The sequence below is a fragment of the Electrophorus electricus genome, chromosome 13, assembly GCF_041902795.1.
Source record: "Electrophorus electricus isolate QZ-2024a chromosome 13, ASM4190279v1, whole genome shotgun sequence".
In the NCBI taxonomy this organism is placed as follows: domain Eukaryota; kingdom Metazoa; phylum Chordata; class Actinopteri; order Gymnotiformes; family Gymnotidae; genus Electrophorus; species Electrophorus electricus.
Genome location: NC_137509.1, coordinates 12,437,241 through 12,567,500, shown reverse-complemented (window position 1 = coordinate 12,567,500; position 130,260 = coordinate 12,437,241). Strand labels below are relative to the sequence as shown.

Sequence of the window (130,260 nt, the reverse complement as noted above, 5' to 3'; positions counted from 1 at the left end):
CAAAAAAAAAAAAAAAAAAAATTAAAAAATCGACTGTCTTCCAAAACTTTTAACTGAATTTGCTTCAGAAGCTATGCAGAGCAGGATATTGGACTAATCTATAAGAAGTAAAGCCTCTATTTCTCAGAGGGATAAGGGAGGAGGGAATTAACTTCACACCTGGTGCTCTAGAACTTCCCATAAAGGTTCAGTGATGTTTAGATGTAGTGATTGTGGAGCCTGGGGGAGGTTTTTGACTTCATCCAGGAGTCCATGAAACAGCTTTTGAATATGTTTAGTAGTTGTGGGTTGGGGGGGGGGGGGTTGCACTTCCATCTTGGATTCTGCCAACATCATGAGGGAGCTGTATCTGCACCATCGGGTGTACCTGGCCCTGTAAAATGGCCTCATATTCCTCTGCCGTTATACGACCATGCAGAGCAATTGTTGGAGCAAACGACTCCTACGAGGTGGCTGCTCGAGCCATTATAAATCCAAAATCATGTATAACAGTTGGCAAAAGACATCATGGGTTGAAGGCACCGCTGGCTTTCTCCAAACGTAAACACATCCAGATGTAGAGAAAAGGGCAGGAGACAACATATTACTTCTTTTCTATTGCTCAGGGGTCCTGCTCTTGTGCTCCTTACATCCAATTATGCATCTTTGTGCATTTGCCTCAGATACAAATGGGCCCTGAATGGTATCCCTGTGATAAATTCTAGGTTTATGAAGCTGATTGTATGCTGTTTTTGAGGCTGGCTCAAACAAGGACTAATTCAATGCTATGGTCATACTGCAGGATGTAGTTTTATGGTATTTAGTAACTGGCAATAGTTACTTGTAAACCAATGGTGTCTTGCCACCAATGGTGACTTGTTCCTCTTTGTGTATACTATATGTCAGTTTAGAGTATTTTCCCATGATTTTCAAGATTGGTCCCCTTGAAATCATTTTGCAGCTTCTGTCCCCTGTGAGACTATTGGTTGTCTCAGGTTGTGGTTTGAAAACTCACATACCAAAACGCTGGTTGTCGTACCTGTTTAGCAGCTGCCACAAACTGCAAACTAGCATTCAGACTAATATTAGTAACCTGGGCAGCTGCCTTTGGAGTTTTAAATCAGTTGCTCCGAAGAAAAATCTTTGTTTTTTCCTCCTCATACAGTGTTTTCATTATTTTTATCACCCCAATTATACAGAGGGTGCGAAGAATTTGGCACATTTTCTGAAAATCAGAAAGCCTTTTAACTCTGAAAAGCCGAACCCTACAAACTGGCTTCATACTAACTGAAATGTGATATTTGAAAGTACATAGCTTTGTGAGCAACATCACATGCTGCCTTTACTTTAAGCCAAGAGTGGTTCAGCTGTGACTGAGGGAGTGAACTTGGGGCTTTTGGTATGGTGGCTTAGCGTTGCCTTTGGCAGTGAGTGGTTCTCCTCTTCCCGTGTCAGCAGTACAGTGTTTATTAGCACACTGCATCTGGCTCCTCCAGCCACTCTGCTAGCCAAAGGCTTTCGGCTGAATTCTGAGGCTCTCACGACGTATTGAAGGAGACGGTACTTTACAAAGCCCCATATGTTTAAAATTAATTTCACAGCATATGATGCATTTTCATCCCAGTGATGTGTATAATTGTGAAGGATAGTAAACCACATGACTATCGCTCACTGTTATAATAACTGTGGTATGTTTATATGCGTTGACGTTATATCTCTTGTCGGCGTACCAGTATGTTATTATCTCTTGTGCAAACATCAGTTCCTGAGGATGAAGTATCGGCCTTTTCTTACAGGAAGCCGTAGAATAAGGACATTACTATTTCATAAGCCAGGTGGTTCACTCTGTCACCTTGTCTCAGTCTGGGCATGTACGTTTGTGTGTGCGTGCAAGCGTGTGTGTGTGTGTGTGTGTGTGTGTGTGTGTGTGTGTAAGAGAGAGGGGGAGAGAGAGTGTGAGAGAGCCACAGAGAGAGATATCAATTTGGATTCATCAGTCAGAGACGCCTAAAGAGCTGTGCCAGATAAATACCTCCACCAAGGCCGATATGGAAGATAAGTCTCTAATCCCACAAATGAGATTGTCTTATGCTGATTGAAACAAGGAAACGGCACTCTGAAAACGGCTGCATCTGCAAGCCCTGGTTCCTTTTCTGTGTGTAACGAATGGTAATTTATTGCAAGTTTTACTGCTTGCCAATTGTTACTTGCTTTGCAAATGACATTAACCTTAAATCTCAGGCAGGTGCCACAGCTGGAGCCTTAACAAACTTTTCTCACAACCTGACAATGCAGCGTCACCCAAAATAAAACTCTTCCCCGTGGTGCAATTGGAGACAGCATCCATGACTAAGCTCACACTCCCCCGTAGTCGTGGCAGACTCGGAATCAAAAACACTCCCATCGGCCCTGCAGTAGCATCCGCCGCCCTTAGTTATAGTGGAGCCCAGCTTTTCGTCTGCATGCAACATGTATGGGCCCAGGGAGCCTGGAACACTCCCTCGTTCTCTCTGTTTCACTTTCCAAGAGCACTGGGGTAAACCTATTTATATTTCAGTCGCTATACTTATCCCACGTCTAATATTCCTACCATAGGTGCATATTTCGCTTATGTTCTTATAGCGAAATTTGGTAAAAGTTCTATATCAGGCGTTCCCAGCTGCCCATCAACCAATTATATACCCGCCCACATAAACGGCTCAAGACGCAGCGCGCTTTTGAGCTAGAATGAAATGTTCTAGTGCAGTATTGTACCTGAAATTAGCAAAGAAAGAAGCGTAGGCTTCTCCCACTCCCCTGGTTTTTATTTACACCTATACACTAGTTCCACCTTCCGACAGCCCACGAGCTAATGACCAGTGATCAGTAACGAGCAGCGACCACGGCCATAAATATTCAAAAGAGCCGTCTGTTCTGTCGTGCCGCTAGAGAAGTCTATTTTGTTCCCCATCTTCCCAGCCGTCTCACACTGCCCAGTGGTCCCGCAATTCACGGCCTCCAATCTGCGGAGCTCCATCAGCCTACTCCCCCCAAACTGCTCCATTTACCGCCGTGCGTTTAGCGCGGTGCATTAAGAACCCCCCCCCCCCCCCCCCCTTTGCCGCAGTCCTACGCTCTCAATCATCAGCATCGCTGTCAGCTAAATAGTTGTTTTACGGCGATCTTAATTGAACTGCTTCCACCACACAACAATTTAAGGCCCCGTTGATCTATTACAGGAGAACATGCGGGGAGAACCGCGGCATTATGCGCCCACAAATCAGAACAAACAGCGAGGTGAGCGTCGCCGTTACGGAGCCAGATCGTTATAATCGTTCACAAATGACGCCGTCTCCATCCACGTGTGGTAACGTGTCTGGGCACGCAGGCGCAGACGGGGTTGAAACGTGCAAGACTGTCACAAATCCGAGGCTTTTCTTCTCTATCCTAAACTCCTTCCTAACTTCGCTTTCTTTATTTGATTTAGTGCGCCCGTCTTCATTTGTCTTCACGCCCGGCTAAAAGCCCCGTGTGGCTAACGTTATTCTGAAAGTAAGAGTTGTAGTCAGATTTATAGGCTGATCCGATAAGTCCCGATCATTTACCAAAGAATTGCAGCTGCCAAATAAATGTCAAAAAACTTTGACGTCCTCACTTCTAAGACTGAAAGTACTTACCGCTGCTCACGTCCCCTTAAATCTAGCTTATCTTAACAAATAAAGTATTGAAAAAGATATGCAAAAACGCAAATATCAGTCAGGGGAGGATACTTTTTCCAGGCAGCTGTATTTGAACAAGTTTGCCGCACTTGAGTATTTTATCATCGCTTTTGCCAATTTTTTTTTTGGCGACGTGTTAGAAATGATAGTAGTAATACCTTTTTATGTATTTATTTATTTATTTATTTATTTTTCATTTTCATTTTATTTCATTGTCCCTTTAATTCCTTCTTTATCTCTGCGGAGCTTAATAAAGTCTTTGTGACTTGCTGTCGAGAACTAAAACAAACAAAGCTTGCCGGACCTGATGGAGCGGTCCAATTTGGGGCCCATCTTAATGGAATCTGTAATAAGCGTTAGGCCGGGCCGCACCGGAACGCGACTGTATCTCTCGATAACACCCCGAGCTCTGAGCTGTCGTGACCCAGTCTGATGTATCTGGCCTGATGGGGTCTGACTCGACTTAGAGACTCGAGGACGGGGGGACATGGGTGAGGTAAACAGCGGCTCGGTTTGTCCACTCCATACCCGTCTGTTGGTCAGCTTCCTAAATCAGTTGTACAACTTAAATGGCCGTCATTAACTGCCTTGTATCGCTGCAGTCCATCTAGCTGTATCTAAATTGGTTTTATATATTTAAGAAGCCAAGTAATTTCTAGTGAAGGATTATACTTGACTAGTTAGGCTATTTAAAACTCCTCGTTTCAGTCTTGTCTGACTGAAAATAAGTTACACAGAGGGCGGAGGTGGGGCATGTATAAACACAAGTTTCTTCCACATTCAGGACTGATGTTTAGCTGACCCGCTCATTCTTCCTGCTCCCAGAGCTTGGTAACAGTTTGATATTGTCACTTGGATTTCCCTCTGCACGACAGAGTAAACTAACTTTAATTTCACGGACACCTGTTCCGGCATGTTTGGATGAGAGAAACGGGCAGATGAGAAAGCTTATATAACCACTGGGGGCCAGCCAGAAAATCCCAGGAAACAGAAAACGTCCTGCACAAGCCTGTTCCCAAGGCTTGCGCCTTGATTGCATGCTTGCAGAATAATAGGCCTACATGGCGTTCAGGCTGCACACAGCCTGGCAAGTGGAAGAGGTCAGCGAGTCAGTCATTTCAAGTATCTGTTCGCCACCTGGGGTTGTTTAATGTACAGGCCTACACCAGACGATAAAGCAAACAGAAGTTACAGCCTTGTACTAGCTGGCTGATTTACTTTCTTGCTCTCCAGGGAACATGTGAATGGAGAATGGCAACATGCGTGGATGTGGGTGTGTTTCTGCACGCGTGTGGAGAAAAGGTGAAAGAAATGAATAGCGTTTGTATGTGAGTCTTGGCCTTGTGTGTGTGTGTGAGTCTTGGCCTTGTGTGTGTGTGTGTGAGTCTTGGCCTTGTGTGTGTGTGTGTGAGTCTTGCTACTTCATTCCTTACTAGAATAAGAAATCTGATGCCACCATTACTTCTCCAGTCCAACCGTGCCAAGGCCTAAAAACATGTTTTAAGTGTGTACATAGACAGGCTGAGGATGCACATTGCCGCTTGAGTAACAAAAGAGATGAGACAATAATGAATTTTGCTGCTTTACCAAGTACTTTCCATCGGCAATGAAATAACAGGCGCCGACCATTTACATGCTTTTGTTTGTTTACATAGGTTTGAAACTGCTTACACGTGCCCTGCAAGGCACCAAGCCCGGGATCACGTAAGAACCAATTAAGCCATTTAGCTTTTCACATGCTCGGCAATCGGCAGGTCGGCTGTCAAGTAGCCTATGGTTATCAGAAGCATCTCGTCACGACTCTGTTCTCCCAGGTTTCTCCCATCTCAGTTTCCCCTTCGCTGACACCAGGAAGCGACGTTTACGCTCAAGCTAACCCCGCAAGCTCGTTTCCTCGGGCCACCGCGTGACGTCTTTCTGGTGGCCCTCGCTCTCCCCCCATCTCCCTTCTTCTCCTCTCCTTCTCTAGCTGACATACGCTCAGTTAGTCACTGCAGATGTTGCAGTAATGATGCAGAAGACTCGCACACAATCAGACAGAATGGGAGAGTGAGCCAGGCGAAATTAGTCAAAATTACTTTGTCATTAGCCCCCTCATTGCTCCTGTAAGTAGTCTGTGTTTCCCCACAATTAGGCGAGAGGCATGCGTGTGGTGTAATGTTGCACACCAACCCCCCCCGCCCGACTCAACCTTCTGACTTTTGCTGATGGTGAAAATGACTCCATCAACAGACGTGTTCCGCCGTTGAGAAAGAGCGCTGGTTCCTTTTTGCCTTCTCTTCTCCTCTTTCTCTGCTTAGTTAGTCACAGAGGACACTAATTGCTGAATAGGCAAGATGTCACCGAGATGATGCACAGCTGAGCACCGAACACATTCACTCTCCCTCTCCTTGCTCCTTACCTCGTCAAGTCTACTGGGAGCTAATTATTGACTAGTGGCTGATTAGTGAGGTTCACATACCCCCCTCCTTAAATGTTTTTTTTTTTTTTTTTTATTTGAATCAGACCATGAGTCACTCTCCACTTTGTGCTGAGCTGACCAGTGTCTGCAGAGGCTTTTGACAACGTTTTTGCCAACTTGAGCTGAAATATTGAAATATCAGCATGCAAACGCAAGATATGTTAAAGTCATTATATATTTCATTCGGAAAATACAGAACGTTTCAAATCCTGTGTAAGTATGCAGTCGCAAATGGTTTGTGGGTTTTCATAGGGTTTTTCATTTGTTCTGCCCTATGGTAGAAATGAGGGCATCAGATTTAATGCGTGGGTAAACTTAATGAATTAGCTCAAGTCTAAAATATAAAATTTATGCATTATGTTAGAAAGGTTAAACTCACTTGTTGGAGAGATTACATTCTACTCTGTTTTACAAAGCAGGGTGGGCCATATAGGCTACAAATGTCCAAGGCCATAGACCTGCAATCCCAGATTAGTTTTGCAAGCAAATTCCCACCATGACTATGTTAGAAGGTTATTTTTAGCTACAGTACACCTGTAGTGTTTAAAAAACTAATATGTGATTAATAGACTGAGTGAGAATAGGGTTTCATTCTAATAAGCATGAACGGTAACCATGGTAACCAGCAAATATAAACCATCGAAGGATCAGTGAGTGGTCTGATAAAAGACTAACATCAAACAAATGGATAAAAATCAAAGCCTTGAGCAGAATGTGTCCTCCAATCACAGTCACCCACCACAGCATTATCCATCATATCTTGCTGCAAACCAAGACATTTACATTTGTGGAATTCACTCTTATCTGGAGCAACATGTATATTTATCAGTATGATGCTGTGTGTGCTCCCTGTGCATCAAACTGGTATTACCAGCACCATGTACATGTACTACCAGGTGAGCTAAAGGAACCCTGAGACTAGGTGTGGTCAGTGATGCTGCAGAGTGCCCCCTGGCACACACGTTTCGTAGCAGCACTCATTTGTCGTGCTCTGCATACAGATACTCCGAACGTCCAAAACCACGAGGACCTGAAATGTAATGGAGACTCTTCCTGCCGGAACGGAGTGCTTCCTGCACTGGAGAGGCCGGATCGCTTTACGCGGGGGATGGGGCAGCGGCATCAGAGCCAGTGCTATGAGCCCAGGCTCTCTAGGGCATTCAGCTGTGCGCACACGTTCGGCGATGATGTCATGGCCAATGGCATGTAATGCAACCATTTCACCGAATGCCCGAAATAGCAAGCCGAAGTGCTGATCCATGTCATCTGATGCTCTCAGCATCCAGACATAATTAAGATGCTATTCAGATATAGCTCAGCTGTGATCTGGTAACAATACAACGCCTGAGATTTTCTCTGTAAATCTTTGTATAAATAGGCCTTTTAGTCATTTGTGTCATGTGGATTTAATTCCATTTCATTTAAAGAATAATGGTATTAGCAGTTGATGGCAGGCGTATTAACATAGTAGTGAATAAGGGAAGGGTATTTTTATTAAATGCGTGAACTAATTTTTTATTTTTAGCACGTTTATTAGGTATGACCTACAGTGGAACTCTTTTTGGCTCTTATTGTCAGCCTGGTGGTGTAATAATTAGCTCTGCTTTAGAATGACATTGGTTGCCGTTAGGACCTCCATCACACTGGCAACATTTCCTCACACCCGAGGCGGTGGGAGCGCGGGTGCGTAATGTGTCCTTTTTTACCCCAGTATTACGTCTGTCCATCAGGGGTATAGGCCTCATATAGCATTCTGTCCCCTTCAAAAATAACTTCCATTTCGTCAGATAGCAAGTATAGCGTGGATAGCGAGGATCTCACTCATTCAGCTAAAGCAATTTCGTGCCGAACTCTGGGGGGTAACTTGTGCGCGTCATCCCAAAAATATCTCTCCCTGACGTCACGGCTCGGAACGCGTGCGTGGGTGGGCACAGCGACGGGGCCTTGTGCCAGCTGGCAGGGACGCACGTGGGTGCACTCTACGGGCCTGTGCCAGACTCTCGCGGTGAGGGATCCGTGCCACTGTGCGGCCACTTTGCAAATGAAAAGGCACACGGCGAGGCGGGGCGAGGCGGGGCAACGGCCGCAGTGCCGATATCTTCTGCTCACGCACGTGTCTGGCCTCTGCGCCATTGTCATGGCGGTGTTAGAAAGGTCAGATAGGTCAGGAGTTCGCCTGCTGATGCGTGATGTAATGGAGACTTTTGCTTTACCTCACTTGTGGACGTCAGGTCCAGACAGAGGACTTAAGAAGGGCAGTGTGTGTGTGTGTGTGTGTGTGCCTGTGTGTTTGTGGGCATGTGTATGCGTGTATGTGCATCCATGGGTGGTGGTTTATGAATGCACTTCCTAAGAATAGTTGTGATCGCCAACCACTGTCTCCTCCACTCCCCTGCTATTTTTAATTCATTGACCACAGATGCTGCCTGCCTCCTTAAGATCAGTCTAGCCCTCCTCCCTCCCTCCAGCAAGCCAAACAGCGCTTCCATTATTATTGTACGGAAATCAAATTTGCAGAGTTTTTCATCTTCCACTGGCTTTCGACTGACACGTGGTAGCAGCCACCGTGACGCCTGCGTTCCAAAGCGGCCTATATTTAGTTTTCCCACATGTGCGCGCGTTGATAGCGGCGCGCGTGTGCGTGCGTTTATTAGCCGAGGCGGGGGTTTTCGCTCTCTCGTGCCTGCCGGAGTCTCGCAGCTGCCTCACTTCCCCGGCGGGGCGGTTTATCTCCATGGCGACCAAGGAAGCAGCGCGAACGCTGGCTGCAGACCGGGCAGCGGTCCGGCGTTTTTTTTTCCTCCAACCGCCCCCCCCCTTCCGCACCCCTCCCCCCCCCCCACCCCCACCCCCCCGCGCCAAAATGGCATTGAGAAACACAGATAATAAAAGGCAATCTTTTACTGCCGTCTCCCTCTGTCTCCCTTTCAGGTTTAATTAATTTGCTGGAGATCGGTTCAATTTCTAATTAATGCAGCGGTAGAATCCGAAATGCAAATTAGGGCTTGCATTTCAGCGCATTCTTGAAATGACAAATATCGCGTGTCGCTCACAATGGGGGCTGGCAGATCCGGAGGTCCTCGTGTCCATTAAAAGTGAGACTTAGTGTTCTCGCTATAGTAAGTGTGGCATCTTTTTATTGGCAAGTCCCGTCTCTTTCGTCAGAGGCCTGAACAATACTCATGCACACAAACCCTTTACTTATTCATTTATTTAATCTGTAATGTGTAGCAGCTGTATCAAGATTTTGAAATTATCTGGGCAAACTTTGTTTAGTGGTGTTGCACAATACGGACTCGGCTTAAATAGAATTGTATCCACGTGCCAATATGCATTTTCTGTAATCATTCAATGGAATCTTATGTAATATAATTTTTGACAGACTTTTGTGTCCTCTCATCCCCCCACAAATACCCCCTCCTCCACTTCTGATGGCGTGTATCGACTCCAGAGTGTCGTGCGTCAATCTCTCTAGCATGTATTTGCACAGTTCATGAGCATCGTACTGGGTCTTAAACCCTAGAGTGGAGCCTTGACCCCTTCACGTCCTTCCTTTTCAGCTCATCTGATCCGACCGCAGGCGCATGGCTTCCCAGACTTCAGCTCTTTTTAGACAGATCAGCTGAGCTAATGGAAGTGCTTCCCGAATTATCGCGTGCGGAAGCTCTGAGCATCATACGAGCACGTCTACGTCCGGAATAACGCGGAGCCAGCGCCGGCTGGTGGCGTTAGCCCGCGAATGCTGGCAGGAAAACAGGCTCGAGTGACAAGGGCTGACATCCATCCTCGCGCACGGCTTCACGTGCGACACTAGGCCGTGAGATGCTTATCGCCTGGTGAGGGTTGGTTGGCGGGTGGGCGCACCTCGCCGTGCACGGCCCGTTCCGCAAAAGAGGAAGGGTAAAGGAGGTCAGCAGGTTTGCGCATGGAGAGGGCTTCCCGAAAATGTGTGATACATGCGCTAAGCCACGCCCCGTCCATCCACCCCCTCCTGTCCCTTCACAGCCTCACTGACAGATGACAGCGGCGAGTGGGCGAGGGGTGCTTGCGGAGGGGGAACGTAAGCTGATAGCCCCATGTCACATGGGTCTCAGAGCTGCTTCTTTATCCTGCTTGCTTTTTCTTCTTCTCTTTTTCCAACTTGGAACTGGAGAACTTTTATCGACCACAAACTTCCAGCTCCCAGAATGTGCTCAGTACATCTGTTTACCTTTAGATGATAATATTTAGACTTATTGATTTCTAATCATATAAATGTAAGAATGATGTCATTACATGCCGCTGCCTCGAATGCAGTGTAATAATTGATGAGTGTTATGGCAGGAGAAGTCGAGGAAATTGATTAGCTGTGATGATTTTAAAGGGACCTTTGGCATGAGCTTGGCACTCGGAGGTGCTGTGCTTGAAGCGTCATGAAATATTTACAGCCCCCATAATTTTGAGGTGGCCATATTACAGTCATTTCAAGAGAACTAAATGGAGAACCACAGAACATAATGCATTCTTATGACTGCGAACTCCTTTATGCATGGTTTTCCTCATTTTCTATTATGTCACTCATAAACGCCGGTCGTTAAGCCAGAGGATCATTTCATATCATCTCAGGTCGGAAAAGAATGCCTCTCACAACCGGGACCATATTTCCCGAGTGTGCATTGTGTGGCATGCATTGTGAGCCCATTCACAATGCACAATGGCCACACGCCTGTGCTAGCCGGCGCAGCGTCGTGCCGAGCGCGTGCCAAAGACCACAGGAAACCTCGCGCAGGCCACGGCTGACGCCTGCTGTTGGTTTGTCTTTAAAAAGAAGCGCTAACGGAATGGAAAGAGCTGGCGAGTGAGTCTGAAGGACAGAAATAAATATTACAGGTGTGGACTAAGTGTTGTGGTGCTAACTTGCAGTGCCAGATCAACAACTTTGATTGATGCTGTGTGATACATCAGCAGGACATGTACTATGCTGAGCAGTACATTGCTAAAGTGACCCCTTTTAGAAATGGTGTGCTTGGCTGTTTTTTGTCAAAGTCTCTTTATCAAAGAGACAATGGAGGGCCTACCGGGGGGGGGCTGGTGAGAACATATTCATATTTCATATGAGAAACAGGCCTAGTGGAGTAAATCTGAGCTGAACAGCAGCACGCTTACAACTGAAACCTGTACTAAATGTTTAATATCCATTTTACATAAGCCAACACATTTTAATTAGCATCGTAATACCAGGGAATTATATCCGACTATTATCGACCACCTGAGAGCTTTGACAGAGTAACGGAAGAAACGGCGGGAGAACGGAGTAATCAGGTAGATCATCAGGGGATAAGAAGAAGGACTCCAGACTCTCTCTATTTCTCTCTCCCTCTCTCCCTTCGGTTCCTCTTGACGCCACACCAATCTGTCGCCGGTGAGTCACGGGCGCCCCTCGCCGCTCACCTCCTGCCCGCCGGCGGCTGCCAATTTGGACGCGCAGGGAGTGGGGCGGAGCCGGGCGTTTAGGCGAGCGGGCACTAGATTGGAGCCTTTCCTTACCTGCTTGCTGCATCTATGCGGTGTTAGGCGGAGGACAAAAAAATGGCACCGTGGCCGTTTCTCAGGCTCAGCCCTTCCCTGCGAGCACAGGGCGCCAATGCCGAAGGGACGAGCGCGGTGCTCTCTGTCTCATGTCCACGCCCTGCACCGGCATAGGGCCACACTGTGGTTTATACTCCCATATACGTATTTTTCCAGTGGTGAGTTTTCTTGGGCGGTCATCTTAATGGTTTGTTACACATAACGGCGTTGTTAATTCCTGCTTGTCTTCATCAACATCTTGTTTCTTTTAACACAATAGAGCTGAAGCCCATCCGGGAGGGGGCTACGGCGGCGGCTGCTTCCACTTCCAGCTGGGCCCCAGTGCACTCTGGGGATTTGGCCACGCTTCTCCACTGATGGAGATCCAGATGATGCCGGGCCAGTGCAGTTCCAAGTGCTGGCTCTGCTCATGGCCAGCAAAGAGCTGCAAAAAAAGTGAAGCTACTGTGGCTTTTACAAAACCCACACGCCCCTTAAAATGTCCCGTGAAGAGCTATAAAGGGGCTATAATGGGGCTCAGATCGTGGAGAGGTTATGCAACGCTAAGACGTTAAGTTATTAACAAGTAAAGGGAAAATGCTGCCACCCTCACAAACCGGATCTGTTGGAGAAAAGCTAATAAGAACGTTATCAGTACCATAGAGACACTGTACGAGCATCATCTGTGCTATGAAGCATGGCGGTGTCTACATTGTTCTGTGTGACACTGAGATGGTTTGCCCTTCTTTAACTTGTACAGTGAGTAAATGTACAGAGAGAAAAGCCCTTAATGAATGCTGCTCTCGAGACCCTATAATGGTAGTGCCATTAATTGCTTTTTGTCGGTCGCTTTGTTCTCACAGGGAAAGGCTGTATGTGCAAATGCAGGCAGGGCCATGATGGCCATCATGTTCTCAAAGCCCAGGAAACCACTCGCAAGAGCTGTATAAGTGCACAGACGCACCACCATATCAGTGGGCAGTGTAGCCAAAAGCTAACTTTCAGTCTCGAAAAGTGACAAAAAGCTGGTATTTTGAGGCTCTATAAAACACAGCCGCTATGGGTAGTTAGAACCTAAAGACACTCAGAAGCTGAAGTCAATAATCAGTCCACATGATCCAGAAAGTACACTGAGTGTGTGAACAACATTTCATCTCATTTTGAAGGCTCTGATTAGCACTGTGAGATATAAAGCCTGTCATCTGAGTGGGGGGGGGGGGGTGCAATTTTTTTCTTTGCTTTCTAATTCTGATTTTTCCAATTTAAAAGATTTAATGAGAAGCACTGCCACAATGTCATATTTGGAGCTATCGTGTTGGGGAAATAGAAAAAACAAAAAGCTTTTTGTGGTTTATTCTTATGACTTGCCCGGTGCCAGCTAGCCTTTCTTTGATATTGGTCTCTCCTGCAGTGAGACCTACGAGACCTACGTTGTGCAGCTGAGGGTCCAGCCCTATTTGCGAGACCTCAGCCTCAGGCCCTGGACGCAGAAGAGCTCAGTAGACTGCAACAGAGAACCCCCACCCCCCTTAACCGTAGAGCGGAGCCAGACAGAGGACAGGGGAGAAGAAATAAGACCAGGAGGACATATTAGTCCCCTTGTCAACAAGTATTTTGTGCTCTGCCACCTCAGTCCGGAGCCATCCAATATATCGACTGGGCGCTGTCAACAATTATCGAGACAAGCATTGACCTCGGGTGTTTGGGAAATATTCTTTCATGGATTCTTTCACAGTGACCATCATTTCTCTGTCTTCCTTCTCACCTCTGCAGACTCCCACCGACTTTTCCCAAATAATCTTTGAATACCAGCAGAGAAGCTTTATTGTATCCGTCATGCACGCAAACTGATATTCCCTGCTCATATCTGTTCTGGCTGTTCTGTCCCGCCATTCTGTCATGTGACTCCGTGGAGCTTTGGGATTGGTTGTCTGAGACTGGCATGAAGGAACCTGTCAGCTGTAAGGTGCGCTCTAAAGGATTTAGCTAATGTAAGCTACAGCTCAGAGAACAATTGCAATTTCTGTAATGGTAAAACAGCTCATTTTTGAAGGGACACATGTCATAATTGAGCCGGAACGAGCTACTCTCTCTCGGGTCTTCTTCACCGGACGTGCCGTGCCGTGCCTCTACCTGCTCTCGCTGCGACAGAAGTCGGGCGGATTTGTGGGGATTCGTTCCTCGCCTGTCCTCGCCGTGTTTTTCGCGCGGGCCATTTTCTCCCCGCTTCCACAGAGCTCGTCCGTGCGCTTTGTTTGACGCATCGGGCTGATTAAAAAAAGATGCGTCGTCATGCAGTGTGACTGCGCACATGCTCTGGAGACTGCGGCTCTTACCAAGCAGCCTGCCTCGCTCGATGGTGATGTATAGCACTGGGCTTTGGGGCGGACGCGTGCTTTGGGCGGCAGCAGGACATCCAAGAGTTAAAGGCAACCCCCCCACCAAACACGGCCCCTGCTTCCTACCTGTCCCTCCGACTCGCTCTCTCTCTCCCTCCGAAACAAGAGATGGAAAGGGTGTCGTTCAGTATATATCACCCCCTTAGTCAAAACCCTCTCAAGCACAGCTGGGCCTAGTGGGTAGCGTAGCAGGTTGTCAGATCACAGCTGTACGGTAGGGAAGTATGTACGGTGGCATTCTTTACAGCCACGTTACCCTACAGGCTAAGGAAATGCAGCTCTTTGTTGTCTGGTTGGAAGTGAACACATTGGAGCCCCCCCCTTACATTTTTTTTATTTGACTTGAAGAAAATGGAGACAGTACACAAAATTAACTCATGAAACATATTTCTTTTCTTTGTGCTAAATGTTAATTTTATGGTTTAAGATCAGGGAAGCTCTACTGGTTCATAGCCATGTAGTCACTTCCCTGAGGGTTCTAAACTAATTCTGATTTTCTCTTTTGCTGCAGTTTTAACGATATGCATGATTAGGTATTCATCAGGCCAGCAAACCATTTTTCTCTTATTTATTTTTGGTAGCCTTCACCTTCATTCTGATTTTTTTTTAAATTTATGTGAAAATGTGGTTCTTAAAATGCTCAATATTCACTTTATCGGACCACAGTATTCCAGTTATCTACAATGACGCTTAGTGCAAAAATCGCTTTGCCAGATGTTATATATTTGAAAGCTTTCTAATATTGTTTACTCTAGTAGAACCTAGCGATATACACACACAGAAGCAGTTCCAGCATGGTTATTTGATAATTGATGGTCTGTTGATAACGGACCAAGTTCACCTGCTATTGTCTTTGGGCCTCATTAGGGAGAAAAGGTCATCTTTTCTGAATGTGCCCTGGATATGGGTTTTGAGGTAATCTCAGTGGCAACTGAGTCGTTGACTTGGCGACCCTCGCCGTGGCGACCGTTTGACCTGCGCGACAGACCAGCATGACAACAAAACGCTCCTGCAGCGATGAACATCCCAGGCCTCTGACCTGCCCACGCCCCACCGCACTTCACGCCGGCCGCGTTCGCCGCCGACCTGTGGGGTCGAAAGGACGCGGCCCGGCCATTAAGCGTCCCTAACCCCGCCTCCCCCCCCTCCCGGACGAATGTCTGTGACTTTTCCCGGGATTACAGTCAAAGCTCATAATTAGCATGAAAAGCTGTGGCAGGGGGTGGGGGGCGAGAGGAGGATAAATGGAGGGAGAATTGACCCCTGCTATCACTCCCCCCGCACGCCTCTAGACTTATCAGCCCTTCGCCCAGGGGAATGTTTATGTATTACTCGTGCGGTTGAGAGATGAGCAGTGCCTAAGCCTCCATGTGACAGTTCAATTTGAAATATGTGTTTGATTGTCAGAGACAGTCTCAGCATAAAAAATAAAAATAAAGGGGGGAGAAGCGGACTTGGGGAACAGCTGAATGGCCCACTCCAATCTCTCTCTCTCTTCTCTCCTGCCCCCTCCCTATCCCCGTCTTTTTGATTGCCCCTCAGCTCTCTACCACTGGCTGCTGTTCATCATGGCGTGATGTTCGACCGTATGATTTTTTGAAATGCCGTAATGATGATGTATTTCTATCAGCCGGAGTAATTGGGAGCTGTTTTTCTCCCCACTTTCGTACAATTTGCCGGCTAAATGATGGCTGCGCAGTTCATTGCCGCTCACGGCGCCCTCCAGTGGCTGGCCGAGGCAGGCAATGGGCGGGGCTGGGGGTAGCCACTGTGCTTAAGGGTCCTTCACCTAGTTTGGAGCAGGAGATAGCATTTTGTTCACAATAGGATGAATGCCAATCCATCATTGAATATTTAACTTAGCTGTCTTGGTTGGGACTACTCGTTTTGTCATTGCTTACAGGTAGCTGCTGAATTATTCATAAAGCAGCAAAGAAAACGTGAAATCATTTTTTGTTATATTTATGCGCTGTCCTTTCAGGACGGATTAGTGGATCCGTGCGCCAGTTTGTCCGCGCACAGAATGTCTAGTGCTTTCTGGATAATATATTATTGTTCAGTATTCAGAAAAGGCAGCATGTTTTTCATTCTCCTTCTCTCTTGCACACTAACTCTCACCAACTCTCTCTCTCTCACTACTTTCTCATTAACTCGCGCTCTCTCACTAACTTTCACTCTCTCACTCACACTCATTAACACACACTCTCTCTCACACACACTAACTCTCTCACTCACTCACTCACTCACTCACTCACTCACTCTCTCTCTCTCATTTCTTATACAGGAAACTCATCCAGCGTAGAATGCACAAACATCTCACAAGAAGATGACAAAGTTCCACTTGTGTCTTCCCACCAGCGGAATACATATGGAGATAAATCACCATCTCATTAATTAACTTCTTGTGGGCGTCCCGGGTATCGATTCAGGTCCTGGTCTCTTCAGGTGAAGGATATTCAGACACATGGGGTCTTCTAATAAACTGCTGATACTGAAATAATATTTGTGTGTGTGTGTGTGTGTGTGTGTGTGTGTGTGTGTGTGTGTGTTTATTCATTTTGTATGCTTGCTGGTCAATGCCTTTCCCTGGCCGTTTTTCGCGCCTCTTCCATTGTTCTTGCATTGCTGAGTCCTGATTTTCATTTTATCTGGTCAAAAGGAGACAGTGTCTGTGCCAGCCTCCTCTGATTACCATTATCAACACTCTTTAGGCCTTAGCGACCTCAATTAGTTAATTAAGCGTTTCTCCATCACTTTCTCTGAGGAACTGTGGGGCAGGTGTTTAGATCTGGTTGTGTATCAGTCAGCTGATCGCACCTGGGCTCTGGTGTATTGCAAGGACAGTGTCAGGACAGGACTGCTTGGATGTGCTAAGCACACAGGGAAACACAAGCAATTTGTAGTTATAATTGAGTTTTAATCCACACTGAATATCTTTCAACCATTTCCGTCAGTGCATTTGAGGTTAACATGCTTCCCAAACATTCTCAGCTGGGAACCGTTCTTGTTTGTTTTGACTTTATCAAGGATATGTTCAGAGGTTTTAAGTTTTTCCGGGAGAGAAAAAAAATCTCCCAATTTACCATGAAATACTGTAGCTTGCTGATTATGCCTATCAACAGATCAAAGCAATGTTTGTGGGTTCCTTGAACGTCTCATCAAGCAGAAACCTGTGACAGACGTGCCCGCCTCAGCAGACGTGGTGTAAGTAGGCAGGGGGTGCCGAATTCCCCAGAGCAGGTAACAAGCCCCCATTTAGAGTCTCGACAGGTGCATTATTAAAGATAGACGTGGCCACTTCTGACAGGCATGCGCCTCGCCATCGTAACGGTATGTTAATATGTGTGCCTATACACAAAAGCTATCTGTGTTAAAAACTCTTAACATCTGTTTTTGTTGTTGTTGTTATTGTTGTTGTTTTCTGAGCAGCGATCAGTCCTGGCCGCCATAGCCCAGAGCTACAGATTGAGTCACGGCACTGGTGTTTGTAGATTAAACAGCTTGACAAGCTGATCCGTTGCTATCGGAAACCAGCCTTGGCGCTCCCACTCCCCTGGTGCTCTAGCTAATTTCTGTTTGCCTTAGCATATGGGTAACGGAGTCACACCAGTGATCTGCATGCATAATAATGTGCTCCTTCGCTTTAAATAGCAACAATAGCACATTAGGATCACAATAACCTTTTGCTTTTCGTTTCTCGGGAACTGCTAAACCAATCCAGTTCTCCGCCAGGACTTTGTATGACGACTACACAGACTCAGCACATTCATAAAGACAGCATGAGCTGCGATTGCCGTTTTGTTGCTAGCAATGGAAGACAGATAGAAGCATGGACGAAGCATCGCAGAAGAGATTCCCGGCTTGCTGTCGTTCAGGCGCGGCTCGGGCTAGGGTTACCCGGCAAAAGCCACACAGTCGTGATGGCTTCAGAGTTATTCAGATGGCCTTACGTTATTTCTCTCAATGAGCTGAAATCCCGTGGTGCTAAGACTGAGTGTACACAGGTCGTGATTAGTTGGAGCAGTTGGTCTCGTAGGTTTGCTGCGATGGGCCGTGTGTAGTGCAGAGGCTCTGGCGTGTTCACTGGTATATTTAGCACAGGAATATGAGCACATGAATGCGCGCGCACACACACACACACACACACCTGACCGGACACATTCATCTTGTGACTTTTCCACCTTGTTGGACACATCCTTCTTGTCCATTTTTTTTTTAATGAATTAATTATTTTTTAAGAAAGAGCAGAAGGGAAAACAGAAAACACACAACAAAAAGCTAAGACTCCCCCTTCTTCTCTGCGGTCCTTCAAAGAGCTGCGTCACCCCCGATACTGACGTCTCAGACAGTGCTTTTCGTGATATTGGGAGTTCTCTGTGTCAGCAGCCCTGTCTCTGACACTTCCAGAAGGCACTACTTCCCTGGTGGCTGCCACACTATAAAAAAAACAATCAGTGGCCTGATGGAACTAATTTCATCTGGCCTTTCAGTCTCTCTCTCGCTCTCTCGCTTTCTCTCTGTTGTCTTTTGCTTTGCAGTCACGTTTCATCTCTGTGCATGATTCATTCTGCTCAATAAGCTCCAAAGTAAGCAGATTTGTCCATCCGCTCTTCTCTCTCTCTGTTCTTCCCCCTTTAAGAAGCCTATTGTGATTCACGGATGGAGCTCTTTGGAGCACATATTCTCGGGGCGTTTTATGTATAAACATGCTTGACTTTCCATCACGAGAAGTAAAAGACAGAAAGGGGGGGTGGGGGGGTGGAAAAAAACCCCACAAAAAACCAACAAAAGGCTCTCCTGGAACAGCCGGTGATTTGGTATGCTGCGTCCACCAAACAGTGGCTTGGTCAAGTTAGAATCACCGGCCCCGAGTGTGATAAACAGATTAGTTTTCAAATATACGGAGCAAATGAGTTTCTGCTCATATTGCATGGGGGCCTGTCACTCTTGCTAATGTGTTGGGATTTTGTCGCCAAGCGCGGCAATGGCAACTGAAAGGGAATCGGGGCCATTTAGCATTTCCACCGAAATAAATAAATTCGTACGGTCTATTAATATATACGTCTTTAACGCGCTCAGAAAGCAGCCCCCTCCGCCGTCTAGCAGATTAAGGGTTGGCAAACACAACTGGACTTGAATGAAAGCAATCCTGCTCATGCATAGCCGTAGAGAAGAAAGCCTGTCCAGTTAAAAGAGGAGTATTTGCATCAGGACATTAGCATAACGTCTCAAGTTTCCGGTCGTTAGCCTTGCGGATAGGGCTTGGCTCATCGGCTTCTCCTAAAATGCTGCTTTTCTTCACATGAAGAATGGCGGGCTCATATAATACAGTAATGGGTTTGATCAATAACACGCTTGAATCTTCTGTGCGGGGGAGGGGCAGTGCTGTTGCCTCCATACACCTGCCCTCTCTGCCTCTCAAGATGAAAAACTCATTAGGGCAATTGGCAATAAAACGTAGGGCTCTACACTCAAAGTTAAAAAGTGCTTCACTAAGCATCAGCAAACAACCTCAATTATTTTTCTTTTCTCAAGCAGACGGCAATATTTACCACCCGCGATGATGTACGGCGCACCGTGGTGGAATATACATACAGAAGCGAGGGATTGTGGGAATTTTGATTAAAATTGATTTTCGTCCCCTTGGGAAGTGGGAAGTCAAAAACTGTTACATGTACAAATTAATGAAACAGATTTAGTCTGTTGACATTGAGAAGCAGCTTGATAAGTAATTAAATCCCCTTTCACACACGACAAGGTGACAGGTAACTGTTTCATTTAGCCTCCGTAACGTTGGGGCCTATAAAGATAATGGAAGGTCTTCTACCACAGGTTTTTCTTCTGCCCTTGTCATATCTAGGCCGCGGGCAGCCGAGAGGGAATGGACAGAATTATGTTTCGGAGTGACTTTCAAAGATGTCTGTGCCAGCGGGCTTTAGCAATGCACGGCATTCAAAAGAGAGTAAATAATCGGGCAACTTTACTCCATCGTTTTGGTTCAGCTTTCCTGTAAAAACTACCTGAAATGATATATTTTCGATTAGATTATTAGAATACTGTGGATTGTTCTCTAGATTATGTGGATGTGCGGGGAAAGGCCTTTTAAAAACACCTTCAAATAAATACACAAGGTTCAGCTACAGTTCCGTTTTGACATTGGACAGGTTTGAATGGGGGGGTGGGGGAGGGAGAGCAAGGTTGTGGGTTCAGATGCCGTCCATCAGTGAAAATCACCTAGCTAAAAGTGTCCGTTCTCACACACACACACACACACACACACACACACACACACACACACACACACACACACACACACACACACCGTGCTCGAGCAGCGTGTTCAGAAGGGCACACTTGATTAATGACTCAGCTCTGTCCCTAAGACCGGCCGTGAGGGTCCGTGCATCTGTCTCTCCAAACCTGCGGCTTCTCCCCGCTGGCTGGCCACCCTCCTTGCCAAGGGCATCCCCAGATGTTCCCACTCTCCCACCAGCAGCCCACTGCCGATAATAAATGCCTGACTCCTCGCCGCGTGCCGCTGTCCTTGGCCTTCAGTGGGCTACTTACATGCCTGTGGTACAGTCGTTAAACGGTTAGTTACATAACAGTGAGGAAATGCTAAAGATGACAAACACAAATCCAGTGCTGGCATGTGGCCTTCTTAACAAACGAAAACCAATATGCATTCGGCGTTTCAAGTGTGATGAAGCACTGAAGAAAACTTTATTTCATTCAAACACTTTCTCATGTGCTACTAATTAGGAGGCCGCACGGGACTGGAGTTTTCGTGAATCTGTTGATGGCTGCGATCACGCGTCTCCACGGGAGTCTTCTCTCTTTGGACTTTCTACTGTAAACAGAGACCCAAGAAAAACATCGGGTCTCTATATGGATTCAGCTTCTGCTTTTCCATCTGATCTACTGGTACCTACAGCGAGTGGTTGTGCTGTCGCTATAGTACGCCTCACTGTGATATCCTATATGTTTATCATTAGCACGGCCTCCTCTGGCTCATCTCGCTGGCTTTCTTTTGTAAGTGTTGTGGTGGCAGCTCATCCTCTCTGTCTTGCGAATGCATGTTGATGTCGTTTTATTATGTGCAGTTTTCCCTTATGTTCCCCGAGTAAAGACGGTTGGGGGTTGCGGGTGGGTGGGTGGGGGGGGGTTGTAGAAGTAATCAAATCCTGCAGAGGCACTGGATTCTAAATGAGGTTTGCGCCAGGCGCCATAATGTTATTTAGATTTCTGTGTATTGAGACCTTGTTTCAACTCCCATCAGCAATGCGACAGAATCAAATATGAATATAAGCTGATATAGGGAAATTGGTTTGTTATGTGCTGATGCTTCAGAGACCAAGCAGTGTGCGGGGCACAGGGAGGGGCTGAACGGGGAGGGGGGTGCACGTCCCCGGCACGTCCATGCACGGTGATGTTTTAATTACTTGAACCGGAGCGATAACGCGTCACTCCTGGAACGAGGCGAAATGAATCGCGCCGCTCCCGCAGACGTGCCTTTCCACAGAGTGTTTGGTTTCCAGGGCACAGGATGTATTTCGTTTGTCCCTGGTGTTGGAGTACTCTTCATCTTCTTTTAGGGAAGGTGGAAATGGTCTTTTCATACAAGGCCAGTTTTCAAAGACCAGGTGTAGCCTTATAACACGATCCTATTAAACTGGCCAAATGTCGCACAGCCTTCAGCTGTTGTTGTGACTTGTGCAGAAAAAGAAGCTTGAAGCAGAACAGAATGTAAATATGCTTGGAAACTAGACAGTAAGCTGCTAGTATAAGGGACAGACAAAAAACCCTTTTGTTAGGATTCAGATCTTGTTGGTTGGGTTGTTCACTAGTTAGTTAGCTAACCTACCTTAGTTAGTTTGTGTTTGGTGAATCATACCTCTAACTACTTACGATGATAAAAATCAGATTACTGCCATATGAATTACCATACTGTTCATACAGCAGTCTAAAATGACATGCTTTATATCATCTGTACCAAATACAAATAGCTCTCAGTAAGCAGCTTTATGAAGCTATGCTGAACGTTGCAATTCTAGCTCAGTTATTTTGGTTGACTCGCCTACATCTTAATTAGACTGTTCCTGCATCATTTCAGTGTGCCTGTTTGTTATTATAGTCTTCCTGCTCCTCTTACTTTTTACACTTTCATCCAGCCTGAGATGTAGTCGGCAGCACTGAAGTGGCCTCTCGCGAACCCCCGGCAGCCGGCCTTGCTCATTTGCTGGCAAGCCTTGGATCGCGTTTGAAGCATTATTTGTGTGCTGCTGTCGCAGTGGTGTCTGACTCTGAAATAGGTGACTGAGGAAGCCTCCCGGAGACACGCTAAGCTTCAGTGCGGAACTGCGGACGTCTGAGTCTGCCCCGCTGCTCGCTGCCTTTCTGCGGTGACGCCCGAGAATGTAATGGGGCCAGACTTCACCAGCTGCGGCAGTCTATCTTTACACTCTCCCGCTGCTCATCTTCCCGTGGCTCAGCACGGTCGAAGCCATCCGAAAGTCACGCCGGACACGCAGGAGCTCATCTGACCGCAGCCCTCCGGTCCCCGTCTGCGGGATCACAAAAGCGGGCAGCATTAAAGAGACGCGAGACACCATAGCGTCTCAGATGCATCCCATCTTTCCAGCTTTGAGTGTCGTGGCTTCTGAAACAGTTAAACTAGGTTGTTGTTGTTGTTGTTGTTGTTGTTGTTGTTGTTCCTGTTGTTCCTGTTGTTGTTCCTGTCATCCCCCTCGACAAAAAAAAGAAGAAGAAGAAAGCACGTAAATAGAGAGAAAACAAGCTCGGTTTGGACTGGTGACTAATGGCTTGTTCTTAATGAGTGTGGCTGGATCCAGAGCCCGAGCGACAGCAGAGCCGAAGCTTCTCGAGAGCCGGCCTCCCAGCACCCCCCACCAGAGCAGCTGCTACAGTGATGCGCGGCACACACAGGGCCTCTGCCAGAAGGCGCCGTGCTGAGCGCCAAGTCAAAGTTGTTTTTCCTTCCGTTGTCAGCTCTGGTCCAAGCAGAATGACTCAGACCTTGCCGTTTTTGCGATGATAGGCCAGTGGCGGGTACGGCACGAAGCCGAATCAACAAAAAGACAATTATAAAGTCATCAAAACAGATCTGACTATCAGCGCTTTCAAAGGGGGGGTGGGGGACGGACTCTATTACGAAGGCTGCTTGATATTTAAATGCACAACTCTCTCAGGACTTCAAAGAGAGAGGTAATGAAATGAAAATCAATGTAGATAGAATACATCTCTGGGGTGATGTACATAACCAACACACAACCAACTTTGTCAGTGCACGGCACTCTCCAAGGATACAAGCCATTATGCTGCACTAAGAGATATGAACATATTCACTAAGATATGGAAATTTTAGAGCACTCAGTGGTAACAGCACGTCCCTCATAGTAGGACACAGAATTACTCCATACGACTTTGATTCTTTCTTGCAATTGTAAAAGGGGCTCCTTATTGATATCAGGAATTTGCTCTTTGAGAGCAGCAGGTTGGCATTTTACTCCTCTCATGTAGTCTACAGGAAATAATGACTGATACAAACAGTAATCTGTGCGGGTTTTTCACCCCGCGCACTGGAACACTGCTCTGGAAGTTTATCCACATCCATATTCGGCAGCCTGGCAGCTCTACTGTGTCATCAGGCGAGGAGCGGGCCAGGGAGGCGTGCCCTGGCTTCCTGTCAGACCCTTATCTCCTGTCTCATCAGGGGAGTCAATCACCGGAGGTGCTTTTAAGAGGGCGCATGCCTGCGCGGGGGCCACGGGCGCCATCCCTCATCAGCACGGGCAGGCCCGTCCGTGTTCATCAAAATCAGCCTTTCTCGGCCGTGAGTGCACTCTACTCCTGCAGACTCAATAACAGTCTGAGTGGAGGTAGGGGATCGATGATGCAAACCTCACCCTAATTTATTTAATCAACATGGGGGGAAGTTCGGCTGTGTCACTCGCTTAGAGGACTTCTCAGATGGAAGGATCCGAAAAAAAAAATTGCTTTCCCCGTCTGGTGTCTCCTTCAGGAGTGACTGAAACGGCTGCGCGCCCGTCCCGCTCAGTATGTGCTTTCGGGCATCGCCGGCGCGCATTCGAATATCGCCTGCGAACATGTTCGAATGTCGGCGGCGCGCATTCGAATATCACCGGCGCACGTTTCAATGTCACCCGCATCCGCTCGGACGCTGTCGGCAGAGTGGCGCATGCGGCCTTTCCGCCGCTGCGACACAGAGCGGACGCCAGCCCCGCGCGCTAATGGCCCTCACCGTTTATTAGCCTCCACATCTGCGGGCGCGTATTTGTGTCACACGTGGCTGTGAACTGTACGCGAGCTGGGGGCTCAGTGGATAAATATGAGTGCCATAATTACAGAGGCATTGTGGGCCTGTCAGCGCGGTAATTGCTGGAAGGACAGTGGGCCATCGAGAGCGCGGTCTCTCACACGTGCTTTCCGCTGCAGCACGGCTAACTTTGATTAGATGGAGAGGAGGAAGAGGAAGAGGTTATCTGCCTTCCTTGACTCTCTCTCGTTCTCTCCCGTTCTGTACAAGCCTGCATAATCACAGATAAGCATAACATGTGAAAGAGAAGAAGTCAGTAAATCCATGTGGTGTGTTTTTTTTTTATCCCGGTGTTCTATGAGTCATTTGAAGGAACTGCGTCTCGCACCAGTGTTTGTGAACATGGAGTTCATGCTCTTTTTGATTATTGATGGCATTTTATAGACACACAATTCTACAATATGTTAGGATTTATAGTCGTAAAGCATGTGTGAATAATTCAATGGCAAGCCAAGGGGAGCCAGGCTTCCCCAAACAATGACAACCGCAGATGTAACTTTTACGTCAGTCTTATGTCTACATTTCTTAAACATATTCCCTTATATATTTTCGCAGTAAATTTATGAAGCCTCATGTATTAGGAAAACCTGCTGAAGTCATGACGTTAGGCTATGAGTTCTGAAGTTACTAAGTAAATATATATATATATATATATATATATATATATAGAGAGAGAGAGAGAGAGAGAGAGAGAGAGAGAGAGAGAGAGAGAGAGAGAGAGAGAGAGAGATCCCAGACCACACAGCCGAAGCTGCCCGCCCCCTCAGGCCAGAGGTTGGCTTCTACTGTCTGTTTTTCGCCGCGTCATCTCCCCATAAGTTGTCAAGCAACGAGAAAAAATATCCCGTGGGTGGGAAAGGGAATCCAATTTACAGCTGTCATCACACCAACAAGATTACATCAAATCCAGAACGTCACCGCCCAGAAAATGCAGGCTATTAAAAGTGAATCTCGTCCTCAGCAGGACCGGCATTCATTTTCCTGTAGGGCTTTTGTTGTTGTTGTTGTGGTACGTAATGGACACTGAGGTGGAGTTTCAATTGCAAACCATTTTTTTTTCTGAAGTTACCGTTTAAACAACTTAATAATCAAAGAGAGAGGAAGATGATTCACAGTTTGAAGTTGTGAGTAATTCCAGTGACACTGGCCAGGTTGGAGGGACTGATTCCTGCAGCATTATATCTCATCAAATGCTAGTTCTGCAGCATAGCCATATTTTATGAACTGTTATTTCATTTTATATGGTTTTAATCTGTTTGGCTGAGTAACATTTGAGGGCCTTGTAAAATTGCATATTTATTATAGCCTATGAATACTTGCTCTATATGTCTGAAAGTATTTGGTATACGCTATATGACCGAAAGTATTTGGACGTCTAATTATTGCGTTCAGGCTTCTCAGGAAAACCCACTGCTAAGTAGTATATAAAATCATACACAAATCCACGCAATCTCCATAGACAAACCCTGGCAATAGAATACATCATTCTGAAGAACTTACTGACTTTAAATATAGAACGTCGTAGAATCTCACCTTCGCCAGATCAGCAGCAGTTCAAACTGCTTCAGGAGCTAATGGATTTCCATGACCGTTCATCTACGCACAAGCCTAAGATCACTATTTGCAATGCCAAGTGTCGGATGGAGTGTGCAAAGCACTGGAAATGTGTTCTCTGGAGTGATGATTCACTGTCTGGCAGTCTGATGGATGAATCTGGGTTTAACGGATGCCAGGAGAACGCTACCTACCAGAATGCCTGGTGATGACAGTAAGTTTTGGTGGAAGCAGGGTAATAGCCTGGGGCTGTTTTTCAGGGTTGGGGCTAGGCTCCATAGTTCCAGTGAAGGGTAAAGTAAATGCTACACCTTACAAAGGCATTCTTGAAAATGATAAGCTTCCAGACGTGTGGCAAATGTTTGGGCTATGCCCTTTCTCTTTTTCAGCATGACCGTGCCCCTGTGTAAAATGTGAGGTCTATAAAAACAAGTCTGGTGTAGAGGAAGTCCTGACCTCAGCCCCATTGAACACCTTTGGGATGAACTGGAATGTCAGTTGCAAACCAGGTCTTTTTATCCAACATCAGTACCTGACCTCACAAATGCTCTTTTGAGGGAATGGGGACAGATTCCCACAGGCACACTCCAAAATGTTGCAGAAAGCCTTCCCAGAAGACTGGATGGTTATAGCCACAAGGAGGATATAATGCATGGGGCTTTGGAATAGTCCAACAAGGTGGCTCTTAGAGGTGTGAAGGTCGGGCGTCCACATAATTTTGACCATATAGAGTTTGTGCACATTAATTAATTTAAATCATCCTTTGCTGGTTTAAATTTTCATGTTATTTTTTTGCTGAAACACTTTGCAGAGAAGTGACATTTTAGATCACTGACTGAGTCTCATTAATGCAAATGGCTCTCAGTGTATCTGTGCAGTAGCTAGTTAGCTAGCTAGCTAGGTGTCTAGCCAAATTAGTCAAAAACAACAACAACAGCTACATATAACAATACACATGAAGTTGTTAGTGTCATTGCTAGTTGAGGTAACTATTCTAAAATAATATTAATCTAGGATATTTTCTTTTGTGTATTGTAACCCCCACCCAAGACTTTCCCAAGACTTGCGAAAGTGAGCCACTATTACCAAGAGTTAGATTACAGTGTTCTATTAAACATTAAAGTTTCAACAAAAGAGAACATGAATTTGATAAAACACTTCTCAAAAAACCAACTAAAGTGGCTCATCAGTCCTAGCAGAGTGTAGGCATGGTCCTAATATTCTAATGAGCATGCTTGATTAACAACCCACTGTAATAGTCCCACAGCCTGCTATGCTGCTCAAGCAGAGCTGAATATAATGGCACAAGCAGACAGAACCAATCAACCATGCATGTTCAAACCTACCAATAAGGACTGAGCAAATAATTCTGAATTTCCTGCACCAGATAATCTTTGTTCACTGGTGCTGGGGATGGAACAGGTAGGTTTCTATGTTTTCTGTCAGGATGATAATTAAACTATAGGCTTGGACGCAAATGCCTGGCTCCGTGGATGGTGAAAAATCGCAAATTGAATTGAATATTTTTGCTAATTGCTACAAAGTGGAGTAATGTTGTCGCACTACGTAGCGAATGACCTTACAAGATAGCAGGCCAGTAGGAACCAAGGCAGAAAGACTCGGATTCCTCCCCAAAGATTGACACGAAGTATTTGAGATTTTGTACAGTTGTTACTTGCGTGAAACATGCTGTGCAGTTGATGACGGTCTATTGAAACTAGACTTGTCAACATGTCTTGTTAGATGTAATTATTGCTGGCCCACTACATTGGTACATTGTAAGATGTGATAAGGGACTTGTCACTGGAAGCACTATGCAACATGCTTTGTGAAAGGTTGATCTGGAATACTTCATTGTTTTATCTTTAACAACTTTTTAAGATTGTGATATAAATTAATAGAACAAATCAGTGATGGATAATTATAGACACAAACAATTTAGTTGTAATTTGTTTATGAGCACTATTGTATGACAGTTGCAGCTATAAGAAAAAAAAAACTTCTATGTATTTTGGCATGTTCATCAGTGAGCAGCCTGTGCTGCTACTGGTAATGAGAGAGAGAGAGAGAGACAGACAGACAGACAGACAGACAGACAGACAGACAGACAAATGGCACTGGGTAAATGTACACTGGAGCTGTTTCACACAAACAGAATGGCTTTTTCCATCAGGTTACTGAAAGTACCAAGCCAATCAGGACTTTAATTTCTAGGGGGAAGCCCCATTATACATATGTATGTGTCTGTACAAGGTTGTTGAAGATAGAGATTTGGAATGTGATTTTAAATTAATATCCATTTTTATGAAGGCAAGATTGAATGTGAAAATTGCCTCTCATAATGTCATCAGGATCTCTTAGGGGAGGATAAAGATAATCAGCATTGTGCAGTGTAGTGAGAGGTTGGAGGCTAAATTGCTATTCTGTTTGCTACTTTTTCTTTGGCACGTAATTGCACTGGACAACCTAAATCAAATCCATTTATGCCTGAATGCTTAACATATAGCTGCCCTTGCTATATGTATCTAATTACATTTCGAAACGCTATGCCATTGTATGAGAAATTGGATAATAATCGTGACTCCTACTTAAATGGGAATAATCAAAAGGCTAATTTGACACCAGTCATTTCAGCACTTAAAGGTTTTCTGTATTCCAGTGTATAGTTGCTGAATGCTGAATAAAGATCTCAGTAATGTAAGCCCAGGTTGTCAAAATATCTATGCAGTGCGCTCTCCTGAAGAGCTCTGACCTTAATCAAAAGTGTCATACAATTGGCTAGAACTCACTTAGCATGAAATTTACCCTTGCTCTCGTAGCCTTCCCTTGGTCTCTCTCACAGCAATGAAGTTTCCTAATAACTCATTTTGCTGGAGAAATGTGGTGGATAAAGTGTTGATGCATCTGTTGCTGAAGATCTTTGGGACTCTTATTGGTTATATGGTTTTTGCCTCAGGTTTGTTCCTTTTCTAGGGGTGCAAATGAAAACCTGTTAAAATGACAACTTTATTTTATGTTTTAGATAGATGGTTTTGTGGTTAGATAAATGTCAGGTTTTATTTTATTTTTTAAACTTCGTGACTACTTAGAGACAGTGTATGTGACTCCCTACTTGGAACCTGTTTCTAAATGGTTGAATTCTTAGCCAAACTCATGTCTCAAAGTAAGTTTCACGTTTCTTTCAAAGTGAAGCTCTGAAAGTGAAGTTTCCAAAGTAGCTCAGAAGTCTCCCCTCATTGTTCCCAAAGTCCCTGTCACTTTCTCCTATGTCTTCCCATTGACAAGTTTGCCAGCCTGTTCAAACAGCGGGCTTTCTCTCTTCCCCAGCCAACTTATTACCAGAGACACTGGGAGCAGCTTTCCGCAAACATCATATTTTCACACATGGGTGCCAATAATTGTGATCTGCACAAAGCGTGGATGCCTTGTCGGGTTTGCCGAGCACCATACTCCTTGTCTCCCGTGACGGGGGAAGAAAGTCTGTGTTTGTGCAGCTAAAAATGAAGGTGCTGTCACAGTAAGCGAAACATTTCTGATTGCATTTCTTCATACCGAGCACTTTTGATCGTCTCGTTTTTGAACAGGTGTGTTGTTCCGTCCAGATAAGAGGCAAAATTACACCACGTGTGGGCATAATACCTCACCTCTTAATAGTGCTGTCGTTCCACCGCCTGCCCTTCAGCCACATGGTCATCATGTGCTTGTTCTTTTGAAATGATGAAGGGAGGAGAAAAAGCTTACACAAGGAGGCAACAGTACACTCAGATTTCTCTATCGCACTCAGCTGAATGAAAGGATACCGATCCAGTGGCCAGGTCATAGTGCCGCTGCACGTCTAGGCCTGTCCCCACCACTTCAGTTTAAATGTCACATGACTCTTCAGACAGGTTTATTTTAACTAGAGGCAGTCGCGGCTGTTCAAACGCCTAACCATGTGTATAAATACAACCACACTCATAATCAGAATCTATTATCAGCAAACTCTGTTAAGTAATATGAAAAATGTGCTTTACAAAACGGTACATAAATTCTGACAAATGTATATTCTCGGCAGTTAATTTTCACACAAACCAAGCAACAGCAGGATCTAAAAATATCTTTTGTGAACAACGGAAATTTAAAAGGGCTTCCATGTTTTTATTTCCTCTTATATCCTTGACTGCATTTAACGAGTGGAGGCAGTGCACCTATGGCAAAGGACATTTTACAAATAAGGAATGAAGGCTGCGTGACCCCCGTCTTCGTATCCTTGGGAAAAGGTGAAACGTGGCCCGGTGTCCAGGCTGGGCTTGTGTGCCTGTGGCTGCCTGCTCGTGCCACTTTCTCTGCCTGGGTCCGCCTCTGAAAGCAGGCAGATGTTTTATTCATATGGATATGTTCCCTGTGTTGTTGACTAAATTGCTTGTCTCACAGTAAACATCAGTGTGTGGGAACTCTCCCAGTCTGGCTAAAGCGCTCAACATGCATCCCATTGAAGCTGAGCTATAATGCAGCTTCTCTACGAAACACCCCAGAATACCCACCTAAACGTTACGGCCGCGGGGCAGTGAGTCTTTCTGAGAGCTGGGCCAATGCTCTGTTCCCCATTCCATTTTTCCCTCTTGCTGTACACTTTAGAAATGTAAAATCCAACACGCTACAACAGGGAACGTGTCTCGTTTGCACCATCGATGTGATCTAAACCTTAATTGATAGGCTGCCCCGCAGGCTTTGGTAAACCCTGTTCACCCTCGCCGTGTTCCAGCACATGTTTAGGCCTCTGTTTAATAAAACGGTGCTTCTTCGCAGCGCGCGGTGGGTCTTGAGTTTGCTAATGTTGCTGACCCTTCTTCCTTTTTGCTCTTTGGCTTCTCTTGGCTGGCTCCCCTCTGCCAGCACTCCCTGCAGCCACTGGCTCTGATCTCCACAGAGCACTAGCAGGTTATTTTAATCCCCTGGCTCAGCTTCACCCCCCGTGATTTCTGAGCTTTGACTACAGTGGAATCGCCAAAGTAAAAGTCCAAAGCGTGGACTCTTATGGTGAAATAGGCGAATCCGGTTGCTGATATGAGGGAGGCACTACCAAATCCATTGTGCTTTTTTTTTTAAAAAAGGCAAACAAAAATATCTATTTGCTTTAGCAGAGTTAGTCCCTAAACAGGCTGAATCTTTCTGCGATATTTCAGATATTTCAGTTACTTTTCTGTCTCTTCTGTGCCATATAAATGAGGCAGTAGGGTGCATCAAAAGTAAATGTCTGCATGTGAGCAAGAGCTGCTCTCGGCATGGTCAATCTCTCCTGCCTCCAGAGATAGGCCGGGGCTGTATTTCATCTCCCCAAGGTGTTGAGCTGGAGATTGCACTACGATGTATAAATAACTATCTGGGAAATACTCTTATCCGCCAAGCTCCCACAAAACCAGGAGAAGAGTCCCTGAAAAATGATGCAGGGGAGTCTGTCACCTCTTCTGCCTGTCCATTCGAGAGCTGAAAACACACCTGTGCCCTGCAAAACACAGAGAGGGGTGCGAGGCACTTCAAAAGGCAATACTGGTCTTGGATCAGTTCACTGGAATTTAAGGTCCAAAACTAAATTGTCTTGGCCTTTTTTTCTTTTTCTTTTTGTACACCAAGAAAACACAGTAATGCACAAATTTTTTACCCACAAAATTCTTAATGAAAAGAATTGTTATCTCCAGCAAGTGATTATCAAAGAATCCGTGATTAGGCAATTTTGTAGTCTGAAGGATCCTACTGATTCATTTTTCTCTAAACACATTGTTGCATCTCAAAAGGTGATACGTTTTCCTATTTGGAGTCTATGGATATAAAAACATGACTTATTCTGTGTTTGCCAGCAGGTAGTAATCATAAATACAGCTACAAAAAAACAGAACCATGATCAGTCTTCGCAGTCTGCTCATGGAGCTGACTGGATGTATTCACTTGGTTTTCTGACAGTATAAAATTTCTGATTTATAGAATTGATTGACTACCTTTAGGTTATTTGAAGCCTTTAAGAAATGGTTGTTCATAATATCCACTTTTTTCTGACCCCCCGCCCCCCGCCCCCCATAGATTTTCATGTGGCAGTTTTGTGTATTGAGCAGCTTTGCGTAATAGTATTGCAGATTTGGCTGTTTAATGCTGTAGTATTCCGCATTGTGCTGTTTCATGTTGTTGTGTTGCGTATTGCGCTGTTTTGTGCTGTAGTGTTGCGTATTGTGCTGTAGTATTGTGTCCTGTGCTGTTTTGTGCTGTAGTGTTGCATATTGTGCTCTTTTGTGCTGTAGTATTGCGTACTGTGCTGTTTTGTGCTGTAGTGTTGTGTGTTGTGCTCTTTTGTGCTGTAGTATTGTGTACTGTGCTGTTTTGTGCTGTAGTGTTGTGTGTTGTGCTCTTTTGTGCTGTAGTATTGCGTACTGTGCTGTTTTGTGCTGTAGTGTTGCATATTGTGCTGTAGTATTGTGTACAGTTTTGTTTTGTGCTGTAGTGTTGTGTATTGCGCTGTTTTGAGCTGTAGTGTTGCGAATTGTGCTCTTTTGTGCTGTACTGTTGCATATTGTGCTGTAGTATTGTGTACTGTGCTGTTTTGTGCTGTAGTGTTGTGTGTTGTGCTCTTTTGTGTTGTAGTATTGCATACTGTGCTGTTTTGTGCTGTAGTGTTGCATATTGTGCTGTAGTATTGTGTATTGTGCTGTAGTATTGTGTACAGTTTTGTTTTGTGCTGTAGTGTTGTGTATTGCGCTGTTTTGAGCTGTAGTGTTGCGTACTGTGCTGTAGTGTTGCAAATTGTGCTCTTTTGTGCTGTACTGTTGCGTATTGTGTACTGTGCTGTTTCGTGCTGTAATGTTGTGCTCTTTTGTGCTGTAGTGTTGCATATTGTGCTGTAGTGTTGCGCTGTTTTGAGCTGTAGTGTTGCGAATTGTGCTCTTTTGTGCTGTACTGTTGCGTATTGTGCTGTAGTATTGTGTACTGTGCTGTTTCATGTGGTAGTGTTGTGTTATAGCATTTCATGTCTAATGACTTACATCTCTGCGCAAATGCACATTATGTAAACAGCTCTTATTACATTGCCAGATTTATGTGTCATAGTTAAAAAGGAAAAGTTTAAGAGCTCTAGTTTTGGTCATGCACTCATAATTACAGATAGCTTTGTGACAAAATACCATCTTTTATTGGTACTTATTTCCCTATGAATTGCAGGTAGTCCGAAACTCATTCCGTGGTTATTATACTGCTTTCAATTTACTTGTTAACATTATAGATGGTGTAGCATTATTGTTATAGGACTTCACTAAATTGTTTCCTTATCACTTTGAATATGGACATTTAATATAAAAAGTGTCTCATAATAGTGAGGAATTGCTCATCTCATATCCAAATTATTTTAGTCATCAAATAATTTCAGGACATGTCATTTTTTCTTGAAGAAAGCCTTCATGCCATCAAACTTAAATTCTTAACAGCAGCAACAATAACATGAAAACAAACATGACCAACAAATATCACATATACTTTCAAACTGAAGTAGGTAACATACAGTATTTTAATAAAGAAATCACTGAAATGTAATTGGAGTTGGAAAGAAACTGTGGATGAACCAGAAGGTTACAGAGCTGGGTCGCCAAGGTTGTTCCCCCGGGCGGCTTTTCTTGACATGCAGTATTTCGGTCGTCCGCGACCGCCGTCCTCCCACGTTACATGTCCCCTGTTGTCGATGCGCGCCAAAGGGAATATTAATGCGGCGTCCCAGAAAAGGTGGCCTTGCGTCGTCAGGGAGATAACGTCGTTAGGGCGCAGCGGCCAGAAAAAAGTAATTGATTTTGTGCTTCGGAGGGTTTTTGACGGGCATCGCTGAGTTTGCAACTTTGGCGTCCCTCTTGTCTCGAATTGGGGCTTGGATATCAGTGGTCCTGCAGGTCGGTTATCTACTGTTGACGGGAGTCTCCAAATGCAATCTGGACTCATGTCTCCCTGTAATTTCCTCGTGCGCATGAGGAGGCGGCGCTATTATCAGGCAGGAAAACATTTTGTTGTCGCTTTGATTACGCTAATGGGAGTGCGCACGAATATGAAACACAGTGTTATTGAAATTAGGCTTGATTGCCGATGGCACCTCAGGTTAATTTGTATTCCCCTGCCTAGATGTGACGCTTGGGTTTGAATGCAACATTTTTCTTGACTAAGATATGCTTTGGTTTCTTCTTTTTTTCTGTGAGGGTTTTGGAGAGTTGGATATCATGGTAAGCATCATTGCCCGAAAGGTGGGCCGGGGGGGAGGGCGAGGCTTAGAGTTCATGACAGATGCAAGGCTTCCACAAGGTTGTCTCAAAGGCCTCATTGACACCTGCCAACCTCTGCTTGTAGGCAAGACGTCAAGGAATGTTACGTGTGTGTGAATAGGGTTCTGTATATTTTTTTTGACAAGGCCAAACACATGGGAAGGATATTTCAGGAATACCCTGCAGCGGGATCGATGCTGGACTTGTTGCACTCCCTTCCTTGAGATAAGCCATAAGGAACAGGAAAAACTGGCATTATTTCTGGTTTCTGTGCCTGTCGTGTTTGTTGTTGTTTTTTTCCACTTAATTATTGATGTGGACTGTTTTTTTTCACTCCTGCTAAGTTCCCATCAAAGAATAGGCCCTAATTGCAGAGGAGAAAAAAAAAAAAAAAGGTCTCTTTGATTTCTTCAGAGAGGCGTTTGAGTCCCCGGCTTTCAGATGCAATTTGTGTGAGAAAGTGTAGGGGAGAGAGAGAAAGCCTTTCCCCCAAAGCAGAGAGTGTATCAATCACACTCAGACAAAACAATTCAGGTGATTATGTGGAATGTATGGACTATGTGCTCTTTTGATGGTAAAGGCTAGTCAGTATAACCCAGTCCCAACAAACCTTCCAATATAATGTTCATGAAGCCTATTTATGATAATATTGCGCATATTGTATGTTTATGGTTTCTGTGGCAAGTTCAAAGGAAAAGCACCGTCGGTGCTGAATGCACACTTGTGTATGTGTGGTTGTGCCTTCGCCTGTAAGAACACGAACTTTTATTACAGCACTGTTTCCTTATAATCACATAAAGTACAGATTTCTACCAAAAGCAAATAGTCAATCACTTTTGAAAATGATTTTTGCACCCAAAATTAAAACAGCAATATAACATATTAATATTAAAATATATAAATTAAAAAATAAATTGTGTGCGTGTGTGTTTGTGTATGTGAGTGTGTGTGTATATGTATGTGTGTGTGTGTGTGTGTGTGTGTGTGTGTGTGTGTGTGTGTATATATATATATATATATATATATATATATATATATATATATATATATATATATATATATATATATATATATATATATATATATATATATATATATATATATATATATATATATATATATATATATATATATATATATTCTCTTAAAGTACATCCATGCATGATGGGGGTCAAAATCGATGTAGCTGACTGACTCATGGAACTCCGGGTGGCATGGGAAGAATCCGACGAAGCGGCCCCTTTTCTAAAAGTGAATGTTTGATCTCTGTATTGAGAAATTTAATTGAAATGCTTGTTTCATCACTCCCCTTCCCCCATTCCTCTGCCTGAAAGCGGGACAGAAGCACGTTGGGTGTGCCGGGGAAGATTTTTATTCTACCACTGTTCTTTTATGGAGCATCATATGATATTCACTGTGCCGTGTCAGAGTCCCAGCAAACCCCTACTGCTCAATCTGAGGTGGAGACCTTTTTTGTCTCTGGAGAGACCAAACCTCTGAAACAGTGTTTACACACACAGAGTCTGTGAACAAAAATTTTCCAATACTTTCCTCAAATGCATTATTTATTTATTTAGGAACCCCCCCCCCTCCCAGGTCACACAGTCAGCGACCTGGCAGTGGAACCCCTCCTCAGCAAAGAGCGGACTTCACTCCGCCGAGCGGGGGAGGGGGAGTTATCTGAGATCCGACTTTAATTCCAAAAAGGCTTGGCTTGTGCACAGAGCCGCTTTGAGCGGGAATGATGGGAAGGAACAGGAAGCTTGAACTTGATGCTATTGTTACATGAGTGGACAGGCGCAAGGAATGAGCGGAAGACGCAAGGAATTTTTATCATCTCCCTGGTTATGACAAGCCGCAGTCAACATCTGAAAAGACTCGTAACAATGAATGCATGTATTGACCTAGAATTACTTTCTTTCTCTAAAATGGATCTTTGTAAAAATCTGTTTACAATGTCTCTGAAACAGTAATGGCTTTGTGATGGTGCATTTTTGGTGAATTCTTGTGGTTTACTCCAGTGGAGTTTACAGTAATTTCCATGCATGCGAAATGGGCAATTAAAAGTCTGGGCACTCGCGACACTTTTACACACCTTTAATGTGCACATGAAAGAAGGAAACCTTTTTAGGAGGTCCTGAAGGCTCTGTACGCTTACGTCTCTCAAACCGTACCTGTGTAGCTCTGCCGCTGGAGGGGGAGGCAGGTTGGAACTGAAACTCGTTTGAAAAAGATTCCCCTCTAATAAGAAGGCCAGGAATCACTTTCCATCGTGGCCGAGGGAGCCGGGGAAGAGTTGCCGTGCAATTTCACTGGTGTTTGCATCGAATTGTAGCTGCGTAATGGCCCGAGCCCCATTCTCCATAATGGCAAAAACGCGGGTGCCGACAGAATCCGGAGTGCAGGTAAGTTCACAAGCGAGACGTGGGGGGGTGGGGGTGACGAAGGTGAGACACCTCCACAATAACGTGCAATCTGCAACTACAACACTTTCTTTCCCCGCCTCGCAGGGGCAGCAGCTGGCATGGCGAGTTTCCCCCAGGAGAGTTTGATGGATTCTCCCTCTCCAGGGGAGGCAACGAGTCCAGGCTTAAGCAGAGCGCACGGGCTCATGCACACCAGCGATCGTGCACGCCAGTGAGAGAGATAGAGATTAGAGAGAGAGAGGGTGCCGTGAGCCGCGGTACATTTACACAGAAATGAGCCGCAGAGGTGCCAGATCATACAGCAGGATGTGGACCGGACAGATTTATTATTTTTTTTACCTGACGCGATTCAGGCCTGTGGCTTAATCGTGCAGAATGGTCACTGGCGGATGTTGTCGAAGGAGTTAGCCGTTTGCGTGTTTTTGAGGAGCTGCACCCCCCACCCCCTAACTGATGCCAACCACCGTGCCCCTGCGGGTTGCTGAATTTGTTGTAAGGCTTAACCTCCACGACTCCTGGCAAATCGGTGTACTTGGGCTAGCCCATTTGTTCTCCGGGCAAATGAGGTGTTCCTGTTTAGACACCTCTGCATTAAGCTGTTAAGAGGACTCCCTATGGCACTGCCAAGGCGTGTCACATCATTTAGCTTCCCCACTTTATTTAGGCTCACTGTCTCACCACGGTGGCCACTGGGAAAGGAAATGCTCTCAACCTGTAGGGGCTGAGGTAGTGCTTTCTCTCCGCCCAAGCGGTTACCCAACCAGCGTGGTCTGAAAAGCACTTCGTGGCTCGAGATCCCAGGCGTAGTTTATACCCTGCGATTCGGTTAACATGCTGGCAAGTGGTATCAAACAAATGTGATGTCCTGAGAGAATCCTTATGCATTATTTAAATGCATTTTACTGTTCCTGAGCTAAAATCTGTGTAATTCAACAACACAACAAAAAAAACAAAATAACAACAACACCCCCCCCCCCCCCCAAAAAAAACAATGGTTCCCCATATGAAAAAAGCAGCTCATTGCAGATACTTGCATAATGGATGTGACCGTCAAAAAGAGACAGACAGCTGACACTCAGGGCTGCCTCCCTTCCTGAGATTACAGTGGACCTACTGACCCGAAGTCATGAAAAATGTACGCTGCTGATATTGAGCAGGCTTTATGCTTTATTTAGACTTTATTCAAATGATTTCAGTGCAACGTGAAACCCACATTCTGTAGAAAGTCTCCCCCTTAATATATTTTTTGGTCAATATGACTTCTGCCTTTGGGTTCACATGTGGTCCTAGATTGGCATTTGAGACTCGTCCTTTCTATATGTGGGTTTTAAGCATGGCAGAGATTACCCGATGCTGATTATCTGACTTTATCTGTAACGGAGGGGCAGCATAGGATTATTAGCCTAAGGTATAAACTTCATAAAGTGACTCTTGATCTCGAGACTATTGCTCATCTTGGGTGGGGAAGGTTCAGTAGCTGTCCATTCTCTTACTGTGAAAAAAAAGGCAAGAGGCACATCACTTTTGGTCCCAAATGAGTCACGGACTTCAAATAGCATATTAAACCATGGTGCTGTCGAGCTGTCACAAAGGTAATGAAGTTGGTCCATACCATTTGTCTTATTTTGTCACGGTTTTCCCCCCATTAGTCATAGTAGCTTGCCGTTAACTCTGTAGGAACCCCCTTAACCCGAGGACACTTAGACTCACGCTCAGAGCGATGCTCTCATTCTCTCTACCATTCACAGAGAGAGAGAGAGAGAGAGAGAGAGAGAGAGAGAACGAACGAACGAACAAACAGAAAGACTGAAGAGGAAAGAACTGAGCTTGGGATAAACCGATTTAAGTAAAGCTTTCTTAAAGACTTTATCAACAAGCTTTGTCAACTTTATGAAATCTTTTTTATATAAATTACTCATTTTACCCAAGCTAAATATTCCCAGCACTACTTTTTCTTTAACCTATTAATGCAGATGGTTTTGTTGAACTAGGTTTGTTTTGTTCATTAGAAAGAACAGGTTTAATGATAATTTCATTCCTTTTTAAGAGTTAAAAGGAGATGTTTACAATCATGAACTATTGTGCGTACAGCCCGGTTGTTATATTACTTTGCGTTAAATAACCAAGATTAGTTCATCGCTTCCAAATGAATCAGCAGTGGACTGAAGTGTGGCCAGTAGAAGTCGAGTTGATTAACCTGGCATTAATGCGCTCTAAGTGGACCAATATGTTAGCGCGAGTGTCTCTGTGGGTGCGCGCAAGTGCGCGCGTGCTGTTAAGTAAAGTGCAATGAATCTTATTGATGTGTGTCCCCCAGCGCTGGACGTGGGCCACCCCTGGTGCAGTGGGGCTGGCACTCTCGCAGATGCCAGGGGCCAAGCACCTGGGAGGGGATTAATTAGCAGACAGCTGCCCACCAGCTCTCACCTTACCCCTGGGAAGTGAGGGAGAAGCTGCCCCACCTCCAACCCACCATCACAAATGGTCTCCATGGATGCGACCCTCCCACAGTCCCACATGTAACATTTGCAGTCATCTCCCGCGCTCGGTTTTTGCTTATAGAAGCATCGAGTATGCATCTACCACTGCCGGCCCTACTGCAGAACTGTCGAACATATGGCCTTTTGGCCTGAACCGCCATAGTGCGCGAGACCCACTCACCTTTTGGTTCCGGGCGTTGCACTGAGACGTTAATTCAGAATACCGCAGGGAGCCAGAAAATGCCATCAGCTTTAGCTGCCGTGTGCGTGGCAGGTAATGAATGGCGTCAACCCTAAAACACAGTCGTACAATTGTACAAACACACGCCATCGAGTCAGCTCGTGTCCGTGACTAGTAGACTTAACACATTTGTCCTTCATCCAGAGCTCGGGTGGCGATGAGGGGAGTGTGTGGGGGAAATTGAGGTCAGTGCTGAAAGGCAGGCAGGCAATGGCTCAAAATATATGGAGGGATTTTTTTTTCCTTTTAGGGTGCATTTTGTGGAAGCTGTAGAACTTTGGTGCTGTGTGCATCTTCCTCTGGGCAAAACAGGCATCTAAAGGTTGGAATTATATGGCTGTAAAGCATGTGGCCTCGGCAGAGGCGGCAGCAACAATAATTAAACAGCACAATAAAAATGATTAGAACTGCTTTTGACATTCTCATTGCGAGTAACTTCCTCTTAATTGCAATCACAAATTTTAATGCCAGTTTTATGTGCCATTGCTATAAGCTGTTTAAAGTTCAATCGCTGCACTCTTTAAATCTGCCCTATTTCTGCAGATGAGCCTGTGCCAGATGGGGGTGGAGGGGTGGTGGGGTACTGGGCTGTGGGTGAGGGTGTGTGGGGTGGAGGACGTCCCCCGTGAACATCCGACTGCCGAACGCTGAGTGGCTCAGGCCAGGAGAAGGGCATGAAGTGCTCCAGCGCTCCAGGCTGGTTAGATGTTCCGCCGCAGCACCTGCTGAGGACTAATGTATGTTATAACCTCATAAACATCATGAAATTGGACATTATCCCGTAATTAAAAGAACAGAGATGCATTACGCACTGGACCGCTCATGGCCAAGCTAGCGGCTAAGCTAGCAGCGCTCTCATCCGTGGGGGCAGGCCATATGGGAGGGCCCCGGGCGAGCGAAAGGCGGCACCAGCGGGTCCATGGAGCAGGCTGCAGGCTGTTTGTGCCCTCCTTCCGTTTGGAGGACTGAAAAGGAGAGGTACCTAAAAGATTTTACGGCTGCATTGCCAAGCATATTGGCTTCGAACGATACACAATTGATCAGCACTCTGTTTTAGAGTATATTTGTAGTACAGTACTACAATTTCTATTGATTTTGATTAAAAAGTCATTTCTTTCATTCCATAAAATGCCAATTGTGTCATATTCATTATCTTTCATGGTGGAATGGGGAATATAATATCATATAAAATATAATTGTTTACTGATTCATTAGGAACATAATACGTTTTGTTTTATTGATTTAAAACAAGTTATATTAGGTTATTACATAGAAAAATATTGTTATAAATATATATAATTTTAACATTATAGCGTATATAATATTTTCAAAACGTTCAAAAAGTGATGGGGACAGCAACTCATTTCAGGAAGTGGTGAGGTCCCCAGCGTTCCCAGTGTCAATGACATCTATGCCCACTTGCTCACCCAGGACAGGGGACGAGTGAAAGTTTACTCAGAAATGGGTAGAAAATAAAAGCATGTAACAGACAGGGCCATATCACGTCACACCAGCGGCACACATGCTGGACAGGCAGGAAGCCCCTTCGCTTTACTTTTGATCCTTTCCAGGCACCGATGACCTTGACCTTGCTGATGATGCGTGTCCACGATTGCAAAAAACAAACAAATGAAGTGCAACCTATAAATAGCCCACAGCCAGAGATCAGATGAAGTTGTAAAACCGCTTGAAAAGTTATGTCCCACTAATCCAGGCCTTGTATGTCCTTTTAACTTGCTTTAAGCAGAGATACTGCATTTAGAAGTTTTTGCCTGTATTTTGCTGAGCACGAGATGCTTATGTGTGAATGAAGAGATGAATGGGAAACAATCACTGGCTGGTTGGGTACTAAAATGTAAAAAGTACTAAAAGTACTAAAATGGCCATTTGTTATTTGCAAAATCTCCTCCTAAGTGCAAAATGAATGAAAGGTGCAGCTCACAGGCAATGTATCAACATAAAATATTAATATGTACCTGTTAGGGCCCAGAAGCGTGTAATTTAAATGGCGAGACAGCGGGAATAAGGCTGGGTGTCCCCTCCTTCTTACCTTTGGCAGAAGGTCCTTCAAAAGGCATTTGTTTCAGGTTACTTCTGCCAGTTAATTGCCTTTTTTGTCACAAATTTGCGATGGCAGTGTTTGGTTTCTGCTGCCGTATTATTTAGAACCCTTAGTTTCTGACAGGAAGTTCCACACGGCCTCCGCTTTCCTCTCCCTCCCTTTCCTGGTGGATGATTGATTTATTCCGTTTAACCTTGATAAGGGAAGCAATAGAAAAACAAATTGCCATATTGACACGGGCGTGATGGCCCTGCTCGGCTGCGGTGGCTGGGGAGAAGGGAAGAGGGCTGTGCTTACAGAAGCACCGCTTCTCCCTCTGCCAATCTCCCAGTGTACACACTGCGGCTACAAGATACTGCGCTATCTCTTCGGAAGCGAGAAAGTCACTTGCTATGCCAGTCGGGCCACTGTGTTGGAAGGCATCGGTGCCGGAGCTCGTTCTGCCGGGCTCGCGCTAGCCTAGGCGGCGAACATGCCCGGGGCCTGATTCGTCTCCCCACGAGGCTTCTGACGAGTCATTGAGCTCCACGCGGTGACAGTGTGTTTAGCATGTATCCCTTAATCAACAAAATGATATGGTTTGATTATAACTGATGAAGACCACACCCTCCGTTAACTGTGTTATGACAGGTCTAAGCCGCTTGCTTCAAAATGAAGATCATTATTCATTCACTTCTCATCAGCACAATCACCACAGCTCTCAATCAGCCAACAAGAAAATAATAGATTAGCGTAGCCTGTTGCTAGCTCTGTCCTACAAGGCCATTGGCGGGTTTAGCATGGCGCCTATGCTCTGCAATGCATGTGAATGCACCGTGCCCGTTAGCTTTCCCGCGTAGTGTGTGTGCGCGCGTGGGTCGCCATTCCATCTGGCTGCACTATTAATCTTTCTCAGTGGGCTTGGCCTCCATGTCACTCTCCTTTTCTCTTTCCTCCATCTTTTCAAGGTCCCCTCTGACATCATTTTGTCATTTTCTTCCTTTGGCATATGCTGATTTCACTTATCGCACTTGACCTGTGCTTCGGAAGTGCTGGCTGGTCTGTCAACGATGTCCCCCCCCCACGGCCACCCCTGCCACCTCCTCCTTGGTTCCATCCAATCCTCACAGCTTCTCTTTTTAAAAGCAGGGCCGCAAAAGAGGAGCCTGCTCCCTGCGCCCCCTGTCCTGCTGCATTAAGACTTCGCCTCCGGAAGTGCAGAGTGAGTGCAGAGCAGGGCTATAGGGAGGTGTTTGGACAGGAGCTTCGGGCATATCCCGCTGGAAAGAGCGGGATCACAGGACCCTTCCCCGCGCAGATTTGCTTCACCTATCCACCCCTCTCCACCTCCGCCCTGCTTTTTTTGGTTTTGCTTTGTTTTTATTCTCGCAAGCACGTTACTTTGTTTGCTACTCCATGAGCACTTATTGAGCAACCAATTCTGCAACGTGCCGTTAAGAACTAACAAATTTAGTCAAATGCATCAATACTCACACAGATAACATCTTTAGATCATCTTAAGTTTCTTCTTGGCTCAAAATGGCTTCCTAAAGTCTGACGACAACCCCTTCAAAATGACCGCTTACTTCCTGCCTTCTCCGTATGCGTGTGCAGCATGAGAGGTGAGACGGAGGTGAGGCTGGGGCGGTTTCTCATGGCAGAATTCCATAGACGTGTGAGGGCCTGGGAGGGTGGGAGGAGCTCTGAGGAGAGAGCGACTGGGGTGCCGAGTGGGAGGAGCTCTGAGGAGAGAGCGACAGGGAGGCAGAGTGGGAGGAGCTCTGAGGAGAGAGCGACAGGGAGGCAGAGTGGGAGGAGCTCTGAGGAGAGAGAGACAGGGAGGCAGAGTGGGAGGAGCTCTGAGGAGAGAGAGACAGGGAGGCAGAGTGGGAGGAGCTCTGAGGAGAGTGCGACAGGAAGGCCAGGCAGAGGCGGGGCTTTCAGGGTGCCTAGCCAAGCTCATGGCTACTAAATTAGACATCTCCTTCGGCTGTTCATTTGATGTCCATTAATCTGTCGTTGGGCCGACTCTGTATTAACTGCTAATTAACTGCTGACACGAGGACGGAGAGATGTGGGTAAATCTTGACAAGAGCTGCAAACACAGTGATGGGATCTTGTCTGGGAATGATTAAAACCGATGGGGAATATTAAACGCAGTTCAGCACAGTAATTAGCAACACTTTTACTGTCCGTTTCGATTGCTCTTCCTCCACGTCTCTTTCCCTGCCTTCTCTTAGCTCTTGTGCATAACGTACGCATTAACATGCATGCAGAGCTTGAAGCTGAATGGATAGATCTCCTTTAGATTTATTGCCCAGCTTTGTCTGGCACTGTGGCCAGCCACCACAGCCAAAGCTGTAAGTCTCTGAAATAGCCATGTAAGTCTGCTCTAAGCATACGGCTTTGAGTCTGCCTCAAGTCCGTTGAATACATACTTTCCATTGTGAAATACATGCTTCACTCTTTGACCGCTCAATACCGGGCAGCGCAAAATACATCTGCCGGTAACAACATTCCCCGGCTCCTATGGTGAAATTCCGCTGTCAGAGGGCCATTGTGTGCGCTCATAGATTTCCATTCCGGATTTATAGTGGGCCCTCAATTCAACGTGAAATCCCCTGGGATACAAAGGGATCATCTGGAATCAATGGACAAAGGTTATATGCCGGCCCACCTTCTGGCCTTTGCCTTGTGCTCCTGAGTGCCGTCCCTCTATGGTCCTGTGGTTAATTAAAAACCATGGGTCATGTTATTGAAAGCATTAATGTGAAATAATGCTGCAGTAAGTCATGTTTACTGGGGTTTAACAGTTATAGGCTTATGTAATTTGGATTTGATGTGACTTTAATATGACTTTGCTTAAGTAATTGGGACCTTAGTGAAAGTTCATGGCAGTTTTGGTCATGTGAGCCTCCAGTTCTCCACTTTAAACTTTCAACCCACTAACTTGAACCTTCGCTCTCATTTCATTTCTACCATCATAGCTTCTTTTAAGTGATTTCTCTAACTCTTAATTAACTTATGTCGATTAACTTTCCAATTGTTGCTTTACATTTCCATAAAATATTTATTTATAGGGTTAATGTTTGAGTGAACTGTCAAGTTTTTCCACTAAAGATCACCACCCTACATATACTCACCATAATGTATACAACAGTCAAAAATGTGTGTACCGAACACAGAGGTATCGATGTGGGAACCTGATATTTTGCCGTTTCCCCACCTCAGCGGCTTTGAATATTGTGATCAACAAAACATGCAGATTATATGGAGTGATGCCTCCAGTGTTACAGATTATCTGTGGTAAACACTAAAAGTGTATAGTGAGGGTGGGGCTGCTCCGGATTATTCACACTGATGAATGTTCAGAGGCATGAGGTTAGCCTTTTGAGGTGTTCCACAGTTATGCACCATGAAAAAGTGGGTTATAATACTATAGGAATTAGAATGAATATGTAATACTATACACAGACAGCTATGTATTTCTGTAACAGCATATAATAACCCAGGGCCCCAGAGAGTTAAGGAAGTGTATTGTCAGTGAATACTTCTAGGTATTCAGTTTACCAAGGCTTTTCCATGCATTTCATTACTGTATTTCATTGGTTCTGTACATGTACTCTGCACAATGCCAATAAAGTTGAATCTAATCTCATGTAATCTAATCTAGTCCATGGGTGAACAGGAAAAAACTGTAAGGGTAAGGAAGATTAGTGTTGGAATGGGTATATTAGATTATATAATGGGAAACATGTTCCAAAATGTAATATTGGCATAATATAATAGGTCATTTCAAATCATATACTTAAAATGAGCAAGCCACAATACCCTGCAGGATAAAGCTTGGAGGCAATTCATCAAAAAATTAAAAATTATGTCAAAGGGAGTAAAGTGGGGTGGTAAATGCCATATATATTAACTAAAACCTTTTGTTTTAACTGAAAAGAGTCAGTCATTGAAAACAGTGTGCTTTGTTTTATGCTGTTTTATGGACAGGCAAATGAATGAATAGATAAAAATTGCATGGGACGTTCCTGCGGTCAGCTGTGCTCTTGTGTTAAATGAGTGGGACTGTGCATCTTGCCATACAGCCTGGTTCCATTTCACGTATCCTGCATTCCTGAACGGGTGCATGTCTGAAGAGAATCACTCTCCTGCTAAATTTAGACAATGGACAATGTTTTGCATAGCAGTGTAAGAACCTTTTAATGGTATGAAATATGTGTCAGGAAGGACAAAATTCTGTGATCTTTTAAAAGTTTTTTTTAGGCTTCCAGGATAAAATCAAATGTTTATTTTTGTCTGCTTTCTCCCGTTTACAACCCATCTGCCGCTCTGAACCCTAAGATGATCTCTGCATGGGCCGAGCAATGACAAGATGTCAGTGAATCCTCCAAGTCAGTGGGCTTTAGATGTCTATCTCCCTCCAGAATATTGTCATTTGATATTAACCTTTCAGAGACGGGAAGGTGGAGAGAGGGCAGGAGTGAGTTGGGGGGGGGGGGGGGGGTTGTAGAGGGTGGAGAAGGAGATGGAGAGAGAGAGAGAGCCGGAGAAAGAGAGAGGGTGGGAGGGAGGCCCAGAGCACGAAGAAGCCCCTGATCAGTGGAGTGGGAGAAGGCGGAGAGCTCGGGGAAACAGATCACTACCTCAGAAAAGGAAGGTAATGCTGATGTGAACACGCTCACCTGGGGATGACATAAATCATAGATATTCCAGAAGACATAGATCGTCCAGAAGAGGAGACAGCAGACTGAATCCACAGGAAGAGATAGAGAGGAGAGACCGGGCAAGGGAGGAAAAGAACAGGGAGAGGGGAGGTCTTCTGCATGCGTGTGTGTGTGCGTGTGCGAGGCAAGAGGGGATTGGTCAGGTTAGAAAAGAGAGAGCCCGCACACCTGTGTGTGTGTGTGTGTGTGTGTGTGTGTGTGTGTGTGTGTGTGTGTGTGAGAGAGAGAGAGCGAGCGAGCAAGAGAGAGAGAGAAATAAGAGTACATTCTCACATAATCAGAATATGTTTGTATTTGACTATTTCTGTGCTGTTGATTGAACAGCAAGTGATTTAGTGCTGTAATGCTGAGCCTATTACTCTACATGGGTTTGAAAACTGAGCCTATTACTCTACATGGGTTTCTAAAGCTGAGACTATTAGTCTATGTGGGTTTGTTTGTGAAGCTGAGTCTATTAGTCTATCTAGATGGGATTGTAAAGCCAAACCTATAAATCTGCATGGGTCTGTTTGTGAAGCTGAGTATATTAGTCTACGTGGGTTTGTTTGTAAAGATGAGTTACTCTACATGGGTTTGTTTTAGCGCTGTCATAATTGGTCAGATTTTTGGACAGACGCTAAATTATTCTAAAAACTCCATATAGTTAGCTAGGTACGGACCATTTGAATATCTATATTTGCACATTATTATTAGATAACCAAACCATTGGGGACTTGCAGTACGTGAATCTTCTGTCGCCAGCCTTTAATATCTAACTGATTATAAAGTCAGAACAGTAGCCTACACGTTTTTCTTTTTAAATGCATGTAAGGTACACAATTCCGATACATGTGAGAATGAACATGTTTGACCCTCAGACAGAATTCACAATAAAACGCTATTAAAATCGGGAAAGTAGGGTACTTAGCTAGCTAGCAACATTCTTGCTGATAAAACTCCTAAAACGCTATTTAGCCTACAAACGTTAGCGGACATCTGGCCATATTCATTTGGGTGCATATTTTCGAGATTGCTAATGATGGAATGGTAGGAGAACTGGAGCTCGCATACATATTTATCACGCGCTTTCACAATTTTGCTGTCTACTGACCAAAATCACGAATTACCGTCAGAAGGGCGAGGAAAACAGCTAGGTTGTGCTAGCTTTCTGCCGCCGCCCCACTAATGCTCAAAATCGATGGCATTTTTAATAATTCGATGATATAATCTAACTTCGAAATCGATTTGACAGCAGTGGTTTGTTTTTGATGCTGAATCTGTTACTCTTCATGGGTTTGTTTATGAAGCCGAGTCTGTTAGTCGACACGGGCTTGTTTTGCTAGCGCTTACTGTGAGCAAACTGGCATCTTGATATGATCAAGGTGTTCTGTTAGAGAACAAAACGCTCCACCTGGACGACAAAATGGATCATTTTGCCTCTTATTCTGTGGGAAACGGTGCGCTTAGTCTTTCTGCAGCGTTAACAGTCAGATATACTCTATGGGATTTCATTACTACATTGTCAATTACTTCCTGGCACACCAACTTTAATGAATGTGGCTGGGGCTGTGCACACCTCACATTTATGAAGCCATTTTCCATATTCAGTTCAGCAAAAATGTTGTTTTGCAATAGTTTATTTAAAAGTAATCTTCTTATGCATACAAGATCATATTAATTTAATTTGTGGCATAAAGCAGAGAAACAGAATGATGGCACTCTTATCAGTATATGAATCATTGTATGGGCATTGTAATAAAAAAATGGACACCTGTTTTTTAAATGTATGGTTTGTAAATAACAATAATGAGGACAGTTAACTTGCACTTTCTTTATAGTAGTAGTTTTTCTTTTTTTCTTTGCACTTTGATTCCCTTTTGTTTGAACAGGAAACTCACCAGAGTGGGCAGTCTGAATGCCTTAGCCTCACTGCACCTACCGCACTGAGGCTGATATGATGGCCTATTGTTAATCTGCCTGGCCTTTCTTTAAGTACAACACTGTGTGTTATTAAAGAAAGGTCTTTCATCTTTTACCCTGTATCTTGCTCACTCCCTGTTTGTTTCTCTCTCTCTCTCTCTCTCTCTCTCTCTCTCTCTCTCTCTCTCTGTGTGTGTTAGAGGTCAGATGTACAGTGCCGCTGAGGTCGTAGGTTGTCTGTGGGCTGCTGGTGTAGATAAGAGGCCGAGGAGACGTATGGAGAATGCCTCGCTGATAACTCTAACCACTAGCACTGCTCTGAAGCCCCATGATGAATGTGCTTCTGAGAGCCATACCAAACCTGCAGTTCAGTTTCTTAACCACTTCAAATTACAGCTCCACATCCTCTTGCCTTATCTGAATGTATGATCTAATGTCTGTGTGTACAAAAACCTAAAAAAGTTATGCCAGAGGTGGTTCGGCTAAATAGAGGCATTGGCCTTTAATGACTCTTTGCAGTGTCTTACAGATGGGCATTCCCCTCTATGAAAGAGATAAGGAGAAATTTGAATATTGTGCTTTAAATGGATTACGCGTTAGACCTTCAGCAGTGGCATTTGAGTCTGGGCAAGCAAAGAGCTGTTGAGCGCGCGGAAGGAGAGAGATGACCAAACAGGACAACCCAAAGCAGAGGGGCGCGGAGGAGAAGACGGACGAGAGCGCCACTGTTTGCTGAGCAGTGGGGTGCTGGAGGAAAGTGCTGAGATGGAGTGTATTGATTGTCAGAGAACAGGCTGGCAGAACAATCACCATGAATTAAACTTCTCAAGGTCCTGGGCAATTGGGGATTAGCTCAATTACCTGGACACACTTTGGCCATCTCTCTCTCTCCCCCACCCCCCTCAAAAGACAAAGAGTTGATGGGGAAAACAACAATAAATACAAAAAACAAAAACCAAGGCCAAAGACATGCTGAGAATAAAAAAATAACAAGTGAAACCAATTTAGTGGTTTTCTGTGTGGTCTGTTGAATATAGATCGCTTGCATTGTTTGTAGACCCTGTTCAAGATGTGAGGCTTTATTTATTTATTTATTTATTTTGTCACTGCATTTGTTGCGTTGAATGGTGAAGCACGAGTTACTTGACAGACAAGCCTCCTCATTAATGAAGTCATACACATTCTGAAAAATGCAAAGTGCTCCATCAAAAAAAAGAAAAAAAACTACTGTGACAACCTCAAATTATCATTAGCCTGTTGTCGTTGTTTTTAGTTGCAGATAGGGCTTAGAATCAAACACTTCTTGTCTGTGGTGATTTAGGGCCCCCCCCCCCCCAATCTTTGCCTTGTCTGCTGTACACTCTGTTTGCAGCTGATTAATTTGCAAATTTTATTCTCAATAAAGTGCTTACAAAAAGATAATTGTGACTTTATTAACAGTTTCTTGAGCAGCAGATGGTGTTCTGCAGGCCTGCCATGTTGAATTAGTGATGACTGTGTATTTTTATGTGCTCTCTTCTGTGGCAACCCATAAAAATCCTCATTAGGCCACTAATTAATAGTACCTTTTCCCAATGTTAAGCCCACTTATTTTAGCTGAAACCATCTTAAGATGAAAACATGTACTGTGATGTCTCATGTTCATCTCATATAAAAATAGTAATTACATTAGTTGCTATAATCTCACTTATTGCGTTCATTTGTACACTATTAAGGGTAATTAAATACCTATTTAAGATGCCAGAATATCTTTGGCCTCATTTATGTTCAGTAGGCATGAGAGAGTGAGGGATCCTGTCTTTTGAAATCGCAATAAAACTCCATTCATTTAATCCTCGTGATGTCGTTATTAAAAACAAATTATGCCCTACTGTGCTGCTAGTAATTTGCCGAATCAAGTTGCTGCATAAAGAAGGAGCACAAGACTTGAAAAGTGTGTGGAATAGCTTGTTCGCTCGGAAACACCAGTTTTGTTTTTCAAACTGGCCGAGGAATGCTTCCAGTGAGACGTGACACGTGCTCCGGAGGAGGCTGGGTAGAGGGCAGAGAGGATGAGAGGCTTGATGAAGGAGACATATGGCATCTGCTGCACCTCGCCTGTAGGACGTCTCCAGTTATCGGTCATAGTTGTGGTAAGCGCGTATGATGAAATGCTCCCCTCCACTGGCCGGCGCTGCACATCTTTGCCTGCGGCTGGTGCGGAGTGCAACAGAAATGGTTTGTTGATTTCCCCGAGCGGCGTTTTGCCAAGCCATTTTCAAAGTTGAACCTCTGAAAAATCTCTGTCAGACTTTAGCCGGTGATCTTTGGTGGCATTCAAAGGCCCTCTGCCCGCTCCCCCCCATCCTTACTGCTCCATTTGGGCTCTAATTGTTGAGTGAATTGTCGAGTCAGCCTTTCAGCACTCATAAACTTTCTCATTTACAGCAAGCGCCTCCATTTTGGGGCTTTTGTATGGTGAGCGTTCTAACCGTGACTGCGCTGGCTCCTTTATCAGCCCGCGGTCAGGGTTCTCTCGGCACCCATAAAACGCCAGAACCCTGGCTATTGTGGGCTTCAGTGTTCCCGTCCTCTCCTGCACAAAACAAGAAGAAAAGGCGTAATTAGAGTTTACAGCTCGCCTCAGAAAATGAACTCGGCACAAAACTTTTCTCCCCCCCCCCCCCATTAATAGGAAATATGGTAATCAGCTTTTCATATACGTGTTTGGCAGGGGCTGATATGACTTATTCATAACGGGGAGTGAGCGGTTGCTTCCTCGTCCATGGCTGAGGGGAAGGGGGCAAGATGGGGCCGATTCTCCTCACCAGCCTTCGCAACTGCCCCCATCCATACCACCGATCTTTGAGTGGTATAAGTCAGCGTGATCATTAAGCGCCCGCTGTTCCTCAGAGTGAGAGCTGGGCTGAAAGATCGGGAGGACAAGCGCTAGCTTTAAGGCACGAGCCTCTTTGTCTATTCCAGCCAAGAACGGAATTATGCCGGACTGACATTTGCGTGTGTGCCAGATCCTCGCCATGCTGCTGTGTTTACAAAACAGTGGCTCCCAGAAGTTGTGATTTCTCCCATCCCCCCATAACCCCCCCCCCCCCTCCCACCACCACCACACACAGCCACTGGGCCACGCCCCCCTCCATTAACTTTCCATTTGGTCAACCATTCTGTGTTGTTAGGGGATTAAGGCGTGAGCATTACGTGGTTTACACCTCGGTCTGCTGGGTCTAGAATCGTCACCAGTATGCCCATGACGGCCCTATTTGGTACCACAGCTCAGCGGACATTGTCTCATGGTGTCAACGGGCAAATTGGTCATTTTCTGTTGTGCCCGGATCCAATTCGTGGGGACTAATCCCCGATTATAGGCTATTACGTGCCTTACTGGAGGTAGCATGGCCCCCATTTGAACCTGATCCAGCATGCAGTGTGACCTGCACCCTGTGGAGAATCATAATAACAATAAAAAAAAAGCATTGCAGTGCTCCCTCTGTTTGCTTCCCTCAGCATTTAAAGGATGACTATTTCATAAGAGACAAAAATAGCAGGGTGTGTTTTAGCTCCATAAACGAGAGTCCGACATTGCAGAAATGCGCTAGCAATAAAGTGCCTTCAGGGATGAGTGGATGACCTGACCGACCGAGAGATTCCCATATAAGTGACAGTGATGGAGGGACAGGAGCAGAGACGAAGGTGGGGCGCGGCGACAAGCCTTTTTCCCCCTCGCACCTCCGCCACTGCGACGATGGCGTTCCCTGTATCCGTGTAGTGCCGGTTTCACCCTGCTTGTTAGTCAGGATATTTAACCAGTGGAAGCAATTATGCTGAGGAGGGAGTCATTGTCACGCTGACATTAGCACATACACCTTCACTCTGACAAAACACACACACACACACACACACACACACACACACTAACACACACACACACACACACACACACAAATCATTTCCCTTCGTCATCCCCTCTTTCTCCTCTAGTCTTTGTAATACGCAAGCCGACATTGCACTCGCACACTTTCCAAACAGGCCGCCGCTCACCTGCTGTTTCCCTTGTTTCCTCTGTTTGTGGGGGAAGACAAATTCCCTCATCATAGAAAAGGACCTGGTCTTGATGCATTGCAACAGTCCATTGCTTCAATTACATGTATTTACTCACAAGTCAGGACTGATGTCCTGTCTGGTGTGGTCCTGCCTGCCGAGAAACAGAAGCACTGCTGTCTGGTTCCTTTCCTACAATGGCACCGCATGTCAGTTTTTACGGCTTTTTACACGTATTTGCCACATTCAATTGTAGTGCTGCACACATGCATTCGCCATCCCATCATGCAGTTCGGGTGTATAGGATATATCACACAGATATACCTACAGGGAACTTGATTAAATTGTGCTTTGTTTCCTCTCTCTTTAGTGAATCGTGGCTTGAAACAGAACCTTTTCTCCTGGCATGGGTGCATCTTAACGTGGTCCAGTCTGGGTTTGGCCAAGATAAGTTTACAAATGCATTTTCATGATAAAATACATGCTATAAGGTGATCATTCCACAGCATAACTCTCCGGTTGGTTAATGCTTATAACAAAACAAGTGTTGACTAGCAGGTATATCTCCACACAAGCAAATAATCACATCTAACCCACTACTTGAACCTGCATAGAATGCCTCTCAATCTGTAGAGCCCACTTCATTTAGTAACCCAGTTTTGCTTTCAACTTTTTTTTTTGTTTGTTTGTTGCAAAACTGGAAATACTAGCAGTTCTTTCACTCTCTGCTGAGCACCGTGTTCAAATACCGAGAGTGTGTTCTCCTGTTCACCTTACTGTGAAAGACACTGTATTTTACGATCGATTAGGCATCTATTAGTTTCTAGGCCACTTTATTTAATCGTGCGACACCATTTGGGTGGTGCAAACTGGGACAAAATAGAAATAGGACTACGTTGGCGGGGGGGGGGGGGGGGGGGGGGGGTAGCTGAATGGAGAAAATGTTAAATATTCAAGTAGTTGCCAGAGGGCTAATGGAATTAACAATGCACATAAACAGGCCCAGTGTGTGCTAGAGAAGCGGAGCCGGCTCTGCCTCGCAGACACACTCAGAGAACCTCATTACAGTGGAGGGCTTTGGGGAGCTCCTAGAGACTGAGGGGGAGGGTGGCCACTCCAAGGTCAGCCCCGGCCCTGTCAGATTTCGGCTAATTATAGAGCATCTTAGGCGTGCGGGATACTTGCTGCCATCCCCGGTAAACGGAGCCGCTCTTCTTTCCCGCGTCTTCGCCGTCCGATTTCTCATGCGCCCCGTGGATGTGTGGACTCCTGTCCCCTCGGCTGCGTTACGGCACGCCTAATGTGGAAGTGCGTGTCAAATGGACCTCTCACAAGGCACTCGCAGTGTGCGCGTTAATCGGACTGGGCGGCATCATCCGTAATGCATGAGACAATCTCATGTTTTATGTAGCAGGCCTAATTTGGCAAATTAGGTTTTTTGCCACATTTGGCTAAGTGTCTCAATTACATGTGTGCTCTGTCCATAATTTAGTAGATGAGCCTTATTTTATGAAGTGGCGTTTGGTTTTGCTTCATCTGATAAGATTATGGGATGATGGAATTGGTCATCTCTGCTCCATAAGGGGACTGATGTCCTGTCAGCGTGGTGGTACTGTAATGACACTGTGTGCTGGGATCCACACACTGAGCTCACGGTTCTAGGTAATATTCTTGAGATTTAAGCCTCCTAACTATTTTACCGCATGTGCATCCACTTTAAATACTCACTTTGCAAGCAAATCACATCTAAGCGTCAGGTTTTTCAGCATTGCAATCAAAACAGACTTATTTGTCCTCAAAGCCGTAATTTGTAGTAGCACCTGCTGAAGCGCCATCGTTAGGAATGCGCTGTGGGCAGAGCTTCATTCATCTCCACCGAAGACGAGATTCTCGCAACTGCTTCTGTCAGATTAGAGCTGGCCCCTCCACCGCCTCCCCCAGACCTCGGTTCACAGACACTTACACTTACACACACGACCTTTCAGGCACTTTAATCATCACACATGTGTACGCCAGTGGGGATCTTTCCATTCCAATCAACATGACACATACAGCACTTTAGACATGGAGTCTTGTGCTCTGGATGCCGACAGCATGTCGGAGTCATTAACATGCACTAATGGAACACGGAACATGAAACATAAAATAGACTCTTTCTCTCACTCACACACACACACAGACACACACACACACACACACACACACATGCACAGACATGCACACACAGAGCTGCTATAGATCCTTGAAGTGTGTCTTGTCCATTTGGTGGTTTGGATGAGTCAGAGAGGACGTGCTCTTCTTCAGCAGGACAGATTCTTAACAGATGGGCATCTCAGGACGCTAAATCCTGTTTGCTGAAAGGAGAGAAGCTTAAGAAATCAATTTCACCCCTATTCATCTCATCTCTCCTGCTTCTATATTCCTGCCTCCTGTCTCCCCTGTTTGTTTTAACGCAGGAATACACATGACCCAAATGCAGGTCTTTAAACTCTTCATTTTGATTTTTTGATACGTTTTATGGGTTGTGCCAAACTGAAAAATCGATTTACTTCTTGACATTAAAACCAGGTGCTTAGAGGCAGGCATAGGGAATATTGCCAGTGGTACCTTAAAAGGTATTTTATTTGATTTATTTTAGGTGTCTTGTCATACACATCCTGAGGCTTCCGCGCGTTTGCTCATCTTGAGAGTTGCACTCTCTTCTCTCCTCAATCAGTGCTGCTGCAGAAATAAAGTGAAAGAACTATAAAGGAGATGCAATATCTTCACCAAAGAACGTGTATCATTATTTTGCCATTTTTGGTTCATGTCACCTGACAGGAAGCATCATCATGCCTACAGCAAATATTCAGGCGCTGTGTGTGCATTACTGCTGGCACAGTGACTTTCATGGGGTGATTCCAATATAAAACCTCCACATATAGAGCAAGAGTGCTCAACCCAGCATAGTCGGAGAAATTGGTATCCCCAGCCATCATATTCAGAGTGCCTTGTGCATGTGAATATTCATATTAGAAGACTTGAAACTTGAAAGCAGAGATGAGAAGGGGATTGTGTTCAGGTGTGTTACTTCTTAAATACATGTTCTTTTAGAGAGCAAAGGAAACAACCAGGTCTTCTGGGAAATGTTAACCAGGGGTCTGTGTACACCTGCTGCGTCTTAAAGAAAGATCTAGTGCCAAGACACTTTTGGTTTAGGTTTTGTTTTTTGAAGCACAGTTCACTAGAACGCAAACAGAATTCTGGAATTAAAATCAGTGCGACGGGGTGAGTGAAAGTGCATTCTGGTTGGAAAAGTGGGGTGTTTTTCCCCCCCTGACACTGACCGATAGAAGTCTTGCGTATCAGTCTCAGCAAGAATGGAGATGCCAAATTTTGTTTCATAATAATTCCACTGATTGCTATAGCTAAAATGACTAAATGTTAAAAGGGAAATTAAAAATACTCAAGATGAAACCAAGATGAAACCGAACTATCCCCATGTGTGACCAAAGCTAACCACTGGCAAACCACACCAATAAATAATCCAGAAGCAATAATAAAGCAATGAATAAGTTAAAAAAAAAAAAATCTAACCTTCATCTGTGTGAAGCACTATATTGACTCCAACTAAACCAAACTGGAGAACAAAGGGAAACGCACAACCCCCCCCCCCCCAACAAGATGTCACAGTTTGCCCCAAAAATGGGAATCAGTCATTGGTTAGCACAGAACATATCCATCATCTCTATGCTCACATCTCTATAGGGGTGGAATTTCACCAGGCCATCATCTACAGAGGCAACGGCAGTCTGTCGAATGAGGTCAGGCTCGGCTGGAGGAGAGCGTAACGCAAGCTGTTGCTGTGATAGGGTGAAGGCTTGAAGTGCGCCAGAGAAGAACCTTGCAGCATTGGCCCTCCATCTGGAGCTTCAGGTGCCTCGGGAGGTTGGGTGAAAGGTCGCCACCAGTTTTCAAACGTGTGGCGGAGCTCATGCCTCATGGCCCAGAAAAAGCTGCGTTTTCGTGTGGAGTGCAGTCGGCCCTGCGGTCTTTCTGTAATTGGCCACGTAGAGTGTGCAAGTTTATCCTTTTTATTTTGACTGGGGGATTCAGTAGTCAGAGTCGGGAATGCGGTTTTAATGCTTTTTAAGCAACTAAAGCTTGAATTTGACTCAGTTTCATTTGAAGTGGGAAATGTACATGACACTGCTGCGTTCGTACTCTTAAGCACAGTGGACTAATAGTTCATGTGGGTTTGACATGAAGAGTTGTTTTGGTGTTGAAGATAGTATATGGGCTCTGTGCCAGGTGGCCTCCTTAAATGCTGCTATTCAGTGTTTTCAAACCCCAGATTGTTGGTTGAAAGTGCTTGTGTGGACTTTTAGTTTGAACTGTAGACAGTGATTAAATTCCAGTCTCCTGCTGTCAGTGGGTGAATGTTTATTCCCTGCCTTGTAAGGTTGTGCAGTATCCTATCCCTTCAGTCTTTTCTATTCAGCTATATTATCAGTCAACACAGAAGCCAACTTTTAGGTCAAGGGAATCAATAAATGCCTATAATGTTCACAAATATAAATTCTACTTTAGTGATCTTTTCCCCCTCTGTGCTGTCTTTTTTTTTAATGAAGTGAGCCACAGATGCTAGGTGTACACTTCACTGTTTGTGGCTCTGAGTTAAATTGCAATAAGAAATAGAAAATTCTACTATAGTGATCTTTTTTTTTTTTTTTCCTTGATCTAGTCTTTTTCCCCACAATCGAGTCACAGATGCTATTTTTACCGTGGGCTGTTTGTGGCTTTGGGTTAAATGACTAAAAGAAATATAAATTCTGCTATAGTATTTTCTTTCTGGAGAAAGCGAGCCACAGATGCTAGTTTTTACCCTCAGCTGTTTGTGGCTGCAGGTTAGCTCAGCACGTGTTTTATTTCTCCATCTGATAGCTTTCACATGTCTTGTGTCGAAATGGAGGATTGGATTTTCATGCTACATTAGAGCACAGTCAAGATGAAGACGCTACCGCCGGATCGCGGGGAGTCTCTGGGGCAGATGGGGCCCGGGCTTTCCTGTCAGAGAGAGAGAGAGTGAAAAAAACCCACAAGGCAGCGAGACGGGACCCCGGCTGCTGATGTTGATTTAGCCGTGTAGCGTCATTTATTCCCGCTCGCTCCTCGCCCCCCCCCCCCCCATTCTGGTTAAAGCTCTCGTGAATTAATTTGGGGAGCTGAAGGAACAAGAGGGGAGAAACCCCGTTGGCGAGGGGCAAATGGAGGGAGTTTCGTAGCGCTCTCAGCGTTCGTGTCTCTTTGACACGAAAGATGAAAGAAAAACGGCGCACGTGATATTTATTACCAGTGCGCATCACGAAAGATAAACACGAGAATCTGAGAAGATGGTTTGCATTGTAGAGGCATACAAGGTTGTTCATTTGGAAGAGGAAGTTTCTGAAAAGTCAGTAGAACAGTAGAGCTCTCATTTTTTATTCAAACCTGTTTGTAAGGAGGTCCCACTACTTGCTGCCCATCTTAGCCTTCAAAGCCTTCAAAGCTGTGCTCTGCTCATAGTTGTATTTGTATGTTCCACATGTAGAGTACAGTATGGTACATGTAGCATACTAATGTATGCCAAGACATAGCTGGCTCAGACACTGTGGATATGGGTACAGCTGACTGCATCGGTTTAAATATTCCAAAATGACTGTTTTTCAACTGGTTAGCATACGGTAGCAAATTCTGTTTTGTAGGCAGACCATTAACCCACCCAAAGTGGAGAGGCAAACCAGAGCTGTATGTGTTATGAGCTTAGTACAGAGCCACGTGCCAGTACTAGGAGAGTATAGCCAATGAGCCAGTTCCAATGACAAGCAGGGTGAAATAGACCTGGGCCAACAAGTGAGTGACAAACTCCCAGCCACAGGAGCGGCACGGGCGAGGTAGGGAGGCTTTGCCGCTAAACTGATCTCCTTTGCCGGCTGGCGTTCCCGGACACTTGGTTTCAGATACGAACCGGACGATGGACTCCCCTGCGCAGACAAAGCCAGGAGAGGGTGCCGAAACTCCCAAAGGTGTTGTAAGTAGGATCTGTAAAGAGAGAACATAATTTGTGAATACTCGGAAGAGTTCGGTTGAGTGTAAGGTTATGGGGCATCGGGAAAACTGACCTTATCACTTTTGGGGTCAGTGCTCCGTTTTAACCCTTGAACAGAGTCAATACAGTTGGATAGACTGGGTGCTTTGATTACCTGACCCCTTGGCTCCTAACCTGTTACCTTGTTGAAGTCCTTACACAGCCAAAGGTGCAGTTAGATTTGTGGAAAGAAAACTATATCATATAAATAATACAACGGCTAATAACAATGATACTAATACTAATAACAGAGAGAACATATAGTACATAGCGGATACAACTACTGTAATAATAATGATAATACTAAACCCATTTCTAGTAGCACTACTACTATGAATAAAACTGCAATTTGTATATCTTATTTTTAAAAACTGTTACCACATTGAGAAATGTTTGTCTGCATGAATGATATTCAGTTACAGTGGGGATTATGAAATCCATGCTTTCCTGAAAGTACTCTTTATATGAAGTGAACCCTGATACTTTTATATGCCAAAGCACGTTCAGTTCATAGACCAGTGTAAGTCATATTAACTTACCCTTTCCCTGCTGTGCTCCCCAGTTTATTTTAGGCACGTCCCTACTGGCACCTACGTCCATACACTCCTGCTGGATACCCGTTTGGAGTGTAGTCGGTGTGACATTCTACTTACTGCAGTTCACTGACTAATAGAGGTGCGAGGTGGCTCCGAGATCCCAGCGAGCAGCTGCCCTCCTGCCCTGCTGAGTGTGGGGTCAAGGCTTACATCACTCCATCAGCCTTGGCCTCGGTGGATGAGGTTTCTTTATTGCCACAGATGGGTCACAGGTGGAGAGGCGAGTGGAGCTATAGCCACAGAGAGATATCCCCACCTCCACCTCCACAGGGGTCTCGCGCTGTACGTATAGTCAGGGAGACCCTGTGCAGGTGCACATGCCCTCGCATGTGTTTATCTGTAAGTGGGTGTGTGTACGTGTACGTGTGTGTGTGCGCGCGCGCGCGTGTGTGTGTGCGTGTGCGCGCGCACATGTCTGCTTCAACAAGCAGAAGAATGGCGCCTGCTATTTTGGGGATCGTGTAGTTGTTAGGGACTGACCGACTTGTGGGACCTTTATAGATGTGGAGCTTTAGTGCAGTGAGCTGGAGGCTATAGTAATGCTATAGCTGTGGATCAGATGTCTTTATCATTTACTGAGTGGAGGTTGTGAGTGTGAGTGTGTGTGTGTGTGTGTGTGTGTGTGTGTGTGTGAGAGAGAGAGAGAGAGAGAGTGAGGGGGAAGGTAGAGAGAATGGCATGAAACGACACATCTGTCTTCCATTGTGTTTTTCTCACAGGGTCTGGGAGACGTTTATAGTACATGATGAACCAGTGGTTATGTTTGTCATGTAAGTTACCCAAGAGCAAGATATCGTCATTATTTGTGTGTTAGGTTCCCTCTTGTCGAAGGTTTGCACCACATGCACTGCAAATTGGCACATGTTGTGGAACTCTGGCTGCACAGTGCTTATTAGAATTACAGCGCATACAGTCTGTGTCAGGAAATTGTACCAAGAGGAAATTGCATGCTTTCTCCTTTGTCTCCAGCTCAAATTATAAGTCCATTTGTTACCTATGGCAATCCACTGCTACATGTGTCTCATCAATTGTAATTGCTCAGGACACGGAGATCCCCCTTGCAGCTGTGACATAAACCCATCTTAGCAATCCTCTCCCCCTTTCTGCACCCACTGCCAGCATGCCCAAAGCTGGAGAATCCTCCCGCTCAGACCCACACCTGCCCGACGGATGCCATCTTGGCACTGCTTTTGACAGGCTATGAGTTTTTACATAACGAGGAATTGGCGGCGGTCTCCCACCCGTCGGAGCAGACGGGATGAGATAAGAAGTAATGAGGAAACGCCCCCTCCTGCTGCTTTCCCTCCAGCGCTGCGGCCGCGGGGCGGCAGAGGGCCTTGTCAGTCTGCAGGAGCCTGCGGTGGCCCTGTGCTGCCTTTCTGCGCTTTTTAATTAAACGCGAAGGAAATTGCACAGAGCCGGGGGGCTCGGTGCCCTTAGCGGATCCCTGTAAGGTCACTGCTGTTCTCCTGGACTCCCCACCCTCACACCCCCACAGCGATCACCGCCACGTCGCCCCCACCCATACAACCTCCTCCCCTCACTGTCCAGGGGCTTCACTCGAGGCAGGGATATTGTTCTCCAAGAGCCCGCTGAACGGTCCAGCTTTTATCGGCTCACGTTACGTGGAGCCCAGCGGTGGAGGCAGTTATTTTTATCGAAAGGGCCATATGAATAAACGGTGATGGAAACAAAGGCAGTCATATATGAGCAGGAAGGACTGGTAGCTGCTCCCTCCATTCACCAGGGCTGCGCGACATGCCCGTGCTACATGAAAAAGGCCCTTATGATGCACGCACACATGCGCTCACGTCTCCCCTTCATATGTGGAAGAATATACATGACACAGCTCGACATTTATTTACAGGCGTTCTCTTTAGGAATCTTTTTTATGATTGTGTTCATATACGAAGGAGCACTTGCATGGACAGTCAGCGCTATGGTATCTGGTTGTAACTGGTTTCATTTAACCCAAAGCCACACTGGAACATTAGACTGCAATAAAACCAAAACTAGTACACACGTTGCAACAGACTCTTTGCATTACAAGATACACAACCTATTGAAAGCTGAGATATTTGTACTGTAAAATGGGCACGTAGGGCACGAACAAGGAGCAAACATCTGAACCAACCACATATCCAACATCTACCTCATGGACTAGAAATGGGCAAAACCCCCAGTGAGCAGAATAAGTCTATAGAAGGGGAGCAGCATCAGAGGAAGGAGCCCCACTTGTAGATAAAGGTGGAGTCATTAAGCAACAGATGGAGGCAGCCCGTAGGCTGGCCTGATAGAGAAGGTGGACATGAGCGCTAGTGGGGCTTCCAGAGGAAAGCCACTGATTTATGGCCATTGTGGAGGTTAGCAACAGATCAGCTGGTAGTATTTTGACCAGGTGGCAGGTGGAGTGGGTGTGGGGTTGGTAGGGCAGAGGGGGTATTCCCTGGGATCTGAGTGGTGCACAGGCGTGGGTGCCCGTTCAATGTAGCAGCCTGGCTGCCACGTGCCACAAGGGGTACCAGCCGACAGCAGAGCCGCGTCCCATACCCGCGCACGGCAGGCACGGCAGTGTTTCTGACCCGCTCGTCCGTCAGCATGCCACTCTCATAATACCTGAGCTCGTCTTGCAGGACTGATAATGAAGGGCTGGCTCATCACCAGAGCCTATTAGCCATGTCCATGTGTTCAGTCCCAAGAGCAGCGTGGGGGCAAACTGGATGGACACGTCGCAATATAAAGACTAATTACCTCTGAAGAGCCCGGGCGTAGGAACGAGCCTGGAAGGCACTGGCTCGGTTTAAGTCGCCTGTCGCACGACGGCGTGCTCTGCGCGGTGGCGCGTGCTGAGGTCCCAGCACGTGCACTTTCCCTTCATTGTATAACGTGATTCCAGGGGTGAACCTGCTCCTACATACTTCGATTTTGAAAGCTACAATTGGAGAGAGAGACTGGGGAAATCTTATCACCTACCATAGTGCCGCAAGAACTGATGAGCTGGGTGATGGTAGTGGTCTTTTTGTAGTGCGTGCAACAAGACAACATGCTTTACTGGTATGTTACTATAACTGGAGTTCCATGGATGCAAATAACTAAAATGATCACTGATTGTTAACTCCTTTCCATCTCTAATATTTTCTGTTGCTCAAACTTCCCCACCCCCGTCATATCACCATGCATTCTGTTATGTTCTAAATGGCGACGTCTACCTTTCTGCCTCTGTCTCTCAAGAGCAGAAATGTCATTTGCTCATGAGTCGCTCCATGGCTGATGGGAGCACAGGCTTCGCAGCACAGGATGGCTTGCGTTGGTAATTCAAACCCTCAGTCAGGCTGACCGTGGACGTTCAAAGTCCGAGACGCTGACGGCCGGCGGCTGCTGAGAGGTGTAGCTTCGTCAGAATGTAGCTGGAGTTTTTATAGCGGCATATGGCCTCCAAGCTGTAAATCCTCAGAGCCGAAGGTCGGACAGGTGGTCCGCGCTCTCCCAGCTTCTCCAGGTTCACCGTGTCGTTTGCGTGCCGCTCGCTGAGGGTTAATGAAAGAAACTATCCAAGACACTCTCCCAAGCACATTCTTAAAAACACTTGCACTTATTTTGTCCATTTTTAATTACTATAGGTAACATCTGCACTAATGACTCCCTATAATCTTGTTTTCCCCTGTCACATGAGCTGGGAAAAATATACTGTTTTGATAGATTTTTTTCTTTTAGAAGCCACGATTCATTTTTGGCGACCACTGATATTTTAGTAGATAATATTTTGAGTGGTAAATAAACTGCAAGGATAGCGTGGAGAGCTGGTGAAGGCTTGGCTCTCACAGTGACACTCAGCCCTGCACTGATGTCAGTCAAGCCTGGGACTAAGAGGAACCTCCCGACTAATCCCCAAAGCCATCGGGTCCGGTTGGAAAAGCTCACTGGTCCGAACCCCTCTTCCCTTCTCTGGCCTTCATCCCGTTTCCTGTGAAGCACGCAAGAATATTCATACTCCGGCTTAAAATAAGAGAGATGCGCTCATCATCTCCCTCTTTAAGAGAGACGTCTCCTTCCAGACTCAAGATCTTAGAATTGCATGCTCCTCGCCACACTAATCTAGTGGTGCGGTGTGGGCGTGTTAATGATGGCTGAAGGCTTGCCGTCCCACGTCTGAGGGTTGCAACGGCAGGTAAGCTTGAGCTTTGAGAGGCGCGTGAATGATAACGTTGCGGTTCTTTTGATGTGTCAGACTTGGGATCTGAGGGAAACTGCAGTATATGCAGGAGAGTTCCACACATGCTCTATTCTTTTCGGTTTCTGCGGGCTTCACTTCAGAGGAACACTTCGGGTTTGAAATTTACCCATGGGCTGATAAAACTTCAAAAGTTTACAGATTTTCTTCTCCCGGGTTTATGAGTGCTAATATGCTCACCTACAGCATAGCTGGGGTATACCGGCCACTCCCTGAACCCTACACTTACAATGCATGGCCAGATTGTCTGTCCTGTTATTCGTCTTCTGAGTCACTGAGAAGAAAGACGTGACAGCCGAGCCACTTGACTCACGAGACTAATACCCTTCGAGTACTGAAGGAGCTTCGCGCCACGCTTTGTAATGTGCGAAGCCCCCCCCCCACAACCACCACCCACCTTCCACGGTCATTTACGACACTCTAGCTACTGTCATTACCGTGCTGTCATCTTCGGCCATCCTCCGCACCACATGCAGATAATTAATGCGATTGTGAGTCCTCACACTTCTCTGACACACTTGACTCCATTTAATAAATGATGGCCCATATTTCCCCATTCATTATTATGTCATTAGGACATATTCATTCCTCCCGCTGCTTTAACCTTTTGCTCGGGCCCTCCACTCAGGCTCCCCGGGCCCCTGCTCCACACCCCATAGTCTGCGCCACCTAAATGACACCACCTAAACGCCCGGTCCACCTAAATGACACAAACCAGGCAAGAGGTGTTTGGTCCACTCTGCGGTTCTGTGGCTTTCCACTTGTGTAGCGTACCTTAGCATTCCCCCAAATCCTCACAAAACACAGTAATCCACATTCTGCAGCCTTTGATTACCTGGCAGTGGTATGTTGTTGGAGTATATATATATGGCCTTGCCGGGGGGTGGAATTGGGTTGAGAAGCAATGGTGTAAATAGCAGAGTGTTATGTAATGGAAGTTGTACCGCGGACCACATCGTGGAAACGGATGGAGCGCTGTGGTTTGGCCTCGAGGCCAAAGTCGACTTCAGGTGATACGCGTGTGCCGTCGTGTGGAAGCAATAAAGTAATGAGGAGGTTGACCGCACATGCTAAGGGCACTGAGAATGCCAGCACGCACATAATAAATGCAATATATGCATACATATACACAAGCACCGGAGCTAGAGGCCCCTCTGAAGCATCCCTTCTCTCTTCAAGAAGAGACATGGAGGAGGGTTCAGCTTTAAAGAAACGTTTTAGAAGTAAATCATCACCACTTATGCATTTAGCAGCCCTAATGTTAAACGTGGGTGCGATACAGCCGCTTCATTCATCTTCCTGCAGTGATAAATGTCTTTTTGGGATTTTTTAGGTGATCTTGCTGACACCACGGGACCTAGTCTACATACCCCGTGCTGATCTCAACAGCACTTTAACACAATGGACGCAAGAATTCCTGTGGCGAGGGGATAACGCTTAATTATTAATAAGTGCAACTTATTAGCTCGCATTTCTTATTTGTATTTTTTTTTTTGCTAATCGCTCGTATTTTAGAGGCATTTGTCTTAACACCCTGGCGGGCCTTTGCTTTCTGTCTCCCATGCTTGGAGAAGAACTGTCCCTGTTCTCATCCCTGTGGTATTCCCCTCCCAGCGAGAAGCTAGCGCTCATCTTCAGCGCTCTTTCTTCACCATTCTTGCCCATAGAGGAGCGTCATAATGAGTTACACGCGTCCCAGCGAAGCAGCACGAGACAGGGACCCGTTTTCAAAAGGCAGGGCCGGCTGCTTGACTAGGAAATGACCGAATCCAATTTACTAGGGGCGTGAACGAGCACCGCCGGGCGGGCACATCGGCCTCCTTCTCAGTGGCTGCTCCCGTGAGGCGGCAGCGGCGGCCCTGGGAGCAGAGGCCTTCCTCTAGTGCGCCGGCAGGAATTTGCATCCCCACCATGCCCTCGTTGGAAACCCTATCCGTCCACTCTGTCCTCTGGACAGACGAAAGCCACAACCAAAACCTCTCCTCTGCTCCCTGGCAATGGGGCTGTCATTCCAACTTAGCAAGACCAGCATTCCCGCTCTCTCCCGTTGCTCTCTTCGTCTCAGCTTTCACTTCACTTCCTGGCTCCAGGAGCGTGACATTTCTCACCCTTGCACCATAAAACCACGCTGGCCACTGCCTCTTGATAAACGCATTGACGCTTCGGTTTCAACCGTTGTCGATGCTATAATAGCACCTTGTTTCTTTGAATGCGGACTTTTTGGGGTGGTTTAGATTAAAAAAAAACAACAAATGGGACTTTTGGCATCTTGGGATTTGCCGAGAAAAGCAATTGTCTAGTGACTGCCCGAACAATAAAAAATGGTGCCTCAGCGTATAATTACCCCTCATCCATCAAAGCAAAAGTTCTAGATGTCAGAATGCCTCCGCGTCAGGAGCATCCCAACATCTGTTAGCGCGGTCTACATTTGGCTGCCTCCAGAAAACCATTAGTTTTGGTGGAATCCCACACAATCTCGTAATCATGGAACCCAATCTGTTTCTGGGGCTGTGCCTAGGTTATTTACAAATAGTCCCATATGTCAGTCTTTTTGTGTGGATCACCACAGCAGTGGAGAACCCGACCATATTTCCCAGTCTCTCTGATGTCTGATAGTAATTCCACTTAAGCTCGCCAGCCGCTGCCTCTCGTTGCGGTTGGTCTAGATCCACAGATAAGCACTATACTTTATTTACCACAGATGCCAGGCACCATCACAGGCATTTAACACTGCCTGTAGCCTAGTCTTTCTAATCACAACATGGTAAGTTTTTTTTTTATCCTAGAACAACATCATATATTATTCACGCCTGAAATATGTTGCTATGAATGATTAATTAAATGGCATGGATTTGTTCTAATACTCCCCTATTGGCAAATGCCCCAATAAGACTGTCCATGGTTGTCTGCCAAACCTTCGAGTTACTGCCCATTAGGCAGCTGCTATTTTTATCGTTGCTCCCCACCATAGGCTCAGCAAAGTGCATCAGTTCACGCGACTGCGTGAACAAAAGCCGTATACCCTCCGCGCCAACACCACAAGCTGCAGAATGCACCTCCACCTCTACGCTCTCCCCCTCCCCCGCTGCTACTATATTAGTCCCCACAATCGCTCTCCGCATGTGACCGGCGAACATGGCTGAGCGCTCTCAGTTTGCCTCCTGTGTGGATTGCTAAGCACGCTTCACATGTCAGAGGTGTTCGGACAGTTTCGCGGAGACAATAAAATCCCTATCCTTGGCAATTGAATCCAGCCTTTGCTTAGCCTACATCCAGTCTATCCCCAACCAACACCCAGCCAGGCCAGTGCGCCCTTTCCACTGCATGCTACCTTGTCTCCACTAGGCTCCGGCGGTGCACCGGGGGGCATTGACACACAGGTCTGACATGTATTGTGACAATTTCATGTTCAAGGAAAAACCATCAGATACCTCCTCTTTCCAACTCTCTAAAGTACCCTATGGAACTCTTCCAGTATATTGTGGGGTGGGAGGTGGAGGTGCTACAGCAGTGATATGGGGGCGGGTTTCTATAGGGTCTATTTGCGTGTAGAGTGTGAATAAAAAAGAAGGCGTGAGGACCGTGAGGACTGTGTGTGTGTGTGTGTGTGTGTGTGTGTGTGTGTGTAATCGCCAAAAACCATGATCATAATTCTCCTGAGGCCTAACTCTGGAGTGTGCTGTAAAAAATTGTTTCGATGCCATTTGATCTGTTTGATCGGTATAAGTACTTAATCTCTAAGAGTGCAAATGACTCCAATGTTATGCTTTGCTCTTTCAAGCAGTCCTGCATGTATGAAATGTTGAGTGCTTTTTACCCATTCTCACAGTACGCAGACATTGCAACATCCTGACGTTTCGACTCCTGCAAGCCAAATGATGGCATGGCAATAACTTGGCAAAGATCCCCCTCTCACTGGGGGTCCCTCTACAGAGAGCATGCTGATCGATGCTAGGAATCAGGCTATTATGGCCTTTTAAAGTGCTACTTGTGCAATCGATATGTTATTATTTTTCATCTGCTGGCTGTTTTTAATACTCTCATTATTATTTTCCTGCACGGCCCCTATCCCAGGGCCCTGGACCCTTCCCGCACCTCATCTGGCGTCTCTTCTGGACCGGCCCGGCCAGTGTGTTCCCACGTTTCGCACATGTCGCGCGCACACTCGTCCGGGTGCTCTCGTGCACTGTTTGCGCAAGAAACATACAAGCACAAACACATTTGTGGAAGGGAGGTCCAGAAGGACGCCATGCCAGGCGCCGGTTCTTTCCGTGTTCTCTGTTCATGTGATTTTTGGCATAGCACATCGCTCTCACTGCGCACGCTGGGTGTGGCTCCGTGCTGTAGTACGGCATTTAGACTTTCGCAGCACTGGTACTTTGGGAGAGATACACAGAAAGAGTAATTGCGATTCATTCATTGCTTCAGAGTAAAGATGAAGTCGGCATAATATATGAGACAGGGGCTGTGTCGTCCTTTAATCCTTACGGGGAATCTCCGCGAGATTCAAACAGGCGTTACCTCAGCCATAATAAAGCGCCGGCTCTGGACGGGGAGGCCACATGAATCAGGTAAAGGAGCCAGAGCGGCACTCCGGTTTCATGCTGTTTTACAAACGTGCCGGAGGAACGAGGAGTAACGCTCATTTTAATGTAGATGAGAGTCTCAACAAGCAACAAGCTGATTTTCCCCTCGTGGTAGGAAGAGGGTTTGTCTCTCGTCGACATTTTGGCAATGAATCATCCTTTAATTAAACAATTTGGCGAGCGGAGGGAGACGCCTGGTGCCCGTCTTTGGTGGTCTTTTAATGAAGTCTTGAGAACTGGTTGGCGGAGTGCGGCAGATTGCGGGGAGAGGACCCGGCGGCCGCCGCTCTCTGCTCCTGGCTGCGGGCTGAGAGCGCGCCTCATTAATCAGCGGCGCATCACGCCACCTTCGTCTCCGCTTGCTCTCCCAACGTCTCCGTGCACGCTTCACTGAGGAGCTTGCCGTCTCGCTCCCTTCCGCACTTTTGCGTTTAGCGGGAGGTTAACCACCCCGAATCGGAGTCGCCACGTGGCCGTCGCCCTCATCGCCATGGGCCCTTTCATTCTTTTCTTTTTTTGCAGGAGGGATGGAAGGAAGAGAGAGAGAGAGAGAGAGAGAGAGGAAGGAGAAGCCGAAGGGGAAAAAAGCCCCGAAGAGGCGGCGAGCGTGCAGCGTTATCTTGTCGGCCATGTTCCTGGCGCGGCGAGTTTGATTCTTTCCCTTGTTTACTCTCCACGTTTATTCAGAGAGTGAGGCTTCCGTGTCAGCAGCGATGTCATCAAGGGCCCAAAACGCGCCGCTATCTCAGGCTGGCCGCTCGGGCCGGATCTGCCTGTGACTCATTGGGAAAGGGTATAAATCAGTGGGTACAAGTGACAGGGATTAATGAGGGTCCCGGTTCATGGAATAACACCACCCACGCCCCAGAACAGCTTCCTGATAAAAAAAACAAACAAAAAAATGCCATGGTGACACTCATGGCTTCGTTCAATAACGGAAATGCCTTACGCCAGGGTATGTGATAGGAGGTGCTTAGATATGGCCATCATCCCAAGCAAATGAACACTTTCACATCCTCTCTTCTTAACTGCTATATTTGTTGTAGTGCCATGTAATGCTTGTAAATACAGTGTCGGAGACAGGAAAGTTGGAACAAGGGCATGAACCCTGGTTATAATGAGCTCAGAGTGGTTTGGTGCATCCACAGAGGTCATTGTTCCTGCAAGAAATGCTACATTGTTTATGTATATCTTCAACTCCAATACGCTAGATGGGACTTTAAAATGTTTAGCCTCCAAAACACCATTTATGACGTTGTTATTGTTGTTATTGTTCATTATCAGAACTGAAGAGCTATACCTACACATCCTAAGAAGTGTGTTTTTGTAGTTCAAGAGTACAAGCTGAAAGCACTGGTAATATTGGTATTTATCCTTCTGGCCAATGGTACGTAACATGACATACTATAAACCAGCCTGTGACACTTGTTCATTTGTTGCATATCGACAATACTTGCCTCCTTGGTGCAGCCAAGGCCCCATGCGCTACCTGCAAAGTCATTACAAAAAGAAAAACACGGTACATCAATTCAGTAGTTGAGCATTATCCAGATCACTTGCATGCAGTCAGAAATGGCAGGGTAATTCACATTTAATGCACTAGAACTCCTGTACCATATTAGTATTCGCTCTGACGAGCCACTGACTTTTGAGGTCTTCTGAGTACAATGAAGACAAATGAGAAAGTGTGGAACTCTTACATCGTCTCATAAGCCCCCCCCCCCCCCCCCCCCCCCAAACACACACACACACACACACACACACACACCAGCACGGATGCATGCTAGTAGCTGCTGTACTCTGAAAAGGCTTTCATTCAAAAGCATCGTGTTATTGGAAAGTGGGCAGGAATCCTCTGTGAAATAATCAAGCCTTGATGACATGAAGGCACGCATTAAGCCCTCGCACGCGGCGTGGACCGAGCCGACCTCGGCCACGCCGCCGAGTGGGACGAGCGGAGCGCGTGGATTACTGCGTTTTAGCATGCTTCGTCTGGCCTACGCAGGCCTATGCAGGACTGAAACAGATTCACATTCTAGGAGCTACAGTAGTCGTGCAGTAGGAATGCTGTCAGAACGCCTGTTATTTATCGAGTAACAGAGTGGGACCTCTAGTACGGCTCTTTTGATATACTGTACACTCAAGGCCTACGCTCACTGACCACTTTATTAGGTTCTCCGATATGGGGTTGCATTTTACAGATGCATTTTATAGGAACAATTTTTAGGTCGCCCTATTTATCACTGATAAAAATAAGTTCCTGACCACAGGACAACTACGGAGCAGATATGATTTAGAGGGCACACCGTTCTCAAACCAGCAGTGTCGCAGGCATGGCGGTGGCATGGCAGTAGGAACTCGTACAGGAGAAGCGAGGTGAGGCAGGGAGTTGGAGGATGGCTTCCAGAATCCGTGCATGGTGGCAAAGTTCCCACCTGTACTCCTGCAAAACCGTGTACCTTGAAGTCCTCCGAACTGCCCTTCTAATGAGACAAATGGTCCTTTGTCTGATTTGATACCAAGTGTGATCATTCAGGTGATGCATTCAAAATCGATGATTCAATATGGGATCTGTAACTACGAAGACAGTTTGGAAGAATTCGGTTCCCCCAGGCAAAAGTTAGGAACCACCTATTAAATGATACTGAGTCCTCCTTATCGAGGGAGTGAAACACCTTTGAGATTTCGCAGCCAGCTCCTTCAACATCATGTGCATCTGGGAACCTCCACGTGGCTGGACACAGACAGTGAAGGACGTCTACCTAGGAAAATCACATCTTTCTGTCTAATCTCCCCATCCGTCTTCCCAGCTGAGCAGTGGCACCGATGGAGGCAGGATTTCATTTTTAAAAAAGGTTGGGAAATTACATTCCCACCCTTTGCTGAGGACACAGCTGATTTAGTGATCCTGAAGATTCTGTCCATCTTTTTCCTTGCCCTCAGTCTGACTGGTCCCTGCGCACAGTCTGAAAGGTCTTCACTGGGTTTGAACACGTCCTCTTTTGCCTCTGCGTTTCAATACATGCTTCGTTTGTACAGGAGCCCCACCCGGAAGCAGGCGACTCCAGCTGGACTTGCTCGCGTTTCGCTCATGTCTCGCTCATGTCTCGCTCACGTCTCGCTCCTGCCTCCTCGGTCAGGGTGCGGCCCCGCCCAGCCGGGCCGCCCTCGAATCACATCTGGCCTTGCGACTATCAGATTTGAGCCAGCCCAGTTTGGTGTGGGGTGCAAAACTCATCTACCTCCCGGAGACGACGGTGCACGCCATTGCCCTACACACGTTTGCGATGCGGAGGATGCATGCCGCCTCCTTGGGGTCGTGCATTGCGGCATCAAGCGCGCTAGCTCTTGGTCCTGCCATGCCCGCAAAGGAGCTCCGCTGTTACCTTTGTCCTTTTTTTGAGGATTAATTAAGAAATCACCCGCGGAAACGACTGATTTGATGAGGGTGGAAGAGATTAAGCAAACTGGCTCAGTGTTTCCTCCTTGAACAATATGTTGCTTCAGAGTATTTTCTCTCCTTTCAGAGAATCCCCCCTTCAGCTTATTTAGCTTTATTTACCCTGTAAAAGTACAGGTGTAACACACAGCTTGAAAAAGCACAGATATCAGATATGGCTTGAGAAAGCACAGGGTCTACACAGCATGAAAAACCATGGGAAAGACACAGCTTGCAAAAAACACAGCTCTCAGACGCCGATTAAAAAAGAAGAGGTGCAAGAAATGGCTTGAAAAAGCACAGGAGTAAGACGGCTTTTAAAAAGCGGGGGTCTAACATGCAGCTCAGAACGACACGGCTTGAAAAGAGCAGGCTTGTCCGTTTCCTCAGTTGACTCATTTTCAGGAAATATCGAATCTCCTGTATCAATTAGCTACATCTAAATAGCAGTTTCGGTGTTTAGCGGCAGAGGTCCAGCGCTGGGCTGTAGTCTGTGACGTGTGACTGACCTGCTTTCCTGCAGCCTGGCAAATGGAAGCGAGGGACTGCTAGCTTTCTAGGTTATTCTCAGGCAGCGCTGAGCCAACTAAAGCACCCCCCTCCCCACATCCACCCACCCATCCCCACCCAGCCCCGCCGTATCCAGAAACCACCACCATCGCACAGGGGTCCTCACCTGCACATTAACTCCAATTAGCATCCCGCTTCCCCACTTATCGTGTCAGAATATTCGAGCGCAAATCGGGTCCAGCAAAAAAAAAAAAAAAAGTGGCAATTACGTTTGGTCGGTGGCTTGTGTTGCACATTTACGCGGGCGGGAAAGCATTTACGGCATCGACGGTATTATTTTATCGATTGCGGACTGGTCTTTTTGGACAGCTGGTCTTTCCCATTTCTGTCACGTACTTGGTCATCAGAGTAAATGTTTTTGTTTGCGGCGGCGTGGGCCGTACCAGCTGCCTTCCTCCGTTGTTATCTTCCTCTTTGTATGCTCCTATTCTGTTGCAAGCATGTTCATCTGCAGGAGCACAGTAGCCTCTATCTTGGTCACTCAGTCCACTGGTCAATACAGGGGCCTATCGGGGCACCATATCACATCTGTCTTAGGCTGTGACAGGAAAAGGTATCTGAGCCACTTAAACTGTCTCTCCGACACATTTGCGCTCGCACACACGCTATTTTGGTTTTCGATACCTTTCTGCTCTCACTTATCTTCCTTCATTTGGGATTGAGCCCTTCAGCCCCCAACAAAACAAACACACACACGGGCGACGCACGGCTCTGCGGCACAGCGCAGACCTGTGCGAGGCTGCTGTGCACGGAGCCGTGAGACATGGGACAGGAAACGCACCCCGCTGTTTACTCCGGCACTCGATATTAAACACCACGCCATGCCGCGGAGCACCGTGTGACGTTTCGGGGCCTGCACGGCCCGTGGAGAGCACCGGTGGGAGGAGGAGCACCGTAGCAGTGCTACACATCCCGTGGAATGCGCCATGTGCTGGGAGAACGCCCCCACCACAGACCCGGCAGGAGGGGAGAGGAACCGTGCTCCGGACGCGCGGACAGACGCCCGTGTGTCCGGAGAAGATCTGTCATCACTAACCAATAAAGCGCTGTTTCAGCCACGTAACCACTTCGCTTGCCTGCTGGAGGATAGGGGGGAAAAAAACTGCTTTTCCCCAGAGGACCGGTGATGTACTGTACACTACACGCTTGATTAGACAATGGCGGGCTGTTCCTTCAGGGAGGACTGTGATTTACACCACCTGCATTCATTGCTTTCTGTTCAGGCTAAAACGCTATTGGCTTGTTTGGTTGCGGAGGTAGCAGAAGACTGTTGACTTCAGTTTGGCATGAAAAGTGTGTGGAAAAGTGCACGGTGACTGGTGTATTAATTAGATGGAGGGACGTCAGTTTGCTTACCTGTACTGTTCTCCTGTTACGTGTGTATAAATGTATAAATAAATCCAACAACTTCACGTATCCAGTCTCGCGAATGCTGCTGCTAGCTGTTCTGTAGGTTCTCCCAGTGCCAGGAGCTGGGGCGCAGATGCGGACCCTGAGTAAGGGTGAGCAGTCAGCTTCAAACCACGTGTTCTCTGTGAAGGCTCCCATAATCTCTGATTACGGCCATCAGCATACCGGCTGGGGTTACCGGCGGCTCAGCGCGGTGTAATGTCTAAAGAAACGCTTCCCAGGGTTCGCTGACACTTGTGCAATAGACCCTTTTGTGAAGAGGACACAAATGGACCCGCCATCAGCACTGAACAAAGCGCCTGCGTTCATGGGCTAAAGTCATTAGCATAATTTATTGCGTACAAGCGGATCATTAACGGAGCTTCAATCTTACTGCGAGATGGATGTTTCCTTGTGTCTGCCCTCTGTTGGAACTTAAGTGGTACCCCTTTGTAATCGATGGAATACCTATGCTACACACACACACACACAAACACACACACACACACACACACACACACACACACACAGAAAAACCTGACCGGGTGGTTGTGTTTTTTTTTTTTTTCTTAAAAAAAAAAAAACAGAGCCAGTGTGGTTAAAGCTTAAAAAGAAAGCAATTAAAATTGTGGCAGCTGAAAACTTATTATGCTTGGGTGAAAGAGGAGCTGCCTATACGTTGAGCAAGGGATCGTTCAAAAGTTATCTTTAATCCCCCATAACATTAAAGGCTGGCCATTCATCACGTCACCTGGCTGCCGGCTACTCTCAAAGGACCCTGTCGCTCGCCTCCACACAACATAATTGAAATTTTTTAGTGACGCTCTCGGAGGCCAAGCTTAAACCAAAACCACGCCAGTGTCGATAAATTAAGGGGCTGAGTTTCACGAACAATAAATAACCTTTTTTTCCCCTGTTCTGACCTATAGCCTTTTATCTTGTCTGTCTCTCTCTCTCTCTCTATCTCTCTCTCTGTGTGTGTGTGTGTGTGTGTGTGTGAGTGTGAGTGTGAGTGTGTGAGTGTGAGTGTGAGTGTGAGAGTGTGAGTGTGAGTGTGTGTGTGTGTGTTGTGTGTGTGTGTGTGTGTGTGTGTTTCCCTAATGAGCCTCTTTCTTCATTTCATCTTGATGTCATAGTTTAAATATGCTTGGATATTTTATAGTATGTGATAACAGAAATGACTGAAAGACTGATTACTAACTATGTAACTATGTACTAATTATGTAAAATAGCAGTAATCTTTACAGCAGTAATTAAGCTATTCTCTTTAATATTCTCTTTCCCAGAAAACAGTATAATCCAATAGACGTCTCTAAATACCAAATTAGATTTATAAATATTTAAGGAACCAAAGCCCTGCATGTGTCAACACAGTAAAAAACATGGAATATGGCATATTCTGTCCTCAGCAGTCATTTTTATCCAGGCTAGAGGGGAGGGTGTGCTGTCATATTGCAAGTCCCTGACATTGTCAGTCACTAGTGCGTTACACTTTGAAATGTCTCAGTGTGGCCTTGCTTTCCAGGCTTGTTTACCTTCTCCGGAGTCTTGGGGGGATTGTCGTGCGTTACCCCACTGTCATGAGTCCCCACAAGCCCATGTGTCATGTTGCGTTTGCAGCTGGCATTACCAGGCCTCTTCCTGGAGCTCAGGCATGGTCCCTAGCGGGGCAGCTACTGCGCACTTTACACCCCGGCCCCCACGGCGCCGGGCATCTCCCCGATTGCCTGCCCGCCCCTTCCGCCAGCCTCTCTCGCCCATGTCTGATGGCCCCCCTCTTTTGCCTGTTACCCTTTTCTCTCACACCCCCCCCCTCCCTTCTTTCTCCACTTTCATGAAAGAGGCGTTTCGGGGTGTGGGCTCTGAGAGTCCGTGGCACGGTTCATCTGGGCAAGCTCAGAGGCAGTGGCCATAAACCACAGCCCCTCATCATTATGGCAGTCATAAAACAGGGATGCATAAAAACGGGAAACAGAAAGAGACGTTGCTATTTATGCATGAAGCTATCTGAGTGTTAATCAGACTCTGAGACTGCTCTGCCGAGGCTGGTCTGAGTCTGAGCGTGCCATGCAGTGGCGTTCCTCTGCATGGGAGCATTTCTAGACCTCGGTGGGCGCATTGTAGGTGTGAAGCCCGTGCGTGTGCGAGAGCTGACTCCGGCCTCCCGTTTTGCGAGCACGGTGAGTAATATTCTTGCCCAGTCGTGCTTCATAGTGATTTTTGAGCACGCAGCCGCACACATCCCGACAGCAGGGCTACGTCCTGACATGTTACGTTACGTAATGACCTAACGGGACAAGCTGCATTCGTGTGCGGTTACATCCGCTGCCATGGCAGGGCTCGCCGTTGTCCACATGTTTTACCAGGACCGTCAGTACCAAACACAGCCACTGTGCAACACTAAAGTGTGGTGTCACGTGACACGGCTGTGTGAGTCAGCCCACGTGTCTGTTTCGGCCTGTGCGTTCTCCAGGTGGGGGTGCTAAAGGTGTGTTTGTGTGGATGGGCGTGTTTGCACAGAAACAGGGAGACACAGACAAACACACACAAGCAGGGATATCCGACAGATGCTTCTGTGTCGCTCAGCCATCGCCTGTTTCAGCAAAATTAGCTTCATTTCCTCTCTCTCTCTCTCTCTCTCTCTTTCTCTCTCTATCTCTCGCTCTCTCCTCCCATTTCACATACACAAATTTCACACACACACACAAACACACCCACACACACAACATCATCTCCATCAATGTCTGTCTCTCTCCTGTTTTTAGATGGCATCTGCAAGGTACTACACTTACTAACGTCCTTAGCTCTCATCCTCTCTCTCTCTTTCTCTCTGTCTCTCTCTTTCTCTGCCTTTGGGGCTTGAACTAATTAGAATCTAATGGACCAAAAGTGATTTGCGCACTTCAGGAAAATGAAAAAAAAAAGGATAGCATTTATATGTAAAGCAAACAAACAGTAGTTTATGCAGAAATAATGCTGTGGCGTATCTCACAGATGCCACAATGGGCCAAAAACAGTCAATGCTAAAAAGCATATTTAAATGCATGAGTTTTCCTTTTATCACTCTTATTAAAGAGTCAAAGCATAATCTCAGGCAACTGAAGGTCCTATTACACACACACACACACACACACACACAGACATATATATAAGCATATGTAAGCATATGTATATGTCTATGTATGTATACGTATATAATTTGTCAAGGCATGTACTTTAACACAGAACGTTCCCCCTCATACTACAAGTCTTTCCTTGAATGAGTGAGAAAGTGTGTGTGTGTGTGTGTGTGTGTGTGCGTGTGCGTGTGTGTACAGACACTCGAAGCAATCATCATTATGCAATGATAAGCAACATGCCCCATCGTCTCCCCTGAGAATTAAGCATGCCACATTTTCCACGCAGCCCATGCCTTCTTGTAGCTCCTCTCGCTCCCTCTTTTCTCCTCTCTGTTCCCATGTGCCTCTCTCCATTTTTATTTATTTATTTATTTATTTTTTAATAACGTCGCTAAATAACCAGTGGCCACAATTTAGATTACTAAAGAAGAACAATTCATAAAGGGCACTTGTGGCAACTGCTGGGAATGGATCTAAAAAGGCAACCTGCACTATCATCATTCCCTCTTTGTGTGGACGCCGGGCGACACTCTCGATAGGTGGACGATGCCGTGTGAATTCAAATGGGCCTCCCCATGCATCGGTGCGTGCTCCCGCACCATTGGTAATCGCATGCAGGAGGGGGGACCCAACAGTTAGGGCGGTGCGGCACGCGGCGGGGGGTGGGGTGGGGTAGGGTTGGGTGGTGTTGTTTGCTGGCGACTGCGTGCACGTTACGGTAGATCGAGACATGGCCAGGGCGCGTGCTAATAAGATCCCGTGCGGGCGGGATCGACACAGAATTATGATGCCCTCTGTGTGCCATACATAATTGAACTCCTAATAGAACGCTCTTGGATTATGACTTCAGGAATCCATTATTAATACAGGCTCTCTAGCCCACCTGTGCAGTGACATATAATGACATAAGAAGCACTCGGATTGCATAGCTCCTGTGATTAGGAGAAGGACCCTGCATCTCGGCTCCGTCCTCAACGCGTGCACACGCGCACATACACACACACATGCGCACGCGCACGCACACACATTTGCAAAGATTATTCCTCCCTGGATAGCACTGTGTATGATGCAAAGAATCAGTCAATACTTGGCTCTCCTCAATTTCGCGGTGAAATCGTACCAAATCCAGACATTATTGCAAAACTCATGGCCACTGGGACTTGGAGACTGACTCTTCCTGCTGCTAAAAGGAGTTCCCTGCCATTACTTTAAATTTGCTTAAAGTTACACTTAAAGTTCAACATTAAGTGTTCAGCCTAAAGTTCAACTTTTTTTTTTTTTTTTTTTTTTTTTTGCAATGTCATAGCAAGAGACAAAACCCCACGGTGGGGAAGCAGAAGCATGGGTGTTCTAGTGGTTATAGAGGGCACTGTTAGGCTGGGTTAGGGCTCACCTCACTTCACAGGGCCTTACATACAAGCATAATCCAACTGATCTGTGCACCTGGTCTAGCACAAAAGGATCCCGTGAGGGAAGAAATGTTCCAGTGTGGCACGCTGCGATCACTATCACTATCACTATCGTTAGCCAGTTTAGCACAACACCATTTGAAGACCTTAATGACACATGTGATTGTCGTGTATGACCTTTGGGTTTACAGCTTAGCCTGTTTGTCATGAGTAATTCATCTGCATGTCCTTAAGTTTGTATTAATAAAAGGTATCATGGGTAAAGGTGGTCTGTTTGTTTCCTAGGCCGTAGGTTTGGGTAAAAGGTAGTAGATAATGTAGACGGCCATGCTTAAAATATGAAATTGAGCGTAGGATAAAACACTGAGCTATATGCTGATTATAGATTCAGTTGAGACATTGGAAAGGAAAGTGCCGGAACTCAGCTGTGCGATCAGAGGAACTCTGACTCTTTACAGCCCCCAAACCCCCCCGCCCCCACCCCATACCCCCCCTCCCCCCTCCACCCCATCTCCCCCCCCAAACCCCCCGCCCCCCACCCCACCCCATACCCCCCACCCCATACACCCACCCCAACCCCCCTCCCCCCACCTCACCCCACCCCATACCCCCCCAAACCCCCCTCCCCCCACCCCACCCCATACCCCCCCTTTTCACTGACTTTACTCCTGCTACAGCTGCAGCTCCTCCAGCCACGGCTAATGTCTTTTGTCCCTTCACTAATTTCACCAGCCTCGGGTGAGACGGGAGCAGGCGAAGGCAACGATAAACAACAGCAATGGCGACATCATCATCAACAACAACAACAACAACAAAATAAAACATCCGTCTGTGGCGCGGTGCACCCCCACCCCCTCGCGATCTGCGGGCCGGGGTCCGCACAGGAGCTGTGCGAGTGTGCCATCTGCTGAGTGCGCGTCTCGCCAAAGTAGCGTTGGTGAGGGCACATGCTTGTCCGGGTCTGGTAAAGGGGTCATGAACAATACTGGCGCTGCTTAGGCTGCAGAACATTCAGGAGTGTACCCATCCAATCTGTGCTTGGAATCAGACACACACATTATTTATCCACAACTACAAAGCGTGGGCTCCCCAAAGCTCTGAGGCTCATTCCACTTCCTCTCCCCTGACCTGCTACCCACTCACTTCCTGTGTTGCTCCTACCATAACAGAGGGTCTAGGATGTTCAAAGGGGATATTATTTGCCATCTTCACTTTGAAATGCTCAGCTCCAGCCGTTTCTCGTCTTTACGTGGTCAACGATGTAGCTCTGATGTGAATCCTCAGTTTGGTCTCCCAAATATCTTTCACGTTAAGTAATGGTGCCCTGACAGTCTATTTTTAGTGCCGTTTGGGAACCTTGTGGCAAGCCGTGTTTTGGATTATCATATCTTTGGAAGATGGATTGGAAGTGTCGGATGTTGTAGGGTCGCGCTTCTTTGGAATTCCATCTTTTCCTCTAGTCCTGCTCTTGCCACACTTCCTCTACCCATGTTTAGTTACAACTTCTTTTAGCATGAAGCAGGAAGTCAAAAATAGATAGAGCCATACGTGCAATTAGCGTTCTTCACCTTCTGTTTATCTGGGCTGGACGTATTAACTCCAAACGTTCTTACTGTCAGCTCACTAATTGTTGATTCATTTCTGTCATTTGCCTATGACCTGTAAAAGAGAGGCGCCAAAGGTGTAAACCTGAGCGAGACGTACCCCCCACATCTTCATTAGGCTGCGCGCATTGACAGGCACATGGAGGAAACGTTCTCGTTCGTCCCATGCCAGTCAAACGTCTTCGGGTTCGGTTGTTGTTTTTTTGGTTTTTTTTGCACGACTTCATTTTCTTTGCGCGTTACGCCCTTAACACGCCATTGGCCCCCCAACGTGTCGGCATGTAACTTAAACATACGGGGAAAGGTACCATTCTGAGAAGATAAGAGGAAGACAGAGGAGAGTGCTGAGAAAGAGAGAGTAAGCGAGAGGGAACGAGGAAGAGAGAGAATAAAGCATGTGAAGGTGAGAGAGAGGGAGAGAGAGGGAGAGAGAGGGAGAGAGATGGAGATCGAGGGAGTGAAGAAGAGAGAGAAATAGAGATCGGTAGATGGAGGGGGCGAGGCAGAGACAGAGATAAGGGGACCAAATAGAGAGGAGTACACTTCCCCTTACACAGCTTGTCCTGTCTTTTCACTAACAAATACTGAGACTGTTCTACATAGGGACCAGTCTGAAAAGCCAAACTTTATTACCTGTGTTTTTTGTTTAAAAAAAACAAACAAAAAAAACAAGCTGGTGTCATTTGAGTACACAAACACATGGCAACATATAATGCTGTCTTGCCCTGCGATGAGAGCACACCGTGGCAGACTATCTACCACGGAGAATGATCTAGAACATAGACCTTCACTGGCATGGCTCAGTGATCACTGCCTGTCCATAGAAGAGTCCTCTCTTGTGATTGGACATTTATATGAACAGTACTTAATAAAGATTTGAGGCTATAATTCTCCATTTTAGCTCTGTCCACAGTATTTGTGACATTCTCATCCTAGAAGGAGAAAGGAAAGAACCCCGTTTTCAGGACAATGCAGCTACATAGTGACGTATTAGTGACGTTGACAGACTCATTCAAGCAAACTGACACACACAGAAACACACGCACAGATAACAGACATCTACCCCACCATTTTTCAAACACTACCCCCCAAGCCCCCAAATTGTACTGTCACTATTCTCCTGTGGTATCCCATAACCCATATAATAAAGGTCTTTGAACTTGATTAAACTGAACCGAACCAAATTGAATTGAATTAAATGAAACTGAATTGAACTGAACTGAACTAAGAGTGAGCAACAGTGAGACTTGAGCTTTTTCTCAAAGCGTTGCCATTTGTTGCATGTGGTAACAACGGAGGGCTATAGACAAGTCTGTGCTGTTGACTTCATAACAAGGCCCTATTCGGTGACACGTCCGTGTTCAGCACTGAGTGCGGCAGACAGTGGTGCTGCCCCATCCATAGCTCTCACCCAGCCTGCTCCACCTGCCCTAACCCAGAGAGCAGGAGGCGGAGTCAGGAGGGAGGGGGCGGAGGAAACTAGGCAATGGAAGGCGGGGTTAGAGAGAACGGAAATGACGACGCCAGTTGACAGGGCAGAAAGCTTAATCGTGTGATTTCTCTCTGGTGTTTATGGACACGCGTGTTACGACATTTCAAATCTCATGCAAATTCCATTCAAGTTCCGTTCATCCATACGTGTGTGCGTGCATGTACGAATGACTCTTTCCCGTTTACCGCCTGCTGGAAGATCTGGAGCCGCCGCAGGGTCCCTCCCCCCTCCGAGCTCTGCGTATTTTTAGGGCATTGACTTCATCCTCGTCTTCCCACGTACTTTGTCTTTGGCTCACTGCGATAAGCAGTTTCCCTCCCCGGCCTCGGCCCCGGCCCAACCGTCCCTCCACTCTCTGCGTCTGGTACGTTCCGGGCTGGCATGCGCGCGGTGACGGAGAAGACATTGGCGGGTGACCTGAAGCTGCGGGGGGCGGGGCACGAGGACCATGGGGAGGTGGTTGTTTTCTTATTTACGATCCCCTGCCTCCAGCCATGCTGCCAATCGGAGGCAGTGGCAGTGGGGCAGCGGCCACCAATTCTGAACAGAGTGGTGTCCGGGGCCCTGTTGCGTTTTATTACCTATTATACTCGAGCAGGGAATGAACTGACCACTTCAGTCTCCCTTTCTGTGCCTCTTATCTTTCTCCTCAGACCACACATAGGGTTACTCATTGTGTAACCAAGAAGTCATTAGCGCTCAATCACAATGCACAGTGAGGCGCGCCGGTTAAAGCCACAGACTGATGAGGTCATACGAGATCTCTCCACTGGTGGGACCGTACACAATCCGTAATTAAAATGCGACGCCAGAGGATCCTAGCGCGGGCTTATCCCAGTCCAAGGTTTGAAGAGACCCGGCCGTGTTCGGCGCAGAGTTTATTATAGGCCGTTTTTGGAGGAGGAGCTCGAGCATCTCTAAAGGGGTCTCTAAAGGGGTCTCGTCGTTGACGCCCATGTGGGTGTAGGGCCAGCGCAGTCTCGCAGCTCTGCTGCCGCTGGCGACAGCCCGTGAGCCCCTGTTCCGCCCGCCCATCACAACTCAGTTCCGCCACAGGGTCTTTTCTGGGACGGATAATCCGGTTTGTGTGGCCAATCAAAACCTGCCGCATGCACACATGGACAGTTGTATGTGTGCAAGAGGGAGTGTGTGTTTGTGTGTGTGTGCGCACACGTGTGTGTGTGTGTGTGTGTGTGTGTGTGTGTGTGTGTAAAACATATTTCATATCTTCAGATATCTTCTCTTGGAGCTGTACCTAAAGGTATGATGTAATTGGCTTTTGTGATATCACAGATTACAGTATTCATTCTTCATGCTATATATTTATATATATAATTTATAATTATATATTATAGTTTATATAAATGAATCCGTTTTATTATATTTGTGTTTCACACCATTTGTGCATGACTGTGCGTTTGTGTGCACGTGTGCACGTGTGGAAAATATTTTTTAACAATGTGTGTATTTTTTAACAATGAGTTTACAGAGTGCACGCTTGTTTATGTGAGGTCTATCAGAAATGCAGACATCATGTCTTTGAGAATATGCAATTTAGTGAGCAGGGAGTTGGCAAAGGCCAGCAGTAATGCAAAGTGCACACACACGCACACACACACACACACACACACACACACACACACACACACACACACACACACACACACACACACACACAAAAGTCTGGGAGTCCCCTGCTGCCGGTGTGCTGATGAAAAAGTAATGTAGTGTGTCTGGAAGTTTCTCTCCCTCTTTCCCACCACATCCTCCCTGAGGAAATAACCCTTGCAGAAAAAAAATTGAGAGAGAGAGAGAAAGAGAGAGAGAAACTCTAAACACTGAGGACACTGTCATGCCTCTTTCACGCTCTGAAACAAACAAACAAACAAGTAAACAGAAGGGGGGGGGGAGGGGGTGTGAAACCAACTGTACCCTTCACCCCAAAATAAGCGAGTGATTGATGGCTCCAGAAGCAGGGCCGGCTGCACTCCTCTTTCACCTCAGGCGCTCTTTCTCTCTCTCTCTCTGCATGGAAGGAGATGAGGACAGTGGAGGGAACGCCAGGCGCTCCGCGTTCGCTCTCCCTCCGGTCTGAAATGGGAACTGCCGCCCTTGCCTACCTGCTGACTCGGCCGCTTCCAGCTCTCTGAAATCCCAAAGGCGGCAGCCTCAGTTCAGCGAGGAGACAGAGGAGTTTGCGGCGAAGGAAACCGGGAGCCAACACGAGCACCAAGCTCATATTCACCAGTCTGTGATTAGGAAAGCTTAGATCCTGTTATGCTCGATATTCTTTTGTACTAAACGCCACAAACAAGACTGCGTTTGCAACCAGATATTTTGTTCCCTGCCCTACTTTACCATGAGCGCAACATTTAATTTTCTTACATCATAGCTATAAATATACTGGCTGTATGCACTTTTCATATTTTTGTATTTAGGGGCATTTTTGCCACTTGCAGAAGCTTTCAAAGAATTTTTTTTTTTTTTTAACCAAGTAAAATTGGAAAATTGAAATCAAATAAATCAACCGAGTCAGAGTGTGAAAGATGAGACACACACGGTGAAAATGTGCAGTGTGTGTTTTTAAAGTAAAGCTTAACCTACTGTTGGGACGGCCTGTTTGCTGGCTGGGGTTATTAACAGAGGTTTGCAAACACAAATGGCATAAAAAAATTTGCATTAGCATAAAACATAGGCATGCCAGCCAAAGGAGACATAATTACTATTGACAGAATTAACAAACACATAAAATCCCCACATTAATTAGAAAGTCAAATATAAAAAGAGAGTGTGTCTGTGCATGTGTGTGTGTGTGTATGTGAGAGAGAGAGTCCGTGTGTGAGAGAGAGAGAGAGCGTTTGTGTGTGAGAGAGAGAGAGAGTTTGTGTGTGAGAGAGAGAGAGAGTTTGTGTGTGAGAGAGAGAGAGAGTTTGTGTGTGAGAGAGAGAGAGAGAGAGTTTGTCTGAGAGAGAGAGAGTTTGTCTGAGAGAGAGTTTGTGAGAGAGAGAGAGTTTGTGTGTGTGTGTGTGTGTGTGTGTGTGTGAGAGAGAGAGAGAGAGAGAGAGAGAGAGAGTTTGTCTGAGAGAGAGAGAGTTTGTCTGAGAGAGAGAGTTTGTGAGAGAGAAAGAGAGTGAGAGAGTTTGTGTGTGAGAGAGAGTGTGTGTGTGAGAGAGAGTTTGTGTGTGTGAGAGAGAGAGAGAGTTTGTGTGTGTGTGTGTGTGTGTGTGAGAGAGAGAGAGAGAGAGAGAGAGAGTTTGTGTGTGTGAGAGAGAGAGAGAGTTTGTGTGTGTGTGTGTGTGTGAGAGAGAGAGAGAGAGAGAGAGAGCACAACCATTTGTCTTCCAGCTCATTTGGATTTTATTATTTTTCCTTTGCAGTTTCCAATTTATTTCATTCACCAATGCGCCATCAACAAAACTTATATTCATTAAATCCTGTTTTAGTCGCCAAGGGTATGAATGTGTTCCTCCAGTGTCCTTTCACACCCTGACATGATTTAGCAGGAAGTGGGATAAAGCCATATGGCACCATCAAACATAATCACACCGAAATGATGGCCTTGTTTATTGATAGATAATTGGGACTTAGGTGATAGACACTATAATAGACAGAAACTGATTCTATGCATTCATCACTGATATGTTCGTTTCCATTGCGCTGTATTTTAATTGATCTCCTCTTAAAATGTATTTGACATGCACGTATCCCCATAAGGTATACGCCCCCTATAAAAGCAATGCTTCGCTCAGTTAAGAGTATGCATCCTTTTTGCCAATTTACTCTGAGGCTGGCACTGTGGGTTTCTTTTCTTTGTTCTGTTCTGTTGTTTTTGTTTTTCTATGCCACATTCCATGAACTCGCTTCTAATACCGCTTTGTGGAAGCCGTTAAATGAAACGGATGGCTTAGGTCGGTACATGCTAAGTTCTGCCTCAGTAGCTGGGGACTCCATAAGTGTAAACAGCAGATAGAAGTTGGCACGTTTGTCCTCCCTGTTGGTTTTTTTTCTCTTCCTCTCTTCCCTTCCATGTTCCTCCAGTTCCTTCCGCTGGGACAGCTCCTTCACTCTAGGTGGGTGATTAGTACCACCGCGTTGTTGTCAGACCTGGCTCTGTAAGCACCTACCAAAAAAAAACAGGCCAAATAAAAACATTCATCAGACTGACGCGTACGACTTTTCCACAACAATTGTACCTCGGACACTCGTACGTCTTTCCGATGACTCATACAACATAAGCAATAATGGAATAAGCCCTGAGATATCGTATTACGCTGTAATGAAATAAATCTATGCTATAAATACGCTATGTAGTTGTACACTTTGTGTGAAGTTAGGATTGGTTAGGGCGGTCGCTGCAGCCGTGGCTCGTTTGGGAGCGCTGATTCACGGCATATGGCTCTGCCGAGAGCTTCTGTCACCGCTGTTCCAAACAGGAATGCGAGGCGCACAAATTTGCCTTCCCCAGCACCTTTGCCTCGTATCAAGCCGACGGCCTCCAGTGCCTGCCTCATTTCTGGGCGGGTTCTTTCACTGGCCTTTCCTGCTCCGCACTCTGATCTCCTTTCTGGTACCTCCACCCTTCACCCCCCCACCCCCCCTTTGGTCTCATGACCTTGCCTCTCGTCTCGCTCTCGAGCTCGAGGAGTGGGCTGTCTGCAGACACCCAGCCACCTCTGTTTGGGTGCGGGGCCCCGTCTGCAACGGTAACGGGTTCGTCAGCGTGTGCGAAATGCGCAGAAATGAAAAAGGATAGAACTCTCGAATAACGCACGCAAGCCAAGATGGCCACCAGGCCATTGTACTCTACCTGTATGGCGGTCACCACCGCTGGTTACCCATGTTTCCTGAATGGTTTCTGTCCCACATAAATGATAAATGAATGTATAACGTCAATGCTAACCTCTTTTTTTTGTCGTTATTGAAATGAGCGGATCCATAATCCACTATGTTAATAGCCAAAAATCGTTTCATCTAATTGCCCATTTACTGTTCAGTGCCTTTGCACGAAAAAGACATTGAACACTGAACATCAGCCACCTACTTTCAAACGTTCCTACAGCGAACCCCAACCTGACAATGTGGAAGTATGACGGAGTAGGAGACGTCGTGCGCCTGCATGAAATCATTATTCGAAATACACTTTCTCAGAGAAGACCCCAGCCGCGAGAATCTGGGCGAATGGCGCAAAACTGCCATTGCATTCCCTCTTGTCTCAGCCCGTGTCCACACAGCCAGTTGTTTGTCTGTCTGAAGCAAATTTATTTCAATTAGAAGTTGCCCTGCATCGCTCTTCCTCTAATCGATTGCCACCCTTGGCAACCTGGAGTGTTATATATTGCGAGTTCGCCGTCGTCGTGAAATATTCACTCTGCTTTGCCATGAGAGTCAAGAGCCATGCTGGCACTGTCAATGGTAAATATAGACATGCCAAATAATTAGCAGCCTAATGAGGGTTTAATCGTGTCAAGATGAAAGCCAAGTCCAAGCCTGGTTGTTCGATGGAGCCATCTATAACCTCTTTATCTCCATTAGTTAAGAACTTGCATGCTTCTTTTAATATCTGGGGAGGGCATTGATTTTCGCTCCTCTCTCCTTGGCATTTTGCTCTTCCTTTTGGACACAGATCGAGTGATATTATATGAGGATGTCTCGTGTTTGATATCGACTGGTGTTCCATCAATATTATAAATGCCTCAGCAGCAGTAAAAGTCATTTGTCGTTTATTGGGTTTGCAAAGTAACGTATTTATCAGTCTTCCTCACCAGCGTCAGCCGAGAGCCATTACGTTAGCTCGAGCCACCTATTTACACCTCACTGCAATAGCGAGTTTAGATTAGTGAGACGTGCTTCCATGAGGTGAAACTGACTGTTACCTACATTTAGAGCTGTCATCACTGACACTGTCCCCACGGAAGACTGAGACACTTTATCATATTTGGAGCTTGCATGGGAGGTAATGGAAGCCTGAGGACTTGCTTAGGGAGACCAGATGAGGCTTAAATTAAATCACTTCCTCATTCACTTGTTGTTACTGTTACTTTTTTTTCCTCCTTGACTCAGCTGTTGACGACGTGTTTGCCGCTGACAGAACAGCAGATTTAGGTTAATGGAGATCAACCCTCAGGCCCCAGTGCATGCTGGGGGTTTTCGCTGCTCCACTTGGCTCAGACAGAGACAGTCTAGCGATGAAGCCCTGTCACTGACAAACCGGAAATCACATATGCATTAAAAAAAAAAGAACAGATAAAGTCTCCCGCACGAGACACTATCACAACACCTATTACTCTCTGTGTGCAGCAAAACGCAAAACCGTCTACACGTGACAGTAAATGAATTGCTTTTGCACGTGAATCCCAAGCTATTTGACACATTATTTCTGACACTTATAGCAGCGTCCATCACCGAGGGTGTGTGAAAAGCCTTCTTCATCTCAGGCTGTTTGTGTCTTCGAGTAGTGGTAAGGGCTGTGCCATCCGTGATATCATGTACAGTTCTACCCCCAGATCTCACCTCTGGCTGGGACCTCCACATCGCCCTGGTCCACTTCAACCTGGGAAGTTCGGCCCGGCGCCCTGGTGGATCCAGAGTGGGGCTTTGCTGCCGAAGGGGTCCTCGCCCTTCTCACGCCCGAGGCCATCCGGCGATCGTCTCATTTTTCCAGCGGGGGCAGCAGAGGGATCAAAGCCCTCTGCTTTATCAAAGAGCGGCAATCCGCCCTCACCTCGCGCCGCGCCTCGTCCGTCCCGTGTGAATCCAGGGAAGCCCTGGCCCACGCCAGCCCTGCGCTAGCAAGAGCCAGAGGCAGGCGAGAGAGATAGGTACTGGGGGACCGTAGGAGGGATGGCGCGGTAATAAGCGATGGCACGGCTGTGCCAGGAAATTAGCATTTAATATGGTCTGTGGAGGGTCTGAGCAAAGCAGAAGGCCTCTTATTAAACAGATGAGTCATTTGTTTATTTGCTGTAAGACCCTGCTATGGGAAGACAGGGCACCGTGTCTCTCCACCGTCGCCCCAGGCCGTTCTGCCCTCCCACAGGTCTGTACAGATGCAGATGAGCCCCGTCTTGGAGCATGAGCTTGATAAGCTGTTGCCGAGGCATGTTATCCCCACCACCCCACCACCACCATCCCAGCGACGCCACCTCCCCGCCACCTGCCTCTGGGCCACCCTTAACCCCGTCTCCACCTCCTCCGCGGGCCCCGGCCCCCCGGCACTGCACCTGCCTGCGTCGGCCCCGAGCCACTCAGATTGGCTCTATAAACCACCGCGGCTGTCAGGGGCCACAGCGCCACCTATGGCCTCGTTAGAATTGAGTGATCGGCAGCCGTCTCTGCCAGAACGGAGGGACACCTTTTGTCTGCTGTCTAGTTAGAGGCAGCGGCACAGACGAAGGCTGCTGCCTCAGGGCGACCGGGGTGTGAGTATGCCGCGAGTTTTCTTCCGTCCTCTGTCGCCGGAAAGAGCGCCATGGTGGAACCTGATGGTAATTAAAAGCTTGTCAAACCCGGTAACAGGATACACACTTTGTTTCTCTCTATCTTCCTTTCTCTCTCTCTGTCTCTTTCTCTCTGGCTCACTTACCCAAGCACAGACACACTCACACTCTGGCATGTGCCATAGTGACTTCATGGCATAGGGGATAGCGGTGTAGTGCGCGGCCTGGTACCGTGGATCTGTCCTCCGCAGGTTCACATGTACCGACGTCCCGTGCATTTGTAAATGCCCCCACTCCCCCATCCCAAAGTACCTGATTCCTCTTGATTGGATAAAGCATCTGCAGGCCTGTGCTTTTAAGATATTGAACAAAGTCATCCACAGTGAAGGCAGCCTTAGGGGGAAGCAGCATTGCTATTCCTCACATGTTCCCACTATTGCACCCTGCCAGTGTTATATTGTAAACAAGGATGAATGCGCTTTTAACCTGCAGCAAGCAGGAACCGTATTTTACTGTAAGGCTGCCCAACAGCCTCCCCAAGTCCCCGAGCCCAGCGTCGGAGCGGGGAGTCGTTTCACCAGGAGTTCAGAGGAGATCCGCCAAAGCAGTGTGATTTCTGCAAAAGTGCTTTTATCGAGGGAATGATGGAAGTGGGAGATTAGAGACGCTCTGACTTCCTCGCTTCCCGGCCGCCCGCCCCACCCCGCTGGCCGTCGCAGCGAATAGCGATCCTGGAGTAAATTTATAACTGCCACTTCAGCTGTCAAATGCTATCGGTGAATTCTCACTGGCTGTCACTTTAGGCCGGGCAGACGAGCAGCCTTTCTTACTGGACCTAATTGAAGAGGTACTGAAAAGAGGACTTGTGCTTCCTCATGCTGCATCCTCAAGCTCCCCAGTGCTCACACACAGCCTTCTTTATGCCAAGGCCTTTCAAACACTCTCGTTTGACACTCGGCCCATAATCATTCAGATGGCCTCCCTCCTCTGCTATCTCTCTCCCTGAATAGCGAACAGCCGTAAGTTGCCAGGGTGGGCGCATAAGTTAATAGGCCCGTTGTGAAACCTCAGTATTGTTGCTAGACTGAGGATGTGTGTGGATAGTGTCCACATGTGTGTGTTGGTGATGTGTGGGTGCAGGTGGGTATGGGTCTGTGTGTGTGTGTGTGTGTGTGTGTGTGTGGGCATTTGCATGTTTGTGTGCGCTTACATGCATGGTGCGTGCTTCCCAAAGACACCGCGTGCCACTCCGACAGACCCAAGGCGGAGATGCTTGTCAGCGCTGGCCACTGTTCAGTCCGCCAGTCGACATGACAGCTGTGTTTATAGGAGCAGGGAGCTTTCCAGGAAGCGTCAGGGAGGAGGGGGAGGAGGAGGAGGAGGAGGAGGAGGAGGAGGGGAGGACACTGACAATGACACATCCCCCGAGAACAAGGCCAACGAAAAGGCAACCACACACACGAGCAACCACACACACGGCCTTGACGCGACCACCGATATTAAGCAAGTATGTCACCCTGGCCGTGCAAATGGCCCCGCCTCCTCAGGCCTGCAGGTCTGCCCTGTCCTCACGCTGCCCTCATTTCGCCACACTGCAAAACTTAATGAATGGCCTTAAACATTTTATTGATGAGGAGCTGACATTTAAGATAGAACACCCATCAACGCCTCTGCCAGAAGTCTCTGAAAGTTTAAAGCTCGGTGCCCTTCTAGAGAACCTGGTCCCTCTCTAGCTGTCTTGAGTCTAGGGAAGGCATTTAGAGCTGCTACGGTCGCGAGCGTAGCGGGATCCAATCGGATCTTCCCGTTTCTCTCGTGTTCTCTCGTGTCTGTTCTCCTTTAACTCGCAGTGTTAATTGCCTTGGGCTCAAAACTTGGGGTCTACTCTGGCCAACTTCAAAAACCTTGGCAGGCTGTGTTCCTTAAGCGTTCATAGTCCCCTGCCTGAGAAATGGTCCTCAGTTACATCATGAGCAAAGGCGCACATTTTCAAGGTTCCCCCCACCCCGAAGAGAATGACCAGAGCGGGAGGGAAAGGAGCTCAAGCCCCAACCTTGTAAAACAAATGAGTTGTGTCATCTCTGCTCACAGCTCTTCTCTGTGGGAGCATAAAAAAGAAAGAAATGAGGCAGCGTCGGCGATGAATTGTGACGCGCCTTATTTTCCCAGGGCCTCGTGGCGGGAGTCGATAACGAGGAATGGGCTTGGGATGACCTGCGGTCAGCTGTAATTGACCTGTTTTGCATACGCCGGGCGCTTTTCCCTGTGCGGAGCGGTGCAGCCGATTTGCTCACCCTGTTATTTATTGGCCGGTGGCGTGAGACTAACGTCCGAGTGAAGGATTTCATTTATCGGCGCTTAACCCCCAGCCGCGATGGGATACGTCCCGTGACTGAGCAGGGACGCGGTCGAATGTGCGTCGCGTGCCGCAGGGCGGACGCAGCTACGCGAAGCGGCCACGCGGGTTTCTCTGAAAGGGAACGCTGCTGTCCGAGCACATTTCCTTCTGTTACTTAACACGCGCGTAAGCTCCGGAAGCCCACCGTGATTGGTGCTGGGGTGTGTTTGCGAGAACTGCTCTTCTTTACGTAGCAGGCAGAAGTCCATCCTGAGGCGGTTTCACTTATCTTTCAGATCTAGATTTCCCCACCAACCATAAAGGCTTATCAATAAACTTTTAATTATACTAATTTCACTTAATTGACCTTTATAAACATCCTTCATTTGAATTAGATTTTTTTTTCATGCACAATATTTGGAATATTGACTGACTGCGGTGGTCTACATAGTTAGATTTGAACTGATTTAGAAAGGTTAAAGTGTCAGTTATGTTAACCACTGAAGATTCTTTGACTTTGGTCTCAGTCCTCAAAATGACACATCACCTTTGACCTTTGTGTGTGTGTGTGTGTGTGTGTGTGTGTGTGTGTGTGTGTGTGTTTTCTTTTATATGCTCTGCCTTTTTTTGTTGGTCAGAGAAAGCCAGACCTTGGCCATGTCCCATTTTCCTAATGCTGCACCTTCCCCATTCCTTCCTAGACTTTACTGATATATGACAGCGGGTTTCGCTGGCTCCCTGTGATTCCTGGAAAGCTTTGGATTTGGGGGATTTGGGAAACAATGACGATGACAACAAACCAGGCTTTGGACGGACGCTCAGATGTCTGTGCAAGTCCGAGTAGCTGGATACTGTTAGCCATGACTAGGCAGTCTTCACTATAAGTGATTTGCCAGCCTGAAATTCACATGAATCTTTAAAAATTCTGTTCCCTGTCCTCGGTCTTGGTTAAATAGAAAATAGCTGGAATAGTTTCAAGAAGGGTGGAATAGTTTCAAGAAAGGTGTACCAATCGAGTTTACAGTGCTATTATGACCAAGTATGTACCTACGCCAAGTTGTCAAGAAACATCATGTCAATGTTTTCAGTAAAACACAGCAATTCTATGTATTCTTCAGATGTCTCCTGACTGGGAGAATAGATTAGCCACCCGTAATAACCCGCCAGCCGTATGAGTGTGCGAGTGGGGCTGTTAGCGTGTGCTTGTGGTGCTTGTTGGCTTTTGGGGGTGGGCGTAGACTTTTCCGTATTGCTAGAGTGAACTGTTCATCTCCTGCTCAATGAGAGTATGGCTGTAGGCCTGGGTGGGCAGTAAATGGTCCCTGTATGTGCTGTTTGGAGATCAATCAGAAAGGGTGCGCGCAGGCACCGCGTTGTTGGACTTGGGTAATGGTGTGGGAAAGGGTGCCAGACAACCCCGGCGTAAGCCAGGTTAATATTCGTCTCTCTCTCTCTCTCTCTCCCTCTCTCTCGCTCTCTCTCTTTCCCTTCCTGACTTTCACAGCGGCTGAGCTTGTTTTTCATGAGCGCCGCCATTAAAGCGCTCGTCCAGCACAGGGCTAATTAGCCACGGCGCGTATTAATCATGGCGTTAGCGGCAGTGGGCCGAGGTGAAGCTGTGCGGGTCTCCGACCTGCCCCCCCCCCCCAAACCCACCCCCAACCCTCCCATTTTCCTGCTAGGCTGGCACGTCTGGCGGCCCCGTGTTCGCCACGTGATGAGCATTAACCTCCGCCCAGCCAGGTCGTTTGTCTTCACTGGCTGCTGCTGCGTCGCCCAGCGTCCGTGCCATGCTGGCTCTCTGAAGACATGCTAATCGCCACTAGCAACTACAGGGATCAGGACAAAAAGGACAAACATAATGAGAAGAAGTCCAAACTTAGAGCTGTTGCGACGTGGAAGTCAGGCATAATGGGCCAAGCTGTGAATCGCAGATGTTTAATAAACTGGATCAGCTCGACTCCATTCCTCCCCACTGAATAGAACAGAAACAGAATAAATATTTTAGTGACATTCTTAAACTTGCTCAACAATAATGTAACACTGATAGTAAGACTGCTCTTTCACGAGGCCGGCAATCTAATTTTGAGGTTGCCTCGAATTCCGGGTAGCAGCCATAATGCCTAGAGAGTGCCTACATCTACAGTCATTCAACGAACTCTCAATGATCCCAATAGGGAAAGAGATTACTTTAAATGAGACCGTAGAACACTAGGACCACTCATTTTGGGCTGGATTTATTTACCTGCAATTACACGAAATGCGTTATTTACGCTGAAAACTTGATGATCCTACACGAACACAAATCTTATGAAGAGGCATTGGACAAGATAGGATTAATATCATGGTGCTAATTTCATTTTAGGAGACTGTCAAAATGGACATTTCAGCAATAGTTTAATAAAGGCAACTGGGAACACAGTAATTTCAAATTGGGCAGAATATTAACAAGCATTACATACCCACAAGTGGGGCTTGCGTGACCTTCCTGCACTAAATCACAATTTTCTGTCCAGAACTACAACATTTCCATTTCCAAGGCAGAGCAAAATGGCTACCGTCTCCTCTCCCCAAACGATGTCCCTACCTGAACTTTGACAAGCCATTAAAAGTAAGCTGCTGTTTCCAGTTCTGTCAGTGCATATCAAATCTCTCATTTTTCCCCATCTGCGCACCCCAACAGTTCCGCACTCGATCGATGCACAACCGTCCTTAACATTTTGATTTCATTACCGCCATGACTGAATATTCATACCGTTTTATCACGCACACCTGGAATGGAGTGCCTCGCTGCATTATTCATGAGCAGGAAGCAATGGGGCGTGGTCTCCATGTTTAGAGCGTAATGGTGGGAGTTGTGACTTTGCTAGACTTCATGATGACATTAATCATGCGCATGGAGGCACCATTTTACAGTTTTTATCTACGCCCTCATGGCCTGGCCACGGTACCCACCCCCACCCCTCGCGACCTGGTGGATCTCCTCATCTAATTACTCCCTCCTTCTCCCTCTCTTGCTTTCATTTTCTCTCTTTTGTTCCCTCTGTCTCTCTCAGTCAATGGCGAATTTACTAATGGGAAAAGTGAGGCTCTCTGCTCTCTTCTGTGGTCTGGAGTTGATATTTGCACAGGCTTGTGCAAACAATCCCATGCAAAGTGATAGTCATGTAGCGAAATACCAGCCACGCTGCAGTTTCCTGACAGAAGCTATTCTCTCGTGCTTTGCTGCGGACAGATGCACAGTGGAGAGCAGGAAATGGTGGCACTGTATGTCACTTTTTTCACCATGCAAGCCTTGGCGGTACGCAGGTGGAACGAAGCAATTGCACTATCGATATTTGGTAAAACTTTCAAAAGGACAGTCAACCTTAGCCTCCATGACCGAAACTTTCTCCCAGTCAAACCCTAGTCACTGCAACACCGCCGCGAAGTTACATTAGACCAATTGGACTGCCATCCATCACTTTGCGCGAGGACCATAATTGAGTGTGGTCCGCATTGGTCGCAAGAAACCGCAGCCGTGACCCTTTGGCCCTCTTCTGCCTGTAGCCCACACATTAGCCTGCAAATCCAGATCCATTAATCCGGCAGGATTTCCAGAACCTTATCCCGAACATTCTAAGTGTAGGTCACATTTTGCAATCTCGCTGGCCTCTGTGCTGTCTGGGCTGATACATCAACAGTTCTGCTCTCCCTCACTGTGCTGTAGCCTTATGACATGACGAAAGAGAGGAAGGACCACCAGGATCCTGCATTTACATATAAATTTACTATTATCCATGTTTATTCTGTTCCATGTTTATGCCGTGGCACCGGGGCCGACAGGACCCTCCGTGCTTAGGAAACCTTTTGCGTCGGCTTTGGCGATTTTGAGCGCTGCGCCGCGTTCGTGCCCACCCTGGCGGCCCACAGCTGAACGAGGAGCTCCTCGCTGTTCCCGCCGTGCGCCCAGGCTAATTCCTTGCCTCCCCCTTTTCCATATCTTTCCGAGCGTCATCCCCCAGTCCCTGCTCAGGCTTGTGTCTGCCGTAGCGACTAGCTTCGACTCTCCGCAGCCAGTAGCAAGTTCTGCTGCTCGTCGGTCTAATAAAGGTCGGCGATGTCACGGTAAGTGGCACGCGGCCGTGCGTACTCATCTGCTGCAGCTTTTGGGCCAAACGTAAGTTGAAGAGTGGCTCTTCTGAGGCAGCCCGCTGAAGTTTGGAGATCTTAGCTTGGCGGCGTCATTTCAGAGTAAAGGGGCAGCGTGGGGCAAAAGTGAATATCGATCGCATTTCATGATTCTGTATAGTCAGAAAAACATTGTGTGTGTGTGTGTGTGTGTGTGTGTGTGCATGTGTGTGAGCGCTGCTCCAACGATATCAGAGTACAGGCTGTTCTTGCCTTCAAGATCTTTCATCATGCAGTCGAACATCCAAGACAAATGGATCAATATATCAATGAGGAAAAACAAACAAACAAATAACCGTCGTTGAACCCCCCCGCAAACAGCATGAAGCGAGCCATCACTGGCAAAATGGATTGGAACAAGCTGAGACTAAGAACAGGACAGCCCCTCACTAAACACAATTCACCCTCCTTGCCAGGGGACTTCTCCTGGCCTCTAAATGATTGGTTCATTCAAATAAACAGATTGAATGTATCATGCATCCTTGGCGCAGATTGAAATAAATCTTTCAAATCTGATTTTTTTTTCTTTTTCCTTTTTTTGTTTCCAGAAGTAATTTCTTAGCTGGCCTCTCCGCCAGAGACGATCTGCCTCTCATAAATTCTCCTTGGAGAGTGAATAAATCTCCCTCACTGATAACGTCAGGAGAGAGAAGAAGTGAGAGCGCCCATGTGATCTGTTTGCATTTATCTGGGTTTTGGTGTGGCGTGCATGCACGCGTGCTCGTAAATCTTTAGGCAAAACACTTGTGTGTGTACCTGCATTTATGGAGTCTGTGTGCCAGCATTGTATGCCACAGCCATAAATATACAATATATGTTGGCTTTTGAAGTGAAACATGTCTTGCTGCATAATTTCATAGATATTTTAATGTGTTATGTAAAAATAATGCAGACCGATATGTTGATAGGGCGCGTGCGGTGATGTATACCTGGGAATATTTATGTATGTGCATGCATGCGTGTGTGTGTGTGTGTGTGTGTGTGTGTGTGTGTGTGTGTGTGTGTGTGGGCTGAAAAAAGGCCAGTCTCTGTTGCTCTCCCACATGCTGTCTCTATCTATTGAACACTGTGGTGAAGCGGCAAGCTCTTGGGCGCGACTGTAATTGCACTCAGCAGTGAGCATGACAGCATGCTCATTCCACACAATCCCAGGCAACCCTATGAGCCCCGCCCCTGCCCTGCCCCTGCCGACGCTGACTCCGCCCCTCCGCCCCAGCTTTCCACACCGGACCACGTCTGATGTCCCAACTGCCCATCGGAGTGTTAAAAAAAAAAAGAAAAAACCCAAAGAAAAAAAAGTCATCACCCTGAAAAAGTGTTTTACAATACTTCTCCTTTTAGTAATCTTAGAATACCAATAGGCACATTTTTAAAAAAAGCTCTGTGTACGGCAATATGTGTACGTCCATGCACGGACACACAGTAATGTGCTAGAGTGCAAAAGGTGATTCTCTCTTTTATCACACACTCATACCTCGCCTCCCTCTCTCCATTCCTACTGATTACTGACTCGTCTGCAGTTTAATAATCTTCAGGAACACGTGCCTAATGAATGGAGTCACTCCACCTAATTGCTTGGCACATTTCAAGACAGGCATGCGAGTGTGTCTCCCTCCGCGAGCGCCTGCGTTAGAGAGAAAGAAATCAGAATCGGGGATCCTTTACAGGCTTGGCAAATTTTAAAGAGGTCATTAGGGACACTTACGGTGGCCAGGTTTTGTTTTAGCAGGTCGGGAGAAATGGCTGAGTTGAGGAGCCAGGACCACAAGCCCAAGTGATCTGAGACAGTAGAATGATGAGGAAATGAGAGGTAGGGTGAGTTTCCCACATCGAGCAGCCTTTCAACGCAATGGGCGGAGCCCATGCAGCAAAGGAGGAGGCTTATGAACAAATGGGTGGAGCCTACATGCCAATGGGCAGGGCCTAAAGACCAATGGGTGGGGCCTAGGAAACATTGGGGCTTATTAGTTCTTCATCCTCTTTCTCTGCCTAAGAAGTGTTAGAGATTGAAACATTTTCTGCTTTCTAAATGATGAAGTAGAGGTTAACATGGTTTCAAAAAACCTGAATAAGTAGACGAAAAACCTCATGCTCGTGATCCTGGGATTAAAAAAGCATCCAGTGTCTGGCCCTGTTGGATTTTTCCAGCATTTGTGGTTTACCAGAGTAAAGGAAGGGCAGGACAAAGCTGCATGTCTTTAATCACCACAGCCCTGACACATTAATGCTCTGTGGTCCCATCATAACAGGTGGGCTTCTTGTCCTTCCTTTTACTAATGCGGTGAGGTGGACCTAAACGGACCCCATCAACGGCAACTTATTTCCACATCAGGAAGAAAGCTCTGTCAATGGTGAAATTTATGAAGAGCTTCAAGTCACTTCCTCTCATGAACTGTAGCAGCAAATTGACCAAAAAGGCGAAATTTGCTTTTAAGTGTACTGCGGTGTGATAATTTACTGTGGACCTTGATTCCACACACACACACACACACACACACACACTGCAGAATGTCCCATTTCAATAAGGTAATTAAGTCATCAGAGTTAACTATCAGCATCAAGCGAAGTATTGGGTTTGTGTCAGTGTGGAAAGTGCAGCCCCCTACTGCCACTTCACTCGCAGCTCCGCTCCCACCTACGGTGTTCCACACCTCAACCACAGGGTAGACGCTCCACTGGCCAGGAGTTATGCAAAGATGATGTAATCACTACCAGATGAGCTCTCGCAGGGGTTCACTGGTGTGCGTGCGTGCGCATGCATGCCCGTGCGCGTGTGTGTGTGTGTGTGTGTGTGTGTGTGTGTGTGTGTGTGTGTGTGTGTTGTGAATACCTCAAGGCTCCAAGAGAGGCTTTTACACTGAGTGACCAGATGTCAGCTAAGTCTTCAAACGCAGCAGGTGTGTGCAGGTGAGGCGGACATTTGTCACGCATGCAGTGCCAGGCAGTGACATGGATGCCAGCTAATATGCCTCCAGTGTCTTTGATTCAGACCCGCATAAACATTTCATTCAGCTCATTAGGACTTTTAGTTTGGTGGAATGTTTGAATGTAAAAAAGAAGCTGTTTATATTTTTGCGGTATTCTTAAGCTTTCGCCTAGAAATCATAGAAATATAGACCATGCTATGAGCTATTGCACTGGGAAACAAAATTAGAATTGTCACTTCCCAAACTAAAATAGGTGGACCTTATAATACTTTTTACATTGACTTCAAGTCTGTTTTAAAATCACATATGGTTTTTAAGTGATCAAATGAAATTGTACAATAAATTGTACATTAACATATTCATAAGTAAGGCTGCCGTTACACTTAAGTACAGACTTAATTATAAATTGTACAATGGTATTTTGCCTGTATTTCACTTCATGAACATCCCTCTTCAGTGTCCAGCAAAAAAACCTATGGGTGATAGAATAATTCTGGAAGCATACTGGGATTTAGCATTCAAAAAAATAAACCATAAACAGATACCACTGTTATTTCACCTTTAACCCATTTATATATGCCCAGGGACCTTGATTAAGTGCAAATACGTGTAAGTTTGAAGAAAATAAAACCCCAAAATGATATGATGCCTTCAGAAAACCATGCCTTCACCTTTATCTGATCGTGTTTTCATTCAGCAATCAACGCAACATTGAGACTGGGAGCTGATTTAACTTTAAGAATGAAGGTCATTTTTGCTCTGCTCATAACTGGGTTAAGGACTTCTCCCGGCTTCCCTTTATGTCTGCATTGTAACATTTTAAATGCATGCTATTAACCATCGCGCAGTACATCGATTTAATGGCTGACTGATCTGCATAACGTAACTTGAAAGTTGTCTGGAAGAGGGAAACACAAATGGCGTGTTGTTATTTTGCAGTTATTTTGTGCGCATGTGTTTGCGTGTCCCCAAAAGGACTAATCCTCACAAATGAAGGTCATTAACGACATTAACGGAGTTGCATCGGAGACTTAGCTGGTGCAGAAAACTGTGTGATATTACTAATTAAACTCAATGATGCGACAGAAGCCTCTCCGCGCTGTAAATACAATCCCCCCAGCCTCCCTCGCAGGGTGAATGCCATCGGTTCTACTAGCCCCCGATCTGCGGCACCAGCACGGTTATGGGGAGACACTTTCATTGGTGTCAGGGGCCACATACAGGAGGGGAAAAGGAACAACCACTCAAACACATAAAAATAAGATCTCGTTGGCACAGTTGTTACCGTAATTCAGTTTCCCTACCGGCTCGGCTTTGGAGGATCGAAGCCCCCACGTTGTTTCTGATGCCGCACGGGGTGAGGGGATGTTTCCGACGCATCGGTGACCCACCGGTACAAGGGTGAAGGAAAAGGAAGGAGAAAAAAACTGCTGTCAATATCAATTACCAAATGACTGTTGATCAATCGCTGCAGTGCCATAATGATTTGTTGTCATATATTTCAGGAATGAGCAATGGCGTCACCCCCCCCCACCCCCCCCCGCACATGGCGTCGTCCGTGAACGTAAGACACGAAAAGAAATGCAGGCGTTTGAACAAACCCCAGAATCTCCTTGAGATATTGCCCTGCTTCCTTCCTTTTATTTATTCCCAGAGAGGAGCTCGTTAAGGGGTAGAGGCGATTTTTAACAAGTACTGAGGGTAATTGTGTTCCCTTCCCTGTGTAATTCTCCACTGACGGGCCCTGGTAACACAGCCGGCTGTCACAAAAAGCCCCGTCTGACACAGTGACGCTCGCCATTACCCTGAATACGACGCACGTCACGGTGTGTTTTTAGCCACCAGTGCGGCAGGAGGAAGAGGGATGCGTTTCTCTTTGTGCCACTTCTTAATGAAGCGTTTCGCCTGTGCCTAATGGAAACAAGTGTCAAGCAGGAAGGGGTATTTAAAGCGGGCACTCAACAAGACAGCCCAAACGAGAGCCCGCCAGAGCCTCCTGCAGGAAGGAGCAGCCGGCTGCTTTCGCAAAGAGGCTTCCGCTGGCACGGAAGAACGTTATTACCTGCTCCACTTGGGCTCAGAGTCAGATGTTTAGGGGAAGTTACCTGTGTTGTCTTTTCTTTTTCGAAAGACTACATGCAAGCATGATAAGGACACCTGGCGTGTTAGCCATATGAGGCGGAGCTATATAGCCTAGCCGTACAGTGAACCGCAGTGCTGTCTGACATATTGCAGGTTAATGGCTTGTAATGAATGTAATGAAATGGCATATTATTGCAATTTTGTTTTGGTTCTGTTTGTTATTTTTCTTGCACGCGCACAGGCCTTTGGTAGCGTGGCAGTCAGACTCACGGATATAGGAAGCAGGGCCTCAAATCCTCTTTGAGGGGCTAAGCAGATCCAGTTTTGATGGATGGTTACCACTGAAGGGGGTGCGATGTTGCACACGAGCTACAGGTTTGCTGAAGCGTGGTGTCAAGCAAGATTGTGGTGATGGACCAGTCACAGAGATGCCTCTTTGCGAAGAAGCCAGTGAAGAGTTGTGATAAGGTAGTGTCAGACTGCCAGGACCCGCTCCAATCTTCTTGGAAAGGGGACAGACGAGTTATTGCCCATCAAAAAAAGAAACGTTCAATTTTTTTCCCTTTTTTGCTCCCCCCCCCCCAGATGCTGAATTGGAGAAAAGGGAAAAATGACTCAACAAACCTCCCATCTGATGTGGCTTTCCTTCAGCCATAGTCGAGCTTTCATCCTCGACGGGTGTCGGCGGGATATCCGAGACGTGCTTTCTTACATACATTTCCTCCTCTAAACACGGCCCCTAGTCTGACTCTCCGAGGTTGGCCCTGGGTCCTGTCTAAATCCAGTAGCTGTCGTGTTAGGAAAGACACACAGACGTTTGGCAGTGCCATCTAAAAGGCTGACGCAGTTGCTCACTTCTGATTGCGTCGAGATCTAGAAAATTCCTTCTGAAAAGCAGTCATCACTATTCAAGTCATGCACCTCTACTCAAAATGAGGAAATATCACAAAATGTCCTTTGACTTTTCATTAAAATCAGCCACCTACAAGCTTAACAGAGTCTCTGTTCAGTGATGGCTATGATCATTGTACAGTGCACGTATAGAGCAGATTTTCTGTGACTATTGCGAAGAAGATGAAGGAAATCAACTGATTATACACGGCGACTTTGTGTCTGCAGCTTGTAGGCCTTCTGTGCTACCCTCCCAAATCGCCCAAAATTGCCTTAGCATCTCCACTCCTTTCTGCTCTCCGAATGCTAATGATAGCCAATGCTAATTAGAGCTATTTTTTCATGTTGCTTTTTCTGCCCTGTTTTATATAGGGCTGTCCCCTGCAATTGACCTAATCCTCCCTGTCTCTCCTTCCCTTCAGCTGCTTCATCAGCTCCGCCTCCTCTCCCGCCTACCCCTCCCACTTTTCCTCTCCTCCTCCACGGCGAGCGTCAGGTTTGACGTGCCCGCCGGGGGGTGGGGGGTGGGGGGTGGTGGTTTGCTTGGCGCCAGGGCAGGTTGGCCTGCTCTCATCAGCCGAGCAGTTCTCTCCACGCCGCGGCCTGGGAGCAGACTCTTGTCAGGGTTCTAGCCTTCCCATGGTCCTAGGTGGGGAGGGGTTTGGTTTCCTAGCAGTCTCTCCTCGCGCGGGGAAGGGGGGGGTTCTTCTGTCGTGCCGCACTCTGGGAGGCCATTTTGTTCTCCCCCTCAAGCCCTGCTGGCTGGTGTGGGACTTCTGAACAAACTGACAGTCGGTTCGCCGTGAGGAGCAGACCAGAAATGAGTTTGACCCAAGCTGTCACCGCGGCCAGTTCAGCGGCTATTAGCAAAAGCTGCGGGTTACCTCTCCGCGTTCCTTTCCTTCCATTTCTCAGCACGTTCAGCACCGGATCACTGACGTAATCTGTCGTCATGCAGGACGCCTCTCCTGACCGGCCGAAAACCAGCAGGCCCTCAGCTGTCATTACGAGGCGAAGAGTATTTGAGTTTGCTGAAGCTCGGTGCACGCGAGCAAGTCTGGCAATTGTGCGCGGCTGGGCCCGCGTGTTTCCGCGTGTCCCTGCGACAGGTTGAGGTTAATATGTTGACTGTGAACCATCTTAAGCAATGGAGTGTGAACTGGGAGGTGGGGTTTCCACAAACAACCCCCTCTCCACACCAGTTCCCCACTCACAGTAAGGACCATACAGGAATAACGATATCAAAGCCCAACCCCGGGGCGTGGGCCGATGATGTGCTGGGCCAGCGTTCCAGTGAACCTTCCTCCTTCCTGCACCACCAGGGATCGGCAACCTGGTATAGGAATTGCCACAGTGCAAGTTACAGTGATTTGGACAGTCCTTTCACAATACGAATATCTCTAGCAAAATATCAAATATGGGTTGCTAGCTTTAATTGCGCTCATCTTGTATTCAGGTTAACAACTTGACAATAATTCAAAAGTGTGGATTCTGAAAATGTTGCATGTGAATTTAAGACAAAATGCCAGCAGGTACAGTGGAATCCTGTAAAATATGAGATGAAGGGACGTCATGAATACATAATTTCTGCGTGAATTATTAGATGCACTGCCGATTTTAACAGATTGTCCATGTATGGCCGGCGGTTATTGCCACCATGCTTATGATTATTTGGGATGTATTTGCACAAGTGCAGTACTAGCTACATGGTGTGGCTCCAGACCTTTCACCACACACACACAAACACACACAAACACACATTTGTTTCCTCACTTTCACTGAAACTCACACAACCAGCTCCTTTTGAACTCCAAACAACTGGCCTGGCGCAGGGCGTGTGAGAAGGGTAGGCGGCCGTGGCCAGGCTCTCCCTGGAAAGAGCACGGCCCGAGAAAAAAGGCGCTGCGCCGGGCACGCAGCGGAGGGGCTCCGGTTATCGGTGGCGGCAGGCCTGGCGTGGGGCCACCCCGGGCCTGGCATGGGGCCGCAGGCGAGGGGCCCCTCTCTCCGTCCATCCCTGGCTTAATGGATGTAAATGAAGAGGGCATGGTAGGCGCTGGGTGCCCACGCGCGCTGCCAGGCTGCGGGGCTCAGGCAGAGCCGGCTGGCACGCGGCCGGTGGAGGGACGGCTGTAGGCACTGGGGATCAGACGAGGCTCACGGTTGCAGCTCACTGACAGAGAAGGAGACGGCTTTGTAGTGTGGCCAGGTAGCGCGGAGGGATGGAAGATGCTGAACAAACACACACACATGCGCACCCATTTTGCTTATATCTTGAAATGATTATAAAGTAACGTGCCTAAATAAATATAAAGCAGGCTATTCAAATCTTTAGTTCAAAAGTGTATTTTTAAACATTTGCCTTTTTGAAATGTTTTTAAAAGGGCATAACCCATTTGTGTTGCACAGTTAAACAAACAGTGCTTGATTCTCTACATGAATCCAACATACGCACGCACAACACAACCACCGCGTTACCCAGCATAGTTGCACTGACTTTGGCATTATTCTTTAAAAGACAATAAAATCTCAGTGTGGGTTGTCCATGAGTAGAAATTCACTTGCAGCACGCAAAGTCGTGTGAACAATAAGCAATGACCATCGAAACAGGACCACATGTGGTCACCCATCATCCTATCCATTTCCACCTGGCCAAATTTTTAAATGACTTTCAAATGCATTTCTAAACAGATAAAGCAGATAGACCGAGAACGACGGCTAACAACCACTGTCATTCGGTTTTAGTTTCAAGAAATACTTTACTGCAGAGAAAGGCCTGGTCCCAACAGTATGCTTCACTACCTTGTTATTATAGCAACACAGCAGTTCACCCTGAAAAGACATTCCCACCACCAACAACACACGCACACTCTCTCTCTCTCTCTCTCTCTCTCTCTCTCTCTCTCACTCTCACTCTCTCTCTCACACTCTCACTCTCTCTCTCTCACTCTCTCTCTCTCTCTCACTCTCACTCTCACTCTCTCTCTCTCTCACTCTCTCTCTCTCTCTCTCTCTCTCCTTCCCCAAGTGCTAGCCTTTTTTCCTGTCATGACGTAAACAGTTGTTCCCAGGGACTCTGCAGTTTGTTCCTTTCCATCTGCTTCTGTCGTCTCTCCCCCCGGCCTGGCGGGTGGGACATTTCAGTGTCTCACGAGTTCCCCTTGGCGGCGCGGGGCTTCACAGCCGCTCGTTTGAGCCGACGGCAGTCCGAAATTATGCTGTCTGCAAAGCCAAGTGACGAGCGGTCAGCGCGGAGGTGCGTGGCCTGGCCTCGTAGATCGAGCAGCTGGTAGCACCTCACCGAGAGGCACAGGGATCTGACCAGAGAACACCCCCCCCACCCGACACCAGACAGGGGTTCAGCTTCTTTCTAGTAGCGCGATGCAGCACCGTGCAGCCGGGCAGGCAGTTGTGCACCGTACAGCTGTGCAAGTTTGACAAATACGCATGACTGCATTTTTAAGCTGTTTTATGCTTTGTTTGTCTGGGTGTATGTGATTTCTTTTCTAGGTGCAGTGTGCTTGACTGAGAACAAATGCCAGGAAAAATCATGTGTGAATTATATGTGAATCATATGTGAATTCTGTGAAATGAATTTGTTTATTTTGTTTTTATATATATATATATATATATATATATATATATATATATATATATATTTCAAGTGAAATGGTATTAAATAACACAGCTGAGCAGACGTCCTATCCCTATAATAACCTTGCTTTTAATATGGTTGGAATTCTAGCATCTGTTAGCTAGACAGCTGTTCTTATGAGAATCAAAATTTCTTGTCTCATGCTTTTAAACCTCCTCATTCAGCATGGCTGTGGAATTCGCATCGCATCACGACCCGCGGAACGGCGCCCGGAGCCGATCGGCTGGGCAGCTGATTGGCTGGGTAGCGTCAAGGTTAAAGATCAGACAGGATCTTCCTCGTCCCATTGTGCAGAGAGCGAGATAATTGATACGCCAAGCATGACACCTGGATTTAATTGACTGTACATCAGCCTGCATCGATGCAGAGAGAGCTACGGCCCGGTCACAGCTCCGTGCCTGTTCTCCGTCTTGCCTGTGGCTCCAGGCCTGGGGTGATTCATAATGCGTCTCTGCCACACCGTTTCACTGGAGTGTGTTGTGAACCTTGGGCTGCGGTGGGGAGGGGGTGGGGTGAGTGTGGGGGGCGGGGGGTATGCTAGGGGTGGGGCTCGGGGCCTCTCTTGCCTGTCAGTTCTATTTTAATCAGAAGTCTTTAACTGCTTTGGCGTATTGGAGGTTTGAGTGTTTGACTAGTTTTATCGACTGGGCTGTACATCAAATATTTACACCATGAGTTACTTTAATGGCATAATGCATGTCGGTACAGAGAGGTAGCTTGAGTATCTGAGTTGTCTGTGTGTGTGGTGGGGTGGGGGGGGGGTATGTGAGAGAGAGTGAGAAACAGAGCAAGAGAAAGTGAGAGAGAAAGCCAGGAGAAACAATGGTGAGATTTATACTGGCGTGAAAACGCGAATGCTCCTGATTCACCTCATACATAATGGGCTCTAAAACCGCGGCTGTGCCAGGGTGTTAAAGCCACCTAATGCTGCGTTTTACTAATTTCGAAGCGTGCATGTGCATTTATTGCCATTCGTTAATTTGGCGGACAGAAATAAACGTGCCTGCAACATGGTGGACGGAAAACCCGCCAGCATGACGGTAGTTTTGAATTCTGGCTGAAAACCACCCTCATTCCACCATTTCTCTGATCTCCTCTCAGTGTAAAGGCAAGTGCAACACAGTATTTTCCTTCAGGGAGGCACACGTGTCTAACTTCTCACAATGGGATTTAAGCACAAACATCACGTAACTAAAATATATCTAACGATGACTAGCTAGATCCCCCTGATTGGCGAAGGCTCCGTGTCTGCGTTTGGGTCATGTTCCCGGTGTAGCCATTGGCAGCAGTAGTGGTGGGCCTGGCCTTGGGAGCAGCTCCCAACGCCCCTGCTGACCTCTACACTGATGGCCTGTTGTTCTGAACACCCGTCAAGCCATGGAGCCTAGAACGAGCAGGCTACAGCACACACATGCATGCACAACCGACACCCTCACGCGCACACACACACACACACACACACACACACACACACACACACACACACACACACACATGCACAAATACAGGTATATGTGCGAACAAACACTCACACATACACCCATCCTCCCAGACATGGCCCTACACTTTCCACATCATCTTAAATCACCCACCCATACACTTGTCACTCCGCTCCTTTAAAAAGAGCGTGTGTGTAGCACAGCGCCATGGCAACACTCCATGTGACATGCCGGCGCCCCAGAGCCGTGACCCTGGGCCGCATGCGATGCATGCTTGTGCGTCGCAGGCCAGCAGCTGTATTCCAGGCAGAGGTGTGTCCTCCTCTTCCAGTCGGCATGCTAAACCCCCCCCCCCCCCAGAACGGCGACGCCACGTGGGTCCGGCGATGCCAGCAGGCAGCATGCCCCTACCCAGCAGAGCAGCAAGGACACGGGACTCTGCTTTTCCACCCCATCACATGCCGAGTTAATGTTTTAACACTTCTGAGTAGAGAGCGTTTGAGAGGTTAGCCCTCCCCGTCTCAGGTATAAGACACTAAGAACACGGCCCCGGCACTTGGCCAGCCATGGGGATATGCTGCTAAATATTTCATTCCACTGTAGACAGAACTGAAAACAGGTGACAATAAAGACTGGAGTTTTTATAGACTACTGAGCTTGAGAAGCTTGATGAGAGAAGCCTTGTCGGTGGAATGTGTGCGAGCGTGCGTGTGTTCTGGAATGGGGCACTGTCCCTGCCCACGGCACTTTGCTTTGAGCACCCAGCACACTCAGATTGGGTTTCAGTCTCATGATCGCCAGGTTGCTGTGATCCTTTAACCAGCGCCAGCACAGCCTGCCCCCACCCCCACCTGCTCACTCTTGTGCCCTCGGGACTGTATCGCTTTCTGGGGCGCGGAGGGCACGGCCGCCCTTCCAGCTTTCCAGGCTTTCCGATGAGGCTCCGCTGCTAGATGAGACCATGAATGGGCTGGAAAAAGCGCGGCCCTGGTCACTCGAGCACACAGGCCTCGTGGCGGCAGAGCGAGTGACAAGGCAGGGGCAGGAAGGGTGACAAGGCAGAGAGAGTGACGTGGGCAGAGAGAGTGACACGGCGGGGCAGAGAGAGTGACACGGCAGGGCAGAGAGAGTGACACGGGCAGAGAGAGTGACACGGCGGGGCAGAGAGAGTGACGGCAGGGCAGAGAGAGTGACACAGCGGGGCAGAGAGTGACACGGGCAGAGAGGGTGACACGATCAGAGAGAGTGACACGGGAAGAGAGAGTGACACGGGCAGAGAGAGTGACACGGCGGGGCAGAGAGAGTGACACGGGCAGAGAGAGACATGGAAACAGAGAGATGGAAGCACTGGGAGGCGAGAATGCACCAGGACACACTTGAAAAAATTCTATTTTGTCATGACATCTGCTTGAAAAATGCAAACACCCACAACTCTTAAAACAGTAATACATGATATATAATTCTGTTGGTTTTCTTATTGCAAGATACAGATATCTATATCGTCTATGAGCTACTACTACTGAAGAACACATTTATAACCCTAGATAACATTTTATATATATATATATATATATATATATATATATATATATATATATATATATATATATAGAGAGAGAGAGAGAGAGAGAGAGAGAGAGAGAGAGAGAGAGAGAGAGAGAGAGAGAGACCAGAAATACAGGAAGAGCGAGAGACCAGAAATACAGGAAGACCAGAAAAGTAGCTTCATCTGACGGAGCTCTTCATCTCAGAGCTCTTCATCTGACGGAGATCTTTATCTCAGAGCTCTTCATCTGACGGAGATCTTCATCTCAGAGCTCTTCATCTGACGGAGATCTTCATCTCAGAGCTCTTCATCTGACGGAGATCTTCATCTCAGAGCTCTTCATCTGACGAAGATCTTTATCTCAGAGCTCTTCCCTGCTCACTACCATTTCCCAGAGTAGATCTGCATCTTTACTCGCGAGCTGCAAGAATTCATCACAAGACCCAGGCACAAGGCACGAACATTTGAACACGGCGCCGCCATTCGGAACTTTCCGAGAAACCGGCAGTGGTATGGTTAATTAATACATGCTCAGAGAGCAGAACTCCACGCCCGCCTAAGAAGCCGTTCGCACTTATCGTAACGGACATCCATCTGACGCCGCCGGGTCCAGTTGTTGCAGTTGTTTTCCATTTCTGAGGCTCGGGCTGTAACCCCAGTGAGTTTTCTTTCTCAAAAATCGAGTGACACAGTTCGGGGAAGCACCCCTTTTCCTGGAGCTGCAGGTTAATATCTGTCACCTCCATTTAGACACCCAATGGCAGAACTCCATTAGCCTACTGCCATGGCTGGCCGGAGATGGCAAAATGGCCACAGCTATGATGACAGGACGTTGATTAAAAGATGAGAGCACACTCCTCCTTACCTCTCTCTCTCTCTCTCTCTCTCTCTCGCTCTCTCTCTCCCTGCCGGCCATAAGTCATTTTTGTCTTTATTGGCTGTCGCCTCGGTAAATCAGCTAGCCCCCTGAAATATGTATTTTTGACAAAGCGACTTCTTACATGTCTTCTCTGTTTGCTAGCCTTCCTCTTGCCAAATGTGTGTGTGTGTGTGGGGGGGGGGGTTATCGATCGTACACGGGGGTGAGGGTGGGGTGGGGGGGGCATTATTGTCTGTGCGGGCGCGTTTTGGAAACATGGCTGGAACTAGATCCGCCATAATCATATTCAGTCAGTCACGTGATTTGCTCGATTATCTCGTCTGGGGAGCTCATCCTGTGTGTTGCCTTGCTCCTTTGTGTGCATGTACAAAATCCACCCCGCAAGTACGCACACACACACACACACACACACACACACACACACACTCAGCTCCACCCACACGGCCGCCGCCACCCTTTTGCTCTAGGAGGCTAACCAGAGAAGAGCGACTTGCAAGTCAGGGCTGCACTGCAGATCCAGCCATGCCGAGGGCGAGTGAGAGCGAAGCCATTCTCCATAGCGCTTTATCAGCTCCGCTACTGCACATCAATAAAACGCCCCCACCTCCTTCCTCGGTCTCACCCTCCTCATCCCCTCCGCCGCTCCACCCACCTTCTCTCTGGCCTTGCCAGACATTTTTAATGTTCCAGTGCCATAGTAGTCAAAAAGAAAGCAGCCCCCCAAGAAAATAACAACTGGAATCAAATGGTGAGTGAGATAAGTGCCCGTCATGATGCCCCGCTGGACTTCAGCAGCCCCGAGATCACATGTTTGTTTTGCGGTTGCGTGCAGCTGGGCCATGCCGCTTGTGGAGCACTTGGGCTGGGTTTTGTTTTTCGATCCGCATGTGTTTTGATCCGTGTGCAAATATTAAAACAAGCTAAGTGTTGTTTGTGGAGGCAGTGGTGTTTTGATTTGCAGGTGGACCCGTTCCTAAATTCCCGCTTACATGACGTGACTGACATTGTAGTGCTGTGAGTCAAGCTCTGATATGCAGTTAGGGGATGATTTAGATTCACATATGAAGCCAAGAAGTCATCTCGGCACAAGTCTCAGAATGTTATTCTTGGATAGCAACACCTCTAATGGGTGACATCCCCATCTCATATAACCAGACCACACACACACACACACACACACACACACACACACACACACACACACACACACACTCACTCACACTCACACTCACTCAGAGATGGTTCTTCTTCATGACAAATACCTTCCTGGCTGAGTGTCTGGTCTTGACGAAACACGAGAAGCTTGAATATACCACTGTATAACCTATACAGCAAAAAGATAGCACTTTAATGGCAAAATAAATAAATAAATAAGCATACAAGTTTTCTGACCTTTCCGGTTCACTCTCGTTTTGTGCTTCCTAGCTGTGAGCCAAGTGGCTAAAAAGTGCAATGTTGTTTTACCGCAACACCCACAGACTGTTACTGAGTCGCACCAGAGCTTTGATGGCATGTGTGCATACTGTTGTTTCTAGATTTGGTCCAGGATTTGCGCACTGGATTACGTACTTTAGCTGTGTGAGATCTAATTGCTTTCGAATTAGATATCACTAGGATACAATTGACAGAAGAGGAAGAAAATCAAAAAGGAATCTCTCAAATCGCTTTCGGTACATATAAAACAACTGATTGCAGGGAACGGGAAATAAAACATTTTTTAAAAAATGGAGACGTAGCTTCAGCTGTAGGCTGCACGCTTCTCGGAACCCTCCCTGCAGATGGTTACTCGCATGAGCAGATTGAAGTTTCGAGCCATATCCTGTTCTAACAGGCATGCGGCGAGAGGGAAATACAAGTCAGGTAAAGTTGAGCTTTCTTGAGCACTGAGAATGTGAACAGGAACCAAACAGTAAAATTTCCTTCTGCCCTCGTCAGTATTAATGTTTCCATTGTTGGGGGGTGGGGGCAGCCCAACAGGTTGAGTTTTCAGCTCTCTAATATTGAAGGCTTGTGTTTACAGCTGTGATGACAATATGAGCTCTGGCCTGTGAATGCACATATATAATAACATATTCACACACAGTAATGAGCTCGGGACTAGACCTGCTGGCTCGATCGCAGAGGGAAACGTACCCCCTGCCATTCTATTCAGCAGCTGACTGAAAAATAACTCGGCAATGTGCTCTCTCTTGTGTTTTCTCTCTCTCTCTCTCTCTCTCTCTCTCTCTGCGTCATGCTATTTCCTTTTCTCTCGCTTTCTCCTTCACGCTATTGTGTATCTCACCGTGGAGAAAAACACAGGATAAAGGAGTGCACCGCCTCCTCCACAATGTGCTTTCGAGAAAGCCCTATAATGTCTGTTTGACTTATTACTGCTCGCCCACTCTCGTTAGAAGGGAAATTAGCCACGCATTCTGTTTCAATTAACCTTCTGTAGCAATCGAGCAGGACAGGGCTGGGAAGTGCAGGGCATATGTGGAGGTCAGGGTAATTGAATAGCGATGCGGTGATGAAACCGCCACGGAAACCTCGGTCGCTGGCATAAAAGGCGACGGACGCCGTCAGAAGGGCCCCGCTCCCGCCCCGTCTCCATGTGCAGGGGGCACACGGGCTGCCACCCTCGCCTGTGCCAGGTATGTTGGCTTTAAGGGAAGGCATCGGTCCGGCGAGACTTTGGTAAGTGGGCAGAATGAAGCTTCTTCCAGTATGCCTGTTCGGCAGAATAAAAACACCCCAAAAACCAGCGCGAAATAAAGCCCGTTTATAGCGTGAGGTCTCATCCCACATCCTCCCTTGCACGCTCCTCCGCAGAAACTCCTCGAGTGTGTCCCGGTTGGAACCCCATACCCTCGGCTAACAGTCCTCTCCACTAGTTCCTGATCCTACGTTGCACGTGATTGGTGTCAGTAAAGCACACCTGGATGTAGTCATTCATGCGTGTGTGTGTGTGCGTGTGTGTGTGCGTGCGTGCGTGCGCGTGTGTGTGTGTGTGTGTGTGTGTGTGTGTGCGTGCAGAGCTGGGTCGGAGGCTGCTGGAGCATCACGGTCTGCCTGATGAATAGCGGTGTGGCCGCCCGGTTGGCCGATCGATACAGGTGGGGGGAGGGGCGTCTGTCGGGGTGGTTGGAGGAGGTGGGGCACGGTGGATGTTTCTGTGGCTCAAGAGCAGGTGCATTCTGCTGAGCTAGGGATCCCATTAAAAGTCGGGCAGCTCCAGGGAGGCAGGGTGGCTGGAGCACTGCAACCTCCAACCCCCCAACCCCCACCACCCCCACCTCCACCCTTCCACCCTACAAGCTGCGCTGCTCACTGCTAGCAGGCCAGGCTTGGATGAACGGGAACCTGGCTGGCTTAAGTCTCCTTAACCCTCTCATACACCCCCCCCCCCAACCACCACCCCCATCGGATCAATAAATAACAGTGGAAAGAAACACAAGACCCCTGTACACTTAATAATGTATTGCAGGCCTGCAGCACTGATGTATGGGTAACTCTGTAAAGAGCTTTTGGGCCAGGGTATGGACCCCGCTCCCCATGGCTTGTAACGGAGTGTTCACACACACCGGGGGAGGGTGGCTGCATTTGGGATCTGTTTCACTCAATTTCAGTCCAGAATCTGGTAACAGTACAGGGCAATATAAAGAATTCTCACTGTATATAATTACACAGGAATATCTGCAATACAGTGTCAGGTTATTGGATATTAGTTGACTTCCAGTACATTACTTGCGTTCTCATTTGAGAAATGTACACCTTGTTCTTTCCACCTTGTTCTTTTTCCCTGGACCGCAGGGAAAGGCAGTGGTAGCTCAGTGGTTAAGGTACTTGAACAGTAATCTGAAGGTTCCTGGTTCAATTCCCAGTGTTGCCACTGGGCCCCTTAACCCTCAATTGCTTGATTTGTCTTCAGTCATAATTGTAAGTTGCTTTGGCTAAAGGTGTCTGCTCGATGCTGCAAACGAAAGGAGATATTATGTTACCAAGAGTCCCATTTAGAATCTATCCTGATGTGTGTGAAATTCTGTGCAATGTATTTGTTTATTCCCATGGGCCTGAGCCTGTGCTTGTGTTTGGACAGTGAGGGCCGATATATAGTATTGGCATGCAGCCTCTCTCACACTCGGTTACCAGAGGGGCTAGAGCGTGATGCACTATCTGTGACACATCTTCCAGTGTCTCTCTCTGATGATGCGAGCATGGTGACAGATCACCCCGCACGCTTGTCATCCTTTCACTGACAGGAGAGAGAGAGGGACAAAAAGAATGTGATAGAGGGAAGGAAAGAGAGATAGAGGCAGAGAGAGGGAATGAAGGAAAAAAATCACAACTAATGCTGCCTTTGGTGTGAAGCCTGCCTCTCTCTCTCTCTCTCTCTCTCTCTCTCTCTCTCTCTCATCCAATCAGAATGCTGTCAGGCAGAGCGCTCTGCATGGCTGCTGTTTTTAAACAAGTCCCCAGGCTGAAGGGGAGTACACTAGTAAAACTAGATAGAGAGAGATGCACTGTGGGGGCGAGGACCAGAGTGTGTGCGTGCTCGTGTTTGCATGCTTGCCTGCTCATATTTTTGCACCTGCTTCTTTTTTGTAAACACTTTTTTTTTTTATTGGCCAAAAAAACAAACAATATTCACATAAACACCCACATGCCAGTGACTGAGACTGTGTGAAATCCTGTTTTGCCTTTATGCTAATAAAACCTATAAAAAACAAAACAAAACTATAAAGCCACACAGTTCAAGTCATATTAGCAATGCCACTGAAGCTTCTAGCATTACCACCCTCCCTGTTGGTGCTGTATGTTAGCACGCATACATGCTGTGTGCAGTGCAAAAACACGTAGGAGATCTAGACACGCAGAATATGCAGAATCTCAAATACGCCAACGCTTCGGTAGCTGCGGACACTGATGCTTAGAATGTGTACGAGCAGCTACGCGACCCTGGCCTCGTTAGCGCGCCACGTTTAGCGCCCGGCCTCTGCTCTTCTGCTCGCACCCCGCGACTGCACGTCTCAGGTGGTTCGGCTAAATCACAGGGTCCCCATCGGCCGCCGGACGCTATGCTTCCGGGGGGGGGGGGGGGGGGGGGGTGGCGCTGTTTCTCCCTCTCTTCCTCTCCTCCTCCCTTCCTCTCTCTCTCCCACGCCTGCCTCTCGCTCCAGCGTTCCTCTGTGTCCTCGGCTAATGTCCCCGTTGTATCGTAAAGCCGCACGGCTGCTGCCGGAGGCGGGCGCTTTATAGCGGAAAGGGGAATCCTGCTAATTCCCGCCCCCAGTCTTTCCCCGGTGACGGGGAGATTCCTCAGTCTGCTTCTCTGCGCCTGCTACTCCTCGGCACGCTGTATGGGTGTCAGGGGTGTGCCCTTTCGCTTTCTTTCTCTGTTTCTCTCTCTCTTTCTGTTTCTCTCTTTCTTTGCACAAAACCATACACCCACACAAAAGAACACAAGACACACAAAGATTATTTAATGATAGTACATCTTGTGGTGGCAGTTATGAGGTTGCACTTATATCAAGCCATATTAAATCATTTTTAAACAAGGGGCTCCAGGTATCTTTAAAAACATCTCACGTCTCTCGTCTAATAGCCATTCTCTGTTTCAAAATCAGGCAGTCATTTACTGTGTTTAACCAGTTGCTTAATGTCAAGTTTCTTCTGTTTCCAGTTTTGAACTGTAATCTTGGCTATAGCAAAACAACAAAGCCAAGAAACTGAATTCCTAGCCATGATATTCATTAGTGATACAGCTCACAAAACACAGTGTAAGGATAAACTTACTTTACAATGTCTCTCCAAAAAGACCGAACCAAAGCACAGTCCCATATGGCATGAGAAATGTTATCTGTTGCATTTGAAGTACAATGAGAACAAGAATTAGTATTTATTGACACCATTCTATAAGGTTTATTCTGAGTAAAACAATCTTTGTGAACCACTTTATACTGAATACGTTTCATTTTACAATTTATAAACGTTTTCTGTTCATAAGAATAGCTTTCCAAACAGATTGCATACCTAAATCCTTTTCTAATTTACTATGGATAGAAATGGTTTTAGCACAAAATGTTCTGCAGTTTAGAAAGTGACAATTTCCTAATGACTTATTTTAACATTTCTTAATGGCTTATGTTCATTTATTAAAAGATAAGGAGCAGATGTTTTTAATGATTTATTGTTCAATACACAATACATGCAATACATGTACAAAATACATGTGCACAACACATGTAAGCCGGATGTACTGATAATATAAGGAATCTTCGGAGTTCTGTCTACTACTTACTTCATGGAACTCCAAAAAGGCGCAATCAATTCACTGATGCACATGAGTTAGACCTCCATGAAGTAAAGGAGAATGTCTTATTGTTAATGAAAAATCAGCTTTTCACCAGATTGGTGAGTATCTATTATGAGCAAGTAGATCATTCAAAAGTGTGTTTGTCCTTCACAATGTGTTTAACGAAAGCGAGATTGAATAATTCCTAACTTTCATGCTTCATTAAGGTTTCTGTCATATATGGCAAGACACTGAAAGGTTCTTCACAGTGATTTTCAATATCTACCCAAGAACAATCGACAGGTCGAAAATATACCCATTTAACAGCATACTGCATCCGTGTTGCCAAAAATGATAGTTTGGAGCATTAAGCTTACCAAGAAGAAGCATTATAGTTTGGGACATACTAAGACAAATATGAATATGTATGTATGCATATATATATGTAGAAAAGAGGAAGATACTGCTGGGTGAGCCCCATGACAAACTCCTTACTGTCAATGGTAAGCCATTGCACACTCAGTTCTAGGACTTGGCTTCCATAAGATATTTTTTAATTAACAAATTTCATACATTAAAAAAAAAAAAAAAAGTTTGGTTGGCATTGGCTGGCCACCAATTTCATTAATCAAATTCTACAAGGTAAACCACAGAGTGCAAAGTTCCAACTAAACAATGTCAAACTAACCATGGAGTACCAATAAATACCAATAAAGCTGGCCATCACTATACAGTCTGAATATTACCAAGGCAACTTTAAAAAATGTTTTAAAATTTTAATTTCTTTTTATAACTTATAAATTTTAGACAACAAACAAAAAATACACACACTGCAGTTTCGGTATTGTTTTTGGGATTCCCTTCAGAGATTCCAGGGAAAATTATATTATCCCACACGTTACGGCATCTTGGCCCTAACATTGTTTCTTTGAGCACCTCGTTTTCGATTTCTAAGCTTCTTACAGTGGCCCATAGCCGAGTTGTTTTCATTGTCATTTCATTCTCTTTCCAGTCCTCCTCGGTCCTCAGTGGCTATATTTGATACTAGTTTTCAGCTCTCCAATGTCACTTTTTAAAGTGTCTAGTAAGTCAAGTGTAGTTAGTTTCCCATGAATAGCCAGAAGAATATCATGACTCACTTCAATTGTTTCTGAGCCGCTGTCATCTGAGAGAGGGGTGTTCGGTTTCTTTTTTTTTGTTCCTCGATGGAAGACTGGATGAGGCGTTTCTGGAGTTTCTGACATTTTTAAATTCCTCAATATAGCAGTCAATGAAATGCTGAAGCTCTACAACTGTTTGGTGGAAAGCAGACTCCGATGACACCAGCGAGGACGAAAAACCTAGTGCATCTCAGCCCGCTTGTAAAACTGACAATTCTAATATGCAGTTGGACACCGATGCACTTTAAACTGCCTGAAATAAATATCACATCTATTTAAAAATCCCTGGAAAAAGGTCTTAAAATTCTGTGGAAGCTCCCCGCAACGTGCAAACAGACTCTATCACGTGTGCGCATGTGCATCGGCGTGGACCGTTTCCAGGAAAGGGGCGTGGCGTTGAACATTTGAGGACAGTACTTCTGGAATGGCAGGGGTGTGGATGACTGTTCCACAGACAGGTTATACTTATATTTGACAAAGCCACGGTGCTTCTATATGAAGAAAACATGTTTCTTGTTACTGTCGAGTAATATAGTAATATATGACCTCGACCTCAAGCCCGTCCTTTTTTTAATTACTACAGCAGCAAATGTCTCCGCCATGTATTTAGATGTGAACTGTTTCCATGCATCTGTTAAGGTGTATAACAATGTAACGCGCTCCCCGTAGCACTTCACTGTTCTCGAGCAGCCGAGCGTACGGGCTCCAGCTGTTCGATCCGTGACCCGGCGCGGGTTCTTTCCCAGGCAGCAGTTGCCAAAAGGAACCCTCACGGACGCCACCACACAGGAGACATGCTGGCATGCAGGGTAATACAGACGAAGGCCCCGGTGCTCATGTGCGGACGCGCTTGTCGGCGTCGGTGTCAGGGGGCATCCAGGCACACACCTCGGAAAGGTGCCAAAGGAGCTTGTGGGCCAGGGCGCTTCTTTGATACCACCAGGGTCTCTCCCTCGAAATCTGCTGGATTTGCGGCTCCGTGGACTCAGCCAGGGAAAGAATGAGCGGGATTAAGTCGGCCGGCATCGGAGAAAGGATTTCACGATGTCATCCGCATGAACGAAGCAGTTAATGGATTAGCATCCAAACAAATGAATACGAATGCTTTGCCCAGAAGTGGGTGGAGGCGGTGCGGGGAGGGGGCAGCTCAGTCTCAGTTATGCAGTAAAGGTGAAGGGTGAACTGGCCTCTGTGGAATTGCAGAACTTTAATCCAACTGATCTAATGACAGGTGGTTGGTTTTGGTCCAAGTTAGAGTAGCTCATGAGAGCAATGGAGCGCTGATCATAATTCAGTCTTCTTTCTTCCCATAGCACTTAACTCAGCCTTTATTTAAAGGTGTTTTCTCTTGATTTATCTGTTGCCGGCTTCCTGGTCCAACCTGCTCTTTTATCACACAGCGGTAACGTCAGTCTGGACAGCCAGAGGTCAGCAGGCAGAGGTCAGGAGGCAGAGGTCAGCAGGCAGAGGTTAACCCGTGAAGGAGCTGCTTCATGCCGAGCGCTCAGCTCCAGCTCTCAACTGTGTAGATGCTATAACCACCGGTGGAGACCTCGGCCAGGTCCAGAGGTTGGTCCTCTCACAAACTCAATTCTCTCTGCGAACTAACTGCAGAAGTCCATCGCAAGGTGTCTTCCTCTGAGAATTTCTGCAGCTCACCTCAGAGTCCAAGCAAAAGCACTGGTCTGCTAAATAGTAACAGAATGAGGTACAGTAAGGGATTTTGCTGATTGGTTTCAATTTGATTGGTTTTTTAAATTTTTTTTATTAGGCTCTCTGGACGCCTCAGTTATCGTTTCGTGCCACCATTTGTTTCCTTTACTCTGAACACAGGAGCCTCTTTGACAACCATGTTCAAAAGACAAAGAAATATTCAATGAAAATTAAAACACCTGCTAAGGTGGAAGTTATAGTAAGAATGGTGTTGTAGTCAACCCTGTTTGGAATGCAAGCTGTAGGTTAAAAACAATATCTACTCCACACCGACTTCAGTGAGACAACCATTCATAAATAATGCACTTCATAAATGATGTGCCTCCTGTACTTTCTATCCAGTAACACTTTCCATGACTGTAGCATTAGACTGCAGTCTTTCCCCTGCTCCAGCTGATTAACCAATCAAGTCAGGAAGGGCTAGATAAACTATCCAAAGCCTTAAATCAGGTGTGTTAGGATACACTAAAGTGTACTGTGCTGCAGGACTCCAAGGAAACATCAATGTGCGGGGAGAATTGTGACCCTCCGTGAGTCCAAGTTCCGTTCCGTCGCTGCTGCCGCTCGACTATTTGAGCATATGACACGAAGAAGCCCCCCCAAATTATCGGCTGCCTGTGCCATGGTGTCCCAGGCGGAATGCGAGCCTCAGCCGCAGCTGTCAGGGAGGCAGTGGGCCGCCAGCCAAGCTCTCCTGCTGCCTGCCCTCCTTATCAAAGAGCCTGGCTGCTCTGAGCTTCCCCGGCGAGAAGGTTAAGGACAGGGCCATGCCACCCTTCCCCAGCAAACGGATCGCCTTTACCAGCGCACGTGCCACCCGGCTTAGGAGGCATCAACCCTGCTGGCTAACTTTGAGCTCCGGTCATTTATTTAATTTATTTATTCTCTGGTGGAGCGAGTGGTCAAATGTTATTGTCTTATGCCCTTCTCAAAACCGGGAGGCAATATACGTGTTTATGGTTAATAAGTGTTGCGGTTTGTTCCTTGTGTTTTTGGTTGGGCTTCATCACACGAACCAAAAGACTGCTTTGTGATTATGTAGTATCAGTACATATTGTGATGTGCTCTGTATGCAAATGCTCGGTTGGAATAACTACAGGATATTCAGTTGGAAGATTGGTCAGCACGGTTACAGCACATTATAAAAATCTGGGTTTCGATATATGGCTTGTTGCCATATTGCAATGCTCTGCGATATAAATATCACCAGTAAAAATATTATCATAAGGGTTATTAAGCAATATATTGCGCAGCCCTGGTTTTTTTTTTTTTATTCACCTTAAACTACATCTCGGATCAATACGTTTCCTAACAGTCATGTTCAGTTCTGGGTGGATGAAGCGTTTAGCCTTGGCTTTGTATCATTTACCCATGCAGTAATCTATTAAAAAAAGGGCTTGGAAAGTCTTACTTACCCACACCAGTAAGCTTCTGTTTTTGTTGTGCGCTGTTCTCCCAGAGCGTCCGAGGGCCGGGATAAAGCGGTGTGTGGGTTGGACTGGACACATCGTGCCCCTCCGAGTCACTCGGCAAGGCCTTCGGCTTTTCACCACACCCCCACCGTAAGAGGTCAGCTGAGGATAGCGCGGCCCCGCGTCAGATCCCGGCCAAGCGTATAGCTGCCGCTAGGCGTGGCAATTACGGAACTCGCGGAGCTGGGATGGGACATGCAACCGCCTTAGCTCACAGGCCACTTGTCTTTCATAAATCACATCTGACGTGCACACAAGAAAGCTAGCTCAACTACAGTAATATTTCAGGGCCTGAGAATCATCAACCAAAACAAGAAGAAATGGCAAGTTATTAAGTTCCCTAAAGTGTCTGTGTGTAGAAGCTGCCGGACGCTCTGCAGCGTCCCTGGTTGCTCTAAAACACTGTTTGTTTGATCAGCAGAGATCTGCACTACAGTAACAGATGGGTCACAGCACGCTAAATAATTGATGAGCCATGTTCCTAATTCAGCTCATGGCTGTCAATCAGTGTGTTGGGATTTCTGTACATATGACAATGCAGCGGGATTGGCGTCAGGAATCCTAGCCTTTCCCCCCAGTAAAGCCCTTGGCACCATCAGCATCTGCTACGCCAAACAGAACAGGGACTGGAATTTCCATTTAATGTGAGCACCATCACGAAAAGCGGGTCGGCCATCACTGCAATGGTTTTCTTGTTTCTTTTTTTTGCCGCAACGCGTGTCAAAACGAAGCCCGAGTTGGTTATTTCCTTCCCAGAGCAAATCAGCGCCTAGAAGTGCATAGTCAGGTTTGCATGTTTTTCACCGACAGGGCGTCGCACGCGTGCGTCCCGTCTGCCTCCTGTACCCGCGCGCTCGTGCGTGAGTGCCGTCGCCGAGGGCAGGCGCGTTAGTGCCCTGCGTTGCGGCCCACGGGAGCTCCATCGCCTCCCTCATCGCCAGGGCGCGTTCAGAGTGCAGGCTGTTTTTCCGTTCCGGCGCCTCTGTTTCTGTCCTCTGAGATTTAATTACCATCTCCCTTTCACCTCTAATTAGAGGGGCCAGGCCTCTCAGCCCTAATGCTAATTCACCACAGCGTCCTGTTCGCTTTAGAAATAAAGCTGTGGGCCTCCCCTTCCTGGATTTCATGCTTTCCCTGCACGCCACGTCTGATGCAAGTGCACTAGGACTGGGTATCACAAGCCTAGTGATTATGTGTTCAGGGTTTTTGCTTATCAGAGCAGTTTAACGATACCTCTGCGTAATTCGCTGCATAATGCATCCAGCCTCCCCTTATGAAAAGGATGCGTAAGTATCTCTCGCCTCTCCCCGTCTGTGCCTGTGTGTGTTTGCGTGCGTGCGTGTGTGTGTGTGTGTGTGTGTGATGAGCCTTAGATCTCTTCCATCTGCTATGTACGTCGGATCCATCATTTCTGTGCTCTCGTCCGACAACGCAGCAATCATTAAGCCGCCGCGCTCTCTACAAGCCTGGGATGAAGGTAGCAGACATGAGTACAAAGAACCCTGAAAGGATCCTGACATCCAAGTTTGAGAGCGTCTGATTCTGCTAATACAGATTAGCTCCTGTATTGATTGAACAACAGAGACAGGCAGAGAAGAATGCACCAACGTTGAATTATCCACACCGACAGACATGAAACCAACATGCAGTTACCCCACCCCCAACCCCACCCCCAGGCCTGCATCAACCCCACCCCTTTTCATGGAAGTTAACTGGCAGAGAGATGTGTGTTTTGGTAATGAGTCTTTGCTTGTTTTGTTTATTTGTTTTCAAGGCGAGTCCATATGTCATTGCGCATCCTCACTTTTTTATTTTTTAATTGGACAGTGGAATTGAATTTGAACTAGGGTTGAATTAGAACTGTATGTGGCTGAGATTATTAAATATGTCATTACAATCACAAACTGTGGTTGTTTTTATCTTTGCAGCAGTTTAGGAATTTCACAGTGGAATACTCTGTAATACCCTCAAGTTTCCATTTTCCTTAGTAAGACTTTCTGCCTTTTTTAAACGTACTATTTACTTAATTTTGATTCATGTGGATGTTATCCGTTCAAATTAATCTCAGATTCAGATTGCTTCCTAGGGAATGTGTGCACTGTCATCCTGATACAGTCATGTGAAAAACTAAATAAACCCCCGTTGAACTCTATGGCTTTACGTATCAGCGCATAATAAGAAATCATCTGGTCCTTAGCAGGTCTTAAAATTAGGTAAATACAACCTCAGATGAACAAAAACATGCAACGGATTCCACCATGTCATTACTCATTTAGCAAAAACGAAGCCGAAATGGACGAGCTGTGTGTGATAAACTGAGTACATCCCATGAGCCAATAGCCTGGAGGACCTCCTTTAGCAGCAGTAACTCGACATAATCGTATTTCGTATGACTGTCAGTCTCACATCACTCTGGAGTAGTTTTGGCCCACTCTCCTTTATAAGAGTGCTTCGGTTCATTGAGGTTTTGGGCTGTTCATTTATGCACAGCTCTCTTAAGGTCCGGCAGCGTTGAGGCCTGGACTTTGACTGGGCCATTGCAACCCCCTAATTATTTTTCTTTGTCAGCCATTTTGTTGTAGATTTGCTGGTGTGTTCGGGACCATTGTCCTGTCGCGCGACCCAGTTTCGGCCGAGTCACGTTCGACTCTAGAGTGCTTCGCTATCTGGAGGAGCTCATGGTCGATTCACTGACTGCAAGGTGCCCAGATGCCCAAAACAAGCCCAAATCCTCACGCCTCCTCCACCACCACACTTGACAGGTAGTGTGAGGTGTGCGCACACTGAGACTGGCTATGCTGTGATTGGTTTTTGGCAAATGTGGCACTGTGAATTATGTGCCAAACATCTCCACTTTGGTTTCGTCTGCCTGACGCGCATCGTTCCGGACATCTCACGGTGCGCTCGGGTGAAAGCCATCCTGCATTGTCCTTTTTAGAAAGCAGAAGCTTTCTCCTGGCAGCCCTTCCAAACAAGCCGTACATTTCCGGCCTTTTTTTTGAGCGTACTGTCATGAACATGAACGCGCTAACTGAGGCTTGTGGCGTTTGAGACACAGCTCTTGTTTTGTTTTTGGTTTTTTTGGGTTTTTTTTACAATTTCTCTGATCATTATGTAGTGTGTCCACTCCTGGGAAGATTGGTAACTGTTCACCGATTGTGAATAATCTCTCTCACCGTAGAATGATGGCCTTACAACAACAGTTACTTTCATACGATCATCGATGATGTCTTTCCTCCTTGGCATTAATGCACCTGAATGATCCAGTCCAAAATGTCTGCTTTTATAGCAGTGGTCACACTCGTTGATGACAATTAATCAAGGCATTTGATTAGCAACACCTGACTGCTACTTACCCTTACGGAACCCCTACAGAAGCAGTAAGGGTGTCCCTCATTTTTCACACACTGCTTCGTTTTGCACTACTTTTTGTTAAATAAATAATGACACGGTGTCATTCGTCGTGTGTTCATCTTAGGATGTATTTACCTCATTTTACGACCTACTAAGGATGATGTTTCATTATGTCCTGATATGTAAAACCACAGAATTCAAAGAGGGTGTACTTTATTTTTCACATGGGTGTAAATGTGCAAATTGCTCTATATATGAGTACCTACCAAATGTCATAAATGTACATGTAACTGTAAATTTAGAAAGAGCTCACATAACAGTTCTGAATTACTCCTGGTCCCTAAATGTCAAGGCCACACTGCCATATTTAAACTCACTAAAGGTCGTCGGACTCACCTATTTTTTATGTGTGGGTTTTGTTTTGTTTGTTTTGTTTGTTTGTCTTGGTCCGCTGAACTTCCATCAAATTTAATCATTAGCATTTAGCACTAATGGCACTATCATATCCACTCGTCATGTCTGGATGCTGACCTCCACTACTCTACTTGGCAAATGACACGTGCTGCCCCAACTCCCACCACCCTCCACCCCCCTCCACCCCCCACCACCCACATTGCCGCCAGGGTCTGGGTCGTTACTGTCAGACATAAAGCAGCAGCCAATGACTGCCTATGCCTGAGGATTCCGGGCTAATGTCACGAGGTCAGGCCATGGGATGATCTCACTCAGCATCAGAGGACCTGGCAGCGATACCCCTGATGTGAAGGGCTTGTCAGAGAGCACTTCATATAAATATTGACATCAGTTTAGACATCTGATTCGCAGTTATTGTTTTTCACCAATTTTTTGTACTCACCCAGCACGGGGCGGTACCGGGGGCTCCGGGATCAAGGGCTCGACGCACCCGCCCGCGGAGGTCTTAAAGCGAGCTGTTCTCGGCCTGCCGTTCACCTGCTCTTGCCTCTCTGTTAAATGAACTCAAACTTCTCAGCTTGTACATCTGTTTGACGGACCCGGCTTAAACAGTGCATGACAAAAGCCCGATTTAAAGACTTTTCATTAAATCTCATGCATATGTAACTGACTGTCACGTGGATCCATTTCCCCATTTACATGGACTTTAGTAGGTAGTGGGTAAGGGCACTCTGATAGGTGTTCACACTGCTGCCAACCAAATGAACAGGTTAATATGCAGATATTACATGTTATCAATTATTTCGATTTCTTATCTTTAATTCTTTTTTTTTCTTTTTTTTTTTTTTAACCAGTGCATCAATAACATTAGTAGGTGGAGTCATTTAACTGAGATTTGTGCAAATATCTATAGCACGTGTACCATTTCTGATCTGACGAGCAAAGATACAAAGACCTTAAATTCACCCTGTGTGTCATACCCATACCATACCCAGCAGGACATCGCTTCAGCTGCCCGTAACGGGAACAAAGGTGTCGTAGTGGCATTCCGATTTACGTCCGTTCAAAGAGCGGGCACCACGGCGCTCGCCCGGGTTCAAACAGGAGACGGGGTTGGCGGAAGGAGGTCGCGGCCGCCGCCGTCGCCGAACGGAGGCCAGAAGCGAGTGGAAGGGAGAGAGCGACGGAGCGAGGCAGAACGGGGCCGGAATAGCGTGGCGCAGGGAGGTGGCGGAGGTCTCCAGAACACCTCCTCTGGGCTCCGTGGACGCGCAACTCTCTTTCTATCGCCAATAACAGAAGCGGTGACGCCGGAATCGAGGGATCCATTTGTGCGGACAAAACCAACCAACCAACCAACAAACAAACAAAAAAGCACAACTGCTTTGTATTATGCCCCCCCCCCCCACCTCCCCCCCTCACTTGGCAATGCAGGAAAATTCCGGAGCTGCTCTGCAGTGGCGGAGCCTGTGATGAATGAAGGCTTCGGCAGTCCCGCGGCCTAACGCACTGCTCCGCACATCCCAGCGGACGGAGGGGGCACCCTGACATCCCCTCGCTCTCAGCCACGAAACAAACACAAACGAGCCTTAATGAAAAGGCTTCAGATATTTTTTGCCGTTGGTATTTTATCTTCTCCAAATTCGCAGCAACCATTGCCGGTCTCTTTGAAGGCATTTTTGGAAAAGCCGCATTTCGGCTCGCCCGAATATACACGCTAAATGATATTCATAAGGTCAGCTGTGGATAATCTTAAATAGCGCATGCTTTATGCGCTGTAATATTCTCAATTATGGCTGCAGGACTTTGAGCGCGTCGATGAAGTGTCATTTTTGAGCATCCTAAAACGCAGTTCATTTAAGCTGTGCACAGATGAATTATAAAGTGCATACAAATCATCCACTGACATCCTCTTCTCCCGGGGTTTCTCCTCAAAAACTTTATGATTCATCGTTATGTATTTTTAAAAGTTATATATTTTTCTTTATAAGCCTTATTATGCCTCAAATGGGTTCTTTTGCAATTTTGTTTTAGCATAGCTCCCTTCCAAATTTCTATTGCAAGAATCCCTGTACTATGCTAGTAGTTTCAGTACTGGAGTTGTATTCAGAATTGATATCAGTTGGTGCAACTATATATATTTACACGCACAACACTAAACATGAACTTAAAAGGATAAGAGCTTCTTCATGCTGTAAGTGTCGATCTGGTCTCAGAGATCAGACTCTGTCTCCTGTATCTGATTCACATGCAGCCTCCCTCCGTGAGCCCTCAGTGAGCCCACAGTCACATTGGACTTTTGGCCCTCAGTGGGGTTTCTGGTGATGCAGGATTACACGTTACATAACGAACACGACTTGTTGATGGCCGTCCATGTTGTAGAGGGAGCTGCAGTCTGGGAGTGGCGTGAACTGACCCTGAACTGCAGTCCCGACTCCCTCATGTAGAGATCTGAGGGAGACATGTCTGAAGGCCTCCCACCAAGCTGCTCCCTCGGTGTGTGGATGTGTGTGTGTGTGTGCGTGTGTGTGTGTGCGCGCGTGTGCGTGTGTGCGCATGCGCGTGTGTGTGTGACCACCAGATAAATGAGCTGGGGAGATGTGCTGCCCCCAGGCGCTTGTGTTTTAGAGGTTCCCTTGCTGAAATGTCAAGACACACAGACCCACACCCACACACAAAACTGCTTATCTGGGTCCTATATAGTCACACACAAGCACTTTTTGAGCCCCCCCCCACACACACACACACACGGTCACTTACTGTCACGCACACATCTTCTTTGTATCACACACACACCTATCTGCCGAGGCCATTTCATGTGAAGACCTTGCATTATGGGGGCCCAGAGCAGTACCCCCCCCCACCCACCCCCCATTCCTGGTTTTCAGCTAATCCCTTCCTAGGTTAATACAAGTCGCACCTTCTGCAGCCGCGTGCGCTCTGATGCTATCGTCTCTTTCTTTCATGGCCAGAGTGGACTTCAGTAGATTTCAAAGTCCTGTCGCAGCAATAATAAACCCCAGCTCTGACCCCCAGCGCAGCGAGGCCAATCTGATAGCTGCACTGATGGCCACATGTCCTACCCTCGAAAGCACCCATTTCTGCCTGTTTTTTACTGCAGCCCCTGTGTGGGGAGCTGCTTAGGGCAAATTTGGAGCCTTTTTAAAAAAAAATATATTTTTGGTGCTGCAATTTAGCAGCTGGGTGTAATTAAGTTGGTTAATTTCGAATGTGTCATGTAGTCTCAGTGGCAGTGTGCCACTTTCTAGGGTCCACAGGATGCATTAGCAAACATTACCTTGTGCTAAGTGACAATAAGCTGTAAAGGGAAGATGGGAAACGTCATTGCATAAAAAAGGCATTAGGATTATATCCGCGGCGTTTGCAGGGCGTAAATACGCGGCGCATATAAGTCTAACAGGCCCAAGGTGCACGTTGGCCGGCGGTTTGTATATATGCTCTTTGGAGGATGGAGTGCTCTGTGGTGGGCACCTCGGGCTGACAGGAGTATTCACGCCACGCGGCCCTCGGGTCCGCGCCTCGGCCCAGCCACGGTGGTGATGCCATGGTGTCTAGGTCTGTAGTTTCCTTAAAACCTGCTTTTGGTGGCACGGTAGAAAATGTAACCCCCCCCCCCCAACAATCTTATTGGTTGCTGTAATGATTGACATTCGTTAAAGATACTGAATTTCTGTTTCAGTTTGAGCTGCCGAGGGCAGCTGCAGAGCGGAATGCAGCCACTGGCACGACAGGGCCGAGGCGGACGAAGCAGGAGCTCGTGGTGGGAGCGGCGGCCAGGCCAGCACTCCTGACTGTTGTTCTTCGGTGCGGGTGCATCCGAGGAAATGGAGCGCGACGTTCCGTGCCCCATAAGGCTCTAAACCTCGGAAGTCCGCACAGGAGAACAAAGAATGAGGTTGAGCGGTCCAGCCGCTAGCGCATGCCACATTTGCAGCAGTCGAGATTTCCACAGTTATTTCTCCAGATTCACGAGTGACTTCTGCCGCTCACAGATGAAAGACCTAGTTTGTTGAGCTACTAGTGCATATCGATCTGAACACGCTCTGTGAACGCCTTTTTTGCCTTCAAATTATTATATAGTTATTATATAGATATTTATATTATACAGTTACTTATTATATAGTTTGCTTTGGTTTATAGAGGCACTTCCCATTCCTAAAGTCACCGTTCATGGAGAATCTTGAATCAGTTCTTTAAAACCAGTTAAATCGTGTTCGCCACCTTTCTGCTCCTCATCCAGCCAGCCATCCAGCTGTTGTCCAATAAGCCGCCACCATGTCTTCTCTTCGGACAAGTTGCCAGATGTTGGCCGTTCTCGGCATCACGGCAGAGACGCGCGGACCGTAAAAGCCGCTCTCGCAACGGTCGTGTCCTCGGCTAAAGCCACCGGGCACGGACGAGACTGCTCCCGGCCTTGCAGGGGTCATTAAGATTTGGCGCACCCTCATCACTTTTGGTCCATCTGCTTTCAGCCGGATAGCTTTATTACACTAGGGAGGAATGAAACACAGAGATCTGTATCCTATAACTTTTAAGTCCTTTGTTTGGGGTTTGGCAGCATACAAGCCTTCACAGCTGACTGACGGAGGAGACGCATCGGCAGACGGCATTCTGGGAAATAAAGGGAATTCTGTAATAATGAAAAATATGTAGCGAGTAATGGATACGTAGCTGTGCAAATTGAGGCAGCTGTATTTCTTGAACCGGGGCAATCAGTGCGGCTCTACCCATGATCCTGCAGAAATATGCAAAGACAGGGAAATCTAATTTGTTTTCCCTTTCTCTGTACAAAAGAAAGCACACTGTTATTGTATGTGTGTGCCATTCCATGTTTGGGGTGTGGATGACTTTCTGCATGTGTGTGTGTGTGTGTGTGTGTGTGTGTGTGTGTGTATTTGTGTTTGTGTGTGTGCGCGCGTGCGCGCACGGGAGCACGTGCGTGCTCGTATGTGTGCGTGCGCGTCAGGGATTCTCAGCCGACACCTTTGCTTAGCTCAGCACCTCATTACTATTCAAGATGATGTTTATTAAAAGCAGCAGTTGAAAGTAAATAAACAGTACGGCAAAAGCGTGTAAACAGAAAGAGTGAGCGGGTGAATTAAAGTAGCATCTGCACAAAGAAAAACATCCTCCCTCCTTCTGTCTGTCTTTTTCTTTTCTCTCACACTAACGCAGCCTGATAGGTTGTAGTAATCAAAGAGCAGAGAGCTTCTGCTAGTGCTGGATTAAACGTTAGCTGTACAGACATCCATCACAGGGATCAGACACCAGACACAATGTCCAGCACGAGAGTGTGTGTGCGTGTGTGTGTGTGTGTGTGTGTGTTGCAGGCCAGGCTGGCCACTCTGTCTCCAGGGCAGATTATTGCTCCTGCCACAGTGAGCTCAAGAAATTGAGCGAGCACGGCCTGTCGGTTGAGAAATGCTCGCCTTGTGTGCTCTATGGGGAGACGGATTTTCTAAGAGTCCGGCGGCACATTTACCAGGCGCGGGTGTGCTGTTCTGTGTTTGGTGTGTGTGTGTGTGTGTGCGTGCACGTGTAGCTGTGTCTGTAGCTGTGCATGTCTGTGAATACAGCTTTGGAAAAATTAAGAGACCAAAATTTTGTCTCTACATGTGTGACAACCACTCCATTCCAGTATTGAATTCCAACACAGGTACATCTCATTTGGATAAATGTAGTGATTATGTGGCCACCTGAGGAGAGCATGCCAAGATGCATGTCAACTATGATTGAAAATCAGGATTATACCACCAAATATTCTTTTCTGAACCTTATAAAACATATATTTTAAACATATATTTACATATTTATATTACTCGCATTTTAAGTTGCATGTGTTGCATTTGACACCCAGTGGGGTACCAATGGGGGTTTGTTTTCCTACTGTGTCCTGCCTGTGCTTTGGTCCTGATTTCTTGCGTGCTGGGTGCGGGGTCGCTGTGAAAGGGGCCTGGCTGATTGATCGCATGCTTCCCCTTGCACACTGCACCCGGGGGGGGGTGCTGATGGAGTGGACGTTTACAGCCTTTGATCTTACACTAAAACACGCGGATGGCCTCGTCCCACCTCGTGCGCACCCCCTCTCTAGTTGTGCTTTTTCCGTGCCTGTCTCATGCGATTCCCCGGGTCGTGTTGCCTGGGTCGTGTTCCCTCGGCCGCGTGTCATGTTCTTCCAGCCTTTGTGAATTTCGTGACGTTATGGAGAACACGTTTCTCTCTCTCCTAACTTGGTACTTCCGTTCCTGTGGTTCCTGACAACTCTTTCTCTCTCCCACTTCCGCTCTCCCTCCCTCTCTCCCTCCTTTCCTTTTATTGAGCCTTTGTACTCTCTCCTCTTCTGAGAGACGCAGCAGACCTGACCCCACGGCCCCTCCTCCGGACGCAATGCTCTCGTTCTCCTTCTCCGTCCTTTGCCGAGGGCAGTGGAGGATGGAGGGGGAGCCCAAAAAAAAAACTCTACACGAGTGCCAGGCCTCAGGGGAAACTGCACAAGTGTGGCACGAGGCAGCAGGCACACGCGGGCGCACGCGGGCACACGCGGGCACTGCTAATTGCACACGGCGGCATCTGGATCATGCCCGTATTCGTGCTGCTCTGGGCACTGGCCCGAGGTTCTTTCACATTTCACATTAGTCAAGAGAGTGTATTTGATGGGCTGAGTGTGTGAGGCTTGTGCGCACGCGTGTGTCAGTGTGTATGTGCGCGTTTGTGTAGAGCGGTGCGGAATCATTTGCACACGGTGCTAAAGAACACCCTTATCCTTTCCCATGCAGCAGGGCCAGTGTAAACTTAGTGGTTGCTTTTGGGTGCAGAGGACAGGAAGACTGAAATCAGTGGGTATAAATTGTATTTACACAGGCACCTGAGCAGGGACTTTTAGCCAAATTCTGCGTTCGCAGGCACTGTAACAACACCACAGACCACAGCAGTGAGCACAGCCGTACTGAAGTGAGCATTTATGGAGATCCAATAAATACATATGGCCTTAAAGAGATGCGTGCGCCTGGCTGTGCATCACCTCTGGCCCAAATGCAGGCGACCTTTGAAACTTAAATAAATGATCTCTAAGGACCATCGCACGTCGGGACTAGACATATAAGCTGGCTTGCTGGGATGCCAATGAAATGGCGACAATAAAAAAAGGACGGGAAGGATGTAAGGCGCTCTTCTGAGAACAGGTTCAAAAGCCTCTTGCGCATTGGATTGTGTGAACAGATAATAACGCTCTAGGTTTTTTGGCAGGATCTGAGGCCAAAACATACACACGTTTTATCTGGTCAGTGGAATAAAGGCTTATTAAGTTTTTATGTGCAGACTGCATGGGTCCTACCCACACTTTTATAGACGATGTCATAACCCTTGACCAAAGAACGCTAGTAGAACCTCACATCTTATATCATATCTTTCATCATACTTCGGAGATGCAAAAAAATTTAAACCTATGAAGTATTACTGAAATGTCTTAGGCGAAAACATACCTTGTTATTCTAACTGTTCCGTGTTTAAGTGTAAATGGTTACTGCTAGTATTAAAAGATAAATAAAGTAAAACTGATTTCTGGTTCCTTAGTTTACTAGATGTCCTGCATTTGTTTTATTTAAATTCAGGTTTATATGAGTTACTAAACCTAGCCCAGTGGTTAAATCTCTAACTGTTAGGGTTTCAACATCGATGGCTTGAGCTGCATAAATCTTTTATAAGTATAGGTGGATCTCTCCAGTGTCAAGGTAGCTGGTTAAGGTGGCATTCGCTGTGTCAGGGGCTAAGATTTGGGTTTAAGAACCTCTAATAGTTGCGTTTGAGGTTAAATGGCCAAGTCTCGGTTCTCGT

General features: G+C 46.8%; 1 long non-coding RNA gene across 1 annotated transcript; it reads right to left on the bottom strand.

Moving 5' to 3' along the window:
* Positions 1–84,006: 84,006 nt before the first annotated feature.
* LOC145643497 (uncharacterized) lies at positions 84,007–118,821 on the bottom strand. The gene is made up of 3 exons (XR_014115940.1): positions 118,582–118,821; positions 98,831–98,868; positions 84,007–84,775 (listed from the first exon to the last, which is right to left on the bottom strand). It is a non-coding gene; the product is annotated as an uncharacterized LOC145643497 (long non-coding RNA).
* Positions 118,822–130,260: the final 11,439 nt, after the last annotated feature.